The sequence below is a fragment of the Eleutherodactylus coqui genome, chromosome 2, assembly GCF_035609145.1.
Source record: "Eleutherodactylus coqui strain aEleCoq1 chromosome 2, aEleCoq1.hap1, whole genome shotgun sequence".
NCBI lineage: Eukaryota > Metazoa > Chordata > Amphibia > Anura > Eleutherodactylidae > Eleutherodactylus > Eleutherodactylus coqui.
The window spans coordinates 128998197-129142375 of record NC_089838.1 but is presented as its reverse complement, the minus strand read 5'-3'; the positions used below and the strand labels follow the sequence as shown (position 1 = coordinate 129142375).

Genomic DNA, 144179 nt, shown 5'->3' with positions numbered 1-144179 from the left:
AATTTGTAGTCACTGTAAAAATTCACTTGGAAATTACAAAATTACCTTCATATATTTTCTTTCAACACTATAGCTGATGTCATATGAAGACAAGGGCTGCAGATATGTCTCATAAAAAAGATTTATAGATTTATACAATTCGTGAAATTATACTTACTTTCAACCTTCTGAACAAAAGTAAGTAAACTAACCTAGAATTGCCTTTATTCTCCATTTGGTTCTTTCACTGGTAGTCTTGTCTATAAAATAGTGTACTTTTTACGACTTTTAGTTAATGCCAACAAAGACCAATCATTTCCTCCAGTGCCAGACAAATATTGTTTATGATTGTGTAATGTCTCAAAGAGCAACAAGACAACTTCAGTCATTTAAACTATCCAATGATATTAATGTGAATTATTCACAGAAGACACCCAATTTATAGCTTGTGTCACTAAAAATATTATGGATATAATGACTAAAATCTCGCAAAAACATCCTGCTGCAAAAGAACATTTAATGACAGATGAAAATGTGTTGAGTCTGTAAATAAATATATTGTTTTCATCAATTTATGGTGATTCCACACACAGGTTTTGGCTGAAAAACTGCCGCCAAAGCTGCAAGTGGAAAAAAAAGGTGTGTGAAAATACTCTAATTGTTCAAACGTTTACAGCTGCACTGAAAACATGCGTCGTTCAGTAGTTCAGGAACATGGTTATGATTTTTAAGCTAACTTTTTTGGTGTTCTTGAATTTCTTTCTCTACAAGAGCACTTCTGTGTCTCTCTCCTATAGCTGCCCCAAAAAGAGATTCTTATATAAAAATTATACATTTCTTTCCAGGATCCATGCATTCCTGGACTTGGAGTCTGTGCCTAGCCCATTGCTGATCTTACTGGTCACTACTAACTGTAGAGGGGTTGTTGGCCAAAAACTACACCATAGAATTTGGTCTAATTACTGATAAGTAGAGATGAGCGAACGTACTCGTCCGAGCTTGATACTCGTTCGAGTATTAGCGTGTTCGAGGTGCTCGTTACTAGAGGCGAGTACCACGCGATGTTCGAGTTACTTTCACTTTCATCTCTGAGACGTTAGCGCGCTTTTCTTGCCAATAGAAAGACAGGGAAGGCATTACGACTTCCTCCTGTGATGTTCCAGCCCTATACCCCCCCCCTGCAGTGAGTGGCTGGCGAGATCAGGTGTCACCCGAGTATATAAATCGGCCCCTCCTGCGGCTCGCCACAGATGAATTCTGACATAGCTCAGGGAAAGTGCTGCTGATGCTGGAGCTGCTATAGGGAGAGTGTTAGGAGTGATTTTAGGCTTCATGAACCCCAACGGTCCTTCTTAGGGCCACATCTGACCGTGTGCAGTACTGTTGAGGCTGCTTTTTGCAGTGTTGCACTTTTTTTTTTTGTATATCGGCCGTGCAGAGCATTGCGTCCTGCAGTAATTTTACATAGTATAGGGCCAGTAGTGCTGAGGCAGGGACAGTGAAAAAGGTGAAAGACATATACTGTCTGTATAGGCAGTGGGCTTTTCCAAAAAATTTTGGGACAAAAAAATCTATTTGGGCTGCCTGTGACCGTCCTGAGTGTACTGCGTCTCTGCTGGGGGTAGTAGTCCTAATTAATATGCAGCCAGCTAAGTGTTACAGCAGGCTTGCGCAAAATTCTTTCCTGGCTCTGCGTTGCCCGTTACATCACCGCTGTCATCCTGTCCAGAGGGAAACAGTCTGCAGTAATTTCACATAGTATAGGGCCAGTAGTGCTGAGGCAGGGACAGTGAAAAAGGTGAAAGACATATACTGTCTACATAGGCAGTGGGCTTTTCCAAAAAAATTTGGGACAAAAAAATCTATTTGGGCTGCCTGTGACCGTCCTGAGTGTACTGCGTCTCTGCTGGGGGTAGTAGTCCTAATTAATACGCAGCGAGCTAAGTGTTACAGCAGGCTTGCGCAAAATTCTTTCCTGGCTCTGCTGTGCGTTCCGTAAGCGAAGTCAGCCTCCAACCACAGGCCAATAAGCGGCACATTTAATTACAGCGTTCTGTTTCTGCACTACTGGTAATACAGCATGCTGAGGGGTAGGGGTAGGCCTAGAGGACATGGACGCGGGCAAGGACGCGGAGGCCCAAGTCAGGGTGCGGGCACAGGCCGAGCTCTTGATCCAGGTGTATCGCAGCCGACTGCTGCGGGATTAGGAGAGAGGCACGTTTCTGGCGTCCCAAGATTAATCTCACAATTAATGGGTCCACGCTGTAGACCTTTGTTAGAAAATGAGCAGTGTGAGCAGGTCCTGTCGTGGATGGCAGAAAGTGCATCCAGTAATCTATCGACCATCCAGAGTTCAGCGCCGTCCATTGCTGCAACTCTGAATCCTCTGGCTGCTGCTCCTCCTTCCTCCCAGCCTCCTCACTCCATTACAATGACACATTCTGAGGAGCAGGCAGACTCCCAGGAACTGTTCTCGGGCCCCTGCCCAGAATGGGCAGCAATGGTTCCTCTCCCACCGGAGGAGTTTGTTGTGACCGATGCCCAACCTTTGGAAAGTTCCCGGGGTCCGGGGGATGAGGCTGGGGACTTCCAGCAACTGTCTCAAGAGCTTTCAGTGGGTAAGGAGGACGATGAGACACAGTTGTCTATCAGTGAGGTAATAGTAATTGGAGTAAGTCCGAGGGAGGAGCGCACAGAGGATTCAGAGGAAGAGCAGCAGGACGATGAGGTGACTGACCCCACCTGGTTTGCTAAGCCTACTGAGGACAGGTCTTCAGAGGGGGAGGCAAGTGCAGCAGCAGGGCAGGTTGGAAGAGCCAGTGCAGTGGCCAGGGGTAGAGGCAGGGCCAGACCGAATAATCCACCAACTGTTTCCCAAAGCGCCCCCTCGCGCCATGCCAACCTGCAGAGGCCGAGGTGCTCAAAGGTCTGGCAGTTTTTCCCTGAGAGTGCAGACGACCGACGAACAGTGGTTTGTCGCGCCAAGATCAGCAGGGGAGCCACCACCACCAGCCTCACCACCACCAGCATGCGCAGACATATGATGGCCAAGCACCCCACAAGGTGGGACGAAGGCCGTTCACCACCTCCGGTTTGCACCACTGCCTCTCCCCCTGTGTCCCAACCTGCCACTGAGATCCAACCCCCCTCTCAGGAAACAGGCACTACCGTCTCCTGGCCTGCACCCACACCCTCATCTCCGCTGTCCTCGGCCCCATTCACCAATGTCTCTCAGCGCACCGTTCAGCCGTCGCTAGCGCAAGTGTTTGAGCGCAAGCGCAAGTACGCCGCCATGCACCCGCACGCTCAAGCGTTAAACGTGCACATAGCCAAATTGATCAGCCTGGAGATGCTGCCGTATAGGCTTGTGGAAATGGAGGCTTTCAAAAGCATGATGGTGGCGGTGGCCCCGCGCTACTCGGTTCCCAGTCACCACTACTTTTCCCGATGTGCCGTCCCAGCCCTGCACGACCACGTCTCCCGCAACATTGTACGCGCCCTCACCAACGTGGTTAATGCCAAGGTCCACTTAACAATGGACACGTGGACAAGCACAGGCTGGCAGGGCCACTATATCTCCCTGACGGCACATTGGGTGAATTTAGTGGAGGCTGGGACAGAGTCAGAGCCTGGGACCGCTCACGTCCTACCCACCCCCAGAATTGCGGGCCCCAGCTCAGTGGTGGTATCTGCGGCGGTGTATGCTTCCTCCACTAAACCACCCTCCTCCTCCTCCTCCTACGCAACCTCTGTCTCGCAATCAAGATGTGTCAGCAGCAGCACGTCGCCAGCAGTCGGTGTCGCGCGGCGTGGCAGCACAGCGGTGGACAAGCGTCAGCAGGCCGTGCTGAAACTACTCAGCTTAGGAGAGAAGACGCCCACGGCCCACGAACTGCTGCAGGGTCTGACAGAGCAGACCGACCGCTGGCCTGTGCCGCTGAGCCTCCAACCCGGCATGGTCGTGTGTGACAACGGCCGTAACCTGGTGGCGGCTCTGCAGCTCGGCAGCCTCACGCACGTGCCATGAATGGCCCACGTCTTTAATTTGGTGGTTCAGCGCTTTCTGAAAAGCTACCCACGCTTGTCAGACCTGCTCGGAAAGGTGCGCCGGCTCTGCGCACATTTCCGCAAGTCCCACACGGACGCTGCCACCCTGCGCACCCTGCAACATCGGTTTAATCTGCCAGTGCACCGACTGCTGTGCGACATGCCCACATGGTGGAACTCTACGCTCCACATGTTGGCCAGGCTCTATGAGCGGCGTAGAGCTATAGTGGAATACCAACTCCAACATGGGCGGCGCAGTGGGAGTCAGCCTCCTCAATTCTTTACAGAAGAGTGGGCCTGGTTGGCAGACATCTGCCAGGTCCTTGGAAACTTTGAGGAGTCTACCCAGATGGTGAGCGGCGATGCTGCAATCATTAGCGTCACCATTCCTCTGCTATGCCTCTTGAGAAGTTCCCTGCAAAGCATAAAGGCAGACGCTTTGCGCTCGGAAACGGAGGCGGGGGAAGACAGTATGTCGCTGGATAGTCAGAGCACCCTCCTGTCTATATCTCAGCGCGTTGAGGAGGAGGAGGAGGTGGAGGAGCATGAGGAGGAGGGGGAAGAGACAGCTTGGCCCACTGCTGAGGGTACCCATGCTGCTTGCCTGTCATCCTTTCAGCGTGTATGGCCTGAGGAGGAGGAGTGATCTTCCTAGTGAGGACAGCCATGTGTTGCGTACAGGTAGCCTGGCACACATTGCTGACTTCATGTTAGGATGCCTTTCTCGTGACTCTCGCATTACACGCATTCTGGCCACTACGGATTACTGGGTGTACACACTGCTCGACCCACGGTATAAGGAGAACCTTTCCACTCTCATACCCGAAGAGGAAAGGGGTTCGAGAGTGATGCTATACCACAGGACCCTGGCGGACAAACTGATGGTAAAATTCCTATCCGACAGCGCTAGTGGCAGAAGGCGCAGTTCCGAGGGCCAGGTAGCAGGGGAGGCGCGGAGATCAGGCAGCATGTACAGCGCAGGCAGGGGGAACACTCTTCAAGGCCTTTGACAGCTTTATGCCTCCCCAGCAAGACTGTGTCACCACTCCCCAGTCAAGGCTGAGTTGGCGGGAGCACTGTAAAAGGATGGTGAGGGAGTACGTAGCTGATCGCACGACCGTCCTCCGTGACGCCTCTGCTCCCTACAACTACTGGGTGTCGAAGCTGGACACGTGGCCTGAACTCGCACTGTATGCCCTGGAGGTGCTTGCTTGTCCTGCGGCTAGCGTCTTGTCAGAGAGGGTGTTTAGTGTGGCTGATGGAATCATCACGGATAAGCGTACCCACCTGTCAACCGACAGTGCAGACAGGCTTACACTCATCAAGATGAACAAAGCCTGGATTTCCCCAGACTTCTCCACCACCAGCGGACAGCAGCGATACCTAAACAATACGTAGGCTGCACCCGCGGATGGAAGCATCGTTCTCTATCACCATAAAAAACGGGGACCTTTTAGCTTCATCAATCTGTGTATTATATTCATCCTCCTTCTCCTGCTCCTCCTCCTGAAACCTCACGTAATCACGCTGAATGGGCAATTTTTCTTAGGCCCACAAGGCTCAGTCATATTACTTTTGCAAACAATGTTTTTACGTTTCAATTCTCATTAAAGCGTTGAAACTTGCACCTGAACGAATTTTTATTTTAACTGGGCTGCCTCCAGGCCTAGTTATAAATTAAGCCACAGTAACCAAAGCGATTAATGGGTTTCACCTGCCCTCTTGGTTGAGCATGGGCAATTTTTCTGAGGTACATTTGTACTGTTGGTACACCAATTTTTTGGGGCCCTCGCCTACAGTGTAATCCTTGTAATTTTTATGGGCTTCGCCTGCACTAATGGTACAGCAAGGTGTGTGGGGTTGGCCTACACTTTTGCTACATAAATGCAACTGGGGCCTTGTCTATACTGCAACTACTGAAATGTGAAAGAGACTGTTATCTCCCTAAACTGCTGCAACGGGAATGTTACTGTGGCCTGTCTTGACTGCTACTACTACTGAAATGGAACTAAGACTATGCTCCCCCTATACATTTATGTACCGCCGATGGGTTCCAGGGATCCACCCATGCTGTGGGTCCACAGGGACTTCACATTAGGGATTTGTACCTGTCAGTGTCTATGTATTAAAAACCCCGGTCTGACTGGGGCATGCATTGTGGGCCGAAGCCCACCTGCATTTAATCTGACGTTAGCTCTGCTGAGCAGGGCCCTGCAATGGGATTTGTTTATGTACCGCTGGTGGGTTCCAGGGAGCCACCCATGCTTTGGGTCCACACGGACTTCACATTAGGGAGTTGTACCTGCCTGTGTCAACTTATTAAAAAACCCATTCTGACTGGGGCATGCAGTGTGGGCCGAAGCCCACCTGCATTTAATCTGACGTTACCTCAGCTTTGCTGGGCAATGCAATGGGATTTATTTATGTACCGCCTGTGGCTTCCTGGGACCCACCTATGCTGTCAGTCCACACGGAGTTGTAACTGCATGTGTCTACTTATAAAGAACCCCAGTCTGACTGGGGCATGCAGTGTGGGCCGAAGCCCACCTGCATTTAATCTGAGGTTACCTCAGCTGTGCTGGGCACTGCAATGGGATTTGTTTATGTACCGCCGGTGGGTTCCAGGGAGCCACCCATGCTGTGGGTGCACACGGAATTCCCATTGCGGAGTTGTACCTGCCTGTGACTATTTATAAAAAACCCCGGTCTGACTGGGGCATGCAGTGTGGGCCGAAGCCCACCTGTATTTAATCTGACGTTAGCTCTACTATCCGGGGCACTGCATTGGGACAATCTACAGGAGCAATACAGCGCTAATGAGACGTGCACAGCTGCGCTAGCATTGGAGTCCGCTGAGGGTTTGTGCAGAGGCCTATGTCCTGGGTGTAGTGAAAGTCCGCTTTCTGCCTAGGATTGCTGAAGCTGTGGGCCGAGGCCTATATCGTGGGAGCGGTGCAAGTCTGCCATGTTTGGCCGCTCAGATCAATTTTTGGTTCATGTCTTGGGTTTCCTAGGACCCACCTATGCTGTTGGTGCAAACTTAGCTCCCATCGCGGCGTTTGACCTGTCTGGCACAGAGACACTGACTGACTTGGGTAGGGGGCAGAGCGCAGACGGCTTTCCCCTTGCAGTGTGGATTGAGCTATGCGACACCTTGACAGAATGAATACTGTGTGGCACATGGGTTCCCCATTGCTATGCCCACGTGTGCATCTCCTGATGGAGGTGGCACAGCATTGGATTTCTCATTGGTTCTGTACAGCATTGTGGGCTATCGCCCCGTCCCTTTTAAAGAGGGTCGCTGCCTGGCCCTGCCAACCCTCTGCAGTGTGTGCCTCCGGTTCCTCCTCATGGGAGACGCACTTATAAATAGACATGAGGGTGGTGTGGCTATGAGGCCAGCGTGTGGCATGAGGGCAGCTGAAGGCTGCGCAGGGACACTTTAGTGTGCGCTGTGGACACTGGGTCGTGCGGGGCAGTTGGGCAGCATGTAACCCAGGAGAAGTGGCAGCGGAGTGTCATGCAGGCAGTGATTGTGCTTTGTTGGAGGTAGTGTGGTGCTTAGCTAAGGTATGCCTTGCTAATGAGGGTTTTTCAGAAGTAAAAGTTGTTGGGAGGGGGGGGGGGCACTCTTGCCGCTATTGTGGCTTAATAGTGGGATCTGGGAACTTGAGATGCAGCCCAACATGTAGCCCCTCGCCTGCCCTATCCGTTTCTGTGTCATCCCCATCACTTTCTTGAATTTCCCAGATTTTCACAAATGAAAACATTAGCGAGCATCGGCGATATACAAAAATGCTCGAGTCGCCCATTGACTTCAATAGGGTTCGTTACTCGAAACGAACCCTCGAGCATCGCGGAAAGTTCGACTCGAGTAACGAGCACCTGAGCATTTTGGTGCTCGCTCATCTCTACTCATGATTAATCTGCCAGATTGGCCGAGAAAGTCAGACCCTTCCCCCTAGGGAGAGGTGGCAACCCATTAGGTCTGAGGCCAGAATAAACATGAAAGGAAATATCCACTTATCCACCTGAAATATAGGAGCTGAAGCACAGGCACTATTGCTTTGCCTCTGATGTGCCCCAACTGAGGATGCTTTTCCTACTGACAGGTTGAAAAAGCTGCTGTTTTAGAACATTCTGGTTATTTTTTTATATATCTTTTCTCTATTTCTATGTTAAAGATCTGGGATATGTGAGATTTACGTTGGGTGTGTGGGGTCGGGGAAGGGAGACTCTCAAACTATAGTCTATATTAGTTTCCTTCAACCTACACAATATATCCGGGTGATCCTAGGCCTGTGATGGTGTGCCCTACTTGTTCCCTCACGTTTCTCACTCTCACTATGGTCTCTCCTAACCACATAATTTGTGTTTAACTAGTCTATGTTGAAGTTACTTTACTATTGCCGGGGTTGGTACGGAGTCAAGGATTTGGCATCAGCTCCATTAACCCCACATAGGGACCGTAACACAAAGTGTTATTGTGACTCAAGTCACATCTTAGTTTATGTATGGAATTACCTTTATAACTCCATGGTTGAAAATTTCTTCTTTATTTGTTGGCTCCCTTTTTCTTGTCATCCCCCCCTCCCCTTGGGTTTCTCTACTTCTTTTTCATTTCTCGCTCAATCTCTCTTTCTCCTGTTTCTGACTACCTCTGTCCTTTGCTCTGAGATGTAGCCTGCCTATCATATACTCCACTAACTAATTAAAATATAATGGCGTCTTTGACGTTTTGGCCTTACAACACCAGAGGCCCTAACAAACCAGAGAAATGCTCCCAAATTCTCTACAGATTCCACAAAAATTGTTTTTCAGGAGACTCATTTTGTAGCCACTGGAATACCTCGCTGTCATAATAAATCTTACATAACATGGCAGCACACTCCACATCTGAACCGCAAGTCCATATAGCTTTCCATAAATCCTTTTACCCCACAATCCTGGCATCACAGTCTGATACAGAGGGATAATACATCTTTCTTAAAATTATGATTGTTTTTTTTTCCTATACAAATCGCTAATTTCTATTTTCTCAACCAATGTTATGAAAAGGGAGCGCTCACTGTTCAGATGACCGTAATAGATGAGTTATAACTGGAGAGATATATCCTGAAGTCCAAGTGATGTGTACCCAATTCATGCAGGTAAATGGAGGCTGCAGAGCGGCTTGAGATAACCCCCAGACAATTGATTGAAGGGGGAAAATATGCAGTATAAGAAAGAGAAGAGAAAAAATCTCAGCGCTCAGGAAAAGGGTACCAATAGACTGTGCAGATAAGATGTAAAGTAAACTTACTTCACGGAGGCGTCCGTGTGCAGACGCCTCCGGTCCCGGAAAGCATAAAACAGAGTCCTGCGGCAAGGCGATCCGTTTCACTAATTTATTCACTTACAATGATGGTAGACGCGTTTCGGCCAGTTAAGGGGTCTGGCCTTCATCAAGTACAAAACACTTGTACTTGATGAAGGCCAGACCCCTTAACTGGCCGAAACGCGTCTACCATCATTGTAAGTGAATAAATTAGTGAAACGGATCGCCTTGCCGCAGGACTCTGTTTTATGCTTTCCGGGACCGGAGGCGTCTGCACACGGACGCCTCCGTGAAGTAAGTTTACTTTACATCTTATCTGCACAGTCTATTGGTACCCTCTTCCTGAGCGCTGAGATTTTTTCTCTTTTTTTTTCTCTTCTCTTTCTTATACTGCATATTTTCTCAACCAGGAACAGGTCTCTTTTGGGACCAGGGCTCTCCAGAGGTTGGCTGATTTTGCAGAAGGATCTGATATTATTCTTGGGGGCTATTATACTTCGACAGGCAGATCGTCTGTCTCTAGATGTGTTGACCCTTAGACTTAAGAAAGCCTTGGTGAGTTTAAAACTAATTGATCTATGGCGTATTCTTCATCCCAACACTAAAGACTACAGCTTCAACTCCTTTGCAGCCAATTCATAGAATAGACTAGAACACTTTTTTATTTCACATAGGTTATTAGACAAATAGTAATGGGGAAAAGCTAGCTTGACAAAGACTTTGAATAAGTCGAAGCGTTGCTGCTATCTTGTGTCATAGAAGAATAAAGTACATCTTTGGATGTATTTTGCACCATCTATGCTGCCTTTTCCTCATTACTATTTGGACTAAATTGGATTTGGGATTCAGGCTACTCTTTGACTGTGCCTTGTGACCCGCCTTGTTGAATAAAGCTGTCAGGTCTTTGCTGCTGATAAAATATACTTTTCATTATAGCTTATTAGAGAGTGACCCCTAGGTGTTCTATGGACATTTTTTTTTATTGTCAAACTTTGCACCTGTATATGGATCCCTGGGATGTTAGACACGAAATACCAAGAGCCTCAATTGGCGTCCCAATGATTATTTACAAAAGGATGCTCTAAGTGTTTCAGGTATTAAAAACACTATCACCAATTTTTTAAATGATCACCAATCAGATCCTACCTCAGCTCTTTTCCAATGGGAAGTACTGAAGTGTGTCCTTAGGGGGATATTTATTTCCTATGGCACAAGATTGAAGAAAGCTAGATCCCTTAGACGCTTTCAACTTATACAAACGCTAAACACTAGAGAAGAAGTCCATAAATTACTTCCCTCAGACGTCATTATGGCAAAAATATCGGGCCTCAGACTGGAGCTCTTATCAATTTTCGACCAGAAAACATTATGTTTTAGGAATAAGATGCAGGCAAAAAAATTTAACGAACATGGGGATAGATGTGAAAAATTACTCACAAGGCCCCTGCACCCTCGCTCATCCCAAATTCCATATCTTTTTAATTAACTCCTCTGTAGATGGTAGAGTGTACTCTCCCCAGGGAATCTTAGAAGAGTTTTGCTCCTATTATTCAAAATGATACAATATACCCTCACCGACTAATACCCCTGAAAACCACCAACAAAATGACACTGACAAATATCTAGAACTTAATTCCCCTGGATCTATTCAAATTAATGAGGCACCAGCTCTTGATCGTGACTTCGACACAGATAAACTTGAACAGGTCTTACAAACCCTAAGGGCGCAGTCAGAAGAGCAAATCTTTAATGCATTACAGATGCAGGGGAAAAGCAAAAAAAAATAAAGAAATAAAGAAATGTAAATTAAAAAAAAAATTACACATTGCGTGTAGAAAAAAATTGCGTGACCGGGTGCATTGGAACTCACATGTCATATCTTCTGCAGGTGCAAATTCCGCTTCTAAAAAACAGACGTGTGACTGCTTTCATTAGAAAGCATTGGTTCTAATAGATGCAAATCACAAACGCGCCTAACATGCTTGAAAATAAAACGCTCGTCTGACTGAGCTCTAAAGACTAGGAAAAGTTCTAGACCTGATGGTTTCACCCCCAGATTCTATAGAATGTTTGGAGAGCTGCTCTCAGACCCCTTATTAAAAGCATTTAATGCAGTCTCTTGGGGATGGCCCTTTCCCTACACAAGCCCTACAAGCTCACATAATTGTTATTCCTTATCCGGGGAAAGACTCCTCCCTTTGTAGTAACTACAGACCCATCTCCCTAATAAATAATGATATAAAGCTGTTTTCCAAAATGATAGCTTTCGGCTGAGCTCATATATTCCACACCTTATACATGGGGAACAGGTTGGTTTTGTCTGGGGCAGGGAGGCCCGAGACACCACCATTAAAACCCTATAGGTCTCTAGGCAGCTATACCGCGGGTTAGTTAGCGTTTAATAAATAAGAGTTATATTGTTTGGTCTATAATTTCGATGAATATTAGGATATTCAAGAAAAAGGGAATAATAAAATAATGAAAGACATAAGTATGAGCTGGATTTCTTTTATTTGTAGAAGCTACAACAACAATAAATTGTAAATTTGAGAATGCGACTGAATACTGTAATTCCTCTGTAAAGATAACGCATATTTTATGCTTTTATCTGTGGATTTCTTACATTATCTGCTCATGTATGTATTTCATGAAAATTTCAATAAAAAAAGAGCTTAAAAAAACCCTATCATTAATTGCAAAAACCCATAGATCTGGAGAACCATTATGCCTACTATCCATAGATGCAGAAAAGGCTTTCAACATTGTCAAATGGGATTTCATAGAAATGGCCCGAACTAAAATAGGGCTAGGCCCAAGAATACTTTCATGGATCATGTCTCTCTACCATAACCCATCAGCACAGGTACGAGCCAATGGGCATCTGTCACCCCCCTTCCCGATCAGGAATGGAATGAGACAGGGGTGCCCCTTATCTATATATATATATATATATATATATATATATATATATATATATATATATATATATATTGATGATGGAAGCCTTAGCCAACGCCCTCAGACGTAATGCTTCGGTCAAAGGAGTAACCATAGGTAACAGGAGCATAAGCTATCTCTTTTTGCAGAGGATCTTTTAATATATATTCCAAATCCTAGAATAGGCCTTCCTGTGATTTTACAGGAATTTTCTACATACACTACACTCAGCAATTTTAAAGTTACCTCCCCACTCCCCTCCCGTTCCCAGTTTTTATTTATTTTTTAACTTAGTTACTTGGTTTCTTACTTTAATTTATGTTTGGATTGGATGCAACTTAACCCCTTAGTGACCAAGCCTGTTTGCGCCTTAATGACCAGGCCAAATTTTGCAAATCTGACATGTGTCACTTTAACATGGAAAAACACCAGAAAGGTTTTGCATATCCAAGCGATTCTGACATTGTTTTTTCGCCACATGTTGTACTTCATTTAGGCGGAAAAAAAATAGACCGATAGAATTTGTGTTTATTTATTAAAAACGCCAAAATTGGGAAATTTGGGAAAAACGTCATTTTTTCACATTTCCAACTGCAATATCTTAAATATGTGCAAACATAATATAGAAATTTTTGCTAAGATTTATATTTCCACCCAATTACTTTATTTTGGGCACACATTGGAAAAACTTTCGTTTTTTTTAACCATTTAGGAGACGTACAAATTTAACATTACTTTTTAGCATTTTGAGGAACACTTTGTTTTCCTATACCAAGCCAAGATTGGAAAGGCTCATGAGTGTCAGAATAATAGATCCCCCCCCCCCCCAAATGACCTCATTTTAAAAACTACACCCCTTAGAGTATTTTGACCCCACAGGTTTTTTTTCAGGAATTAATTCAATTTAGAGAAAAAGTAAAATTTCATATTTTTGCAAATCTGTCATTTTAAAGACATATTTTTTTCCTATAGTTTACATGAAAATCAGGATTTACACCCTAAAATGGATACCCCTATTTCTCCCGTGTTCAGAAATATACCCATTGTGGCCCTATTGTTATATCTGAGTCCACAACGGGGCCCAAAATGAAAAGGAGTAGTCAGTGTCTTTCAAAACAGAAATTTTGCTTGAAGTCCTTTTAGGCCCCATAGCACATGTGTAGAGTTCTTGAGCGCCCCAAACCATAGAAAACCCCCACAAATGACCCCATTTTGAAAACTAGACCCCTTAAGGAATTTATCTAGGGGTGTACTGCCTATTTTGACCCCACAGTTTTTGAATGAATTCAAACCAAGCAAAAGGAAAAAAAATTGTGATTTTCGTTTTTTCGGCAATTCTGTCATTTTAAAAACAGCTTTTTTTGTACAGCACACACATGAATGAAGACTTGCACCCAAAAATGGATACCCCTGTTTGTCCCGTGTTCAGAGACATACCCATTGTGGCTCTAATCTTATGTCTGGATACACAACGGAGCCCAAAATGAAAAGAGCGACCGGTGGCTTTCGGAACACAAATTTTGCTTGAAGTCCTTTTAGGCCCCATTGCCCACTTGTAGAGTTTTTGAGCGCCCAAAACCATTGAGAACCCCCACAAATGACCCCATTTTGAAAACTACACTCCTTAACGAATTTATCTAGGGGTGTATTGCGTATTTTGACCCCACAGTTTTTGAATAAATTCAAGCAAAGCAAAAGGAAAAAAATGTGGATTTTTGTTTTTTGACAATTCTGTCATTTTAAAAACAGCGTTTTTTGGACAGCACACATGTGAAGGAAGACTTGCACCCCAAAAGTGATACCCCTGTTTGTGCTGTTTTCAGAAACATACCCATTGTGGCTCTAATCTTATGTCCGCATGCACAACGGGGCCCAAAATGAAAGGAGTAATCGGTGGCTTTCAGAACATAGATTTTGCTTGAAGTCCTTTTAGGCGCCATTGCCCACTTGTAGAGTTCTTGAGCGCCCAAAACCATACAGAACCCCCACAAATGACCCCATTTTGAAAACTAGACTCCTTAACGAATTTATCTAGGGGTGTACTGCATATTTTGACCCCACCGTTTTTGAATTAATTCAAGCAAAGCAAAAGGAAAAAATTAGGATTTTTGTTTTTTTGGCAATTCTGTCATTTTAAAAACAGCTTTTTTTGTACAGCGTACACATGAATGAAGACTTACACCCCAAAATGGATACCGTTGTTTGTACTGTTTTCAGAAACATACCCATTGTGGCCCTAATTGACTTACAGGACCCATGGCTAGGCCTACAATGAAAGGAATACCTGTTGGATTTCAGGGTACCACTGAATAAATTTCAGGCCCCATTGCCCACTTATAGAGCCATTGAGCGGCCAAAACTATAAAGAACCCCCTCAAATGAGCCCATTTTGAAAACTAGACCCCTTAAAGAATTCATCTAGTGGTGTACTGCGTATTTTGACCCCACAGTATTTGAATGAATCTAAGCAAAGCAGAAGGAAAAAGTTACAATTTTCAATTTTTTTGGCAATTTTTTCAATTTAAAAACAGTTTTTTTGTATAGTGTACATAGGAATAAAGACGGTCACCCCAAAATGGATACCCCCGTTTGTCCCAAGTTTAAAAACATACCCATTCTGGCCCTAATCTACTTACAGGACGCATGGCAAGGCCTATAAAGGACGGAACACCCGTTGGATTTTAGGGCACAACTGAATAAATCCCAGGCCCCATTGCTTATTTGTACGGACTAAAAATTGACTCCCTAAAAATTCCCCCCGCCCCCCACACACACTCCGCGCCCTTTTTGGCGTTCGCAAATCTTAGATAAAAGTAATAATGTGAACTGTGGTATTTCCGAAGACAGGGGTAATTACGGAGGCTGGTTGGAATGGGCCCATGGGGCAATAAAACCGGTATCCCCCCTCCTCTGATCCTTTTTGCGGGTCATTTCTTGACCTCAGTAGCGGGTATGGGGTGTAAAAAGTAGCGTTCCGTGAGTCTCTGTAAGCTTGCTGAGGTGCGGCGGTCTCACACAGAAGGCGCTAAACAAGCTGCTCCTGGAACTGCAGGAAGGCGAGCGTTCCCGGGGCTTCTTGTAAATTACGTATTACAGGTAGCAGTCTGAATAACGCTGGGCTCACGCGGGTGCAGGCGGAATCCGCTTGCGGAAGCCCGCAGCGGATCCCAGCTGTGAGCCCGGCTGTGACCCTGCGTACGGCCACGTAATGTACTGCGCATAACTGCGTACTCACACGGGCGGTCATGCGCAGTGCACCTTTTTTGTTGTTTGCATTTCCCGCACCGTCGCTTAGCGATGACGCGGGTACCCGCAGCCCGTACACAACGTAGTTGCGTATGGGCTGTGGGTATATCCATGACCATGGAGCACATTAGGCTCTATGTTGCGGATATCCGCTGTAAAATAGAACCTGCTGCGTTCTCTTTTCTGCGAGTGGATTACACAATTCCAACCCGCTAATGTGTGCAGAATTGTGTAATCCAATGCGATTGATCTGCGTATTACCGCGGATCAGACGCATGCGGAATCCATAATTCACAGCCGGTCATGTGAGACCGGCCTAAGGTAGATCGCTACCTTTTTATCACGTGACTAGGGACAGCTCAACGAGGCCACCCGTCACTGCTCCAGGCTCTCGACGACCGTTGGGGGGGGGTCCGAACAGCCCGGGATGACAGCTCCATGCTGTCGGCTACCTGCGGACACCGACAGCATGGAGCTGTCACGTCCACAGCCCGAGGGGCTTTATTTTCTGCAGGATATGTGTTTTTACGTCCTCAGAGAATAAAAACACTATGGGCTGGTCGTTAAGGGGTTAAGCAATGGGAGAATAACACAATATGTGGATCCCTTTCTGGTTATTATAACCAGGGCCTCGGGTATATTCATATTTGAGAGGGATATATGGAGAGGCGGCATATGTCACCAACAAAATTACTCCCTGTAAGTTTACAGGAAAATTTGAGTCAATTGTTATAAAGCAAAAGACAATATGAGAAATTCCACAATTTATTTTATTACAACTTATTTGTTATATCTTTGATATTTTATTACATTCATGTTTCCTGTATTACCCTGAAAGTTTCAATAAAAATCTTTTGAACATAAAATTCAGCAATGACAAAATATTCTAGAAGTAGAGGACACAAAAGTGGACCCTTCTAGAATAAATGTACAAAGCTATGTTTGATATTAAAAAGAACACTGCACAACCAACAACAAAACCTCTCATTCCAACTGCGAAGCCTGGTGGAGGGAATATCATGGCTAAGGGATGCTTTTCTGCCTCAAGGCTTGGACACCTTGCGATCCTTGAGGAAACAATTCAAAGGTGTATCAAGACATTTTCTGTGCTAGCAATACATTTTACAGGACAACGTAAGGGCAGCAGTCCATGAGCTCAAAGTGAAGAGATGTTGGGTAATACAACAAGACAATGGCCAAAGCATACAAGTAAATCAACTGAAGAATGGTTGAAGAAGATTTGTGTTTTGGAATGGCCGAATCACAGTTCTGACCTTAACCCTATGGAGAGGTTATGGCCTGAAGAGAGCTGTGCACACAAGACTTTTTTGAAGACTTTTTGATGAACTGAAATACATTTGCAGGGAGAGATGGTCCAAAATGCCTCCTCAACATTGTGCAAGTCTTGTTTGCAGGTACAGGACACATTTGGTGGGGTAAATGATGATAAAGAGTATCTACAGGTTATTAAGTTCAAAGGTTCACTTACTTTATCTCTCTTCACTGCGTATATTCAGTTCGCATAAGTTTGTGTCACTAGATTAGTTAGATGGTTTTTGCCTATAATTGGGATTTAAATTAAAAAAATCAAACCCTTTTGTTAGCATTCAATGTATTGTCTGTCTAGCACAGTGTATTTTTACACACTTCGTATGAAGTATTTTTGTATATTTGCTATCTAGAAATTTATTATACCTTACAAATAATATAATATAGTGACAGGCTCAAGATTGTGACATTTTCTGCAAAATCAAACAGATAAGTAAAGTTTCCCTGCAGCAATTTATTTAAGAGCCCAGCATGTCCTCCTAGGTGCTGAAAAGTCTAAGGCAGCTTTATGGGTTAACTGTTGTAGTCACTGATGCATATATATTAGGCAGTCAGCATTCATAAACTTAGGCATTTTACTTTTGTCATAGTCTGACCAGGGAGCGACACAAAGCTACTGAACAGTCAGGAAATAAGAGGTAAGCCTAAAACATCAGCTGATTAGGCAGAATGGCTATCAGCTCTGATTATATTATACTAGTAACTAAAGACGTTGCTTATGAGTGTAACAAGAGTAGAGGTGATGTAAGAGGCAGTTAAACCTCAAAGGACGGGATCAGAAACATTCTGCTAGTAGCCAAGAGTTTCCACTTTAAGGTGATTCCTCAGAGGCAGCAGATAGTGTAAGGAAGGACATCTACTTGCCACAAATAGAAGGTAAATCTTTCACAATATTCTAACCAATACAATAAGATTTGAAATTGCAACCCCAATTATCTTAAGCATGGTAACAGATTTTTGTACATTTTATATATAGTTGTATTTGGAGATAGTCCAGGTTTGGAAATGTTTGTAATGTAAAATGATATGTAAGCGCTCATTCACGTGACACAGGTTGTTTGAGTGATTTGGTGAGATGCTAAAAGTTAATAGGAGTGTATCATTTATATAACAGCAGATACACTTATTATATATCAGACTGAGCTCTATTTACAAAATAAGAACAGGATATTGAGTCTGGAAGCTAAAGTAATTTATAAAGTTTGCTACATTTCATTAACATGTTTAGATAACACGGTAGGTTTCTTTTTATTTTGTTTGTTTTCTTAAATATCTAACGTTATGTAATATTTGCCTGAAATAGACAGATAGATATAAGATAGACAGATGATAGATAGATGATAGATAGATAGATAGATAGATAGAGATAGAAAAATTGAAGAAACGTAATGTATTTTATCCATAAAATGTAAGTATTACTTTATTAACAATTACAGTTTAAGTGGAACAACATGTTCTGAGATATGATTAAAGTGATTGTTTGTCTAAGGATATTTACATAGCTGGAGGGTAAGGATTCTCATAGTCTTTTCCAGGTTTTAGAGACATACACCAGAAACATCTGTTTGAGTGCCCTTTGATCCTTTATACTAGAGAAGAACATAATTATTGAAATTTTCATATTGGAGAATGGAAAGTCATAACATATGAATACACTGGAGAAATCATACCTGATTTAAACAAGTTAATCTGTGTTGACTATGTTCCCATTAGGCTAATTCCACTACCCACACCTCACACAAATTCATGGAAATCTAAAACAATAAGGATCTTTGTATTGTAAGCCGATAGGGACTGTGAAAAGATGAAATTAGATGATGTAGTGAGTTCACTCTAGCATGAGCTGACTGTGATGTAAAGGCTAAAACATCTGGTCCTCTTGCTTAATGTTCACAATGCACTGTACAGTTTACAGGGCAATGTGACAGACATATAAACCAAGGCCCACATGCATTACCAAATCAAATGATGACTTCAGAATGGAAACTTAGTTTGCAGGCTGGAAATGTTGTTATATCATAGAGCTGAAGACTGCCACTGTAAGAATGTAAATAATATTATTCATTATCTTTTTTTTAAGGTCAACAATGGACACACATATCATTGGTAGCACTTTCATACTTTTTGTGACCACTTTCATCTTTACTGATGAAAGTCAAGTTTTTGACTATTTTGATTTGGAACCTTCTTATTTGCTTTCCAATGACTGCCCAAAACAGTGCACTTGTCCTCCTAACTTTCCACGTGCTTTATATTGTGAAAACAAGGATTTGAAAGAAGTTCCTCCCATCCCATCAAGAATTTGGTACTTGTACCTGCAAAATAATGAAATAGAGACACTTAATGAAAAGTCGTTTTCTAACGCTACAGGACTTAGGTGGATCAATTTAAACAAAAATAAAATCACAAGTCAAAATATTGAAAAGAACTTCTTTGGCGCTATGAAGAATTTAGTTTATCTATTACTCGAGGACAATGATTTAGAAGAAGTGCCTACACAGTTACCAGATAGCCTGGAACAACTTCGTTTAGCAAATAATAAAATCTCAAAGATTCCTGAAGGTGTTTTTAGCAACTTAGAAAACCTCACGTTACTGGATTTACACCAGAACAAGCTCTCAGATGGTTCCTTTCAAGCTGATGCTTTTGCGGGTCTTAAAAATCTGGTGCAGCTCAATGTGGCCAAAAATGCCCTCAAGAAAATGCCAACAGGCCTTCCTTCTACTACTGTGCAATTGTATTTAGATAACAATGACATTGAGTCAATACCTAATGACTACTTTAATAACATAGGGAAAATCTCTTTCATTAGGCTAAACTACAACAAGCTATCTGACACGGGCATACCAGAAAATGTATTCAATGTAACTTCCATCCTAGACTTGCAGTTATCGCACAATGAGCTAACAACTCTACCCATTGTTAATGGCCATCTGGAGCATCTTTATCTTGATCATAACAAGATTCAAAGTAAGTAGGCTTTTTACTGTATGGTAATGAAAAGTTGAGGATGAATTTTTAATAGTATCAGATGCTAAGGAAATCGACATTAGGTCTAGTGGATATTTGTATGGAAACAGGTGCAATGCTTTAAGCCAGTAAGTGAGGCAAGATATTAAAGTTCACCATTATAGATATTGTAGTTCTGTTTGCTGCAGTTGCATATTATCATTCTACAAATGGTTTTGTATCTCATATCATATAATTTTACTTTTTAGACTTGCAGATTAGTAAATGAATCAAATGAATTAATGAATTAACAGACAGGGATGAATGAATTTTTGAAAAATTTGGTTTGGCTGGTTCGCCGAATTTCAATTCTGTCCGAATTAGTTTGAACTGAACTCGGAACTTCACCAGTACCCATAAAACTGCTGTACAACATTGTCTAAGAGCCATACAGTTCCTCTTCCACCTCTGTGGTTAGCACAGCAATCCTAGGTTCAAATCTGACCAAGTAGCAACATCTCTTTGGTCAGATTTGAACTTGGGGTCTCAGCACTAAAAGCAACAGTGCTATCCCCTGAGCCACCATGCTTCTTCTGCCTTTTTTCTCCTTCTAATTCTTCTGGAAGTGAAGGAAAACAGAAAGGAGAAACACAACATACAAACTCCGTGCAGATGCTGTCCTTGGTCAGATTTATAACTAAGACCCCAGCACTGCAAGGCAACGGTGCAAACCACTAAGGAACAAGGAGGAGTTGGAGGAAAATTACTTTAGTGGGTTGCGGCAATATGAACCGCCTAAATGTCAGGTTTGCACTGAACCTTTAGCATAGTTTGAATGTTTCAGTTCACTTAACACTAATAATTATCAAGAACTTCTGAGGTAACAAATGTAACAAACATTAACTTGACGCTTAACACATTATCTGCACAGTTGCCCCAAACTTTAACAGGACTTCTTCAATAACTTTTGTTGTGTTAATTGTCTATTTAAAGTTTTCATTAATAATGTATTTAACAGTTTCATGTGTCAAGCTAATGTTTCCTACATCCATATAATAACACTGATATTCTTATTCTGAGTAGAGCAATAAATCCTTATTCATCCAGTAAGACAACAATGGCATTCACAATTCATAGCACATACAGTTGAATTTGAATGTAGCAGATGAAGCTTACTGCCACCCCAATAGATGTCCCATGCTGGGAGGCTGGAGTTTAACTATAGAGGGTACAGACGTTTCTGTTGAATCCAGGCTCTGATGCCTGAAGGGTCCCGAGGGAGGTTAAAAGATCTTGCATTGTTGAAGGCCAGGACATGTATATATCATCTATGGTAGCTGTAATACAGTATGAATTAGCATGGGAATGTAGGAAACATACAGAATTTATACCCTATTGCCAGTAATCTAATCATGCCTGTCTACTAGTTAGCAATGATTTATATGAATTAAAAGCCAGGTGAAATATATGTGATTTAAAGCTGGACATACCCCTAAACTTGAGTTATCATGATGTCTCAGGTTTCCTTACTGCTCAGCAGGTGTACTACACATGCCTATCTATCACTCCAAATGAAATAGGAAAGGTTAATATAGCCTAGCTTCCAATATTACATGATTTTTTTTATTTTCATGAGTAAAACATATTTGAGGATGCTATATAAAGATTAAATAAATGCATTATACCCACTGTGCTATATCTCTTGTAGGAGTGCACTTTAAAGGGGTTATGTCATAAAAAAAAATCTATACTCACCTCTTCCTTTCCAGGCAGACTCCTTACCACATCTTCTCCTTTCTGATCTAGTGCCCCAGGTCACCTCACCTCAAGCTGGGCCAGCTTGTTATGAAGCTTGCATTCCTTGCATTGTTCTTCCTGCAGGTTACGTTCCTGTGCCGTAGCATTCACTAGCTAGGAAGGAATGCTGATCTATTGTAGAGACAGTCTTTTCAATAGCTTAGCACTCCCTGCTTGGCTGTGGACTACTGATGTAGCATACATTGCCAGGCAGGAAAGAGACTGCCTGTGAATGGACTCTTCATCCCAGGAAGCAGAAGAATTAGCTAGCTGGAGGTGAGGTGACCTTTCCCCCCGCACACGCTCCCTTGGGAGTTCAGGAGACAGGAGAAGATCGGCGGGGAGAAGATGCAGTAAGTAGACTGCCTGCGGAGGAATAGGTAAGTGTAGATTTTTTTTCTTCAAGGACAGAACCCCTTTAGGTCATGCTACAAATAATTTAATCCAATACCTAAGCCAGGCTACAATTACAGAGGAGAGGAACCAGAGCTAGGGCAGCAAACTGAATCTTTGCCTCATGTTAAGGACAGCTAGAAGTCTGGGCACAGTGGCTTTGTGCCGTAGGCAATAATATAACTTCCCTGCAAGTTTCATGTTAATAAAGTTAATTTGTTTTACTACAGTATATGTGCAACAGTTTTTAATAATCTTTTACTTACAGGCTATATGGTAACCTGTGCTTTATAATCATTCTGCTCTTGTTATACTAGAAATAAAGTCCCCATGCACTGACTTTTTGGTGAGCCTATGATAGGCTTGTGTTTATACACAGCAGCCAATCAGAGGATGCAGAGCTGCAGAGGAAGCAGCAGCCTGAACCAATGATTAGATGTGTGTGTGTGGGGGGGGGGGGGGGTCTCAGACTATCACAGACACCCTATAGTCACATATCACAACTCTTCTCTAATGAAGCAGCCAAATAGTAAGTGCTGAGGTTAATAAATAGCAGGCAATCACCCCCCCCCCCCCCCACACACACACACAGTAGGTACTGTAAACATAATTTTTGAGTTGCTGACAAGACGAGCATTTTAACTTTTCTATCTTATCTCTTGGTCTGGAATCTAGATTTTCATCCTGCTATTAAGCAGAAGACAATGGCAGAATGGACTCTATTGCCAGATTTCCAGCCAGTCATATACTATTACCTGCATCAAAATGCATTATAAAAGCTGTAGCTACACTACTCTGTAAATTTAAAATTCCTTTTTTCTTTCTGAGACATGGCAATAATCAGTGTGCCTATTATTAAGGGGTTCTGCCTTTTGTGACACAGCAATAGCAGATTTCCAAATAAAAAATACACTTATTTCATTTGTGATGCAGAAGTAACTTACTGTAACAATGCTGGCTGGACACTAGAGCGCAGAACTGGAATTCACCTGTGGCAGTTACCTTTCCTGAGTACTAATGCTGTCTCCCAGTACTCAGATTCAGTGACACTGCATGGGGATCTAGCAATCCTAAGGAACTGATCAATGCTTCAAGTCAAATAAATGATAAGATAAATGAGAGACTAATTGCAGTATAAGGGTGCCCACCCACTGGCGTTTTTTTTCACTGCGAAATTCGCAGGTTTTTTTTTTTCTGCAGGGGGTCTATGGGACTTGTAATGTAAAAATCGCGATCGCGCAAAATCGCGATTTACCGCGATATCGCGCTATCGCGATTTTAGCTTTGCATGTCCCATAGCCCAAAGACCCCTGCAGAAAAAAAAAACCGCTGCGAATTTCGCAGTAAAAAAACGCTAGTGGGTGGGCACCCTAATAGTATAATAGTTTAAAATAATACAATTGATGTAAACGCTCAAAAGTATATTAGTGTAGAATAATAAAAAATAAGATAAAAGCTTAGTAGAACAATGTAAAGCGATAAATACAAAGTTGTTAAAGTGTACCAGATACTTAGCTTGCCTCCTGGAGGAGCCACTTGGTCTGAAGTCTAAAAACTTCAACACCAAGATGCCAGTAGTACCAGAACAACTGCAGAAGGAGGCTAGAAGACAACACATCAAGTCTGGTGTGGGCCTTAATAACAAAACACCAAGGCTATCTTATAATTTCCTTACAGAAAAGATCACTACATATCCCAGTAATAAGAATCAATCCAATTAGGCCTCATGCACACGGACGTATATGCATTGCGGAGTCCGCAGCGGGTGTCCACCTCTGAACTCCACATCAAATACCACCCATAGCATTCAATGACAAACCACCATTTCATCTCCACGAGTGGAAATCGATTTTGATTTTCTGCTCGTGGAGAATAAATCTCAGCATGCTGCAATTTTGGGCGGGTTACGCGCAGCTGGCTTCCATTGAAGTCAATGGAAGCCATCACCCCCAGCGCCGGCAGGATACGCGTCACCCCCCTCAGCGCCAGCGGGATGCACATCACCTCCCCAGCGCCGGCGGCTACTGCGCATGCAGGGCGGAGTGCAGGAGGGGAAATCCGCAGCACTCACAGAAGACGTCGAACAGGTACGCAGGGGTCACTAGCCAGGCATCAGGTCGAATTCCACTGCAGTGATCCAGCATGCGGGGTCCGACCCACCCGTGTGCAGGAGGCCTAAATCTCCTTCTTATGCCTACACCATATTTTAAGGATTGTTTACATATTGACTGAAACTAGCTGCATCTAGACTAAACAGTAAGAAGCGTATGATGTATGTCCTTGCAGTCACAGAAATATATGTCAAATACCAGATCATGTAATAGAGTCTGTTTCCACAAACAAGAAAAAGTCAAACTCAATATAATCTGCCATACCACGCTCTGAATAGAAAGAGTCAGAAAATCCACTATGTAACACTTAACCACAAGACTTACAGTAGAGCAAACTGAGTAACAACCAGACAGTCCAATGAACACATATAGGAAGGACATATCCACACTAGTAGATAATGCAAAAATAGGATATCATTAGTGATGAGCGAGCATACTCGCTAAGGGCAATTGCTCAAGCGAGCATTGCCCTTAGCGAGTACCTGCCCGCTCGGAAAAAAAGGTTCGGCTGCCGGCGGCGGGCAGGGAGTGGCGGGGGAGAGCGGGGAGACCCCCCGCTCCCCCTGCTCACTGCCGCAACTCACCTCTCACCCGTGCCAGCAGCCGAACCATTTCTCTTGAGCGGGCAGGTACTCGCTAAGGGCAATGCTCGCTTGAGCAATTGCCCTTAGCGCGTATGCTCGCTCATCTCTAGATATCATCAATATATTACAGGAATCAGGAGGTTGATAGTAATCTGAAAATGGCACACACGATGATGGTCAAATAATGCAGCATGTAGTAGATGAAAACAGAAATAGCGGCCTGACTAACACTACCTCTCTATAAGTCTTTCCCTAATCTATCTTTAACACTGACCTTAATCCCAGACACCACTGTCAATGAGTAACTCTCAGATATTATTACTAGAGGCTCTATCTAAAATGCTGTCCCAGGCAAGCTATGAAAGAGCACTGGGACCCAAAGACAAGAAACTAAGTAGAACTGAACAAAAGCACATAGACAGGACAGATGCAAAAAGACTACAAGGGTAGAAGTAAGGACTGGACTAGAAAACCATAGTAGTAGCTTATATTAACAAGCAACAAAACTAGGCTAGAAACAAAACACTAGAAGCATAAAAAAATCCCAAGACTAGGCTAAATACTAGAAGCAAACAAATACTGGATTTAAATACATATAACATGCCCTATAACCACCTTACACTGTCCACAGGATATGAGGCAACTTGCAAATTAGTGGAGTCTGACTGCTAGGATGCCTATAATCGTGAGAAAAGGGGCCCATGCATATCCTGAAGTGTGAATAGTAGAGAAAACTGAGCACTTGAACTTGGCCATCTCCAGTCGTCCCAATTGAAGTGACTGGAGCGGCAGTGTGCATGTATAACTGCTGCTGCCCACACTGCCAGACATGCCAGGGCCCTGTTCTTGAGATCGGTGGGGTCCCAGCAGTCAGATCTCCATTGATCTGCTTGTTATTCCCTATCCACAGAATAACTTGCAATCATGGCAGAACCCTTTACGGGTAGGTTTGATAAACATACAATACCCTGGAGTCAGTCTTTTGAAAATTATTCAATGAACTGTTTCAACATCAAGCCGTGTCTATACTTTTTCTCACTGAATAGCCTACTGGGCTACTACAAATCAGGAGAACTGTATATGTTTTCAAGAAGTTTCTGGGTAGACAGGCTGCGGAATCTGCGTCATTGCCTAGCGACAGCATGGCATTTTCTGTACTGCACATGTGCGCTGGCGTGCCGGCTGGTACATCCGCATACAGATAAGAAGAAATTCGGACAGGTACGCAGGGGTCACCAGGCGGGCACCGAGTCAGATTCTGCTGTGGGATCCCACATGTGGAATCCGACCCAGCCGTGTGCATTCGGCCTTATGTAGAGAGGTGCTGCGTAACCCATCATATTTGTAGCTTTTATGGTTTTTAACATCTTATATGTATGTTTCCAGCTTTGTTCTAGATAATGCACAATATATTTTGTATCTTATACATGGTATTTCTTGAGTCTTGTACCTTTGGTTTATTTGATAGCTGTATATATCTATAATTGGTGCTTTTTAACTATTATTTTGTAGTGGCCTTCATGCTGGTATGAATCTACTCAAAAGCGGAATTAATGAGTTGAATGGATTTATAGTCTGGGGGACATGCGGTATTCCGCAGCAAAAAGCTGATGGAGACATAATTCCATCACTCCTTTGTATATCTTTTTTCCAGGTAGCATTGCATGGCTTATAAGATGCCCTACACCTTTATGGTGCTGTCTCATGTGCTGTTCTCCATAAACAGAAAAATTACCCCTAGACTCACATTGATGGTCTCTTATCTAGCCAACCAAAACCCTACTGTGCACTGATGAGAGGCAAGAACCTTGAAACAGCTGTCTCATCATGGGTATTCTAGTTTGGCTTACATTCCTATTTATGTTCCAAGGCCCAATGCTGGATATTGACTCATAGAATAGCACCATTTTATAGGTGGAGGAATTATTCTATCACACATTTACATTAATGAATTAATGTCATTCGACATCACTTAACCCCTTAAAGACCAGGCTGTTATGTACCTTAAGGACCAGACACTTTTTAGGGATTTTAGCCATGTGATGGTTTTACTGCCATATTTTTTTTCCTTTAGTTACCAGAAATATTTTTGCTGCCTTTTCTTTCAATGACATATAGGGCTATTTTAAAAAAAAATTTAATACTTTTTTTCTGGTTTTTAGTTTTATTTTTTGGGTAAAAAGTTTAAATTTCTTTTTTAACATTTCTAGTTTTTTTTTTAAATTAGTATATTTACGCTAAAATAAAGTATGCAAATAGGTTCTTCATTTTGTTTTGTATGTTTCAATTTATAATATGTATGGTTTGGGATTGCAGGGCGCATATAGCAACAGTTTTGGTTGGTGTCGGCTTTGGGTTATTTTCTTTCTTATGTATATATTGTTGTATTATTCTGTAATTTTGTTTAATTTATGTATGTAATTGTGTGTTTACTATCTATTTCCCCCATGATGTCATATAAGACCTCTGGGGGACATTCACATGTTTTTTGTTTTTTTTTAAATTTGATACTTTACCACTGTAGATGGGGCATCCATAGGAGAAAACATCTTCTGTAGTGACTGGCACTGGCAGAGTCGCTTGCAGAACTGATCAGGGTCTAGTACGACCCTGCAGCTCTGCTGTAGCATGGAAGACCTGGCGATCACGTGACCACTGAGTACATATCGCGGATTGAGCAATGTGTACTGAGGAAAGGAGGAGGCAGAAAGGGTTAAAACCCACTTCTCCCTCCACCTCTGGGTTATCAGCTGTGACTAACAGCTGACAACCCATCCTGCTTCTGATTTATTACAGAAGCAGGAGGCTTTAATCCCCAGCCGTACGGCTGGGTTTAAAGCCTGGGACTAAGTGCTGTACATTTACAGTGCTTGGTCTTAAATTAGTTAAGGGATGTGTTGCTCAGGCCTCGTGGGACATCACAAGCATGGGCCAAATCTCAACCATAGGACAATAAAACATTCATATTCTTTATCTATGAACTACTCCAAGTATTCACTGCTATAGATGTTTTCTTCCCTTCTCATATTGATAGGAATGCTCTATATCACTTCTTGACCTCGATATCTTCAAATATTGTCTAAAACCATGCCTGATGAATAGACCTAAGTAGTCTTGAAAGCTTGCTCTTTGTTGTCATTTTTTTAGTTTAATTCACAGGCAAACATACATTTGTTTATGGACTCATTCTTCTTAACATATTGTGTTTTTAAGTATTTCTTTGCATTCCTGCAATATAAAAGGTTTTATGTTTTGTTATAATTTACACCTTTCAACAAGTCTTTAACAGAGACAACTGCAAACATACCTTAGGGGAAGTAGAAGAAATCTCCAGTAGCCCTTCAGCAATAACCTTTGTTAGGTGCAGACAGAAACATTAGATTTTTTCTATATCTTTTCATGTCTGACAAGGCTGAACTAGAGAAGTTCTGTGGGATTACTCATGCCTTCCAGGCTGTTATTCATACTTTCTCTAAGATAAGATCCACCTGTTCAAAGAGAGCTAACAGAATAAAAAAAATGTTGCATGTAGTTTTCCAAAATAGCACAGGAAATGTAAACTGTTTAAAATGGATCATAACTGCTCCAGACCTAATTAAACATGTATAAGGTCTACTGGTTTAGAATTTAGATGGGTTATGTGACTTGTGCTGGTCATAAATTTCAAATATTGTACATAATCATTCAGTCATAACTTAATATAACTTAGTATGCAAAGTCTTTCTATCAAAAATAAGCTAAAAACTTTAAAGTGGGAGAAATAATAATTGGATGTATTAAAAAAATGAGGACAGCCAAGGAGTGAAAAAAAATCTGTGGCATTACAGGAGCAGTTGTCACATTCGTCCTGGACTGCCAACAAGAACAGGGTACGGGGGCAGCCAAGACGGATGTGGGAACTAGCTAGTACAGGTGGCTAGATGCAGAATGGGCAGAGAGCACCTCTGCAGAAAAGTAAAGGCCTTTATATCTCAACCGTGTGGCACAGAGCACACACTCAGCACAGGCATAGGGTATGATCACACTGAATGAAGTTGTAGTTCACCGTGCACAGTCGGACAAAGAGGAAAACTCCAGGAAGGGGGAAGCCTGTCGCTAAACTAACAGGGAGATGAAGGGTCCCTGCCTGCAAGCAGAGTAATCACCTCGATAAAGGCGGCCCCACTGCCTTCTTCCTGGGCCCAGACTGTCCCTATAGGAAGCCCTGCAGAGGTCAACATATACAACAATATCAGAACGATAAAGGAAGCATACAATTGACAGGAAAAACAGAACAAGTATAGACAAACAATGTACACAAACCAAGAACAAACCAAAGCACCTGAGCTAGACACACAGCAGCTCTGAGCAGGCTGACTGCTCAGGGATCACTGAAAATTAATCAGCAACTCCCAGGCAGCAAGAGCTGGATCTTATAGAGAGGAGGGAGAAGCCAATTGGCTGACAGAAATGTCAATCACCAGCCACACCTCTCAGACACTAGCAGGACTAATTAACCAGGACTAGTAACCACAGGAGCTGTTAACCCTGGCTAGTCAGGATAGAACCTACAGACTCTAGGTGTGCCGGCAAAAAATTAACTGACTGAGATGTGACAGCAGTTATACAGAATCAATAGTATCACCTTTATAAAGTCTTTTAATAAACAGGTAATTGCACTAAAAAGATTGTACTTCTAAATTATTTTTCCTAACATTCTGTCTCTCTTGTTGTACATTACAGTACATAATCAATACCAGATCCTTGTAAACAGTAACTCAAATGAACGCAGTAGCACAGTATCTTGAAGAGTTGCAATGTGAGTGCAAATTCTTCCAAAGACTTGACTTCAAGGTAGCTAATCCAATCAATAAGCGCATTAGAAAAAGCAACACACCAAGGATTACTGTGAAATTGTACCATTATTCCACCATTCTTCATCTATGCTTGCAAGGCAACATTTCAATTCCTCCATTGCAGCATTTTTAAGAAACGTGAAACAGTGCTAATGCACATAAATTCCCTCTGAATTTAATATATTATTGTATTAATTATATAATATATCAAAGAATTGAGTGTAAAAAATATTCTCACTATACAATATTAAGTGACTAGTCCATATGTCGTATCACCAATCATATGTACATGTCAGCTGCACCTCAAGAACATTGCAAGAATCTGTTCTTTTCTCACCATAGACACGCTAATAACGCTTATTGTTGACCTCATCCACTCCCATGTAAGCTCATTGGAGCAGAACCCTCACCACTACTGTTTCCATCAACTGATTACTACATGTAACCGTGTAATTGTACTTTTGTATTTCTGTATTTCCCCTGTCTTTGTAAGCGCTGCAAAATATGTTGGCGCTATACAAATAAAGATTATTATTATTACATACTAATAAATAGATATGCAATCTTCAAAAATTCATAATACTCTGCATGTAATAAATTAATTTATATATTTAACACCCTACTCATTATTTTGCTTGTTCAACTAAAAAGAGTGTTGCTATTTTGAAGGAGCACAGGTTGTGCAACATGACTGCAGAAAAGAGGAATTACTAGAGAACCTAGCTGAAGCTAGAGCACACCTACAGAGTCTTGGCTTTAAAACAAAACCAGGATTGAAGCTCTAGCCATGATTCAACTTGAGTTGTAGCAAGTTGAAGTTGGAGCTGCATATACTGTACCTGTAACTTTGACTTCAGACTATGTAAAGGAGGAGAGTGCTAGTGGGCTTTAGAGTGCTGGTAGGCTTTAGAGAGAAAAGGAGAGTCAAATATCCTCATATATCTGCCTTCATGGCTTTAAATTATTCCAGGAAGAATGATGACAGGAACATTTGTTCATGTTAGTATCCCTCCCTTAACAATTATTGAGCATACTCTCGCTCTGAATGTCACATTTACTTTTTCCTTTTTCTACAGAAAAGGACTGAGAAGATGAGCACTTGCTCATTTAATCACTCTTCTACCCATTATCAGACTTTTTTATGGACTCCACAACCCACATTCTTTTAACCCCTCATATGCTGTAGTCAATATAGACTACAGCATCAAGGTAGTTTTATTAAATGAGGAATTAAACTCACCAGTATTCTGGTTTCCAGAAAGTCTCCACAAAAGCACCACCTCAGATTACCTCCTCCTGATAGGACAGGAAAAACAGAGAAAAATTTAAAGCACCCCCACCCTCTTTCCACCCTCCTCAGTGATTTTTATTGAACACCTAAGGGTAGAAACCAAATCTACAACATACATATGTTTGCAGAAAAAAAGAAAGGGGAATATGTGATTGCTGTCGTGGAGACTTATAGGAAACTGTATCACCTGTGAGTCTAATTCCTCTTTCCCCAGTTGTCTCGATGACACCACCACCTGAGAAGTACAGACAAAACCATATTATGGTATGACAACTTCAGAAAGGACTTTGCATTCAAAAGCCAGGTCTTCTTCTGCCCGAACATCTAGCCTGTAATGTTTGGTATTAAGAAAAGCAGAGTCTTGAGCACGTGAGGCAATTATCCCCCACTACTCTTCCTCAGGCCGAATGCCCACGGGCGTATTTGCACTCCAGGATCCGGAGCAAGTGTTTGCCTCCGGATCCTGCAGCAAATGCTGCCTATAGACAAGCTATGAAAACCGCTTTTCCATGCCTCCAAGATGAAATCAATTGCGGGGAAAATTGCTGCATGTCCTATTTTAGTGCGATCCTTGCACACATGGCTTCTATTGCAGTCAATAGAAGCCGTCTGTCGTAGTGGATCCGCGTCATCGCTAGCATGACTCTCTGCACTACGCATGTGCGGCAGCGCACAAGGCAGTACATCTGCAGAGCAAAAGGAAGACAAGATGACAGGTATGGGGGGGTCAATGCCGGGGCACAGGGTCTGATTCCGCTGCGAGATTTCGCAATCGGAATCCAACCCGACTGTGTGAATTCGGCCTTAGTCAGACCTCATCAGGAATACTGTCTCCAGGTCTGGGCACCCCAATTTAAGAAAGACATCAACAAAATGGTGCAAGTTCAGAGAACAGTTACCAGGATGGTGAGCGGTCTGCAATCTATGTCCTAATTGGAATGGTTAAAGGATCTGGGAATGTTTAGCTTGCAAAAAAGAAGTCTGAGAAGACACTTAATAGCTGCCTACAAATATCTGAAGGGCCGTCACAGTGCAGAGGGATCAGGCCTATTCTCATTAGTCTGAGGAAAGACTAGAAGCAATGGGATGAATTTAAAAGGGAAAGAACACAGAATAGATATTTAAAAAATCTTTTTGACAATGAGGGTGATCAATGAGTGGAACAGGTTGCCACAAAAAGGGGTGAATTCTCTTTCAATGGAAGTCTTCAAACAGAGGTTGGACAGACATTGCTCTTCGGTTTCGCTACACTCAGGATGTCATAAAAATTTAGCATCATTATAATTGATTTTTTTCCTTAAGATGACAACTAGTCTCACTATTTTCTTCATAAAGATACAGGGAGCAGAATATGTTATGAAAGGTAGACATTTGAACTGAAAAAGATGTATTTCTCTTTCCATAGGTATAGCAAATCTGAGGTATCGTTGAGATTCAGAATGGATTGAGACATGGAAATAAGCGTCCCATAAATCTATAGTTGCAATAAAGGCCCCCCTAAAAAAATCTCATTGGTGAGGGAAGATAAAACTTCAACTTTTTTTTAACTTTTACATGATCGGCGATTACGTGACCAGGAACTGCATACCGCGGCCCCCTGTGACATCTCCAGGCTCTCAGCTAAGTTTTGTAGCCAGGAGCAGGGATAATTTAAATTACCCTGGCAATCCATAGCTTTTGCGCATGCGAATCGAGCGTGCGCAGAAGCTGGGGTAAGGCCCATGGATTCATCTGGGGGCCTTAGGTAAGTAATTTCATCCTCCCTCATGGATATGATCTGTGAGGGGAGATGAAACGTAAGTTTTTTAAACTTTCTTTTAAACTTTTTCAAACTTTTTACACTTTTTTACACTTTTTTTAACTTTAAATGATCACTCTTATCTATTGGATAACAGTGATCCCGTCCCCGGTGACATCTCTCTGCTCCTGGCTACACATGGTAGCCAGGAACAGAGGGATTTTAAATTTCCTGGGGCGTGGCCCCCTCTGTGCATGCGCTCGATGAATGAGATTGGGCGCGCATGTGCAGAAGGGGACTTCTGGTCCCGGGAGATGGGGAAATCGTGGAGGACCTGGGGTAAGTATTTTCACCTCCCCCATGGATAAGACCCATGAGAAGAGGTGAAACTTGAACTTTTTTTTAACTTTTTAAAATTTTTCATGATCGCCGCTATCCATTGGATAGCGGCGATCACGGGCCCGGAAACATCTCCTGGTTCACGGCTACCTTCAGGAGCTGGGAGCCAGGAGATTTTACATTTGCTGGGGCTCCCGTCTTTCTGCGCATGTGCGTGACGTTATTAATCTGGCGCGCATGCGCAGAAGAGCGGCAACCCGGAGAACCCGTTCACCGCAGGACACCACTGAGAAGGAGGGTGAGTAATCTCAGCTTCCCTCATGGATCCGATCCATCAGGGCAGCTGAATCTTTCATTTTTTTAAACTTTTTCTTCACTTTATTGTGATCGGCGTTATCCATTTGATAACACCGATCACAATGCCGGGGGTGTGGGGGGTCCCTGCAGCCTGGGATGACAGCTCCATGCTGTCAGCTACCTGAGGGCACCAACAGCATGGAGCTGTCACGTCCTAAGCCAAGAGGGCTTTAATCCAAAGAGGATGTATGCTTTACATCCTCTAGGATTAAAGTCCACTTAGCTAGGATGTAAAAAGGCAATGGGGCCATCACTAAGGGGTTAACAAATGCAGAACATGGTATGCACATATTCATGTACTGTACACTCTAATGCACTAACGCCCATGTGACACCGGCCTAACATAAGAGTTATCCCAAGAAAAAGAAATTGGGGCTTAGTGGTTTCTATAGTAGACAACCCAAATAAATACAAAATATATCCAGTGAGACCCCTCAGGAAGACCACATCTTTGTGAATGCAGTTCTTTATCTAAAATTGATTCCTGTAACAGATTTCAATCCCATCATATATTATGCATATTGGCCATCTTCTTTTAGTGAAGCTATAATATTTTGGAAGATACAATGTAATTATTAAACTGCCTTGTGTTTTTCAGACATAACTGGAACCATGATGTGTCCTAATGAAGTCAAAGATGAACAGGACCCACATTTTCCACATGGACCCCGTCTTCGTTATCTGCGTCTGGATGGAAATGAAATTCAGCCACCAATACCATTAGATCTGATAATTTGCTTTAGACTTCTTCAGGTCATTGTTATATAACTATCTACAACTGCATTAAACAAATTCAAGTTGACAACATTAATGTAGGTCATTTTAAGTTCATAATCATCTTTCAAGGGATTTTTGTATGAATTTATTGGGGTGGCTATTATCAGCGCATCTAAAGCAGCTGAAGGATCAACTTTTTTGGATCAAAATGTTAAGGTAGAGATGAGCGAGCATACTCGCTAAGGGCAATTACTCGAGCGAGCATTGCCCTTAGTGAGTTCCTGCCCCCTCGAGAGAAAAGGTTCGGGTGCCGGCGCGGGTGACAGGTGAGTTGCGGCAGTGAGCAGGGGGAGCGAGGGGGGAGAGAGGGAGAGAGAGATCTCCCCTATGTTCCTCCCCGGTCTCCCCCGCCGCTCCCTGCCCACCGCCGACACCCGAACCTTTTCTCTCGAGCGGGCAGGTACTCGCTAAGGACAATGCTCGCTCAAGCAATTGCCCTTAGTGAGTATGCTCCCTCATCACTAGTTCCAGGTATTTCCAATAAAGGGTGAGCTTTTTTAGATTATGCTATGAACAATGGGGTTCCAAGAGTAACGCCCATATTGTTCCAGGTGTAATGTTACGCATTATTTTAGATTAAACCATGGTAATCTTATTGATAACTTTTAACATTTTAAAACCATATTTCCTTAGGGCAATCTTTACAATAATCATGTATTAAATACAGACATTAGTATTAAGGCAATATAGATTTGAGTGACTAGGTGTTTTACCATGATGTACTGTACATGGGAAATATGCACCACGGTAATTTAATACTAGATGAATGGTTATGCGCTTTTACTCCTTGTTTTATTTGTGTCATTGGTGACAAATCAAATGTAAATCTGTAAAAAAAATTAAAGTAAAAGACAATAAACTGTTTAGATTCTCTTTTTATTAATTTTAAGCTATGTAATAGTACAAAAATGTACATAACAATGAGATCAAATGGGAACCCGTTATATTGAAAATGCAGTTTGATCTTTGGGGAGCATGATATAAAACAGGAAGAGCACATTGATATCTAGTTTGGTGGGAGAACACTCAGTATAACTTAAATATTACAAATGTTAATTCCTGCTCTTTCTATGATTAGGAGCCCAGTAGGTGGTCCTACTAATTGATTAAGAACAAGGTTCAGAACAGAGAAAGGATTGCCAGTTATTCAGTTGTTCATGTTTAGGGAAAGAGTTTCTAGGTGATGTTCATTCCTATGGTAAGAAGGCTTGGTAGGAAGAAAAGACTGCATGATCCAGCTCTTCAGAGTCACGCAATAATACTTAAAGGGGTTGTCCCGCGAAAGCAAGTGGAGTTATACACTTCTGTATGGCCATATTAATGCACTTTGTAATATACATCGTGCATTAAATATTGGCCATACAGAAGTGATACACTTACCCCCTCCAGTGTTGGCGTCCCCGTCTCCATGGCGCCGACCGAAGCCTCCTTCTGCCTGGATTAGACGCGCTTGCGCTGAAGGGGCCACTCTGGCGTGCTCATGCCGCACAGGTCTTCTGCGCATGCGCAGAAGACCTATGCGGCGCGAGCACGCCGGAGCAGGACAGAAGAGGGCAGACTGCGCAAGCGCGTCTAATCCAGGCAGAAGAAGGCTTTGGTCGGCGCCATGGAGACGGGGACGCCAACACCGAAGGGGGTAAGTGTATAACTTCTGTATGGACAATATTTAATGCACGATGTATATTACAAAGTGCATTAATATGGCCATACAGAAGTGCTTAACCCCACTTGCTTTCGCGGGACAACCCCTTTAAACTTTATTGAATCATGAAGAAAATTCAGCTAAACTCCAGAGTGTTTCCAAAGCTTTATGTCTGCTTAATTATGGTCATTCCCATACTGGGTAACCCATGTGCCTGCAGGTAAACTAAGAATTTTGAAGGATCACACGGTTATTGTGCCCCACCTGTTTTATTAGAAACACTTTGTAAGAGGTCACTTTTCTGCCTTTTGGAGTTCATTACTGCATTTAAAGTCTAGACTGTTCAAAGTTGGGTTCTCACAAGAATCCAAAATGGAGCTTTTGTTGGTCTTGGCAGAGGCAAAATTACAGAACTCCTTCATAGTGGTGAAAGCTCAATGTAGTCATAGTTTGTTGGCATAGGTCTACTTTTAAGTCTTGTGCCATTCTAGTTCCTTGTAAAACAAGGTTTGTAGAAGAGGAAGCAAATCTTATTGTTTCAGTAAAAGCACTCTCCTGCCAATCCACTTAACCCCTTCCCGCTCCTGGACGTACCTGGTACGTCATGGCAGCCTGGTACTTCCCGCAACATGACGTACCTGGTACGTCCTGGAGATAGCGCGGGATCACATAAGATCCCGCGCTATCCCGCAGCGGGAGCCGGCTGTCAGTCACAGCCGGCGTCCCGCTGCAACAGCGGGGGGGCATCGGAGATGCGCCCGCCGCTGTTAACCCCTTCCCTGCCGCGATCTAAGTAGATCGCGGCAGGGAAAGAGTTCACAGAGGGATCGCGATCCCTGTGTGTCTCCGGCCGGAACTCGCGATGTTATCGCGAGAGCCCGGCCTGTCACCATGGCAACAGGACGCCAGACACTGGCGTCCTGTATTGCCTGTGCCTATAATCGCTGTATAAGCGATAAGGCATGGCAGAGCAGTAGCTTTGCCATGCCTTATGACAGCGATCATAGGCACAGTGATGCAAGTCCCTCAGAGGGACTCAAATAGTATAAAAAAAAGAAAAGAAAAGTGTAAAAAAAAGAAAAATGTAAAAAAAAAAAAATGTAAAAAACCCCTTTTTTATGCTTTTTCTAATATTAGCATAAAAAAGGGAAAAAAAACTAAAACCCCACATATTGGGTATTGACGCGTCCGTAACGACGTGTACAAAAAGTTGAACACGCTTTTTATTTTGTACGACAAAAAGCGTAAAAAAAAACGCTAAAAAACAGAGGCAAAATGCTAATTTTTAGCATTTTGCCTCATAAAAAATGCAATAAAAGTGATCAAAAAAGCCGTACATTTCCCAAAATGGTACCAATAAAAACTATAGCCCGTCTCGCAAAAAATAAGCCCTTAAAGAGCTCCGTACATAGAAAAATAAAAAAGTTACATGACTTTGAATGCAGCTATAGAGAAAAAAAAAAGATTTCCAAAAAAAGGGGGTTTTATTGCAAAAAAGTGTAAAAACCTAAAAAAAATATAACAATTTTGGTATCGTTGTTACCGTACCGACCCGCAGAAAAAATTTAGTGTGTCATTTATGCTGCATGATTAACGCTGTAAAAAAAAAAAAAAAATCTATGGCAGAATTGATGCTTTTTCTCTCCCTGTTATCATTAAAAAAAAAAAAAAAAAATTTTACGATATTGTCTATGTACCCAAAAGTGGCACCGATAAAAACTACAGATCGCCACGCAAAAAACAAGCCCTTATACGGCCGCGTCCACGGAAAAATAAAAAAGTTATGGCTTTTGAAAAATGGAGATGGAAAAATACCAAAAAATCGCTTGGTCCTCAACGCCAAAATAGGCCATGTCATTAAGGGGTTAAATAATAGGTTTAGGTCAAGTATTGCCTCCACTACTTTAACTGGGCAAGCCTTCGTTACAGCTAAAATGAAGGTCAAAGGATCATTCTTGGTAGGGAAAAGTACGATTTTTCTCTCGATCAGTTGATCTTCCTTCAGTAAAAGACATGGAGGACTAGTAGCAAACATTTGGTGCTCACCAACCTGGCTGTCCCCTGACAGTTCGAGGTCATTATCTTTAAAAGCTTCTGCATCTGAAAAGATGTTTAGGTTAACAGTGTTACAGGTGGTTTAAGTTATGGTCATAAAAAGTACACTCATCCCATTTTGGTACTGAAGACAGGAAAAACCAAGATGTGGGAGGAAACCCTGCATCTGTCAGTGGCTTGTCATCATGTGTTAGAACCATATGGCATACAGAAGGATGCATTAGACTTTAGAAGATATTGCTGGAGCAGTGAGGACCATAAAAAAGGATTGTAGTCCACTGCTCATTTAAACAATCCTTAGATCAAATTCTTACATTTCTGTGCTTTCCATACTAGTGAGTTGGTATTATATGGGTTTTTAAGGGGAACTGAGTTTGAATGCAAAATAAATACTGCTTACAGATTTGCCAACAATTCCTTTCTGACTGAATAACTGTCTATTAGAGATGAGCGAGTATACTCGCTAAGAGCAATTACTCGAGCGAGCATTGTCCTTAGCGAGTACCTGCCCGCTCGGAAGAAAAGATTCGGGTGCCGGCGCGGGTGAGCGGTGAGTTGCGGGAGTGAGCAGAGGGGAGAGTGGGAGAGAGAGATCTCCCCTCTGTTCCCCCCCGCTCTCCCCCACCGCTCCCCACCCCCCGCTTTTCTTCCGAGTAGGCAGGTACTCGCTAAGGACAATGCTCGCTCGATTAGTTGCCCTTAGCGTGTATGCTCGCTTATCTCTACTGTCTATAATTAGTTTACCACAATGAGCTTATAAATTATTTTTAAGCAGAAGTTACTTCAATGTCCATAAGAATCAAAATACTTGTAAGAAATGGTTTTCATATTCTAACTCCTAAAATTGGGATATTATTCATATAGACAACATGCTCATATGTACTTAATAATTAAAGAGAAAAAAATTGCAACATTGCTTGTTATTCTGTATATATTTATTCCTATAAATGTTATTAGTTTACTAAAGACTACAAACCCTTTAATTTAATATATGACTTTCCTACTGCCTAGCACCACATTCCAATACAGTCTAAGGCCTTAGTCAGACGTGCCTTTTTTTGCGCGATTTGCGCATGCGCATGCGTCCGGCGATTTTTTAAAACCATTGCTTTGCAATGGTATCGGACACATGAGCGCTTTTAATGCGCTCGTCCGATAAATTACAGAACAGAAATCGCAGATCGCACCTATCTGCGATCTGCGATTCCTGTTCTCTTCTCTATATGCGCTCAATGGGGCCGGCGGCAGCAGCGCCGACCCCATTGAGAACATATAGAAGACAAATCATTCTTCTCTGCCACAGCTGTAACAGCTGTGGCAGAGAAGAACGATGTTTGCCCATTGAATTCAATGGAGCCGGCAATACAGCCGACTCCATTGAAAGCAATGGGCTGCCGGCGTGCGCGGGATGAATTGTCGGGAAGGGCTTAAATATATAAGCCCTTCCCTGCAAGTCATCCAGAAAAGTGTTAAAATAAAATATATATATATACTCACCTACTCCCGGCAGCCGGAGTTCCGCGCGGCGGCCTGCAGTGGGTGTGAAGGGGGTGTGAGTCAGACCTGCCCCCTGATTGGCTCAGCGCTGAGCCAATCAGAGGCAAGTCTGACTCACACCCCCTTCACACCCACTGCAGGCCGGCCGCTGTGAACTCCGTCTGCCGGGACAAGGTGAGTATATAGATTTTTTTTATTTTTACACTTTTCTGGATGAATTGCAGGGAAGGGCTTATATATTTAAGCCCTTCCCGACAATTCATCCTGCGCTCGCCGGCAGCCCATTGCTTTCAATGGAGCTGGCTGTATTGCTGGCTCCATTGAATTCAATGCGCTGGACAGCTCCAGCCCGTTTCTAATGAAACGCGGCTAGGAGCAGATTTTTCGGGCGATTTTTTTGGCCCCGGTCACGCGATTTGCGGATGCGCATCCGTCATGCGATCCGCAAATCGCGCGAAAAACGCCCGTGTGACTAAGGCCTAAGGCCGCGGTCAGACGTCAGTCTACATCTGTAGTCTGGTGGACGGGTATTTTTCAATCCCCGCCTCCAGAAAGCGCTGCCTCTGATTGGCTGAGTGCTGTGACCAATGCAGCAAGAATCCACAATAACAGGCATCCTTCGGTTACCAGAAATGTAGTTCTAAAAGATTACTTAGAAATTGATTAGTCACATAATTGGAGCTTTCAGTGTATACGATGCCCAACTTCTCTGATTATTTTATCCTATGAACATAAATAGGAGAAGATGACATACTTTTTCAAAAGTTCTTTCTGACGATTCGCCAAATTTTAGCAACAAGTTTGGTTTGGTCCGAATTGGTTCTAAGCAAACAAGGAGTTCATTAACCCCCCTAAAACAAACAATAAATACTGCCCTGAAGTGATGGTCGACATGCGTCAATGGTTGTAGCACTATTGCCTTGCAGTGATGGAGTTATAGGTTTAAATCTGACCAATGACAACATCTGCATAGAATCAGAAATCTCCATGCAGAAGTTGTCCTTAGCCAGATATGAGCCCAGAGCTCCAGCACTGCAAGGTAACAGTGCTACCCAGGGGCGTACCTAAAGACTAAGGGGCCCGGGTGCAAAAGTTCAGCTGCCCCCCCCCCCCCTCCATCTGTACCTGTACCTATACCTAAACCGTGCTAATTTACAAACATGATGTAGCCCCTTGGTGTAAGCCTTCTCATTATGACTCCTTTCCTTGACTACGTAAACCTGTTGGTAATGTCTTAGGCTGCTTTCACACGGCCGCGAAAATTGTGCGAGATTTGTGCATTGCAAGACGCACAAATCGCACATGCATATGATCCCCATTCTTTTGAATGCGATCATACACAGGGGCGATTTTTTGCTGTTTTTTCTCTGCATCGCACGAGAATATGATGATGTGATGGGAGCTGGTTTTAACACAACAACCTCTCACATCCGTGGGCACAGCACACTTTGGCGAGTCTGATATGGGGCATAGTTTCATGACCCAATATCAGACTCACTCGTGTGAAATTAGCCTAAGGCCGGCTGTACACGGCTGGATTTGCATAACGGAATATGGAGCGGGCATCCGCCTACGGATTCCACAGAAAGCATCGCCCATAGCATGCTATGGAAGAGCGTTTTTTCCTCTACACGAGTGGAAAGCAATTGCGGTTTTCTGCTCACGGAGGAAAAATCATGGCATGCTGTATTTTAGTGCAGATTCTGTACAGATGGCCTCCGTTGAACTCAATGTAAGCCGTGCTGCCCTGACATTGCTGAAAAGTTGCAGGCACCCGCGTCATCTCCTAGCGACGGTGCTGGAAAGTCAGTGATTAAAAGAAAAAAAACTGTACTGCGCATGTCCGGCAGCTCGCCTTGTGGACCATCCGCAGTACAGAAAAAAGAAAGAAATTACAGCTAGGCGCGGATGCCAGCGGGGCACAGGGTTGGATTCCGCCGCGGGCTCACGCATGCAGAATCAGACCTAGTTGTGTGCAGCCGGCCTAAGACTGTGTTCATGGATTTTGTGGCATTTTTGAACCACAATTTAAATCACATCCAAAAACCGCATGCACTATTATAACGGCACGTGGATTCAAGCAATACCTGAAGTTTTTAAACTGCATGCAGGTTTCTGATGCATTTTTTAGTTGTGTGTAAAGTGTTCAAACATACAGTATATACCCAGGTTATACCAGCTGTACATATATAATTATATACCGGAGAGGTATAACTTATACCAGCTGTACATATATACAGTATATACCCAGGTTATACCAGCTGTACATATATAATTATATACCGGAGAGGTATAACTTATACCAGCTGTACATATATACAGTATATACACAGGTTATACCAGCTGTACATATATAATTATATACAGGAGAGGTATAACTTATACCAGCTGTACATATATAATTATATACAGTATATACCCAGGTTATACCAGCTGTACATTTATAATTATATACAGTACATACCCAGGTTACACCAGCTGTACATATATAACTATATACAGGAGAGGTATAACCTATGCCAGCTGTACATATATAATTATAAACAGTATATATCGCGGCTATACCTGCTGTACATATAATTATATACAGGAGAGGTATAACTTATACCAGCTGTACATATATAATTATATACAGGAGATCTCCAGGTTACACCAGCATGGTACATATTACTATATACAGGATGTATATCCCCCTATATCCCTGTATATAGTGGTATGTCCCATGCTGGTGTAACCTGTGTATCTCCTGTATATAATTATATATATACAGCTTGTATAACCTATACCAGCTATACATATATAATTACAATTCCTCCTTTATTCACCTCTGTAGCAGTCTCTGGGCAGCCTGTAATGGAAAGTCCCATCCTTTGATCACATGACCAGAGCCTGGTCATGTGATCTGCAGCCACAGGTCCTCTTGCAGGTCCTGTGCATCCAGCGCTCCAGAGGTGAGTAGAGCCGCACTAGCCCCTCCCCCTGGTAATCGCTGGCCGGCAGAGACTGATAGACTGCAGCTGTGACCACTCAGTGGGAGGGCCGCGCGCCTGTAATTGGCTGACGACTCTACGTGTAACAACCCTCCCCTCTGCTCTTGCCGACCTGCCTCCCGTCTCTCTCCTCTCCCTCCTCAGCCATCATGCGGCCGACAGCACCGGTCCCCTGGGCCCCCTCAGCTCAAGGGCCGGGTCGCCGTTGCGACCCCTGCTTCCCCTCACCGTACGCCAGTGGTGCTACCCACTGAATCAATATGTCTCTTTCCTCTCTAGAAGACAAAACCAGAACCACAAATATAACAAAGAAACTCCATGCAGATGTTGTCCGTGGTCAGATTTGAACCTAGGATTTCAGTATTGTAAGACAATGGTGTTGTTTGCTAAACATCATTCTCCTTCATCCTTATCTGGAAGGGGAAAAGAATAAGAAACATAAAGAGAACATGCAAACTGAATACAGATGTTGTCTTTGGTCAGATCTCAACCTAGGACTCTAGCATTGCAAGGCGACAATGCTCACCACTCAACTACCATGCCCATTCTTCCTTCTCCACAATATAAAGAGAACATACAGACTTCATGCAAATGTTGTCCTTGGTTAGATCTGAACCTAGAACCTTATCATTGCAGGTCAACAATGCTAGCCACCAAGCCACCATTCTTCATCCCTCTCTGGAGGAGGAGCTAAAAAAGAAGAAACACTAAATCACCATGTTCATTCTGCCTTCTTCCTTTTCAGAAGAACATGAAGAAGAAACATAAAGAGAACATACAAACTCCATGCAGATTTTGTCCTTTGCCAGATTTGAACCTAGGACTCTAGAGGAGAACAAGAAGTTAAAACATAAAGAGAACATACAAACTCCGTGCAGATGCTGACCTTGGTCAGATTTGAACCCAGGACTCCACCCTTGTAAGGAAACAGTTCTAATCACTAAACCACCATGTCTTCCTTTTTTTAGAAAACGAGTATAAAAAAGAAGGAGAAACATAAAGACTTCATAAACACCACATGCAGATGCTATTTTGGTCAGATTTGAACCTAGAATTCTATCACTGCAGGGAAACAGTGCTGAAAACATTGTCTTGCAGTGCTATGCACTAGGTTCAAATCTGACCAAGGAAAACATTTGCATGGAGTTTGTATGTTCTGGTTATGTTTTTTCTTTCTTCAGAGCAGGAAGAATGAGTATGATGGTTGAGCAGCTAGCACTGTTTCCTTGCGAAAGCTGGAGTCATAGGTTCAAATCTGATGAATGACAACATCTGCATGGAATTCATATGTTCTTTTTGTATTTCTTCTTTTCTAGAGAAGGAAGAAGCATGTGGGCTCAGTGATTAGCACTGTTGTCTTGCATTGAAGGAGGGCTAGGTTCAAATCTGACTTAAGACAACACCTGCATGGAGTTTTCTAATTCCATGCACATGTTGTCATTGGTCGGATTCAAACCTAGGACTGCAGGGAAATAGTACTAAGCACTAAGCAACATCCATTAACAAAGGACCATCAGAGCTTGTTTTCTGAACCTCCATGTAAGTAGAAATAAACCATTTGAGGTTCATGTTCTCACCATTCCTAATTTTTAGCAAAGTTTGATTCAAATTTGGGTTCTACAGGTTCAGTTTACTCATCTCTAATTATAACAATGGCATTTTCTTTTGTGACTCATAATAAAACTATCTGCAGAGTCCCCACCCCCTTTCCCCAAATCCCATCTACCTTTGTTGCCACCTTTGAAAAATAGTGAGAGAAACTGAAAATATCGAAAAAGTCACAAATTATTGTCTCAAACTATTGTACAGCCTTTGATAAATCCCCTCAAAATGTGCAGAACACCCATAGTTAAGTTTATGGATGGTTAAGTAGGAGCCAACCCAATGGTATCGGAGGCTTTGGTTCCAGATGAATGAGCTGTGAAAATTGGATGAATTGTGGAAGTGCTACCACCCAGGAGAACCCACCAAAGGTGGGCACGACAGATGTGTGAAAACCTGAAGAAAGAAAGACTGATGGATACGCATGACTCTCAAGAAAAGATAGTGGGACTGTAGGATGTAATATCCAACTTCTCTTTTATTGAGTATATTAAAAACTAGCATAAGATATTCCACCTCTCCTGCTGTCTCCAGCTCCATAACTGGTACCAGCAGCACTTTTGGGATCCATATCCCTGTAGTCCAAGAAGTGATGTCCCACCCAGCATTTCTGAAGCAGGGGGCTCACCCTGAAACGTGTATCCTATGCTGGTTTTTAATATACTTAAAGGGGTTGTCCCGCGGCAGCAAGTGGGTCTATACACTTCTGTATGGCCATATTAATGCACTTTGTAATGTACATTGTGCATTAATTATGAGCCATACAGAAGTTATAAGACGTTTTTCACTTACCTGCTCCGTTGCTAGCGTCCTCGTTCCCATGGAGCCGACTAATTTTCGGCGTCTAATGGCCAAATTAGCCGCGCTTGCGCAGTCCGGGTCTTCTTCTTTTCTCAATGGGGCCGCTCGTGCAGGATGCCGGCTCCGTGTAGCTCCGCCCCGTCACGTGCCGATTCCAGCCAATCAGGAGGCTGGAATCGGCAATGGACCGCACAGAAGCCCTGCGGTCCACCAAGGGAGAAGATCCCGGCGGCCATCTTCAGCAGGTAAGTAAGAAGTCACCGGAGCGCGGGGATTCAGGTAAGCACTCTCCGGTGTTCTTTTTTAACCCCTGCATCGGGGTTGTCTCGCGCCGAACGGGGGGTTGAAAAAAAAAAAAAACCCGTTTCGGCGTGGGACAACCCCTTTAATAAAAGAGAAGTTGGATATTACATCCTACCGTCCCACTATCTTTTCTGGAGAGTCGTGCCTATCCACTAGAGCTAGTGAAAATGAAACCATTGATATCAATGGTTTTGTTTCATTATGTGGCTATGATTATCACGGCCGCAAAACGGGACTAAAACATCTGTTTTAGCCCTCAGACTGGAGTTTGAAATGACAACCTAACTAAATCTTCCCATCTGAATGTCTTCCATTTAATTTTATGATTGAGACAAATGATATCCATATAATGTGACAGCGACAGGCAGATTAGTTTTTTAATGTTTACTGGGCTATGAGGATTTATTCAGTTTTTGCTGAAAATATGTAATCTACTTTTAATTCTCTTGAAGTTTTTATAGGTTTTTCTTACAGTATGCAGACATAGGGGATTGCCTTCATTAGCCAGAAGTGATGGCCATATTAAAATTCTTTTCAAGAGAACATTGTAGCATTTGACTCTGGAGGATTACAGTACTCAAGAGAGAACCTTTGTTTTAATGGATGCCCTGCAGTGCTTTACTTTTTCCGCATTGGCACTGCAGGTAAAAATTGCACTTAAACTGTGGTTCCCTTTCCAATAACAGCTGGACTCAGAATGAACCACAATGTGGGAAGGGTTTGTTCAAATTGGCCAACTTGTTTAAATGAATGTCAGGATATCTCCTAATTCACAACCTGAGTTGCAAAACTGCTGTACAATTACTGTTATAGAATTAATTTCAGTAGGTCCAGACATGCATAATGTTTATGACTTGTCAAATTAAGTATTTCTCTTTGTATTCCTTTTAGCACTTGATGTGGATTTATGTGCAGAAACGTTCAAATCAAAGCACATTGTAATTTAAAGATTCAGGATCTTGCTGTTTCCGTTCTATTTTTAAAAGGTTGTTGCTATAACCTAATGACATCAATAGAAAGTTCCCAAGCTAGGTAGCCACAATGAAGGTATTCATATAGTAAAATAAACTTCTTGGCTAAGACTGCTGTTTTTATCAACCAATGTCAATTCATAGTGGACATAATTGAAAACATTAATATTGCTAATTCTAACATGCATAAACAGAAAGACATCTCATGGTGTGAATTCCAAGTTGATACTCAGCAGTCAGTGTACCACCCTCTTTCAGACTGAGATATGACTTGTAATTGGTCAGGTCAGATCCCACTTGCACTGTACTCTATCTAACCTGCTGCCATTCCAAAAAACAGGAGCCAAGGTAAGTTTCCTTCTCGCTGTCTCCTTATATGAATTATCTTTGTACTCTAATATTTTAGTCACTAATCTCTTTTAATGCCACTCAAAAGTTGCAATAACTAATAAAATCCCAAAACTTTTTAAAAATAGCTTTTCAAAATGGATACATAGATAAATCCATCTCTAGAGAATTGAAATTGAAGTCTAGTTAAGATTGTATTCTGGAACAGTTTTAAATTATTATTGTTTTTATTTTCTGCAGTTGCTAAGTTATTAGGAAAACTTTGTATTGGTTATTCATTCATCATATAAACTGTTTATGTTTTTGGAAAATATGTACTCTTTTAGTAAATAATATTGAAACATGAAATGTGTTTGTATTTATTAATCTAATCTATTGCCTTATTTGTATTAAATATTGTTACATTTACTAACTTTCTACTCTGGTCTGGTCTTTTTGCAAACTGTGCAGATTTCATATTGAAGCTGCTATTTCAGCCTTAGATGCTTTGCAATGGAAATAGGTAATTCAAGCAGAGTTCTCATGATGGGTACACTACATAAAGTATCTTTGAGAATCTGACATAAATGAGAGCTTTGTGCTGCTCTCTTTTCCCAGTGGAATTTCATATCCTCATGCCTAAAGCTGCTTCATAAAAGCTTTCTTTCTTTTAACTTACTGAAATTTAGTTTATGTGTCAGTTCATTCTGGCACATGAATTGGTAATGTTGCTGGACTAGAGGTACTAGGAACTGCAGATGAATAGAACAAGTGTATGGGACTATGAAACACTTAGCATCTTAAAGAGAACTGTCATTCTAGTAGACACCACATGTCACATGCTTATTTACCCAAGCAGGAGGAGTGTATATGTGGCAAATATGTTCCTTGTTCATCTAGCACTAATGTGTTGTAACCACATCAGCAAAGAACTAGCTAAACAGGTAATAAACTGAAATATCAAGTACATTAGAAAAATGAATACATGGTTTGCATTTAGAATTTCTTAACTTAAAAATGGCATGGTTAGTGATATCAAACATCATTTGCCCACTAGAAAGGACATATAAAACTCTGTTCAAGATGTTTTATGGAACCTTTAAAAAGTATGAAATTTGGCAGGTCCCCAAAACTTGCTAGTACCTCCATGGGTCAATGAAACTATTATTTCCCAATACTAGTGCAAAAAACACTTTATTATATAAATATCTTGAAAAGTCAAGTATAATGGTTCTTTAAAATTAACAAAATGCCATATGATAGTGTTGTCCATAGACATAGCTAATAGAATCCATTAAGCTAAATCAAAGTTTTTACAAACATTCACAAGTTATCATTTGTGATCATTCCGTACATGTATTTTGCATCATGCCATTAACCCAAGTAGCAAAAATATTAAGCTAAGTGGTATTATCTATCTTCAAATGCATCCATAAATATCAACTGTCTGGCTTGAAGATGTTGACTTGTAGACTTTATGGCAGACAACCAAAATCTATGTGTACTCCTATTTATATGTAGAGAGAAAAGTCATTGAGTTGATGCTGCTGTGTGACTGTGGGATTCTCACAATATTTTTTACACTCAAATGAATAGAGCTCCTCAGCTTCTGTTACTTGCCCATGAAATGCTATAATTTAAGGTTATTTTGCCATTATGCAGTAGGGATCATAATTTCAATTAGATAACTTTTTCCATATTTTGTTTCCCTTCAAAGATTTAAAGAATGAAGACGTTTGCAAATATTTTCTTGGGATTTTTTATACTTAAAGCAGCAGCAGCTGCTCCTCCAACAATTGCCATTAATTATGATACAGATACATATGAAGTTGATCTTTATAGCAATTACGACTATGATGAGAACGGTAGTATTGATCAAGGAGAGGTATTTGCTTGCATTTATTATTTTAATGTTTTAGTAGCTTCAACTTAATGCAAATAATGTTTTAAGAGATTGGAAAGTATGACAAATTGTGATTTTAAGGGAATGATAATGTAGAAGATTTTAGCTGTGTCTTGCATATGTAAATACAGTATGGATCTGAATGAAGTGATTTTTCACCATATCTTTACACTGGTTAGTGCTCTGTTTTTCTGGTATGGAGCTCTAAAGTTTAAAATGATTGTGTTAAAAGGAACCTGTCATCTCCATTATATTGCACTCACTGAGGAAATCATAAAGTAGTGACAGACATGCTGACTTCAGCAGTCTGCTACTTGCCTGTTTATGATTTTGGAGTACTTATTCTTCAGTCTTGCAATGTGCTATCAGTGATGAGTCCCAATTGTTCTAGAGTTGCAGCTCCACCCACCCACCATGATGGACAATTTTCTCCCTATTACAATGCATTGAGAAACTGTTCATTATGGTGGATGGGCGGGGCTCATGAATAATCTAGACTTATCTTTCACACTGTGCTGCAAGATTAGATTCAGTTCTCTGCTACTAATTAATATTAGCACAAAGGTCTGTCACTACTTTATACTGACCTCAATGAGGACATCATAAGGAAAATGACAAGTTTCCTTGAAATACTACAAATCTGTGTGCCTGCAGACACCACTAGAGGGAGGTAACAAGCCTACTGCATACTGTCATTAAAGTAGTACTATGGCAATTTTTCACATTTTTTTTACATATAATGCTACCTTACCAGCAATATTTTAGCTGTGCATTTTGTTTCATTCCTGCTCAGTTGCATCCGCACATTTACTATACCCAGCTATATCATGTGATCCTAGTTTGTCTGACAGTCCAGAGCTTGCTTTCCTGTGTAGTCAGTATGTTAGTCTCAGGGGGATCCTATGTTTGTGGCTGCAACACATTCTGTTCCGTAGGATATTTTTTTTATCAAATATCTTTTCGTTTGATTTTGTTAAGTAAGTAAATAACAGGTAAACAGACAAAGTAAAGGACACCACACAAGTTGTCATATATGCAGTGACATGAGTGAATATACTACTTGGGACAAGAAGATGAGAACTACAGCATTAATAATGATAGGGACATGTGGTTACTAGTAAAGCAAGATGACGTTTAGGGCAGCACATTAAATCATAGAAAGAGAGCTCTTACTTAGAATCTAAGGCCGCCTGCACACGAACGGATTTGCATTGCGGAATCCACAGCAGGTGTCCTTACCGCGGATCCGCAGGAAATGCTGTTCATAACATGTTATGGAAAAGTGCCTCTTGCTGAACAAGAACAGAAATCAATTGCGATTTTCGCTTGCATAGCAAAAATTGCAGCATTTCCTGTTTTAGTGCGGATTCCGCACGGATGGCTTCCATTGAAGTCAATGGAAGCTATCCAATCCGCGGCCCTGACATTGCAATGTCAATTGCGGAAAAGTTGCGGATTCTGCTTCACCGCCTAGCGACGGCATGGGAAAAATTCACATTTTTAAAAATATCTGTACTACATATGTCAGACGCTGTGCAGACTGACGCAGTAGACATAAACAAAAAAGAAGACAGGTAAACTGGGTCGCCAGCCGGGGTCAGAGCCGGATTCTACTGTGGGCTCCTGCATGTGGAATTTAGCTCTGCCCGTGTGCAGGCAGCCTAATAAATGCACCGTTAAACAAAAGAACAAAAGAGATAAAAGAGCAAATTGAGAAGCCAACACACTAAAATGCAGGTGCCAAATTGTCAATGAAATCAATCTGAGGGTTATTGTGTAGGATATCTTGTTTTTTTTGTTAGTCTTTTTGTTTTCACTTTGGGTTTATTGCTCACCTTGCTTTTTAGGCATTGTAATGATCAAGGTCATTTTACTAATAGGCAGGGCTGGATTAACAATCATGCTAACGGAGTACGGGCTCCAGGCCACGCTATTCCGAATGTTCAGGGAGGCCCCGAATAGCCTGTTCTTTAGCAGGCTGCAGGAGCCCCAAACACTGATTCCCACCAGTTCAGCAGTTCTGGTGAGACAACAAGCCCAAACGTGGTTTCAAAAACAAAAAAACAGCTCTATACTCACCTTCCTTTACAATACTCCCATGCCATGTGAGATCGGTCCTCTGATCTTCTTTTCTTAAAGGAGATGTCCCGAGGCAGCAAGTGGGGTTATACACTTCTGTATGGCCATAATAATGCACTTTGTAATATACATTGTGCATTAATTATGAGCCATACAGAAGTTATAAAAAGTTTTTTACTTACCTGCTCCGTTGCTAGCGTCCTGGTCTCCATGGTGCCGACTAATTTTTGGCCTCCGATGGCCAAATTAGCCGCGCTTGCGCAGTCCGGGTCCTCTGCTGTTCTCTATGGGGCTCCGTGTAGCTCCGTGTAGCTCCGCCCCGTCACGTGCCGATTCCAGCCAATCAGGAGGCTGGAATCGGCAGTGGACCGCACAGAAGAGCTGCGGTCCACGAAGATAGAGGATCCCGGCGGCCATCTTCAGCGGTAAGTATTGAAGTCACCGGACCGCCGGGATTCAGGTAAGCGCTGTGCGGGTGGTTTTTTTAACCCCTGCATCGGGGTTGTCTCGCGCCGAACGGGGGGGGGGTTTAAAGAAAAAAAAAACCCGTTTCGGCGCGGGACATCTCCTTTAAGGATCAGCGCAGTCACATGATGAGTGCTGTGACACAAAACTGGTGTTGCCCTATCCTGAGGCCAGGCATAGGCTAGTGCAACCGTGTTTCCCCGAAAATAAGACAGTCTCAATTATTTTTTGCCCCAAAGAGGAAACAGTGTCTTATTTTCGAGAAGGAGGGGCTTACAATTACCTGGTCCACGGCATCCAATGGTGTCTGGCAGCGGTGCGGCGTCCTCCTCGTCTCACAGCTGCCTTCTGTTGTAGACGGGACTCTGAATACCCCGCCTCAAGCAAAGCAAGCGCTGTGATTGGCTGAGAGAGCGCTGGCAGCCAATCATAGCCGGCGCTCGATTAGCCAATCACAGCCATTCAGTGATGTAATTCACTGAATGGCTGTGATTGGCTCATCGAGCACTTTGTTGATACCGGAAAATAGGAAGATCAGAAGAGCAGTCCAGAGTGGCATGAAGGCGAAAGTGCGTATAGAGCTGTTTTATGTTTTTGAAACCTGCAGAGAAGGTAGGGGGCAGAAGTGACAGCTTTATTTAATTAGGGGGCAGAAACTTTGGCATTATTATTATTAATAGGGACAGGAAACTCTGAATTAATAATTACAGAGACATAAAAAGGCATCATTAATGATGGGGGCGCCAAAAAAAAGTCATTATTACACTGGCGAACACAATTTTTGGTCACTGAGATGTCAGAATTTTTGGGGGGTATTTTGTGGTCATAGATTCTGAAAATGACAATACTTTCTCTGCTTATCAAGATCTGACATATGTCCGTATAAATGTATACATGTACACATATTGTATTGTATATGTAATGACTGCCAATCAAAAGCTTAAGGTGTAAAGATAAATCCCAAGAAGCCTAGAACATGAATTAAACAAAAGTTTCTTCATTGAGCCAGATCGTTGAAACTACATATTTGTGATTTCCTGTGATTAGATATTTCTGGACATTGGCGCTGGATGTTTCACCAGTAGTCCGCCATCATCCACAGTACTGTCCTTCCACAGTCCTTATTTCCTGGTGAAATGATTCACCCTGCTTATCACTTATGCAAGACCCCAGAGGGGTGACCCTGGGCACCTGGTTAACGTGAAGAGCTGGGAGGGATAAGTGCTGACGTGTCACGTTGGCACTTGCCATGCTCTGGTCCCGGAGGGATGACATGCAACCAAGGCCAGTGTAGATTGCCAGCCAAGCTTCAACACTCCTTTGGCTGGGAGTGCCAATAAAGGTGATGAGGGGGGTTTTAGTGGATATCACTCATGATGCCACCGTTCCCACACACTGGTAATCAATGCAGCAGAGTAAATAACACAGAAACTTGTGTGTAGTGCCTCGGGTCCCTAGGAACGGTTAGGGCCCGGTATAACTTTTACTTGAAGGAAACTTGTATAACGGGTATTACAGGTATAATTCACTTGTAGCAGTACAGGCTAGAGCTCAGAGGTAAGGAGGATACACAGGAACAATACAGCCCTATAGTCCACATTAGGTATATGTCACCGGTCCTCGAATTGGGAGCACTCTGGAGGAGGAGAAGGGTAGGGGTCACTCCACATACACTCTGGCAGACAAATTACTCAAGCAGATGGCTTAGCCTAGATAAACCCCGCACGGCATCCCCGTGGATGTCACAATTAAGTACCTCTGCGCGGTGATCCTAATGGCAGACGGCTGCACAGAAAAACGCCTGTGTTGTGAATAGGTACTTGTTTTAGTAAACTGGGGTAATGCGCTCTCTCCCTCTCTGGAAGGGACTCACTCCACTCACTTCCACTCTCCAGACACTATGGGTAGTCGCTCTTCTTCCTCCATCTTCACCAACATGGAAGCTAAAGGTGCTTCCATGCAGCTCTGTGTTAGCACTCTCTGCTCCTGAAGATGGAACTTTTTCCCACTCTCAATCTCTCTTTTATCCTCACTTATACCACATGACATAGTAGAATAAATATATTCAGCCGACAGAGCTGACAGACAATGATTTTAACACAGTTAACCCTTCAGACGCCGCTGCTGTGCAACACACATACAGAAAATGATATGACAGCTTTGCAATGTGCATCCACATAAGACAATACATGTATGACATTCATGGAGGGGACCAGGATGGTGTTCTGGGACACTACACTTATATCACCAAGACAATCTGGAATTCGATCCAAAATGACTATCACGCAATCTGCTGCTCATGTTACAACCAAGTGTTCAGAAACAGAAGTGCACATAATCTCCACAAGTTCACCAGAGTTTGCGGCCTTATAGTTCCCAAGGAAATGCTTTACAACGATACAAAACAATGACCACGCACACGCCTCAAAGTTGTCCACTGAATCTTGGAAACGTCTTTCTACTATGGTGGCAGAAGAGCAGCATTATTTATAAGTGGGGCAGAAAAGGAGGCATTATAAGTTACGTGGGCATGAAAAACAGAATTATTACCTATGGGGCAATTAACTTACGAGGGCAGAAAAGATGGCATTTTTACCTATGGGGACAGAAAGGGCAGCATTATTAATTATGGGGACAGAAAAAGCTGAATTATTAATTATGGGACAGAAAAGAGGCATTTTTAATATGGGAGTAGAAGAGGCAGCATTATAACTGATAGGGGCGGAAAAGGGAGCACTTTTACTGCATGGAGGGCACTAAAAGCAGCACCTACTGCATGGAGCCTAATTACTATCTGGAGTTCTATGGATTGTGTAGAGGTTTGGAAAACATAGGGAGGGTGATGGAAAAGAAAGGAGCCAAAGATTTCTGTGTCAAATTCTGCAGAGATAAGTTGTAGTTAGGATGAGTCAATGCGATGGTGTGGGCGCAGATAGAGAAGAAAAGGGAGAGAGAACAACACCAATCAGATATTATGCCACCTGTGATCACTGGAGGTAACTGCAGTGTAATCAATGTCATTATGTAGAGGTGGTAACTAACTATAAAGACGTGACTAGAGAGCACTGTGAAAGGATACAAAGAATGTAACTTAGCATAAAAAGCGGAATGTCCTAAATATTTGCTGCGCCATGCGCTGATTACCATAGGGGGTGCAGAGCATGGGGGGACCCCATCATAATTTAGTGCTCCATACTGTCAGAAGCCTTAATTTGGCCCTTCTAATAGGGCAAATAGAGAATAGAGAAAATGAGTGTTGACAGTTGGGTGTCTTTTTTTCCCACCTTCTATTCACTAGAATTCCAGCAAAGACCTGCTAAGATCTCACCCATAGAGGGCATGATTTAGGATCTTCTTAAATAGGTCGAGAGTTAGACTATTGCGACAAGCTCCGATTAACAAAGCATTTTTATTGGCACTCATTTCTATTCACACACAGCCAAGGATCAGTTATATGAGTGCAAATGATCATGAATACGATTGCTCTCCTCCATACGGCTATGATTGGTCGGCTGATCATCTGACTGTTTACAGAGAGAGATGTGCAGCTGACCAGCGAGCATTTTTATGCTTGCCAAAATGAGCGATCAGCCAACAAATGAGTGTTTGCTTGTTTATCAGCTGATCTTTGGTCCTTTTAGGAAGGGTCTGGAGGAGACGGATTTCTACAAGTTATGGAAATAATTTGCACAAAGCCTACGTGGAAACTGACGTGCGGTGCGGAATTCAATTCTGCAGCATGTCATTTTTATTGCCGTTTACGCTGCGGAATTCACCTCTTCTAAGTGAGGGAGCGAATTCTGCACAGGAGTATGCAGAAAAACGCTTCAAAATCCACGCCATTGCTGTGGGCTTTGAGACAAGCTTTCCACTGCTGATCTTAAGCAGAATGCCCTCTGCGGACACGGTGTGGACCCAGTCTTACACAGCTCCATGAATGGGCAAATAAACGTTCCAGCAAACATTCATGCCCAATAATTGTAATAGTGTCATGTAAAAGGGTAGGAAAATCTAATGAATGTATATGTATATGTGGTTAGATTTGCATATATATATATATATATATATATATATATATATATATATATATATAGTATGTTTGTGTGTTCAATATGTGCATGTGCTTATGTGTACTGCTCTTGCTTGTTCATTATGTGAGTGTACTTATGTGGTTTCTGTGTATACAGTATATCAGTATAGGTGATATGTCTGCATGTGTATGTGTGTAACTAATGTAGGGTTATGAAGTGTTTGTATATAATGCGTATAGTTATATATGTGATGTGTGGCCATCTAATTAGATCCCTGGCAAAACTAAAGATAATTGAAACGTGACTTATTGCTTCTTCACATGACCGTATTTGTGCATGTTTTTAGTTTACATAAAGTATACGCACAGTGCGCAGAGAATAGAACCTGTTGACGGAGTATTGCACAGCAAAAGCCCACATAGAAGTCTATGGGAGGTACCCAAATATACAACGGAATGTGTGAAACACTGCGCAAAGCAGTGAGAAAAAGAACACATCTAGACCTCATTTGGCTAAATAGACCTTTAAACCACAGAAGGGGTGTGTTACACGCATGTGTGAACTGGCCTTGCTTGCACAAAAAGTAAGGTACTGTGCAGAGACAAGCATAAATATACCACATCAGCCTCGTTCACTATGTAAATATCTGACACTGAGGCAAGCGTATTTGTGCATACGCTTGTGTGAAGCCACCCTTATACATATTAATTTTGGTGTTTTTTTTGCCCTATTGCTTTATCTAATGCCTTAAATGAGTTGTGCCATTAGACATAACCCCTTTCAGAATTTGTGGCCCAAGGTGAACAGACAATTGCCTGCTCCTGGCAATCCCAGAAACAGCTGATTTTGCGAGGGGAAGCCATGACCAGCCAGATATTTCACCTGCAGTGGTCGCTGCAGGGGAAATGTAGTATTATAAGACTGCCATATTAGAATGCAAGACAGTCCACCCAAATGATTTGGCAATAGAGGAAAGTCCCAAGTAGGTGGACCCTGCTCTATGACGTGCATATGCTCTAATAGGGTATATGAACAAGGGTTGTATGCTTGGTACAAACCCCTTAAAGGGTTATATTTATCAATGCTTATGATAACTAAATTAAGGAATACCTGCCACCACTTCTGACATGTCAGTTTTAGCTAACTACTTGCATTCTTCATGAACTACCAGTGTTAAAAAATGTGTAATTTATGTACTGTGGCATACCTTTAAATAATACACACATACAGTTATACAGTGACCAAGTAATACTATTACGCAAAGGCCAGTTAATAACACTGTACAGTGATCAAATAATACTTTCAAACTATAACCAAATATTGTCACCTGAAATACTGTGATTGAGTACTGACACCATACATACAGTAATAAAATATTAGCCTCATATATGTGGTCTCAAGGGTAGCATCAACACAATTCAGGTGAGTACTGACTATGCATAGCCAAAACACAAAAATACATACCTGTAGTTTACTTATTCTCTGTAATCATTTAGTTTCCCTGACTTTTCATGTAGACTAGACCATCATGAAGGTTTCTTCCAGCCACATTCTCCTCTAAAGAGTTGGCTGCCAACAAAACTTTGGCATCTCTCTCTTGCCGCACTTTGCCCTCCTATCTGGCATCACCAACTTAATCACAACTTGCTCCGTTTAGCAGTTGCTGAACCACATAATGTAACATTCAGTTGCATTCTTCTACTAGGAATGTGGAGATCATTGACACTCAAAACCCAGAAGCAAAGGGGAAAATTCATTATGCCCATTGCTACTGATGGCACTGAGAATGATGATGAACTGGCAAATGTACTGGTGCAACAGGCTTAATTCAAGAGAGTACCGGAGGACAAAGTAATATCACTGTATACTTCACACTCAAACATGTTCTCCTATTTGTTATAATAGTCACACTTGTAACCAGTACTAGTGGTAAACCTCAAACCACACCCTTACAACAATTCAGACTCTAGACAAGAACCGAAAATTAATTAGATCATAGATTTTACCCTTGAATAGGGTTCAAGGAGTCAGATGTGTGATCAGTTAATTGCCAAAATAACCTTTTTTTAGAGAAGGGGTTGTCTTGGTGAGACAACCATTTAATGCTCTGTTCACATCATATTTATAACCTTCATTTAATGTATGATCTATAATGTATATGTTAAACGAATGCCTCCAATGGAAGTGATACAGTGGCATCTGTTAATGTCCTTTTACCCGAAAAGATAATCTTTCAAGCAGCCAAAAGATTGAAAGATTTAGCAATGTATTTGCATAAAGTGTTAATGGTTTTAATGACCTGCGGGTAGATAAATTCCCGCGGATGGTCAATAAAAGTGAATTAAAAAAATCCTGGAGCATGAAAAATAATGGACATGCTCCATTTAGGTGCGGGTCTCCCACGGGGATGGCTCCCGCAGGCTTCTATCGAAGCCTGTAGAAGCCGTCCGGATGCGCAGGAGACCCGCGTGTGAATTAAACTCACCTGCTCCGGGCGATGCAGATCTTCCTTCCTTCGCGGCAGGATATTCTTTCTTCGGCCTGGCAGATGTGCCCCGCGCATGCGCGTGGCACGGAGCTAGCGTGCCGAGCACATTCGCCGGGCCGAAGAAAGAAGATCTGGCCGCGAAGAAGAGAAGACCTGCACGGTCCGCTGCAGGTAAGTTTATTCTTATTTTCAGCCCTCATGTCCGCGGGGCACGAGGGATCCGCTACGGATTCTCCATGGAGAATCCGTAGTGGGCCTGATTTTCCCCGTGGACATGAGACCTAAATCATCTTCTTTATCCTCCGGGAGTTGTTTGCTGAGCTGGGCATATGTTAAACTTCAGACCCATTTAGACAGGACAAATGTCAGGCAAACGATGCTTGACACTCGTCCCCGCACATACTCGCTCCCTTGCTGCTGCATAAACAGTAGACGATGAGCTGAACGATGATCATTCAGTGTAAATAGCAGCCGTTCAGTATTAAACGGCCGCTATGTTAAGTCAATGGAGAGAGGCGGGGGAGCGCAAAGAGAGAAATCTCCTGCACCCTCCCCGCCCCCTGCTGGCCGCTCTGTGAGCGACAGCACAGGAGTGCAGACACACAGGGATGAGAGTCGGGCATCATTTGCCCAACATTCGTCCCATCTAAATGGGCCTTTAAACACATGCCCAGCTAAGTAAACATCTGTCAGCAGATTCCATTGTTCTCCTCAGAGAGAAGAACACAGTGTACTTGTTATGTATGCAAAGCAAAACACAAGTACACTGTGTATCCTGCAGTCTTTTGAAAAGATGAGCAAAATGTATTCAAATGGAATGTATTTGCTCAGTCTTTTAGCCACTGAATGATGGATTTTATGTGGATCTAAAATCCATCATTCAAACGAAAATTGCACGATACCCGCATTTACATGTATTGATTATCGCTCATTTTTGGCTGTTTGGATGAATTTTGAGCAATAATCGTTGCATGTAAATGGGCCTTTAGTAAGTCAATCTTCACGGCCTGACATCTGGCTGAATAGACTACAGTTTGGTCCCACATGTAAACATGGCCTCATACTGCAATATTTCAATATGACTTTTGTATATTGCAATAGTCAATATCAGAATAATAGGATTGCTTTCTATTGCATTTGTTGATCTTTATTAGACAACTGCAAGAAAAAGTAAACTATTGGAATTGTCTGGATTTCTGCATTGATTATTACTAATAAAATATTGCACTATTGCCATCTAAATCATAATTATAGACAAACACAATCTTACTAAGCTAATCAAGCAAAAACTGTTGCACCATTCATATGTTTTACTAAGCCCACTAAATAAACATCCACAGCACAGTGAAAAAAGTAAGTAAACCTCTGATCCTGATATACTTTAGATCCCCCTTCACTAGCAATCACCTCCACCAAATAGATCATGGTTTCCCGTAGTTGTTAATAAGATTTGCACAATGTCTAGGGAGAATTTTAGATCATTCCCTCCTGCAATTGTGCTTCAGTTCATCAATATTTCTGGGATGCCTTGTGTACTCATCCCTTTTCAGGTCATTATTCACATGGTGTGGATTGCACTTAACCAGGAAAACTGCATAAGATGTAGGAAGCGAAGTGACCCCTTCCCCTGTGCTTCAGAATAAATATCAAACTTCATGTCAGATTTCCCTTTCCACACTTATTACTTTCGGACTATTAAATCTCTTCCACTACATAATTAAAAGGCCAAAATATTGTGCTCTAATATCTTATATCTTAGGACACAGAGAGGTAAATTAATGTTTAAAACTCACTGAGCTGAGCATGATGGACTTGTATCGTTTGACATGTTGTCCAATTTTCCTGGTTGAGCGCAATCTTGTAAGCAAAGTATTTCTGAGAATTGGGACATTCTTGTATTGCTGCATCCGATAAACTGAAACATGTATGGAGGACTTTATTTATCTTTTCAGGTTATGTCACGGCATCTCCATAGGTTTATGGTCAAGACTTTGAATTGTCCATTCTAAAACACAAATGCTTATCTTTTTTAAACATGATTTACTTGATTTATTTGTGTGCCTTCGGTCATTGTCTTGTTGCATCTTGTTGCATCAACCATTGTCTCATTCTCCTGTAAAATGTTTTGATGCATCTTAGAATTTAATTTTCCCTTAATGGTCGCAAGGTTCCAGGTCTTGTCTCAAACCGTGATGCGCCCTCTATCATACTTCACAGTTGGGATGATGTTTTAGTGTTGGTGTGCAGTGTCCTTTTTCCTCCAAACACGGTTTTGGTGCATTTGTAGTAAAAGTTCCAGTTTTGTTTCTTCTGTCCATAGAACATTTTCCCAGAAGCATTTGTAGGGGGTCTTCAACAGAGACCAGTGCGGATGTTGCCTGAGTCCAAATTAAAAAGGAAAATTATAACGAGTACCCGGAGAACCATAAGAATCCACTATACACACAGCAAGTGAATCAAAATGAGTTCTAGTTTATTTGGAGAAACACACAGCTTATATAGACTGTCACCCGCGCAGGGTGCGACTTCGAAGAATTACTTAGTCAGGTGATTAGTTTGGAAAACAAAATATTAGGACTTTTCATTCTTGCAAAAACAACTTTACCTTGCAAAAGCACATCTGCTGTGCTCGGGCGCAGTTCGGGCGTATCCGGCCACAACCATGAAATGTCAGTTTGAAACTTATCTACTTAGTTTCTTGTGTCTTATCACGATGTCCGAAATGCAAGGTCCGGACAAGATGAGCAACTTCTAAGTTCCTTATTTTTCTTATGTCATGTCAGCATTAGGAATTACTTTAGAAACAAGATTAACCCCTAACATAATCCCCCATTTGGACATCAGAGCCACCATTATCTCCTGGTTCAGTCACCCGTTGGATCCGGCTCCAGCCGGATCCCCAGGTAGGAATGGTGCACTCTATGTCCATCTAGGGTATCAAGACATTTAAATGGGTGCAGAAAATCGGCTTTCTGTACATTTAGCTACGCATGAAATTATTACCTTGATTGCAATATATACACATAAGATTATCATTACCACTTGTAATATACTTTGTTGAATTCCCATGAACCAACCTCCTAACCCCGAGAACCAATTGGCAGGGTTAAGAAAGCTAAACCATCCCTGATCTTCATCTTGTTATATGTTGGCAGCTATTTTCAATATACCTTTTGACATATGATTCTATATCCAAGTTCTATTAGCAACTTCCGAATGTTTTCCATATTTTTCATTTCCATAATATATTACATATACAACCAGATAATCTAATGTCACATTTATTACACTGTTCCCTATATTTTCATTTGCTATCAACATAAAACCAATCTTGTCAAATCTGGGCTTGAAAAACAAAAAAAAATTCAAAAAACCGTTAGACGTTGAATACAAATGTCTCTTCCTGTAAAATTGTTTCTTCTTCTCTTGATCTTCTTTAGATCCTAAACCTATAGGATCTCCGATGCAGGGAAGCAGGGAAGGATTATTATGCCCTCGCTGCTCTCCCTGGTTAGCCAAAGAACAGACCCTAAGTAGGAATCTGTCCCCGCCCATTACATTGGTATCAAACAATCTTCTCCATTCTCCATATCCAGAAGTATCCACAGCTGACTATAGAGCCCCTTTATTCCAATGTTGCAGATGCCCTCTCTACACCGCTTTGTTGCCCAAGGTCTTCAGGGAGGAGCTGTGAGGCTTAGCCCTCCTTTGACGTCATCAGCTGGCGGGCAGCATTCTGCAGAACATCTGAGGTTCACTCCGATGACAGTGTAGCAGCAGTCAGGCACACTTGTCAGTTCTTCAGGCTCAGTTAGATAGTCTCAGCGTATGGACAGATGCAGCATGCACTTAGAGAAGATGAAATTTCAAACCACAATTGCAAAAGTCCAAATGTCCTGGTGGAAATGACTCAGTTCATAAATTTTCTCAGTCCCAAATCAACTTGATGCAGAATAAATCAGTCTATAGCAAATCAAACAAAAACAAAATCACAATCTGGGGCCTTGTGTGCTTTTCTTCACCCCTTCATAAAAATAGATGAAACAAAAATCTGTAGGTCAAATTTATCAATAAAACAATCTCTGCCCAGAGTGACCGGAGTAATGTTCTGTTGTAGCAAATGAATATTTCAGATATCCCTAATCTTTCTACATTTCAGCACAAATACCTTCTACATACAGTAGACATAAAACTCAAGAATTTTACTATGTAAACAAACAATATAATATCAAACATTGTAAATCAATCAGGTTTACAATACAATAATCTTAGATTGATCAATATCATCATCAGTACAGTTACTTATTTTTCACGTTATCAAACACTGCGAACCACGTTAAGCAAATTTTATAACACAATATTCCTAGATTTGTAATAACACGTTTCCGTAATTAAGATTGTCATGCAATATACATTCACATAATTTTTCCACAAAACAAAACCCAAATAGATATTCTATTAGTCCAACTCATGTAAATAAATTTGTACATAGTAATATCCCAGCACACAGTCACAATCATGTGTATCTCACACTCACACTTATTAGGGTCCCAATCAACTCCCGCCTTGGCCACCACAGTATGAACCTTTTTCTTATTTACTCTATAATTTCCCTTGCTCTCTGGTGACTGCCCCTGCGTGTGTGCTTTAACCTTTATTATGGCCACCTGTTCTGGCAACATGATGGCCTGCATTAATCTACTTACTGATACACCATTCTTAATGGGCTTGCCTTGTGCCGTGAGAAAGCTCCTGGACCGCCAGATGGGTCCATAATTGTGTGCAGTACCAAAGGCGTACCTGGAATCAGTGTAGATGTTAGCAGTGGTACCTTCGTACAGGCCTCAGTTAGAGCACGGAGCTCAGCCTCCTGCGCTGACATGTATGGCGGCAGTGGTTTTTGTACAAGCATCTCATTCAGTGTGACTACTTCAAAACCTGTTACAAACCTTCCTTCGTCAGTCAGGTATCTAGATCCATCCACAAACATTTCAAGGTGGGGGTTTAGGAGGGGTTTGTCAGTGACATGTGCGAACCCAGCTGTCTTCTGCTCCATGAGCGCTGCACAATCATGCTGGTGCTCTGCGCAAAGGCCTCCTCATCATCAGTCAGAGAATTTGCAAAAAGCTGGTCCTCTGTACTTACTCCCCCATTTGAATCAGTGTCACCTAATGGTAATAAGGTGGCCGGATTCAAAGTGGTGCAACGTTGAAATGAGACATTGGATGAAGAGTGTACTGCAAGTTCCATTTTGATCTGTCTAGCAAGAGATAGATGTCTACGCCTTAACTGTGTCAGAATTCCATGTATGTCATGAGGGGTGTAGATCACCATGGTGTGATCTAAGACAACGTCAGAACTTTTGTCCAGTAGCGCCTGAACTGCTAGAACCGCTCGGACGCATGATGGAGACCCTCTAGCCACCGCGTCAAGATGGGCACTGTAGTATGCTACAGGTCACTTTTTTTTTTTTCACCATGCATTTGTGTCAGTACAGCGGTGGCGTGTCCCGCCATCTCAGTGACGTACATTTGGGAAGGTTTGTCATAGTCTTGCAGCCCCAGTGCGGGTGCACTGGTTATCTGTACTTTCAGCTGATGGAAGGCTGACTCAGCCTGCGGGGTGAGGGCAAATGGCTGTGAACCCAAACAGTCGTACAGAGGCTGCATGGTCATGGAGGCAGAGCGTATCCATGGCCGACCGCATGAAACCAGTCCCAAGAAGGTACGCGACTGGGCATGGGAGGTGGGAAGTTGCATGTCACTTACCACCTTCGTGCGTTCCGGCGTCAGGTGCTTAGTACCTGGACCTAGGCAGTGGCCCAGGAACACTACGTGAGATTTGCAGAACTGAAGTTTCTCTTTGCTGACTTTGCAGCCATTCTACTCTGATGGAGGAAACACAAAAGGCTTAGTGATGCATTGAGGTAACTATTTGGGTCAGGAGTACATAAAAGTAAATCATCAACATATTACAAGAGGGCGGTGCCCTCGGGAATTGGCCAGGCATCTAATACCAGCTTCATGCATCTGGTGAACTGGTTTTGGGCTATTCTGAGCCCCTTGTGGCAGCACTGTTCAACAGTACTGCTTTCCCCTGGAAGTAAATGCAAACAAATACTGACAGTCTGTCGGGGTCCGTCTGACTGGTAGCCCAAAGGCTCGAAGGAACGACACTAAGAGCTTGTTCCTCTGCGTGCGTAAGAGTGAGAACAGGGAGAGGTGTCGCTAGGTCTGCTGCCATCCGACAGAAGGTCGGGTGACTTTCAGACCCGGGGTGTATTTGAGCCTCACCGGACGGGTGAAGTTTGATACAACATCCCAAGGGTCCCATCACGTCGGTTCCCAATATGCTTTCAGGACTTTCCAGCACAAGGAAGCGCGTGAGGCATCGCGACCCTTTAGCGTCTTTTCTTTACTGGAAAAAGAGGGGTGTTTGCTGGAGAATGTATCTCACGCAAATCCCCCATCGGAACCAAGTCTCCCACGTCTTCCCCAATCAGCATTTTCCTTGTGGGAAACTAAAGGGATACTGTTTGACCCAGGGGTGTTTATCCTGACTTCAGATTTACCATCATAGGGGGTATATTCAATTTCCCCATGTCTGTCTTGGAGGTGGCTTACTATTTGTCAGGACCTGCGGAAAGCTGAGTTTCTGCAATAGCTATCAAGACAAATACATGAGCCGGATCTACCAAGAGAGCAGTTAGTTTACAAACCTCTTCTGAACTGTCACCTGAGATTTCAATCCGTACCGATCCATCTGGTGAGAATTTGATGGATGCAGATAAGGCTTGTAAGATATCAGTACAAATAACAGTGATATGAATTACAAGGCAGAACAATCCACAAACATCTATCCACATTGGAATATGATATTCCTTAAGCAAATTCATTATTAATCTGATCCTGCCTGCAATGTCTCATCAAATTTGAAAAAAAACTTTTCCTAACTGCCCAAGCTTCTCACCCTCCCCCCCCCCTTTCAGAGAAGAGAAGGATGAAACATTACGTACTTTTACATCATCTAGCTCCACCCCTTCGATGCTGGTCATTTGTATGTCTCTCCTACAGAACATTTTCTCAGAGACAGTACAATACTAACAGCATTTAGCAGTGATACAGACGTCCAACCAATCACAGAACTGACATTTACCCAAAAAGCAAAAAAAAAAAAAAAAAATATATATATATATATATATACCTAAAAATCCCTATATGTTTTCTATTTTTAAGACCGTATAATTCACGTAATTCATTACAAGTTTCTTATTTCATCAACGTCTGTCTTCCTTTCTATGACCCTGAATTTTATCTCTCTATGAAACAGAACAATAGCTAATATAATAATAAGCAGCCAGAACATTCAGACTTTAAACAGCATTAATCACTAGTAATTACAAGAGGTATATTTCTCTGAGGATATGAATAGTTAAACACATAGAAAAGAAAACATGCTAAGCGCTTCTAACGCGCAACATTTTCCGCATTCTTAACCCTTGTATTCCTAAAAGCCCCCATAGATGTGAGTGGGGTATAACTTTCTTACACTTTCTTACACTTTGTTGTAGAAGACTAAGACATACAACAAAGATTAAATTACATAACATCAGACATACAAGACAAACAATAATGGTTATTTGTCACATAATTGTCCACAGATTCTGCATGAACTTGCTTTATGTCACAGAGGAACACAAACTATAAAAGGATTCCCTTTCTCTGTGATCTTTCATGTGTTTTTCCCGTCCCTTTTTAAGTCCTATCTGTCTATATATTTTATATACTTGTCTGCAATCGTCTCCCCCTTCCCTCTCTTTAATTATCTCTATAGGGGTCAGATAAGCTTTAGACTGTTCGGACCCCATTTTGATTTGTCACACAGACATTATTATTTTTTTGTATATTTCTCAACCACGAAGGTAATTTATTTCCCACTATTCATCACTAAGTACACAGGACCTTATTTCACACAGTTACACTAAGGGCACTTAGTCCCTGGTCCTGGAATAGTTTTACGGAACTACTACAGCAATCACTTAGACTACTTAGGGATTCAGGGGAGACCAGACCTCTCCTCTAAGGGAACTTCTGGTAATATTATAACAGATTCAGTAAATGCAAATTATGGCTAAAATGACACAGACTATCAACGTACAGATTTCAACAATTACTACAGGCAACATGGCATGAAAATATCCCAGTAGTGAGTTCTTCCGTCTAGCACGGTTACTAAGAACACCGTAAAATTACAGGCAGAAGCGTCCTATATAACATGCAGCGACTCACCTCCTGTCAACACGGAACTGAATGAAGTCAGGGGAGCCCAGAGCTGGAGTGGTAAGTCAAGGGCTTACCTTACACCGGTGTTTTGTAGATCTGGGGTCCCGTGGCCTCTGGTCCGGTTGGTCGGCAGGTAGGGTCGTCAGGTATCGGCTCCAGGTAAGGAGTTAGCTTCTGCCCCACGTTGGGCGCCAAGTAAACTGTAGGGGGTCTTCAACAGAGACCAGTGCGGATGTTGCCTGAGTCCAAATTAAAAAGGAAAATTATAACGAGTACCCGGAGAACCATAAGAATCCACTATACACACAGCAAGTGAATCAAAATGAGTTCTAGTTTATTTGGAGAAACACACAGCTTATATAGACCGTCACCCGCGCAGGGTGCGACTTCGAAGAATTACTTAGTCAGGTGATTAGTTTGGAAAACAAAATATTAGCACTTTTCATTCTTGCAAAAACAACTTTATCTTGCAAAAGCACATCTGCTGTGCTCGGGCGCAGTTCGGGCGTATCCGGCCACCACCATGAAATGTCAGTTTGAAACGTATCTACTTAGTTTCTTGTGTCTTATCACGATGTCCGAAATGCAAGGTCCGGACAAGATGAGCAACTTCTAAGTTCCTTATTTTTCTTATGTCATGTCAGCATTAGGAATTACTTTAGAAACAAGATTAACCCCTAACACATTGTAGAACATCCAGGAACATTCAGGTGGTCTAAGGCAAATTTGAGATTTACTGCAATGTTTTATTTTTGGATGATGTCCTTCCATGAACACTATTTTTGTTCAGTGTTTTTCTATCAGTGGGGACATGAATAGAGGTTTTTGCAGTTGGTAAAGATTTCTGTAAGTAACATAGTGTGTAAGGGCTTTGACAGACAAACGTATGCGCAAATCCGCTTGCCCCAACAGACTGATTTGGCACATGAACAAGGTTTGCTGATAGCAATAATCAGGCTGTTACGCGTGTGTCTGCACATAAGGCTTCTTTCCTATGAGCTTATATGGTCTGCTGTTTTCATGGTCGGTGATATACTCTACCATCTGTGGCGTTAAAGTTCCTGAACGGGCACACACAGCTGAAGTTTGTGTGCCCGTTCACACAGCATGGGCCCCAGCACATATACGCCGAGGCTGCCATGCTGTTGCCCCTTTACCCTCCCTCCTCCTTGCAGGCTCACCTCTGCTCTCCTGGGATGGGGTGGTGCTTAGATTCGCCGCTGTACCGCCCCCTCCCATTGCAAAGACACGCTGCTAAACTTCCTCCCACCTGCGTCCGTTGCCATGGGCTCCCATAGAAGCCTATGAAGTGGCCGACATATTCCAGCCCAAAAGATAGTTCCAGGACTATCATTTGGGCCTGATGTAAAAATGCCCAGCGCTACATTGGCCAGCTAGTCGCTTTTACGTCACAAGAATACAGCCATGTGATCTGATGCATTGGAACCCAATGCATCAGATCACAGCATATATCGGCCGAATGTGAAAACGGTCAGCCAGTATACGTTCTTGGGATAGAAGCCTAACAGTGTATTTTTTGAGCTCACAATGCCAGTTCACATAGTCACTTTCCATGAAATTGAATGTCTATTTAAAGCCTAAAAAGGGCCATCTGTCTTCTTTTCCCTGCATTTTACACAGTGTCACACCCTTCACCTTGCTTTTTTGACCCTGCCATAGACTTCTATGGCAGCTTGCTGAGTAAAACATAGAAATATAGGGCAGGTTCTATCTTTACTCATGCGCAGGAATTGCTCATGAGAATGAACCCACTGAAATCAATGGGTTCTTTTCGTCACATGTTGCGGGCGTGAATTTCACATCTGCAAAAACATACGCGAACACGTTAATCTGTTTAAGCCCTGAGGGCTGCTTCACATGGGTGTATTTTTCATCAGGATTTTGTGAGCCAAAACCATAAGTGAAACGTACAGAGAGAAAGTATAATGGAAAGTTTTGCATTTCTTCTGTATTTTTCACCCACTGCCAGTTTTGGCTTACAAAATACTGATGAAAAATACACCCGTGTGAAGGAGCCCCACATGTCCATTCAGCTCAGCCGATTATCTTGCAATGTTGATCTAGAGAAAGGCAAAAGGTCTCACTAATCTTACAGTAAAGATCCCGCTTCTATGTTGGTGCAGAACCTTTCTTTCCTCTAGACATAGAGGATACCCCCTTGTTACAGTCGCAGTCCTGGGTACAAATATATTATGAGAGAGATCTCTATATTGATCATTGATATATTTATACATAGTTATTAGGTTTTTCTTTAGCTGTCTTTTTTTGCAAGCAAAAAACCACAATTTTGATAACTTCTCTGGCTATTGAAGTCACCCATTCCATTTATAAATTTAGTTGCCCGCCTTTGTACCCGCTCAAGCTCCAATATGTCCTTCTGGAGTGCTGATGCCCAAAACTATACACAATATTCCATGTGTAGTCTGACCAGTGACTTGTAAAGAGGAGGAACAATTTTCTCTTTATGTGTCCCTAGACCTCTTTTTATGCACCTCCTGATCCTATTTGCCTTGGCAGTAGTCGCCTGACCTTGGTTGCTCCCGTTAACTTTATAGTTAACTACAATTTCCAAGTCCCTTTCCATATCAGATTTACACAGTGTTTTCCAAGCTAGTGTGTAATGGCGACATGTATTTTCCCTGCCCATGTGCATAACCTTACATTTATCAGTGTTAGGGCTCCTGCACACTTGCGGTTTTTTTGCACGTTTTTTCACGCGATATCGCTACGTTTTTTTCATGCGATTGTCAATGGGACTTTCTAATGTTAAAAACGCATCGCAAGTTGGTGCTTTGCAATTTTGGTGCAATGAGTTTTTAACATTAGAAAGTCCCGTTGACCATCGCATGACAAAACCGCAAGTGGTATTGCATGAAAAAAAAATGCAAGAAAAACGCAAGGGTGCAGGAGCCCTTAAACTCATTTGCGCAATTACATTTTCTGCCCAATCCTCCAACTTATCCAGATCCATTTCCAACGATATACTATTCTCTGTTGTGGTAATTACTTTACATAGTTTTGTATAATCGATTGATATTTTACTGTACAATCCTTGTATGAGCTCATAAATATCCTAAAAAGAATAGGGCCCAACACTGCCCCCTGTGGTACCCCACTAGTAACGATGACTCAATCAGAGTATGTGCCATTAATAATCACCCTCTGCTTTCTATTACTGAGCCAGTTACCTACAACTTACATTTTGCCCCAGACCAAAACTTCTCATTTTATATACCAACTAGAGATGAGCGAGCATACTCGTCCGAGCTTAATGCTCGTTCGAGTATTAGGGTGCTCGAGATGCTCGTTACTCGAGACGAGCACCACGCGGTGCTCGTCTCGATTAAACGAGCACTGACCATTGAATTCAATGGAGCCGGCAATAAAGCCAGCTCCATTGAAAGCAATGGGCTGTCGGCTAGCGCGGGATGATTTTTCGGGAAGGGCTTAAAAATATAAGCCCTTACCTGAAAATCATCCTAAAATGTGTAAAAAGTAAAAAAAAATATATACTCACCTTGTCCCGGCAGAACGATGTTAGCCCATTGAATTAAATGGAGCCGGCAATACAGCCGGCTCCATTGAAAGCAATGGGCTGCCGGCAATCGCACAATGAATTTTCGGGAAGGGCTTAAATATATAAGCCCTTCCCTGCAATTCATCCAGAAATGTGTAAAAATAAAAAAAATATATATACTCACCTGGTCCCGGCAGACGGAGTTCAGCTGCGGCCAGCTGGAAGTTCTCCTGAACTGCTCTCTGTAGTATTCAGCAGCCGGGGATTTAAAATCCCCGCCTGCTGAATGAGCTCCCTCTTATTGGTCACAGCCTGACCAATCAGAGGCAGATCTCACTCACACCCATTCATGATTGGCTCAGCGCAGCTCTTAGCTGAATGACAGCAGTTCAGCACCACAGTGCAGGGGACAGCAGGAGAAGACGCGGCTGTGCCCCGGCAGCTGAAGGGAGGTGAGTATCTATTTTTTTTGTTTTTTAAATCACTTTTAATTCATTTCCAGGGAATGGCTTATATGTAAAGCCCTTCCCTGAAAAAGAATTCAGGTGTGCCAGCGGACCATTGTCTTCAATGGAGTCCCCGGCAGCAGCAGCGGCTCCATTGAAGAGAATGCCTGCATTTTTATTCTTTTTTACACTAAAATCTTTCTTTTTCAGGTAAGGGCTTATATTTTTAAGCCCTTCCCGAAAATTCATCCCGCGCTCGCCGGCAGCCCATTGCTTTCTGTGGAGCCGGCTGTCTTGCCGGCTCCATTGAATTCAATGGGCTAACATCGTTCTTCTCTGCCACAGCTGTTACAGCTGTGGCAGAGGAGAACGATCGTTATGCTGACAGTGGGGGGGGGGGGGTCTCACTCTTGCCACTATTGTGGCTTAATAGTGAGACCTCGGAGCCCGAAATGCAGCCCTGCATGTTGCTCCTCGCCTGCCATATCCATTTCTGTGTTTTTTACATGACTTTGGTGATTTGCTAAGATTTTCACAAATGAAAACCTTAGCGGAGCACCAGTCATATACAAAAATGCTCGAGTCGCCCATTGACTTCAATGGGGTTCGTTACTCGAAGCGAACTCTCGAGCATCACTGAAAGTTCGATTCGAGTAACGAGCACTCGAGCATTTTGGTGCTCGCTCATCTCTAATACCAACCTTTTATGCGGCACATTATCTAACGCTTTTCCAAAATAAAGATCACAAAATCCCTGATTCTTCCCAGTGCAGTCTAAAACTTACCTCCTCATAGAAGCTGATCAGATTGGTTTGACAGGAGCGACCCCTCATAAACCCATGCTGATACAGAGTTATACAGCTGTTTTCCTTGAGGTACTCCAGAATAGCATCTCTTAGAAACCCTTCAAACATCTTAACCAAATTAAAAGTTAGACAATCCAGTGGAACAGATCCTGTCACTTTAGAGTACTTAAACATAAGAAACAATGGTCTATCTACCACTTTACTTAATTCCCTAGGAACTCTGGGATTTTTGCCAGCGGGACCCAGTAGTTTGTCTATTTTAATCTTCTTAAGGCAGCTCTGCACTTCTTCTTGGGTTAGACTAGCGGCATTTAATGGCAAACTTAATTTGTCACTCAGCATTTCACCTGACAATTTATTTTCCTCCGTGAATACACAGGATAAAAAACAAATTATTAGATTTGCTTATTCATCATTACCTTCTACATATCTTTCCTAGAGGGCCAATACTTTCCTTAATAACCTTTTTACTATTTATATAATTGAAGAAGAATGTAGGGTTAGTTTTGAGTCTCTCTGTCTCCACCTTTGCTGCTTTTATTTAATTTTTACTTACTTTTTTTTCCTTATAGCTTTTTTATTGCTTCTTCAGTGCCTTTTGTTTTAGTACAGATGTAGCAATTGTTAACATGACTAGCAATTGTAGTAACTCGATTTACAGCTTTGTAGCATATTGTAGTTGACGCGTTTAATGGCAGGTTAACATTTGCTACATCTGCAGTTTAAATGTTTTTTTTGTTATTTATTGCTCCCTTTACATCTTTATTTAGCCATATTGTTTTTTTTTCCCCTATTTCTAACCCTCTTATTCCTGTAAAGTATGAACCGCTTACAGTGAGTCTTTAAGACGCTTTAAAAAAAATTACCGTCATGTCTTTGGGTTAATATTAAGTCCAAAATGTCCCATGATATATCTAAATATGGTTATTAGGTCACCGCTCATTGGTCTTTTTTCTAAACTAAATAACTTTAATTTTGATACCCTCTCTAAAGTATTGCAGCCCACACATTAGATTTATTATTTAATTACATTAATTATTTTAGTTGCCCCTCTTTGAATCTGCTCAGGCCTTCTATGTTCATTTCGAGTACTGGTGCCCAAAATTGTGCACAATTTTTCATGTGTGGTCTGACCAGTGATTTGTAAAGAGGAAGATCATGAGCCTCTATGCCTTTTTTGATGCACCCCATGATCCCATTTGCCTTGGCAGCAGCTGACTGGCACTGGTTGATGCAGTTAGGTTTACAGTTGACTAAAATCCCCAAGTCTTTCTCCACATCAGTTTTACCAAGTATTTTCCCATTTAGCATGTAATGGTTACATGCATTTTTCTTGCCCATGTGCATAACCTTACATTTATCAGTGCTAAACTTCATTTGCCATATTTCTTCCCTAGCCTGCAGCTAACCCAGGACCTCTTGCAACCATACACTGTCCTCTCATGTCATTTCACATAGTTTCGTATCATCTGCAAATATAAATATTTTACGGTACAATCTGTCCACAACATCATTAATAAATATATTAAAAATAATGGAACTCAATACCCCCTCTATAGTACCCCACTGGTAATGTTGACACAATCAGATTATGTAGCATTAATAACCATACTTTGCTTTCTAACACTTAGTCAGTTACTTATCCACTAACACTCATTCTCAAGCAGACCAAGCTTTTTCATTTTATATGCCAACCTTCTACGCGTCACAGTATCACATACTTCATACTTTTGAAAAAATCTGAATGTACAAGATCCAATGAACTTCCCTGGTCCAATCTGGAGCTCATTGTAGAAGCTAATCAGATTGGTTTGACAGGAGTGACGATTTGTAAACCTATGCTGAAATGGAGTTATACAGCTATTTTCATCAGAATATTCCAGCATAGCATCAAACATTTTACTCACAATAGAAGTAAGATTTACCAACCTATAGTTTCTAAGTTCATTCTTGACACTTTTTTGAATACTGGCACCACATTTGTTATGTGCCATACCAGTGGAACAAACCCCATTACTATAGAGTCCTTAAATATAAGAAACAACGGTCTGTCTATCAGATTGTTTATTTGCCTTAGAACCTGGTGCTGTATGCCATCAGACCTGGCAACTTTTCTATTTTAATCTTCTTAAGGCAGCTCTGCACTTCTTCCTGGGTTAGACTAGTAAGATTTAATGGAGAGTTTACTTTATAACTCTGCATTTACCTTACATTTCATTTCGCCAAAAGAATACAATGGTGAAAAAATTATTTAATGGATTTGCTTACCACATCACCCTCTACAATTCTTCCCTCATTACTTTTCAGAGGTTAAACACTTTCCTTTATTTATTTTTACTATTTGTATAGTAGTTAAATAACAGTTTAGAGTTAGTTTTACTCTCTTTGACAGTGAGTCTTTCTGTCTAGCATTGCTGCTTTTATTTGTTTTTTTTTTACATTATTTTTTTGCTTGTAACTTTTTAGTGTTTCTTTACTGCCATCTTGTTTTAGTAGTGAAAATACTTTATTTTTGTTATTTATTTCCCCCTTACCTCTTTATTGAGCTGCATTGGTTTTCTCCTATTCCTAACCCTTGTATTCCTATGCGGTTTGAACCACTAACAATGAGTATTTAAGATGCTTTAAAATATCTCCCATTTATTGTCTGTACTCTTATTTCTGAAGACATTGTTCCAATCATAAGGATAAGGGCATCTCTAAGCGGATTGAACTTTGCCTTACTGAAGTTAAGTAATTTTGTCACCCCCCTGACAAAGCACCCTATTGAAAGACAAGTGGAAATTTATTATATTGCGGTCATTATTTCCTAAGTGCCTGTTATGTCCTTGCTGAGCGTTTACACACCACGGCTAGCATGGACACATGACAGTGTTCACACAGGACAAATAAACACCAGAAATTCCCATGTAAAACACTAAAACCACCACACAACACAAGCAAGGGAAAAGATAAGGGAATCTCACCCTACTAGATGAAGGGGGAAAAATAACCCTGCCTAAAGTGGGGGTGATCATGCCGAAAAGGACGACCCCACGTCCCGAGCCCAGGCCAACTATATAGACCTTAGGTAGAGACAGGAAATGTCATAATCAGGTGGTAACAACTAATGGCAGCAGGAGTAATGGCACAAACAACACTAAGATATAAATCAATACACCAACTGCTTAGCTTGATCTGGATGGCAGCACCTAGAGAAAAAGGACTAGACCAACTTCACCCAAGATAGATGAATAATCAGCAAGTAGTGAGCGCAATGGTTGAAATACATAAACCCCTTCTCAAAGAGATTGGCCAGCCCAGGAGAAGACAAACCACCTAGGGGAATTTTAACACACAACTCCAATGACCCTTTATTAATGACGGTGGAACCCAAGGGGATAATAAACGTACAACCACAAAAGTGTTATAACGTGGCTTGGACTGACCTAATACCGCCAGTCCATTTCTGCCTTACAGCCATTATGCTACAGCCCGGTTGCAGCCATCTAGTCATGACAGTGACCCTGACCTGTACTCCTGCTTTTCTGTCAAGTCTGTTGGTTAATATTAAGTCCAAAAATGACCATCTCTCAAGATTGGGTCTTGCACAAATTGGGAAAGGTAATTATCATTAGTTATTGACAGAAACTCATTTCCTTTATGAGGTCCGCAGGTTTCAGTTTCCCAGTTTACATCCAGTTAAAGTCCCCCATAATAATGACCTCCTTGGGATTTGCCTTGGTAATAGATTTTCTGTGTTTGTGTTATATTTGTTGTCCTGTAGTAAACCTCTATGAAGATGTTGTTATTGTTTTCTGTCCATGTATTTCCACCTATAGAGACTTCACATGTTCATTTCCCTTATATATATCTTCCTGTAGTGTGGGGTTTGAACAGAACTTTACACAAATGCCTCCCCCTTTCTGTTTTTTATTATCTATTCTGAACAAACCGTAAACCTGTAGATTAACCACTGAATCACAGCTTTCATTCAACCATATCAAGTTATTCCCATTATGTTTTCATTTTTCTCAGACATTCTTACTTCCAGCCCATCACCCTCATTGGTCAATTCTCGCATTATTTATCATACAGTTTAGAGGTTTTTGAATATTTTTTAAAATTCTAAGTGTATCCCTATTAATTCTAATCAGTTTTAACTGTACTAATCCCTCCCACCATTCTACCTCCAATTTTATTAGTCTTTGCTATTACCCTTAGGTCACTCTCACACAGGTATTTTTTGTGGCGTTTAGTATGGCATTTGAAACACCATGATAAACACTTTAAAACGCCTTAATTGATTTCAATAGGGCTTCTCAAATGAGCATTTGAACACGGCGTTTCTAACGCTACAATTGTTGAACACTTTCTGCTGTATTTTAGTGGGTTTCAGCAATGATGGTTGCATTTAAAAACTCTGTTGAACGTGTTTGAAAACACTGTAAAAGGCCATGTTTAAAACACTGCATTTTTACAGACGCCTGTGTGACAGCAGCCTTAAGTTCTTTCCCATCTCTCTCAGGCCTCTTTCACACGAGCGTATATCGGCTGCCCTTTTCACAGCTGGCCAATATATGCTACGATCTGATGCATTGTATTCCAATGCATCAGATCACATGGCCGTATTCCTGTGGCGTGAAAGTGCCCGGCTGGGCCAATATAGCACCGAGCGCTTTCACGCCGGCCTGCATGGATAGTCCTGGAACTATCTTTCGGCCCAGAATACATCAGCTGCTGCATTGGCTCCTAAGGGAGCCAATGACAGTGGCCGGAGAAGGGAGGTGGGAGGGAGTTTAGCAGCGTGACTGCTAAACTCTCTCCCTGTTCTCTCTTCCTCTCTCCTCCCCTCTGGCTGTTTGCAATGGGAGCAGGTGGGATGGGGCGGAGCTAATCTCTACCAACCCCACCCCCTCCCATTGCTGGCTACAGACATTGCTTAGCTCTGCCCCATCCTGCCTGCTCCTGTTGCACACAGCCAAACGGGAGGAAAGAGGAGGTGAACCGGCGAGGGAGAGGTGAGGCCCAATGCCATTGCGGGCTTGGCGTGTATGCACCGAGGCATGTGCCATCTGAACGGGTGCACAAATGTTAGATTTTTGCGCCCGTTCACACGTTTTTATGGTGCCAGCGGATGCATGTAAAAATGCCTATGACTTTGTGCAAGAGCCCTCAGGATAATCTGTTGTGCACTTGGAATGATTTTAACAGGATGTGCATTTTTAGGAAAAGCGAAAAAACAGCAATTTTCTCAATGGGTACATAATTTGTCTAACTATGGATTCATGTATGCTCAAGACTGTAGCAATACATTTATGCCATTTTCCAGCTTTATGCATCTTTTTAACATGTTTTCTTAAGTGTTCTGAAAGTTGTTTGCATCAAGGCATGGTTCACACTAATCAATTTTTCTTGAGAAGAGCAAATTTGTCAGTAACCTGGCTTTGTGCATCTTTATGCAAGGGGCAAAGCATCTATGACCCCAAGCTTCCTTTCTCATCTCCTTATTTGAAACACTTTTGCCAATTAGCTGTTGGAAAGGCCCTTAACACAGACATTCACTTCCTCTCCCTACTCTGTGGATGTTTACAGAATGTGCTCAGGAAAAGACTTGAATGGTACAACTGTTTGCGTTTGTCTATAATTGTGACTTAGGCATTAATCATATTACATTTTAGCAATCAATACAGAAATCCTGATAATTAAAAAGAGTTAAGTTACCTTTTCTAGCAACTGAAGGATCCCAAAACCCTTTAGCTGAGACTCAACCTGATTAAATAATCTTAAAATAATGATTTGGGGATTCATTATTTATGCTCAGCAATCTAATTTTAGTTTTCATCCTGATTAGTCATATTTTTGGTTTTGATTCCACTGGACTTGACTTTTAAATATACTGGAAGGTGTTAATGAACCTATTGAAAACAATGGATTCTATTCTCTGTACAATGTGCACACAAATGCAGTTGTCTGATTAACCCCTTTAGGCTCATTTAGATACAACGATTATCGCTCAAAATTAGCTCAAACGCCATCTTTTCAGCGATAATCGTTGTGTCTCAAAGTGCCCATCTTTCACTGCTCATGTGAACGACGGTTTTCAGTTCTGCTTGAAAACTGTTGTTCAATGGAACAGCTGGTAAGCAGGACCACACACTGTGTTCTGCCAGCAGAGAGCTGATAAGCAGGGCTGCATGCTGTGTTCTTCCCAGCAGAGAGATGATTATAGCTGATAACATTGTTACAGCTGTTCTCAGCTGTCAGTCCTGCAGCCAGAAGACCTGATAAGCAGGACCACATGCTGTGTCTGCTGTCCGTGGTGCTGAATTCTCCACGGGGAGCCCGTGGCTGAACAATAGAGCTAATTACAGTGCTCAGAGCTCCTGCTGAGTTCTGCAACAGCTCCCAGAAGCTCATTTGAATGCAAATGAAGCTAATAAAGTACTAATAGCTATTAGTGCCTATTAGTACTTTATGCAAAATGATTGCTGATCTTTCAATCTTTTGAAAGATATATGCGTGTGTAAATAGGCCCTTAGAGTGGCCTCCTGCAAGCCTATGCACAAAAACGCTCATTGCAGTGTATTTGTGTGTGAACAAGGTTTGAGGGGGTAGATGTGTACTCGTGTGTACATAGTTTTGTACTTTTTGCACATGCAGGGCCAGTTCACACGTGCGCATGACACACCTCTTCCGTGGATTAAATGGCTATTTAAGCCTAATGAGGTCCAGATATGTTCTTTTCCTTGCATTTTGTGCAGTGTTTCACCCTTTTCCTTGTTTATTTGCACACCTCCCATAGACTTCGATGGGACATTTGATGAGCAAAATGCAGGCAAATAGAGCAAGTCCTACTTTTTATGGCATGTGCAAAACGTGCACAAAATGTGCTCATGAGAACATACCCATAGAAATCAATGGGTTCTATTTTCTGTGTTTAGCATGCATATATTTTACGGCCACAAAAACATGTGCAAATACATTCGTGTTTACATTGTGCTAAGGCGAGCATATTTATACATGTGTCTGTCTGAAGCCACCATTAGCAGAACTGTTCACACCATGTGTGTTTATATGATAGTCATAGTTATACTATTTCATTACCTAAAGTAACATTTTTGTGCTGAAAATTCCCACTAAAGATCTGTCTGTCTTCCTTCAAGCTTGCTGTCCACTATCTGCTCAGTTGATTGACAGGAGATGTGGAGAGATTACAAAAGAAGTGGGACAGGGAGATTAGTCATCCTAATTAGAGATGAGCGAACGTACTCGTCCGAGCTTGATAATCGTTCGAGTATTAGCGTGTTCGAGATGCTCGTTACTCGTGACGAGTACCACGCGATGTTCGAGTTACTTTCACTTTCATCTCTGAGACGTTAGCGCGCTTTTCTGGCCAATAGAAAGACAGGGAAGGCATTACAACTTCCCCCTGCGAGGTTCAAGCCCTATACCACCCCCCTGCAGTGAGTGGCTGGCGAGATCAGGTGTCACCCGAGTATATAAATCGGCCCCTCCCGCGGCTCGCCACAGATTTATTCTGACAGAGATCAGGGACAGTGCTGCTGGTGCCAGAGCTGCTATAGGGAGAGCATTAGGAGTATTTTAGGCTTCAAAAACCCCAACGGTCCTTCTTAGGGCCACATCTAACCGTGTGCAGTAGTGTTGAGGCTGCTTTTTGCAGTGTTGCACATTTTTTTTTTTTTGTATATCGGCCGTGCAGAGCATTGCGCCCTGCAGTAATTATACATAGTCCAGGGGCAGTAGTGGTGGTGAGGCAGGGACAGAAGACATATTTATTGAATATAGGCAGTGGGCCTTTCCAAAAACATTTGGGAAAAAAAAATCTATTTGGGCTGCCTGTGACTGTCCTCAGTGTACTGGGTCTGTGCTGGGTGTAGTTGGCCTCCTAATTCATACGCAGCCAGCTAAGTGTTACAGCAGGCTTGCGCAAAATTATTTCCTGGCTCTGTGTTGGCTGTTACATCACCGCTGTATTCCAGTCCACAGTGCAACAGTCTGCAGTTATTTTACATACTCCAGGGACAGTAGTGGTGAGGCAGGGACAGAAGACATATATTTATTGAATATAGGCAGTGGGCCTTTCCAAAAACATTTGGGAAAAAAAATCTATTTGGGCTGTCTGTGACTGTCCTCAGTGTACTGGGTCTGTGCTGGGTGTAGTTGTCCTCCTAATTCATACGCAGCCAGCTAAGTGTTACAGCAGGCTTGCGCAAAATTATTTCCTGGCTCTGCTGTGCGTTCGGTAAGCGAAGTGAACCTCCAACCACAGGCCAATAAGCGGCACATTTAATTACAGCGTTCTGTTTCTGCACTACTCGTAATACACCATGCTGAGGGGTAGGGGTAGGCCTAGAGGACATGGACGCGGGCGAGGACGCGGAGGCCCAAGTCAGGGTGTGGGCACAGGCCGAGCCAGTGCGGTGGCCAGGGGTAGAGGCAGGGCCAGACCGAATAATCCACCAACTGTTTCCCAAAGCGCCCCCTCGCGCCATGCCACCCTGCAGAGGTCAAGGTGCTCTACGGTGTGGCAGTTTTTCACAGAGACGCCTGACGACCGACGAACAGTGGTGTGCAACCTTTGTCGCGCCAAGATCAGCTGGGGAGCCACCACCACCAGCATGCGCAGGCATATGATGGCCAAGCACCCCACAAGGTGGGACGAAGGCCGTTCACCGCCTTCGGTTTGCACCACTGCCTCTCCCCCTGTGCCCCAACCTGCCACTGAGACCCAACCCCCCTCCGAGGACACAGGCACTACCATCTCCTGGCCTGCACCCACACCCTCACCTCCGCTGTCCTAGCCCCATCCAGCAATGTCTCTCAGCGTAGCGTCCAGACGTCGCTAGCGCCACTGTTTGAGCGCAAGCGCAAGTACGCCGCCACGCACCCGCACACTCAAGCGTTAAACGTGCACATTGCCAAATTGATCAGCCTGGAGATGCTGCCGTATAGGCTTGTGGAAACGGAGGCTTTCAAAAGCATGATGATGGCGGCGGCCCCGCGCTACTCGGTTCCCAGTTACCACTACTTTTCCCGATGTGCCATCCCAGCCCTGCACGACCACGTCTCCCGCAACATTGTACGCGCCCTCACCAACGCTGTTACTGCCAAGGTCCACTTAACAACGGACACGTGGACAAGCACAGGCGGGCAGGGCCACTATATCTCCCTGACGGCACATTGGGTAAATTTAGTGGAGGCTGGGACAGAGTCAGAGCCTGGGACCACTCACGTCCTACCCACCCCCAGAATTGCGGGCCCCAGCTCGGTGCTGGTATCTGCGGCGGTGTATGCTTCCTCCACTAAACCACCCTCCTCCTCCTCCTCCTACGCAACCTCTGTCTCGCAATCAAGATGTGTCAGCAGCAGCAGCACGTCGCCAGCAGTCGGTGTCGCACGGCGTGGCAGCACAGCGGTGGGCAAGCGTCAGCAGGCCGTGCTGAAACTACTCAGCTTAGGAGAGAAGAGGCACACGGCCCAAGAACTGCTGCAGGGTCTGACCGAGCAGACCGACCGCTGGCTTGCGCCGCTGAGCCTCCAACCGGGCATGGTCGTGTGTGACAACGGCCGTAACCTGGTGGCGGCTCTGCAGCTCGGCAGCCTCACGCACGTGCCATGCCTGGCCCATGTCTTTAATTTGGTGGTTCAGCGCTTTCTGAAAAGCTACCCACACTTGTCATACCTGCTCGGAAAGGTGCGCCGGGTCAGCGCACATTTCCGCAACTCCAAGACGGACACTGCCACCCTGCGGACCCTGCAACATCGGTTTAATCTGCCAGTGCACCGACTGCTGTGTGACGTGCCCACACGGTGGAACTCTACGCTCCACATGTTGGCCTGGCTCTATGAGCAGCGTAGAGCTATAGTGGAATACCAACTCCAACATGGGCGGCGTAGTGGGAGTCAGCCTCCTCAATTCTTTACAGAAGAGTGGGCCTGGTTGGCAGACATCTGCCAGGTCCTTGGAAACTTTGAGGAGTCTACCCAGATGCTGAACGGGGATGCTGCAATCATTAGCGTCACCATTCCTCTGCTATGCCTCTTGAGAAGTTCCCTGCAAAGCATAAAGGCAGATGCTTTGCACTCAGAAACGGAGGCATGGGAAGACAGTATGTCGCTGGATAGTCAGAGCACCCTCATGTCTATATCTCAGCGCGTTGAGGAGGAGGAGGAGGGGGAGGAGCATGAGGAGGAGGGGGAAGTGAGGACAGCCTTGTGTTGCGTACAGGTACCCTGGCAGACATGGCTGACTTCATGTTAGGATGCCTTTCTCGTGACCCTCGCGTTACACGCATTCTGGACACTACGGATTACTGGGTGTACACACTGCTCGACCCACAGTATAAGGAGAACCTTTCCACTCTCATTCCCGAAGAGGAAAGGGGTTCGAGAATGATGCTATACCACAGGACGCTGGTGGACAAACTGATGGTAAACTTCCCATCCGACAGCGCTAGTGGCAGAAGGTGCAGTTCCGAGGGCCAGGTAGCAGGGGAGGCGCAGAGATCAGGCAGCATGTACAGCGCAGGCAGGGGAACATTCTCCAAGGCCTTTGCCAGCTTTATGGCTCCCCAGCAAGACTGTGTCACCGCTCCCCAGTCAAGGCTGAGTTGGCGGGAGCACTGTAAAAGGATGGTGAGGGAGTACGTAGCCGATCGCACGACCGTCCTCGGTGATGCCTCTGCCCCCTACAACTACTGGGTGTCGAAGCTGGACATGTGGCCTGAACTCGCGCTGTATGCCCTGGAGGTGCTTGCTTGTCCTGCGGCTAGCGTCTTGTCAGAGAGGGTGTTTAGTGCGGCTGGGGGAATCATCACGGATAAGCGTACCCGCCTGTCAACCGACAGTGCCGACAGGCTTACACTCATCAAGATGAACAAAGCCTGGATTTCCCCAGACTTCTCTTCTTCACCAGCGGACAGCAGCGATACCTAAACAATACGTAGGCTGCACCCGCGGATGGAAGCATTGTTCTCTATCACCATCAAAAAACGTGGACCTTTTAGCTTCATCAATCTGTGTATAATATTCCTCCTCCTCCTCCTGCTCCTCCTCCTGAAACCTCACGTAATCACGCCGAACGGGCAATTTTTCTTAGGCCCACAAGGCTCAGTCATATAATTTTTGTAAACAATTTTTATACGTTTCAATGCTCATTAAAGCGTTGAAACTTGCACCTAAACCAATTTTTATTTTAACTGGGCTGCCTCCTGGCCTAGTTACCAATTAAGCCACATTAACCAAAGCGATTAATGGGTTTCACCTGCCCTTTTGGTGGGCATGGGCAATTTTTCTGAGGTACATTAGTACTGTTGGTACACCAATTTTTTGGGGCCCTCGCCTACAGTGTAATCCAATTAATTTTTTGCCCACCTGCATTACAGCTGACGTTACCTCAGCTGTGCTGGGCACTGCAATGGGATATATTTATGTACCGCCGGTGGGTTCCAGGGAGCCACCCATGCTGTCGGTCCACACGGAGTTGTAACTACATGTGTCCACTTCTAAAGAAACCCAGTCTGACTGGAGCATGCAGTGTGGGCCGAAGCCCACCTGCATTTAACATGACATTACCTCAGCTGTGATGGGCAATGCAATGGGATATATTTATGTACCGCCGGTGGCTTCCTGGCACCCACCCATGCTGTCGGTCCACAGGGACTTCACAGTAGAGAGTTGTACCTGCCTGTGTCTATGAATTAAAAAGCCCGGTCAGGTTGGGGCATGCAGTGTGGGCCGAAGCCCACCTGCATTTAATCGGACGTTACCTCAGCTGTGATGGGCACTGCAATGGGATACATTAATGTACAGCCGGTGGGTTCCAGGGAGCCACCCATGCTGTGGGTGCACACGGAATTCCCATTGCGGAGTTGTACCTGCCTGTGACTATTTATAAAAAAACGCGGTCTGACTGGGGCATGCAGACACCTTGACAGAATGAATAGTGTGTGGCACATAGGTTCCCCATTGCTATGCCCACGTGTGCAGCTCCTGATGGCGGTGGCACAGGATTATATTTCTCATTGCTTCCGTACAGCATTGTGGGCTATCGCCCCGCCCCTTTGAAAGAGGGTCGCTGCCTAGCCGTGCCAACCCTCTGCAGTGTGTGCCTGCGGTTCCTCCTCATGGCAGACGCACTTATAAATAGACATGAGTGTGGCATGGCATGAGGGCAGCTGAAGTCTGCGCAGGGACAATTTGGTGTGCGCTGTGGACACTGGGTCGTGCGGGGGGGGGGGGGGTTGGGCAGCATGTAACCCAGGAGAAGTGGCAGCGGAGTGTCATGCAGGCAGTGATTGTGCTTTGTTGGAGGTAGTGTGGTGCTTAGCTAAGGTATGCATTGCTAATGAGGGCTTTTCAGAAGTAAAAGTTGTTGGGGGGGGCCCACTCTTGCCGCTATTGTGGCTTAATAGTGGGACCTGGGAACTTGAGATGCAGCCCAACATGTAGCCCCTCGCCTGCCCTATCCGTTGCTGTGTCGTTCCCATCACTTTCTTGAATTGCCCCGATTTTCACAAATGGAAACCTTAGCGAGCATCGGCGATATACAAAAATGCTCGAGTCGCCCATTGACTTCAATGGGGTTCGTTACTCGAAGCGAACCCTCGAGCATCGCGATAATTTCGTCCCGAGTAACGAGCACCCGAGCATTTTGGTGCTCGCTCATCTCTAATCCTAATCATTGAAATGTATACAGAGCAGAGGGGAAGAGGGCAGGAGAGCTTCTCATAGACATAGCCTGTAAGCTAATATGTCAGTTTTTACTGTATTTTAGCTATAGAAATCTCATTTCTCCTGCTCACTTTTGCTTTACACTATGCTACAACTTGATTTTATGTCTGTGTGCTACAAACATTTAGAGAGCAGGATCCATAGTTCTCTGTGCCCCAGTATAAAGAACACAGCACAGTAGCCAGGCTCCTCTCCCTAGTCCTGTGAATATTTAGAATTAGATGTACTACCTGCAGAAGAGGAAAATACAAGATACAAATCCTATAATGGGCAGAGATAGTGTTATTCCTCATGTACACACACAACAGTTTATTCTGTATAGTTAAGTATGCTTTAAATAGGGAATACTACAGCATTAAAGGGGTAATTCAGGGAGAAAAAAATGTCAAACAGGCTTAGACTGATGGAATAACATAAAAAGCCACACTCACCTCATCTGATCCCCTGCTGCTTCTATTGCACTGGTGTTTTACTTCCAACTGCAGCAGCGGTGATATCCTGACAACAGGTGATGTGGCCACTACAGCAAATCCCCTGCCAAAGTGAGCTGGTGATTGACTTCAGTGATCATATGATTTAGGTGTCGGCGACCGGTGAGGAATCAGGAAATAAAGAAAATCACGTTTCACCCAAATCCCCATTTTGTTATGTTATTCCAACACTCTGAGCCTGTTTTAATTTTTCTACCTCTATATAACCCCTTTAAAGCTGTAAAACGTCGTAGTAGTGAAAGGAAAAAATAAGGGCAAAGTTTGCATTTAGCTATGAAGTTCTTCAAATGGACAAAACGGAATTAGAACACAGATATTTTTACCTCTACCCTATTTGAGACAATGCAGCCTTGACTATATTTTTGGATACGTCTGCTTTATTTCTGCTTGAAAGGGTGAAAGCTCCTTTGGTTCTAGTACAGCACTAGCCGCAGTCTATTATCCCTGTAACATATTACTGTAAAGTAAGTAAAAAAGGATTTGTTGTATAGCGACACCTAGTGACTAACTTTATATCTCTACACCCATATCTTTTCTAATGATTGTATTGGACGGCTACTTCTTTTCTGATCAATAAATGTCCTATTTGCTCCTCTAGATAGAAATCGGAACTGTGTTGCCTATTGTGAATAGACCCATCCTATCTCCGGAACCAGATCATGGTTCAGTAATTGAAGAAGGAGAGGAATCTACCTCTACAGAAGAGGAATCTACACCAAAGTTAATTGATGGATCTTCACCACAGGGGCCCTTGACTCCTGGAGTGCAAACTCCAGAAGCAAGTGGAGGTTTGGATCATTAGTATTCAGATACATGAGCTGAGCAAACAGATGTAATATAGTTTTCAAAGAACTAGTTCAGAATGACTTAGAAATGAATTAAAGCTATCTGCATTTGTGAATACTGCATGTTTAATATTTTAGATCTTTTATGTTTATATTGTTTTCAGTTTTTCTATTCTGCTTTTGTTTAATTTTGTTAACTTAATGTTTGGATGTTAATTTCAGGTCAATTACTAAACACGGATTTGCCTTAGCAATTTTAATGATCGACAGAATAGAATACTTCATGATCATGTGTTTTAGATGCTAGTTTTGAGCTGTGTTAAAAAATATGAATTATTGCAGTATTTATTTGTGATAACGTTGAAATTATATATTTTTTCTTATGGGTCAGCAGAACTGTAGTATGATGCCCTCAGGTCAATATAGCACAGTGAGAAACCTAGAGTATCATTGCAAAAATCAAAGCGTAACTGCCTTGTGGTTAATTTGATATGTCATTGCTACTCCACTGGGATAGTTGCAAGAAAAAGTAAGTGACCGCTTATTGCATGAATTTCTACATTGATTATTAGTAAAATGTGGTCTGATTGTTGTGTAAAGGTACTTTTACACTGGCAGATTGTCTGCCTAGAATGAGAACTGATCGATGTTTTTGCAAGTCGAGCAGAACTCGCTCAGCAACATTTGTTTGGAGCATTCATCACTACTAGAGATGAGCGAGTATATTTGCTAAGGCTAAGGCTCGAGCGAGTAGTGCCTTAGCCGAGTATCTGCCCGCTCGTCTCTAAAGATTTGGCTGCTGGAGCGGGTGACAGGTGAGTTGCGGCGGGGAGCGGGGGGGAGCAGGGGGGGAGAGAGGGAGAGAGAGATCTCCCCTCCGTTCCTCCCCACTCTCCCCCGCCACTCCCCACCCCCCGCCGGCCCCCAAATCTTTAGAGACGAGCGGGAGGATACTCGGCTAAGGCACTACTCGCTCATCTCTAATCACTACTATATGTATCCAAATGATCCTTAGTGTGATTGTTGGGGTTACTTACATTTCGATTGTTGTTAGCAACACATCATTGTTTACACAGTGCAATGTCCTGCAATCACCCAACAAAAGGCACCTTCGCAAAGACAAATGATCAAGTGAACGACTGTGCAAATGAACATTAATTGCCTATTATCTGTTCATATAAAAGGCCATTAAGTCACAATTATGGAGAAAGACAGTGTAACTAAACTAATAATACACAAACAGTTGTACAGTTCATGTGCTTTATTGGCCACATTGAGTAAACATCAGTGCAAAAAAAAATGTAAGTGAACCTCTGTGTAATGATGCTTCAAAATCGAATTATCAAAGGGTGTTTCAATTAAGGAGATGTGACTTTCACAGATGTTTATCTGTTAAATGGAGGAATACAAAGCCTGGTTGCTGACAAATCTGTTCTTCACCAGAGACATTGGTGAATGTGAATCAGGCATTGATGCAAACAACCTTTAGAAGATCTCAGAAAACATGTTATGGAAACACATAAAGCTGGAAGAGGCTATAAAAGCAATGCTAAAGATCTGTATGTACATTAATCCCTAGTTAGACAAATTATCTACTAATGGAAAAAATTCAGGATGGTTTCTACTATCCATAGGGGTGGTAGTCCTATTAAGTTGACTCCAAAAGCACAACCCTGAAAAAGATAAGAAAGAACCCAAGGGATACAGCAAGCGACTTACAGAGAACTTTACAAACTGTAGAAACCTCTATCCATGGGACAACAATTAGAGTGTGATTGTTCTCAGTAAGAGAAAGCAAGTAATCTTGTAGATATGATACCTTTTAATGGCTAACAAAAATATTTGATGTTACAGCAAGCTTTTGGGATATCGCCCCCTTCATCAGGCTAATGAATGAAATATATTCCAAGATCCTCCCCTTCTATGTTACAGGCAACATCCTAAAGTTAGGACCTTTATAATCAGGAGTGTATTACCCTCGGACACACAAAAAGGAACATATCCCTGTAATGTGAGGAATTGCAAGATTTGCTCACATATACTGACTGCGGACATGAGATCTCATCACCACTAAATTGGAGAGGAAAAGACGAAATTACCTGTGGCAAAACATTTTTGTGGTCACGGACATAGCATAGAGCAGATGAGAGTTATCATACTGAAGGGCAACTTCAATTCACAGCGTCACAGAAGAATTTGGGAGTATAAGTTTATGGCCATGTTTGACACCCTCAAGAATGGAATGAACCTCAGCCTGAGATTCTTGCATAAGTGGGGAATATGAAAGGTCTGAAGGAGGTCAAGATGGGTGTCCTCTTCCCAATCAGTTTTTGTTTTTCTTATAAAAATTCAGAAATGGATTGTAAGAATATTTCCATCCAATAGGTGGAGCTGCTGAGGTAGTATTTCCATCTTCTTCTATATTCTTCTATGTGCGTTAGAGATAAGAGACATCATAAAACTGTCACATTCCTCAGCTCAGTGGACTGATTTAGTATTTAGCTCCTTGCTCAGACTGTCTTGTTTTTTTTTTGTCTCAAATTTCTGTGTGTGAACATTTATTTAGATCAAGAGGCATGTCCACCCTACCCTCTGCATCTGTATGTTATAATTATGTGCCATCCAAACTAGTTTCATTCATTAGCCTGACAAAGAGGGCGATATCCCGAAAGCCTGCTGCAATATCATGTATTTTTGTTAGTCATTAAAAGGTATTATATCTACAAGATGACTTTGTTTCTCTCACTAAGAACAATCACACTTTACTCCACTGGCTAACATGGTATCAAACATTTTTTTTCATACCACAATTAGAAAAGCACTAATCAAGAATAGTGTTCATGGAAAGACATGAAGGAAGCCACAAGATATTGCTGCCTGTCTCAAGCTTGTTCAAGATCACCTGGATGTTTCATAATTCTTCAAAGAAAATGCTGTATGGACAAATGAGACAAAAGTGGAACTTTTTAGCACAAATGCACAGTGCTAGGTTTGGAGGACACCAAAGCCTCATCCTGTGAAGCATGATGAGGAGAATATCATTGTTTGCAGCCACTTTGTTGCCTCAGAGCCTCAGTACCATCATTGAGAGAACACAGCTCTTAGGTGTATCAAAACATTTATTAGGATAATGTAAGCACAGCAGTCCATGACCTCAAGCTTAAGAGATGTTGGGTGATGCAACAAGACTATGACCAAAAGCAAACAAGTAAATCCACTAAATTATGGTTGAAAAAATTATTTGTGTTTTAGAAAGTCAAAGCGCTGACCTTTAAGGGGCTGTTCAGATCTAAATGACTGACCTATCCTCAAGATAGGTCATTAATAGCTGATTGTCAGAGGTCCATCTGTCAGAGGTCCATTGTCTGTGGCAAGACATAAAAACCAGAGGCCACAGCTCCATACACACTGCAGTATCCTGGGATAGTATTGTAGGCACAGCTCCCATTCACTTCGATGGGAGCTGTGCTTACAACACCATGCTGGGCCACTGTAATGTGTACAGAAATGTCTACTTTTGGCTCTGTACATTGATACAGTGGTCTGGCAAGTAGCTGATTATCTGGTGTCCTGGGGAGCAGACTCCCTCACATCAATCAGCTATTCATAACATATCCTAAGGATAAGTTATGAACTATTTAGAGCTGGACAACCCCTTTAACCGTATCAAGATGCTGTGGTAGAATCCAAAGAGGGCTGTGCATGCAAGATATCCCAGAAATATTGATGACCTGAAATACATTTGCAGGCTGGAATAGTCCAAAACCCCTTTTCAATATTGTGCAAATCCCATTTGCAACTACAGGAAATGTTTTGGTGGAGGTGATTGCTGCTAAAGTATGCTCTACAGGTTATTAAATTTAAGAGTTCATTTACTTTTTCTACTTGCACTGTAGATGCTTACTCAAAGTGCTCATTAAGGCCTCCTGCACACAACAGGGTCGGATCCAGCCCCTGGGATCCCGCAGCAAGATCCGACCCTGTGCCCGGCCAGTGACCGTGCTTACCTGTCTGGTTTCTTCTTTCTCTGTACTGCGGAAGTGCCGTCTGTCACACCGCCACGCATGCGCAGTACGGAGAAAATTGCACCATCGCTAGGCGATGACGCGAATCCTGCGACCCTTCTGCAGTGCTCACTGCAGAAAGGCCACGGGATAGAAAACTGCGGTGCAGAAAATGCCCCACAGAATGAAGCATGCTGCGTTTTCCCTGCCACAAGCGGAAATTTCTGCTCATGTGAGGGAAGCAGCGGTTCTCCATAGAAGGCCATTAGCGGTATTTGCTGCGGAATCCGGGGTAAGCCGCCGGCCCTAGATTCCGCAAATCAAATCCAACTGTGTGCAGGAGCCTCAAGGGACAACTGTTTTTGTGTTATTAGTTTAGTTAAATTGTGTTTGTCTACAATTGTGGTTTAGATAACAATAAGATCACATTTTATTAGTAATCAACTCAGAAATCCACGTAATTCCAAAGGACTCATTTACTGTTTCTTGTAACTGTACAAGAGTAGCTCATTTTTATTACCAATGACACTGAATCTTCTATCTATAAGATAGCCTTAGGAAATTTAAAGATTTTACAACAGGAGCTTTCACTTAATTACAGCAAATTGATATCTGAGAGCCATCATTGCTGAAAGGTAAACCACCATAACTATATGAGTTCTGTTTGGCCAGACGAAATGTATAATAACTAAATTTATTATAATAGCTAAATTTAATAATAACCTTCCAATCTCATGTAAAATGTATCCTGCTTTCTCCAGTCAGTTCAGTCAATTCCAATATTTAAGGTTCAATCAAAAAGGCATCTCCCTTGACATAATGTATAATTCAAGCTGTTTTGTAGATATGCATTACCATCTGACCGTACACAAACTAGACGATGCATTAACCTTTTTATTTAATTACAGAAAACTCTCAATGCAAATAAAAATCTCTTTTTGGAGGAAGTACAATAGTGCTCTGAATCCACATCTAATGGATCAAAGAGGTTTTCTGGACAAATACTATTGATGAGATATTCTCAGGATAGGTCATCAATAGTTGATCCCGGCACTCGCCTTTCTTGCTGAAGAATGTTTTATTGCATTAAAGCAAAAATATATTCAGGATACATTTCGGCCCATGCAGCCTTTCATTTGACATAACAATCAATAAATTTACATAGAAGTAAACAGGCCACACAAGTCTGATATTGATGACATCAGCATCATGACCTTAGAAATAAATATAAACTTAGCAACACGTTTCCTACAGTCCTTCAAAAATGACATCGCAAAGAGCAAATCACATGGATACATATCTTGCGTCACATAGGATCATGTTCACATGCAGGGCTGGCGTTAGACAAAATGTGGCCCTGGGCAAAATTAGAAATGGGGCCCCAAATACTAAAGCATTGTACTAACAGCACAGTCACATTAAGGAAATTCGGGAGGCTGCAGTGGGGAGCTCTAGTACTTCCAGGGATGTTGCAAGGGTTTTACAAAAAATTTATTAATATACATTTCTAGTTATCAAATAATACTGCAATACCAAGACTAAATATCACCACCATACTGTGATTAAATATTACCTCCATATGGTTTTTTAACAAAACACACTGTATAATTACCAATATTTTCAATAATACTACCATGACCACTGCCAGTACCACTATATAGTATTATTATCAGAACATCAGGGGGCAGGGGGAGAGAAAAGCAAAGGGAAGAGGTGACATGAATTTTTGTTCATGGTATAACCCCCTTCCCATCAATCAGAAAATATATTTGCTCTCTGATTGTCACATACTGGGTTTTTCCCGGAAAAGGAATGAAATGATGAGAACTTGTTCATCTAATCACTCCTCTATATTGTTTATCCCCGCAGATTCTGCAGTCATTGCTTACCATGTCATCTAAATGATTTTACAGAGAAAAATATAAAAACTTTTCTTCTCTTACACAAGACTTTAAATATTGAAAAAATGAAAACAGCAAAAAGAATTATAACATGACTGTTAGGGCTCAGTCACACGGGCGCCGATCCGCCGGTGTTTCTGAACGATAAGACCGCTGCACTGCAGGTGCGGATGACTCTCTCCGCACCGGACGGTGAAAGAACACAAGGCCGGCAATGGAGCTGGTCATGCAGAGAGTTGGCCGCACGCAGTGCGGCCGTCTTATTGTGCAGAAACACCAGCGGATCAGTGCCCGTGTGACTAAGCCCTTAGGAGGTTAAAGGGGTATTCCCATCTTGGCTTTCCATAGCCAAGATGGCAAAACTAGCTTTTGGATCCCAGAAAGAGCCAAATACTTAGTGGAGTGCTGTTTGTGTAGCTCTAATCGAAGTAAATGGGAGCTACGAAAACAGTGTAGTATCATAGCATGCTACACTATTTCAATAACTCAGGGAGTTACGTGTTTTTTCAAGTTTCTGAAACAAATAGTCTTGTAGAGCTCCTTTAGGTTGCTTTCACAAGAGGAAGAATTATTCTACATTCCACACCCAAATCCATAGCTTATTCGCAGATCATGCACCAAAACTCAAGTCTTTTTATAGATTTTGATGCAAAATTGCAGAGTGATTTAACCCATTTCAATTCCACATCAAAATGTGCATGGAGCAGTGCAGCTTTTGGTGAATAATCTGGGTGCAGAATGTGAAATAACTCTGCTCATCTGAAAGTACCCTAAGAGAATACAAGGGTTGAGGGTCTCCAATATTGGGGGTCTATCCTTAGGAAAAGTCATCAATATCTGATTGGTGGGGATCCGCCAATTAGCTGTTTGGAGAGGCTATGGTGCTTGAGCAAGTGTCAGCATGGCCTTTCCACTGCATACTAGGCACAGTGCCGCACATTTTATAGCAGAGGTGCCTGGTATTGCAGCTCAATCCCATTCACTTGAATGGCACTGAGCTGCTCTCACGCCACCTGACAAATGAATGTGACATCACTGGTATGAGAAAAGACCACAGCTTCTTCAAACAGCTGATCAGCAGGGGTCACGAGTGGTGGATCCTAGCTGATCAGATATAGATGACCTATCCTAAGGATAGGTCATCAATATTAGAGTCACAAAACACTCCTTTAGTTTTGGCTGGAGAATGTTTGGGGGATGGGGTTTAGCATTCTTACTGCAAGTAGAGTAGTGAGAAGAGGCAAGTGCTGCAGCTACCATGTTTCCTTGAAAATAAGACCCTGGGTCTTATTTTCGGGGGTGTGGTGTCTTATAATCACTTAAGATTAAGAATGAACTTGCTGAGAACTCTTTTTATTCTAGGAAATTTTTGTGTTACAGTATATAGGGTTTAAATATAGGGTGAAAATGCTGAGCTCTGTGGGTTCCAGAAATTTGAGTGTTTGTCATGAAAGTTTAGCGCTGCCTTTACAATGTGCTATATTCAACAATTTACTTTATACCTGTCATTGTTTTTCAGGATTCTCAACTTGCATCCTCTGCGCATGCATTCGCAATACTGTTTACTGCGATGACCACAACCTAGATTCAGTTCCACCACTTCCTAGAGACACTACTCACGTCTACCTACGTTTCAATAAGATAAGGAAGATAAACAAAAATGATTTTTCATACTTAAGTATGTATATTTAATAAACATAATAACACTGTGTAATGCACTTTTTGTTCCCAGGTTGTAATCCTTAGTTTCCAATGTCTTATACATAGATGTGTAGATAATATCTATCAGTAGTTTTAAACTTTGCAGCAGAAAGATGATTTATTTGAAAAATTCCTATCTAATCTACAGTGTTTCCCCGAAAATAAGACAGTGTCTTATATTTATTTTAGACACAAAATATGTGCTGGGGCTTATTTTCAGAGGATGTCTTATTTTGAATTGGATGAGCAGCGGTGAGCAATGGCTGTGGCTCAGCTAATTAAAAAATCCTTCCCCCACACAGCGATGGCTATGATTGGCTAAGTGGCTCAGCCAATCACAGCCATCGCTCAAAGAACCAATTACAGCCATCGCTTCCTGGAGGCGGAATTTTTTTAATCCTGTCACCAGAAAGTGATGTTCTATGAGCTCTGAGGACTACGGGAACTGTGCAGACCTCCGGAGAGCAGCGGGAGGGACCTGGACGAGCCTTCTAGGTAATGTATTCCTTTTTTTTTTAATGTAGTATAGCTAAGGCTTACTATCGGGGTAGGGTTTACTTTTGGGGAAACACGGTTTATATGCTTCTGCTGACCACTCCTGCTGCTTACATCAAAGTGCTGAACAGGCATGTTCAGCAGTAGGCCAGTGGGGCAACATGCAAGGGAACTCTACATTGCTATGTGCTGGGTATTTGTGGAATGCATTGCCTTTGCATTACAACTAGAGATGAGCGAACGTACTTGGTAAGGGCGATTTCGCAATCGAGCACCGCGATTTTAGAGTACTTCACTACTCGGGTGAAAAGTACTCGGGTGCGCTGTGGGTGAGCGGGGGGTTGCAGCGGGGAGTGGGGGGGAGAGGGAGAGAGAGAGGGCTCCCCCCTGTTCCCCGCTGCTACCCCCCACTCCCCTCTGCAACCCCCCGCCCCACAGCGCACCCGAGTACTTTTCACCCGAGTAGTGAAGTACTCGAAAATCGCAGTGCTCGATTGCGAAATCACCCTTACTGAGTACGTTCGCTCATCTCTAATTACAACCATCATTCATAATTCCACTACATGTTTTTAAGCCACACTCTTTTTTATAAAGCCATGTCCCTTTTGCAGGAAGCCATGCTTCTCTTTTCAAACCCAAACCCCTTTTGTGGATTCTTCAAAAAGTGGTCAAACGTCTCGAAAGCACATTATAAATGTGGTCCAAAGCATGTAAGACAGTCCTTTGACTGGCACATTTTCAATAGTAAATCTACCCCAGTGTCTTAAGCTGCTCACTTTTGTAAACTTCTAGCACATTCATGCAAAGGTCATTTAATGAGTAACTGCACTTTTTAAATCTTCTGACATGACAAAGCAGCACGTCAAAAGTTTTGATCAGTTGGGGTCTGGCTGCTGAGACTCCTGCTCATCGCTCAAATGAAGGGGCTGCAGCACTCTTCAGAGCGCTGTGCACCTTCACATATTTTTGCTGCTTATCATCTCCTCTTGGCAGCTGAAGACAGATGCATAGACTTCTAAAGACATCTGACAAGACGAGCAGACAGGTAGTGAAGACATTCAAATTTCCCCCATTATTACCAATTAACTATATTAAGTTTGTTACATTTCATCATTGGGCTTGGGCTATATGTTATATGTGTAATTTCTAATTCTGAAACTTTGTGCACAAGTTACTTTGCTTTTTATTTCAGAAATGCATTTGAGTATTTTTTTTCTTTCAGACAACTTACAGAAGATTGATCTCACATCAAATATAATATCAGAAATTGATGAAGATGCATTTAGGAGCTTGCTACACCTTAATGAGCTCTCACTTTTGGATAACAGGATAAGACAGCTTCCAGAACTGCCAAACTCTCTGAATTTCCTTGATGTTAGCAAGAATAGACTTGGACGCAAAGGAATTAAACAAGAGGCATTCAAAGTATGTAGATAAAGTCAATTAAGATAAAGCTAGATTAATTCTACAATTTGAGGTGATTGTTTAGTGTATATATGCACTGAACGAGCAGTGCATAAGGAACAACTGGTGCATGACATCTTGTGATCAGTAACGCAGTACCAAATGATGGCTGCATCATGATAATGTGCTGACTTCTCCTCCATGCAGCAGAAAGCAACATTTCACAGTCATGGGTAAACATGGTGATTTGAGTGACTTTGACAGCAAGCAGATTGTTAGTGGACAGAGCTGTGGTGCCAGAATTTCTGAGTCGCACTTGTTGGCCATTCCTGAACCACAGTAGTAGGAGTGAACCAAGACTAGTTGAGCTATGGATAGACAACTGACAGAAGATCACATAGCGGCAGGCCATGTGTGGTTGATCCTAGAGGCGAGTGTTGGGCAGCACGTGTGGTATCTCAGCAACAACGTACCACCGTGGACCAACTGACCCAACAGTACAACAGTGCGGAAGTTAGACTAATTTACATAACAACTATGCAGCTTATAACTTATATCAACTGGGGTTCAATAGCTGAAGACTGACAAGGGTGCTTCTGATGACCCCATGTCATCTCCAGCAATGCCATATATGGACCCAGGAAAGATGTCAATGGATCTTGGACATATGGCAGAAGATCATCTGGAGTGACGAGTCCCATTTCTTACTGAACTATATGGACGACTGGGTCTGCATCTGGCATAAACAGCATGAAGTCATCTTCCATGGGTATACCGTTTGGGATTCAACAGACCAGTAGTGTCATGACTGGAGAGCATTTTCCTGGCATGGCCTAGGACCATTGGCCATCATACTATAATCCTGGAATGGTGAATGCTGACTTTCAGCATTCATATCTTCAGGAAGTCATCCCAAACCACAGTGTCATCTTTCAACAGGACAACGATCCATGCCATCAAGCTCAGCTCATAGTGGAGTGATTGGAGGAACATGGCAATACATTCTCCACACTGCCTTGGCCCCCAAAGTAACTGGATATTAGCCCCATTGAACATGTTTGGAATATGCTGGAAAGGGCTGTGATATCTTCTCCCACTTATCTGCAAAATAGGCACTAACTGACGGAACTGCTGCAGTGGCATGGGTCAAGTTGAGTATGGAGGATGCTCGCTACCTTGTGGAATCTATTTCCCAACGTCTGAAAGCTGGGATCACCCAAAAAGGTGGACCAACCCATTATTGAGTAGGTGTACCTAATGCAGTGATCGTTCAGTGTATATCGTGGATGTATACCAATAGAGTGTCTCTTTAGACCTTTGTATATTAAAATCTACAAATGGTTTTGAAAAGTAGCTATGAATTTGGTATTCTATTCCTCACACAGACCATATAACCAACATTCTGTAAAAGTGGAAACCTATATTTTAATATTGAAACCAGCACTGAGAGTCATAGAGATTCACCAATTATACCCCTCTTTCAATTCTGAGTTTGTGCTAAACTCTGGGTGTGCAGGGTAGTCTTGGAAGAGTAGAGCAACACACCAAAAGCATCTACAGCGCTACTGAAATTAAAAACTTCTCAGAATTATGGTTCTGTGCATTCATCATATATTTAGTGCAAAGGATGGGATTAGACTCCATGCTGGGAGATCAGAAATCCCTTTACCAAAGATTCACATAAAAAGGTCTCACACACGGAGCCAGATTTACTATTGAAAATGTTACCCTTTTCTGGTCCAAATTGCCACATATACTATATGATCTACACATTTTCGAACACTTTTTTGCTGTGTTCAACAAGGCACCATTCCTTTGTGGAAAAAGTGCATGGTCAAAATGCAACACTATGCTCTAAAACTTGCTCCAAAAGGGCATGATTTAGACCAGTGTTCCCCAACTCCAGTCCTCAGGGACCGCCAACTGGTCATGTTTTCAGGATTTCCTCAGTCTTGCACAGGTGATGTAATTATTGTTGGTGCCTCAGACATTGCCACAGGTGTTCTTACCATAGGATATCCTGAAGACATGACCTGTTGGTGGTACCTGAGGACTGGAGTTGGGGACCCGTGATTTAGACAATATCAAGATATCTCAAAAAGTTTTCCCTTTAGAAATGAGTGATTTCTCTTTCCTATTCTAGAGCTATAGTCAATTATTGGCTAAACAATTTATGGTTCACAACCACTTTATACTCCACATTTCTTATTATTTTGCTTATATATTCGGATAATTAAGTCAATATTCAAATTATAGATATCTTGCATTTAAGAACGTCATTTCTTTTCATTTTCAGGACCTAATCGATCTTCATATTTTGTACTTGAATGACAACAGCTTAGACCATATTCCATTACCTCTTCCTGATAACTTGCAGGCTCTTCACCTTCAGGTAACCAATCAAATTTACATAATATTCACTAATTTTATTTATTTGAAGAAGCAGCAGCAAAATGTAGACATTCATAGATCATGTAGGACACTAGAGATGACTAATCACTGGAAATTAACATGCATATCTAATTAAGGCTGAAATCACACATGCATTTTGATGCTTTTTCTTAGGGTCCAGTTACACACAAAGATGATCGCTCTAAAGATGGCTTTTGAGTGATCATTTTGCATAAACTACTACTTGGTACTAAGGCCTATTAGTACCAATTAGTAGCGTGTGAGCAGCTGCGAGCTGTATTCAGAGAACAGACCACCAGTTCGCTGAATACACTCCATTTGCTCTGCCACAGGGCTGACAGCTAAGACAATGTAATTAGCTTTTTTCAGTGCTCCCTGGACAGAACACAGCGTGCAGTCCTGCTTATCAGCTCTTTTGCTGAACAACGGATTTCATGCCGAACTGAAAATCATCATTCGGCAGAAAAGTAAAAGATGGCCATCTTTTGAGCGATACTCATTGTGTGTAAAAGGGCCTTAAAAAACAAATTCACTGAGGCAGAGGGAACTCTACTATATAAGCCCAAATTATAGACAAAGTGCCCTAAAATCAAGTTTATTAAATATTAGATTAAAAATTCTGGGCCATAAACTAATAAGACACATAGACAGAAAAAACACACAGTATGTATCTCACACAGGAGCCCAATCAATACTAGTGGGATAATGCCTATAGTGAGTAACTAGGCACGCTAGATAACCAGGGTACCGATTTGCCGAGAATCAACCAGTATGATATATACGTAGGTGTCAAACGATGTGGTTGTGACTTATAATACTGGACCCTGTGGTATTAGGTCACAAGTCAACTGTATGGTAATAGCTCATGATACTGGACCCTCTGGCAATCACTCACTGATGTGTGTGCATCTACCCTCAATAGATAATTCGGGGATAAAACATTTCGTACCCCTTAATCCAATCTAGCCCAACCGCCAAAATCATGCATATTTCAATGGCTTATCCTCTCAATCGAGGGCCCATCTAGACTAGTCAATATATTTAAGTACTGCTTCAGGTCGGCAACGGCAGAAAGAATTAGCCTGATGAAAAATCTCTAGTTATAGACCACTGCTTCCGGAAGGATCCCGTCAGAGTGTGCTCAAAATACACACGAGAAGTTAACAGGGTTCAATGCATTTCAGTTGGACTTTTAACTCTTCAGGAACTGGCAGCGTAATAAGACTGTAAGTCACTTGTTTGGGACTGGCTATCTATTTCCACTGATAGCTTATAGAAAAATAAGTATCAGACATATTATAACTCATCAAGAAAGTAGAGCTATATTTCTTATCCCACAGCTATAGTACTCCCAATGTGGCAGTAGCTTCAAGTATACCCGAAATCACTACTTTACTTATGGATCTGGACTCAAGTAGCTGTGTACTTTTTACACTTGTATTCATGCACGTAAAAAACAATTGATTTCTATTGGGCCACTTACATTTGTGCATTCAATTTTGGTGCTTAATACTATGGTTATTTAACATACACAGCAAATATGCATCTATATGCATCTATCCTAGGACCAACTTGTTCCCCAGAGCTTTCAGGTATTTTTTTATTATCCCCCAGCAAGCCGGGTACTTGTTTTACCGACCTCGGAAAGATGAGTCAACCTTGAGCTGGCTACCTAAACCAAGTGGGGATTGAACTTGCAACATCTTAAGCAAGAGCTTAGGACTGCATTCTGCTGCCTTAACACTCAGCAGCACATGAAGCCCCTACATATTTTATGTGAAAAATATACATGTATTATGTGGGGCACATATGCTTGTGTGAGTGAACCCTTATGTTTTCAATCGCTAGGATAGTACAGTGCATTACCTATGTAGTGCATTCTACTAAGCCTATGACTGCAGCTTGTTAGACTGCGGGGGTCGAATAGGTACCCTGGAGTTACATGGCAGATATGGAGAACTTTGTCAGGATTACGGCTTTCATGGCGAACCATTGGTAACTTGCAATCACACTGCAGGGTGCCAATGGGTGACAGAAGGAGCCCCCTGCCCCTGTTATCTGTGTACATGCTGCAGCAGCTATTCATTGTGGCATGTAAGGTGTTAAACTGGCAGGATCTGAGGTTTAGCTCCATCTAGCAGTTAGAGCAGGAGCCTGGCTGTCAGTAGTCAGCCAAACCATTGCTTTAAAAAGATGTATGTGCAGGTTTAAAGCCCATAAGTAAGGTAAGTAAAAAGGCGTGTTGGCTGTCACTAAGGGGATAAAGATGATCTGTCGCATTTTTTAAGCGCTGAGGAGGGAACTGGGAATGTGGGTGAGGGTAACCATTTTAACAGAATTGATTTTTCCTATCCAGTATCCAGGTATTAACGACTTTGCTGGCCTGTAAAAATTAAGGTGTCTAATTCCATTTTATTACTGTATATGGAAGATAATGATCCCTGGTTTGAAAATTAAAATGCCCAATGCACACGGGCGTATTTGCATTGCGGAATCCGGAGCGGGCAAATACTGCCCATACACATGCTATGGAAAATCGTTTTTCCCTGTCCATGAGCGGAACTCAATTGCGATTTTCCGCTTGCCGAAGGAAAATCTCAGCATGTTCTATTTTGGTGCGGATTCCGCATTGATCACTTGCTTTGAAGTCAATGGAAGCCTCCCGATCCACGGCCCGACAGTAGCTGTCACTGCGGCATATCCGCAAGACAGATCCGGAAGGGGATGCAGGGGTCACCGGCCGGGCGCCAGGTCGGATTCCGCTATGGGATCCCACATGCGGAATCCGACCCGGCCATGTGCATTCGGCCTTACACATTTCTGTGTACACCAAGGCATATTGCAGTATAGGATTTCTAACTAAGTGGCATTAATCGAGAGGCCAGAAGTGTGCCAAATCGATCTAGTAAGTCCATATGATTAGGAAGGAATGTGTGGGGTTTAGTAAGGGTGAGTACAACAAACAGGTTTTATATATATATATATATATATATATATATATATATATATATATATATATATATATATATATATATATCTTTTTGGCAGGAATTAATGGGGTATTGCAGAGGTGAAGTCACATGCAATGTTACCCATACCCCCCAAACTATGCCCCTCCTTTACTTTGGCCAGTATTTGTGGTGAAAGAGGTGGTAACCTTAATTACAATAGATCGCGGCGTTTTCATAGTGACAGATTCCCTTTAAGAATCTGCACTTCAGGTTAGTTTTCATTTTGAAATTTTTTTTTAGAGCATGTGGATGAGATTTCTTATAATCTCAAAGATTTGCCTTCTTTATATTTTGCTGCGGTTTTTCCCATATTCCCTGGAAAAATCTGTAGCATTTCCATCCCATGTGAATTTACCCTAATGGATTAACTTTTTGTCCTATATTGAAGCTAAATTATTATGAGATTTTACCTCTTTCCATATTATTTTAGGATAACAACATTCAAGAAATGCATGAAGATACCTTCTGTAAAATGAAAGATTTGTCATATGCCAGAAGAACTCTTGAAGACATTCGACTAGATGGAAATCCCATTAACCTGAGCAGAACACCACAGGCCTACCTCTGTCTACCTCGTATACCAGTTGGCAGGCTTGTTTAAGTCAGCGGCCACACAGTAACTCCATAAATCACCCACAAATAAGATATTTACATGGCTTTATAAAACACATATAATACTATGTAACTTCAAATGACAATTTGTACTATGTTTTCCTTAAATAAAATGCAATCATAAAAGGAATTTGAAATATGCTAAAAACTGGAAAATAATATGCACAAGAATGTACATAAAGTAAAAGTACTCTCTTCTAACTAATTAACTGAAATACGTAATCGTGAATTTGTGTATTGTTTGGTATATGCTACCTAAATTCTAGCTAAATTACTTCACTTTAAGTGAAGTAAATGTGAAACGTGTTAGAGCTGGACTAAACATGTACATAAGGGTTGTGATATGTTATTGTGCCTTGATACGGCTCTCTTTGTCCCAATATAATTATGCTTGCCTTCTTTAAAAAAAAAAATCACTTTATGGAGACAATGGGCTTATATACTATTCAAGATACAACAATTTTTTTTGTGCAAATTACGCCATAAAACTATCTTACATGCTTTGCGCCACATTTGCTATGTGGTTTTAGACACTTTTGTGCAGTTTTTCCAACTTGTACGAAAAAGGGCGTGCCCTAAATTGCCCAAGTATTGTGGAGTAAACTAATCCGGCTAATACGTTATACAACTAATTGGTCAGGGATAATGGAGCAAATGATCCCCGTACAGCTAGTCATAAGGGCTTGTCAACACGAGCGTGATTTTAGCGCATGAAAAGATAGCAGCTAACTGCAGGAAAAATGGCGTGAATGGGCGATTTCCAGCTATCAATTCCCTAGCCTAATTAGCAGTGACATTGCCCATTGACACGTGTTTGCAGGAAAAATGCGCTGCTGTTCGGAATTCCCTCGGTTGGTAGAAATCCTCCTAATGACTTCTAATGTCTAAACTACAGGCACCTGTCTTCTTTTCCAAGTGTGGTTCACAGCTAAACTCAATCCTCTTCCCTTTTTGTCCAGCTCCCATATGAGTTTATGGAGACTCCTGCGCTTCGCGCACCAAAGAAAGGTCAGGTCTTATCTTTTCTCCCAACACGGACCTTGGATACGGGCATGGTAGCCATGTATGTCCTATCTTTTGAAGGTGCACGTTTTTTGCGCGTCTACAATTCCTTCATCTGAACGTTTCCATAGGAAGCAATTGGTTCTAATAGATGCAATCTTTTCATGTCACTACTCTAAAATCACGCTTGTGTGAACCAGGTCTCAGCCAGAATAGACTCGTGGGATACGGATTTTTCTTCACCTACAAACGGTTTTATCCTACGTGAGGTTACCTAGAGTCTAGCTAAATGATCTTATGTTAGTTCAGGTAGTTTAAGGCACAAAGTCTCTGCTGCCTATTTACGCTCTTCATCAGCACACTGGCCAATTAATATTTGGTTATCTATAGTCCCTTGTGTCTGATAGCAGTTGGGGGAACATTTGCTCCATTATCCCTGACCATTGTAGTTGTATAGTGTATTTATGTATTGTTCGTCCTTGTTTTTATCTTTTAAAAGTTATTTTTTAGGGCCGTCCCTAGTGAACTTGTTCTATACTCTGACATCCCTTAACAACTAATAGGTAGTCTAAACGTAGACTAGGCAGTCTTACAATTGGACAGCTTTATCATTCAGCACAGCTACTGGAATAAATCTGGCACATTTTAAGACTGTCTTGTCTAAATAGTTTGCACTGTCTAACTTTTCGACAGTTTTAGTTAATAAGCAGCAGTGTGTGCAGCACCCTGCTCTAACATATAGTCTCTTCTCCCTACCTTTTTTCCCTTGAACGCTTAACAATGAAATCCATAGTGCACCCACACTAGTCGGAATGCCATCTCTAAAGTGCCTCTTCAGTTATGTGGTTGGCCATGACACCATAAGTGGTTCAGCGATTGCAGCAGGGCCCAACGTTTATCCTTGTTGCCTGCACAGTCGCAGGAACGTTCATTATCTGTTTAATCTATGCTGTTGTGCAGAATGCAAGGACAACTGTGACAGAGAAATCTCTTTATGTGAAACCAGAGGTATAATAGAGGCCCACTTCTTGGTAGCCCTATTATAGCTCTATACAAAGACAAAGGCATAATACTGCTTTGTGTGAGCCCACAGCACAATCTTTATGATACCCAATATCTTCCAAAATAATCATTTACTGGACCTTCTAGTAGCAGGGGGTTGCATCTATTGTATCATGCACATATTAAATTATTGTACGCCTTTGCTGCCACCTCCTGGCCATTCCCCATGCAGACTTCCACATGTTTGTGTTAACTCATACATTTTCTTCCTTCTATTAAACAGTTTTCATTGTATTTGATGGTTATATGGTTTTCAACCTAAATTGTAAAATATTTTTTCATTAATGCTTAACCCGGAAGCCAGTGTAAGTATAATATTCTGTACAATATAGAGGTATATATCAAATATATGAGTGTATTCTGTGTATGCACTTCTGCAAAGTCTGTCAGTATCACTAGTAGATGTATGGATTTATTTATGTTTGTTTTTAATTTTTTAAGTAAAAGGTAAAAGTTAAAGTGCGATTTTACAACATACACTACATTGTAATGGTGGGAAGGTTTGTAACTGAACCTCTTGCAGAACATATGCTGACAGGTTTAATAGTGTGATGTTTGCTGCATATTTTCACTATTGTGTTGCAAGTTTATCATTGCTCTACCTTTGCAGCCACTATAGCTCCTTAGAGCTCCTTGGCCATAGTGAAATCCTCCGGTCAATAAAGACTTTCAAAATGAAAAACATATTTACTCAGCATATGTAGCATTGATGAAACAATATCTAAATACCACCTATTCAGGACTAGAATGCTTTTGACCAGCCTCTCCTAGACAGGCCTTCTATTAAAACTGTGACCATTTAATTTTTTTTGATGGTACAATATCTTCTAAGCTGCTGTTCTGAATAACCCGTAACACCTCCTCCCTTTGCAATCAGATCAGCCACTTCTAGTCTCCAACATTGCTACAAAGGACTTCCAAAATATTGTAGGTGGAACAGAAAAGGCAACTATTTGCATATGGTCATACACCTGAGGCTCTCCCTCTAATTGTGATGAGTGGAATAATTGGTTTCTATCGGTATCGGGCCGATTTAACTAAAATCATTGTGAATTGGGACATCCAATTCCGACTCCGATTAAAGTCAATGGAAGTAAAAACTGGGTTTACTAATTTGCCCCTCAGAAGGTTCCAATGCAGCAAAAGCCACACAAATTGCATAAAAATTCAGCCACACATCTGGGAAAAAAATGTGCTCCTCCCAAAAATTGGTCAAAATAGTGTACAGTGGTGTACGGGTCAATCGTAGCATAGGAGTGTCACTGAAAACAAAAAGCAGCCAACATAGGGTCTACTAGATCAATAGTTGCACCAAGGAAGACTGCAGATGGGCTGTTTGTTTTAAAAGCAATGTCATACTTACAAGGCCAACTTCTACCAGTGAGCACAGCATTCAAGCATGGGTCAGCTCCATCTGTAAAGCTATCAAAAATTTCGCTATGCAAGACCGCAGGTATGCTGCTTGTTTTAAAAAGCAATGTCATACATTTCACTAGGAGAAATCGGTAGGTGAACACAACAATCATGCATGGATCTCCTACTCCCCCTCTTCCTCCTCCAAGGAGAAGCAGTAGAGTTATTACATGTGCACCCTGCCACTGACACCATTCTTCAACATCAGTGACATGTTATCACTCACATGGAGGTGTACGTGAGAGATTACTTTTTGGGCAAAGAAATGGCAGCTGGGCATCTCCTAGCATGGAGCATCACATTGCAGAAGGTGTCTGTGTCCACTAGCCTGAAGGGTAGCATTTCCATTGCAAGCAACTGTGCAATGCTTGTATTCCGGTTCTGTGCTCCTGCATGGTTAGGATGGGGTTTTTTTTACGATCCCATAGCTGAAGGTGGCAGTCTGACTGCTGACCTGGGACAGACTGGAAAATAGGATAGATGTCAATGATAGTAAAGGTGGTGGTCATGATGGCAGCCCACTTTCTGGTCTTTATTTCCCACTCCTGGCTCGAAAGCCTGCACTCTGATCATCAATTGTGGAGGAAAGTCCTGAAGTAGGCATGCAACTTACCTAACACAAAATTGCCTCTGTGGGCTCAGAAGCTACTGCATGAACAGGGAGGGAGATGAAGGAAAAGACAGCCACAGCAGTGGCAGAGGGAGCAGGATGAGGCTGACTCTTTGCCCTCTAGCCTAGGTGGGCTCTAAAAGGCAGTGGGTGGTGGGAGTTCATGTGACTGCTTATACACGTTGTGTTGAGGTTGCTTACATTCTTGCCGCATTTTAAATGCTTATTGGAAATTTTACGGATGACTGCTCTTCTGTCATCATGTGCATTTTCGAAGAATACATAATCCTATGAGGAGACCTAGCTGTGGACCTGATGCTGGTGCTGCTACAAGCTGCTTTAATGAGTCTCCCTGTCTGTCCATGTTGAGCCAAGCACCTCATCATTTTCCACCTCTTCTTCCTCTTCATCGTCCTTCTCCTCCTTGGTAGACTCTATGTCACCAGGATACTGGGAGCTGGCTCCTCCATTTCCAGATGCCTTTGAGTACACATTGCCTATGGAAGGCTGACCGTGCACACTTACCTACTTTTGGAGAAAAAAAATGGTTGGGCATCAGTGCATTAAATGTCTTGGTCTTTTCTCTCTGATTGTTTGGACTGCCTGGTTGATATCTATGAAACTGAATGATCAAACAGCTCCTCAGACTGATCTATGTGGACTGCATCAGAGGGTGTGGGGGATTTGGCATGGGATGATGTAGAGAAGGAGGAGTAGAGGGAGAAGTATTAGGAAGGCTAGTCCTGAACTGGCACACCCCATCAAGTTTGCAAAGTTGGCAGATGAGGGGGATGCCATTACAGGATTAGCACTGCTGCAGCATGACATTTCCTCTGACTGCCAAGAGAATTTCTGCTCCAGTGAGAAGGGAATGGGGAATGCAGGGCAGGCTAGACAGGTCCTGATAGTGGGGGACTCAACTATAAGGGGGACAGGCAGGGCAATCTGTCACAAAGACTCGGATCATCGAACAGTGTGTTGTCTTCCTGGTCCTCAAGTTCAACACATCATGGATTGGGTTGACCGATTGGTGTGTGTGTGTGTGTGTGTGTGTGTGTGGGGGGGGGGGGTTAGTAACAATGCAGTGGTCAAGGTACACATTAATAAAGTTAGAGGTAGGTGGAAGGTCTTTAAAAACACTTTCATGGAACTAGAATATAATCTTCAGGCAAGGACCTCTGAAATAGTATTTTTTTAATTCCACCTGTACCACGTGCCATACCAGAAAGGCAGTGGAAGATTAGGGAGTGACTTAGGAGTTGGTGTAGAAAGGATGGGTTTAGGTTCCTGGTGAACTTAGCCAACTTTGCTGTCGGCTACAGGATCTACCGTAGGTATAGACTTCATCTCACTGGGGAGGGTGCAGTTGGACTAGGATATGGCAGAATATGGCTAGAAAGTTGAAGGTGTGTTTAACCCTTTAATGCTACAGAATGTAAGTTTATGTTCTGTGGATGGTGCGGGATCAGAAACTAATCATTTGCCTTGGCAACAGGATGCCACGGCTTGCCATTGCCTATGATCGCCATTGTAAGCAATAAGGCATTGCAGTACAGAAGTCCTGCAATGCAATATCATAGTGATCATAGCTGTTATGGTTTAAGTCTCTACAGGGACATAAAAAATGTAAAAAAATAAAAAATTAAAAGCGTAAAAAAGAAAACCAACCCCTTCCGTTTTGTGCATTTTCCCCTATGAATTTAAAAAAATACCACATATTTGGTATGATTGTATCTATAAAAACCTGAACAATAAATTGAACACACTATTTATCATGCATGGCAAAAACTATAAAACCCCTAAAAAGACTGAGACAAAAAGCTTATTTTGTTCGTTTTGCCTCCCAAAAACCACAATAAAAGTGACCAAAAAAAGCTACAGTTCGTCATGAAAAAAAAGCCATCACAGAGCTCTGTTCATGGAAAAATAAAATGCTTATGGGACCTTGAATGTAGAAAAACAATTATTTCCAAAAAATAGGTTTGTGCAAAAGTGAAAAAACCTAAAAAAACTATATTTGTATTGTAATCGTAATGACCCACAGAAAAAAATGTTTCATATCATTTATGCTGCGTGACTAACGCTGTAAGAAAAAAAAGGCAAAATTGATGTTTTGTCTCCCTGCTCTCAAAAAAAATTAATAGAAGTTTTACAATACTTTATATGCACCCAAAATTGGTACTAATAAAAAACTACAGTACACAATGCAAAAAAACAGAATAAGGCCGGCTTCACACGGCCGTGACGGACTCCGCGGCGGAGCCCATCACGGTGCCCCCCCAGAGAACCCAATACTTACATGCGGATCCAGCGTCCCACATCCCGCAAGACGCTTCGGTGCGCATGCGCAATAGAGCGTGTGACGCACCGCAGCGTCATGTGACATGCCAACAGCGTCAAATGATGCACCAGCCGCGTCATATGATGCAGTGCGGTAGGCGGGGAAGCGGTTTCACGCTATCTTCCGCTGTGCTACAGCGGAAGATACCGTGACGGACGGCTTCCATTGACTGCAATGGAAGCCGTCCGTGCGTATACCCGTGGCAAATAGAGCATGCCGCGGGTGAGGACGGGTGATTTTACGGTGCGGAACACTGTGGGAAGGAGCCCTAAATAAAAAAAGTTATGGTTACAAAAAAATGGAGATGAAACCCCCCCCCCAAAAAAAATCATTGTGTCCTTTGGGCTAAAATAGTCCATTTCCTTAAGGGCTTAAACTAGGGACTGGCAGAGGGAAACCAGAGAGTTTGAGAGAAAGATAGTGTAGACAGTGATTTAGGACTAAGCAATGAAAATGGGCTTTTTAGTTGTGGGAGGGGTTAGTACAGTTAGAATTGACAGAACTGTTAATAGGAATACAATGTATTTACTCAGGAAAATGAAATGTCAGGTGAAATGCACAGTGATAAAGTAAACTCCCCTCGTCTAACCCTATTAGAAGGCAGCATTCCTTCAAGCCAAAGTTAGAATCTTTATACAAGCCTTGTAACAATGACCTACTCAAACTGATGAAGGGAAAATACCCTGAAACAGCTGTCTGTGCATGGAGTCTGGCTTTGCTTTTAATCCCAAGTCATTATTACAAGGCATGTATAAAGAGTCTAACTTTGGCTTGAGGAATGCTGCCTTCTAATAGGGTTAGACGAGGGGAGTTTACTTTATCACTGTGCATTTCACCTGACATTTCATTTTCCTGAGTAAATACATTGGCCAAAAAACAGATTTGCTTTTGCCTCATCACCATCTACTACTGCCTTCCAAAAGGCGGTACTGTGGTGGTATTATTCCATCTCCCTTATTTGCATATTATCTAGAGGAGCATGAATGGCCTTTTGAGTCTCCTCACTCACTGTCTAGGTGGTCTCCTTAAGGAGAAAAGATAGCGTTTCTGACCCACGTCCCAGGCCTCTCACTAGCAAAGCTCCTACTGTACACTGATAAAGAACAAATACCCTGAAACAGTTGTTTGTGCATGGAGTCTGGCTTTGCTTTTAATTCCCAGTTACAAGGCTTGCATAAAGAGTCTAACTTTGGCTTTACGGAATGCTGCCTTCCAATAGGTGGCACTGTGGAGGTATTATTCCATTTCCCTTATTACATAAAAGGTTGGTATATAAAATGAGAATGCTTGGTCTGGATGAAAATGTGTATAAGTGAGTAAGTAACTGGTTCAGTGAGATTATGGAGAGGGTGGTCACTGTTACTAATGGGGTAGCATTGGGCTCTATTCTTTTTTATATATTTATTAATGACATTGAGGAGAAATTGTAAAATATCAATATTTGCAGATGATACAAAACTAAGACAAGAAAGGACATTATAGAGTTACAAATGAATCTGGATAAATTGGGTGATTTAGTGGAAAAATGGCAAATGAGGGTTAACACTGATAAATGTAAGGTTATGCACAGGGGCAGAGGAAATACACGTCATCATTACACAATGAGGGCCCAGTCACATGAGCGCTTTAACCTCCGATTATTTGCACATTAAAAAAGATTGCACTGTGTAGAACCAATGCTTTCCAATGGCAGCGGTCACATGTGCGAATTTTACATGCGCAAACATGTCTGCGGCAAAAATCATAGGACACCATTTGTTAAAAAGCAGGTAACTGCGGGATTGGTGTTTTTTGAATATGAAACCCCTGGATGCAGCTGCATCCAGGGGTTCCACCTTGTGCTCAACGGGGCCGGCGGCAGCAGCGCTGACCCCATTGAGAACGTACAGTGAAGATCGCGATCCTCTGGCACAGCTGTGATAGCTGTGGCAGAGGAGCGCGATGTTCTCCCATTGAATTCAATGGAGCCGGTGCTACAGCTGGCTCCATTGAAAGCAATGGGCTGCCGGCAAGCCCTGCAGTGATTTTCGGGAAAAGGCTTTAAATATAAGCCCATCCCTGAAAATCATCCCTAAAATGTGTAAAAAATATATATATACTCCACTCTCTGCAGCTGCTGGGGCTCAGGCGCGTCTAGCCAGGTCATCTCCTGAACTGCTATGAGAGCATTCAGCAGGCAGGGATTCCCTGCCTGCCTGCTGAAAGGGCTGCCTCAGATTGGCTGAGCACTCTGACCAATCAGAGGTAGCTCCCAGCTATTAAATGACAGCTGAGAGCTGCTTGTGATTGGTCCCTGTGCTCAACCAATCAGAGGCAGCACTCACTCATTCATTGAATTCAATCAATGGCTAAATCTCTATGGGAGCGCCGGCCGCAACGAAAAAGCATGCAGTATAGCCACTCCAAAACCTGTGGCACTTTGAAGCTGCGCTTTCCTGGCGGAAATCTCGTTGTTTTTCACTGCAGCAATGCAGCGAGATTTCCGCCGGGAATACGACCCGTGTGACCCCAGCCTTAGAGCAGTGAGACTATGGAACTCTTTGTCTGAGGACGGGGTGATGGCAAGCCAAACTCACTAAAAGAGTTCAAGAGGTGCCTGGACGTCTTTCTTGAGTGTAACAATATTACATGTTGTAGTCACTGATCACTTCAGAAGGGTTGTTTATTCTGATTATGAGTTTGGAGTCAGGAAGGGATTTTTCCCCCTAAAATTAGGAAAATTGGATTCTACCTGATGTTTTTTTGTGCCTCCCTCTGGATCAAAATAGAGGGTGGATAATAGGCTGAACTGGATGGACATGTGTCATTTTTCAGCCTTACACGCTATGTTACTATATTACATGGAAAATAAAAAACCTCAATAAGGGAAATAATTTAAGACTGAGCGCTTGCAACAGATAAATCAAATGAGCATCTGCATGTGAGTATGGCTGCAACCAATAGAGTAGCAAAATCTCGCCTCAGCACATTTAATACTATGAATAAAATTATATAACTGTTATATTTATTAACCACTTAAAAGGGTAAGGTTCTAAGTGAATTTTTTAATCATAACATGTGGGCCCATCTGCCACGTCCAGACAAGACTGCCTTCAGATGGGACCTAACTCTAAACACGCTCATCTATTTTGACGTAAGCCTCCAATGTATTCAGGAGAAGCAGGACCCAGTCTATATACTCTAATTAAAAGAGATTTTTTGCTATTGTATTTTTGCAGCCATACGTATGTGCACTTGCATATTTGATTCATTTGTAGGAAGTGCTGACTAAATTTGTTTGGTATTGCATTTGCACTTGTGATCTAGTGACTGCCTTCATATCTGTTGTGCACCTCATTTTCCTCTACTATCCCAAAGACCTTTAATTAGAGTATACAGGCTGGGTCCGCACAAAAGAAGTGGACGCTGTTGAGGATGACCAGTGGCAAAGGGGAGAAAAGGTGTTGCAGATCATGGTCGGTGGTCATCATACCTAGTCAGAGTGCTAAACTTAACCCTATCAAAATGAGGATTGACCTAAAGAGGGATGTTAACACAAGGCATCCCATAATTATTGCTGAACTGAAATACATTTGCAGGGAGGAATGGTCCAAAATTCCTTCTCACTGTTGTGCAAATCTTATTTGCGGCTGCAGGTAATGTTTGGTGGAGTGGATTGGTGGTAATGGAGAAGTAACTTTTTTTTCTTTGCACCGTAGATCCTTACTGAACATGCTCAATAAAAGACATGAACATTGCAACTGCTTGTGCGTTGTTAGTTTAGTAAGATTGTGTTTGTCCATAATTGTGATTTAGATAACAATCAGACCATAATTTCTTAGTAATCAATGCAGAAATCCAGGTAGTTCCAAAGGGTTCACTTTCTTTTAGTACCAGTATTAGTGTAGCGTTTTGAGCTGTGGGTGTAGCAACCGTGCAGGTCCAGAGAATAGTCAGGGGAGAGCAAGAAGTTAGCAAAAGGTGTTCTCAGGTTTGCAGTACAAATGGAGGAGGCGGGTATGATTGTCAGGAAGGGAAGCCAGAGATCGGTATTTGTAGGTCTTGGTTTGTAGTACAGATGAAGGAGGCAGATATCGTCGTCAGAAGAGAAGCCAGAGGTCAGTATTAGTATGTCTCATCAATTGTATCAAGGGGAGCAGTAGTAGCAGGAGCTAGAATAAAGGCAGCAAGCACAATAATCTTGAACTGGGGCAGAGGTAGTGCCAGGCTTTTATAGTTTGATTGTGAACTGGGCAGAGCTAGAATAAGGGAAACAGAGGTTGGAGCCAGTCAAGTAAGCACAGGAGCATGGATAGGTGTTCAGCAGAGGAGCTGTCCAGATGGCTTAGTGGAGAGAGCTGCTGACTGGAGTTCAAGAGGTCCTGGGTTTGAGCCCTGACAAATGGATAAAGCAGCAACAGAACAAGTACATATGGCTGCTGCATGGAGTGTTGCACTGTACAATGGACATGTAGCTGCTGTATGGAGTTATACACTGTATTATGTATGTGGAGGGGTGCAGCCATCTGAAGGCTGAACTGTGACAGCAATGATTACATATGGCTAGGAAGGGTGGGATATAATTTCTAATTATTTACGAATTTTAAGCAAAATGATGACTTATTGACAAGATAAGAAAGCCCTTGAAAATATACTGCTAATTCTCAACAATATTGATAATGATGATCACACCAATCATTAAAAAGGGGTCAACATACCATATTTATCTGCAATAAACTGAATCTAACTCATAGTACTTCTTATTGTAATACTAGTGCTTCCAGATAAGTGATGTACCAAGCTAATTACCATGAAGCAACCCCTCTGTTAGTTTTGGATGGAAGATAGATATAAGTTTTAAATAAAATGGGAATGCAAAATGGTCTGGCCAGTATAACTCCTGTATGACGCACACTGGCCTAGTTATGAAATCATTGTTAACATGATCTGAAGTCTGACAACAAATTAAGAACTATATGTTTTAGGCCGAATGCCCACAGACGGATCGCAAGACGCCCGCCACGCGTTCCGCAACAATGTCCATCCATAGACATGCTATAATAAAAGATTCTCCCTTGCCCACGAGCGAAAATCAGTTGCAATTTGCTGCTCGCAGCGGAGAATCGCAACATGTTCCAATCTGAGCGGAAAATCGCACAGACGGCTTTCATTGCAGTCAATGAAAGCTGTCCGTCCTGCGATACTTTCGCAGTGAGCACTGTTCATGCGCGCTGGCTCGCCGGCCGAGACACTCGCAGCGGATCCGGACATGTGAGTATAGGGTCTCTGTAATATTTTGCAGGCTGAATCTGACCCAGCCGTGCTCAGAAGGCCTTTGATTCAAAATTTCCATTATTAAGTATCATATAGTGAGAAAGGCTTACCACTCTCTAAAGTCCAATCATACACCTGCTATTAGCGAAAATGTTAGAAACTGTTGTACATTTTGCTGTATGGGTTTTCAATAAAACATTTACAAATACAGGAGGTCGTAATGTAAACAACAATTGCAGAGTTTTTCTTAGTAATATCACAGCTGCATTCAGGCTACATAGTTGCTGTTTCACCACTAGGTGGTGCTGTTTCCAAGGACTGAGGCACTGTTGGCCTTTTAACTTACAGACTCAGCCAGTATCTGGATGTCTAATAGTCAATAACTGTTATCTTAAATGCTTTTGGTTTCTCTTAACATTCATAGATAAATGTAGTAATCTTATGTTGTTCATGGAGATATCCCTTACAGTATTGTACGTGACACAAGTTAAATGGTGGATTTTCAGAATTCAGCTTAAAGCGGCTAGTAGCCTTGAAAGACAATATGCTTTAAAGAGAATCATAAGCTTTTATCTTATGATATCCTCAGATGAGAAACCTGGCAAAGCAACTGGAAAAGCACTTAATGACAGTTGTAGAACTATCTCTGAGACAGAATAATAAGCACAATCATCCTTTTGCACTATGGCCTTTTGTATAAGTCCAGACGTTCAGATAACAGAAGTGTCAGCATTCTTATTTCAACTAAAATTGAGTTCCATGATCTCATTCTCATTAGTATGTGTTGAATCAAGTAGAAAACACTATGCAATTTAATGCTGGCATCGACTGAACACGGCCTTTTTTCCCCATTGCAATTAATACAATTCTGTATTAGGAAGCAAAGCTTCTAGCGGTGATAGTAATCTATCAATTCACTAGAAACAAACATAGCACACAGCTATGTAAATGAACGTTACTAAACCATGTGAACTGGGTTCAAGTAGGAAAAAGTGTGTATTCACAGCCTTTGTTGGTAAAGTGACCTACATGAACATGAGCCTCTTTACAGATAGTGATGTGAAGGGAGCCCTTCAGTCACCACTACCCCGAGGAACTACTTTATAGGCATAATCCATGCCGGAGCTATTTCAAACCCCGTAATAGCTCCATTCTGGATGGAATTCTTCCTTGTGTCATTCTAATATTTCAATGATCTGCTAACCATAGAAAAGACTATTTCCTGTAATTGAGGTTATTACAGTAGAACCCTACTGAGATAATAAAATATTAATGTAAGCATCTCTTTAAATATATATCATGCTATTCCTCATGAACTGTAATACAGTATATACAGAAAATTGCTTTACGATACATGATAGTGATGTATACTAGCCTCTGGCCTGTACTATTTGGAATAATAAAGTGAACTAGAAGCAGAACTAAGAACAGCATGACTTCAGTTCTGTATTAGTACAATAGACAATGAAGATGAGATCAGTGTCAGAACTAATATAAAAAACAAGGTTCCTTTTACAATGGGCAATTGTTGGTCACTTCAGCGCCCAACGGTGATAATTGCTCCTATATGAGGATCATTCAGTGAATGGAAGTGGAGCGGGCTGGAGATCGCACAGACCACCTACCTCCATTCACAGAAATCAGGCAATCATTCATAGATGAATGACTATCTGTTTAAACAAACCTATCTTCAATTGGCTTTTATACCTGCAGAAACTGAATGGCAAACGAATTATCTTTTGTCATTCAGATTAGGCAGGCATTTATACGGAACGACTACAGTTTAGATTCCCGCGATCAAGCAAGAATCTGAGCAATTACTGTTCCTGTTGATACCACATTAGAGCCCTACGCTTGATGCATATGTCAAATGTATCCATTAATCCTACAGATTCCAAAATAGTGTCCCTGGCATTCGTTGGGTTGGCATGTCAGTAAAATGTTTTTAGCTTAGTAGAGTAAACTAGTCTAGTCAAAAATGTATGCAGTGCATTATCCAGGAAGCCCATTGGTGACATATACCATAATATGCCTGTACAGTGGAAGCCCTTAGTGGCCAAGCCTGTTTGCGCCTTAATGATCAGCCCAAATTTAGAAAATCTGATATGTGTCACTTTAACATAGAAGAACTCATATTGACACATGTTGTACTTCATTTAGATGGTAAAAATAGACCGATAGAATTTGTGTATGTTTATTAAAAGCGCCAAAATTGGGAACATTTTGAAAATATTGTCATTTTTTTCAAATTTTCAACTGCAATATCCCAAATATGTGCAAACACACTGTACACATTTTTAATAAGATAAATATTTCCATCTGTTTACTTTATTCTGGAGGCACATTGGAAAAACTTTCATTATTTTTAACCATTTAGGAGACGTACAAATTTAACATTAATTATTAGCATTTTGAGGAACATTTTGTCTTACGACACCAAGCCGAGATTGCAAAGGTTCATAGTTGTCAGAATGATAGATACTTCCCACAAAAGGCTCCTTTAAAAAAAAAAACACACACACATCTTAATGACTTCACTGAGGGGTGTCAGGAGTATTTTGACCCCACAGTTCATTTTCAGGAGTTAATGCAATTTAGAGAAGAAAAAATAAAATCTCATTTTTCCAAATATGTCATTTTAAAGAAAGTTTTTTTCTATAGTGCACATGAAACGGAGGATTTGCACCCCAAAATGGATACCCCTGTTTGTTCTCTGTTCAGAAACATACCCATTGTGGCCCCAATCTTTTGTCTATATGCAAAGCGGGGCCCAAACCGATCGGAGCAGCAAACTTTAACTGTCTGTTAACTTTTACATTATTGCCATTATTCATTGGATAATGGTGATCACGCGACCATGGACCGCTCACTGCAGCCCTGGGTCACTGCTCCAGGCTCTCGGCTACCTTTAGCAGCCAGGAGCAAGGAGATTTTACATTTCCTGAGCCCTCTCCAGCTTCTGCGCTTGCGTCCGCCACCTTGGCGATTGGCGCATGCACCAAAGCTGCTGGAAGGTCCGCGAATAAGGATCCCGTTGGGGGACATCACTGGAGGTCTCATGTAAGTAATTTCACCTCCCCTCACGAATTGGATCCATGACGGGAGGTGAAACTTTAACTTTTTTTACTTTTATGTGATCGAGTGATCAAGAACCCCATACCGCGGCCCCCCATTAAATCTCCAGGCTCTTAGCTACATTTAGTAGCCAGGAGCCGGGAGATTTTAAATTACCCTAGCAATCTGTGACTTATGCACATGCTTCTGCCATTTTGGCTATGGGCATGTGCGCAGAAGCCGGGTTAAGGTCCGTGGATAAATCCGAGGGGCTTAGGTACATAATTTCCTCTCCCCTGAAAAAACTTTTTTTTTTTTTTACACTTTTTTAAAACTTTTACATGATCACTTTTATCCATTGTCCGGTTCCCAGTGACAGGTCCCTGCTCTCCGCTACTCATACTAGCCGGGAGCAGGGAGTTTTTAAATTTCAGGGGACTCTCCTTCTGTATATGCGTGTGCCATAATGGCGTCTGGCACACATGCGCAGAAGCCAGCGCCAGGTCCTGGAGGACCAGAACACTGCGGGACATTGCGGTGGACAGTGGTGAGTATTCTCTGCTTCCCCCATGATTCTAATCTGTGAGAGGAGTTGTAACTTTAACCTTTTTTTAACTTTGTATTGACCTTAATGCGATGACCGGTGGGGCTTCCCGTGGCCCCCCATGACAGTTTCAGATTGTCGGCTACCTACAGTAACCGATAGCATGGAGCCATCATGTATGCAGGGCTTTAATCCCTTGAGCGAGTGTCTTTTACGGCCCTGGGGATTAAAGCCCAGCAAAGCAGGATGTAAAAAGGCAATGGGGTGGTCACTAAGGGGTTAAAATACATTGTTATTACTGTTGATAGATTCAATAAATTGGCAGTTCATGCTTGTGGTTGTATGGTAGGGTATGTTGGAAAACATTTTAGCTGAGTCTGTCAGCAGTTTTGCTAATGCAGAACTGCTGACAGCTTCAAATAGGGGCAGGGGAGCCGGGCTAGGGCATTTATTAGAGTTATCACTGTATCCAATGCATAGAAGACCAACTTTTAATCCTTCATGCACGACTCTGAGAAGTGCTCTGAGGGTTGGACTTAACTCTGATTGCCCACCCTAGCTGTTCATTGAGCTGCTTCATGACTCTGACCCTGCATTACCCAAGCAGGAGATCACTACATCTGTCAATAAGAAGTGTGGAGCACCTCAATGGACAGTGAGGATGGGTAATGCGGAGGATTAAAAGTTGCTTTTCTCTGCAATGGTCATAGTAACAACTCTATAAAGTTATGCCCTAGTCCTGTTTCCTTGCCTCTACAAGGCGCTGTCAGTAGTTTTGCAGTAGTTTATATATGAGTATGGTTGACACATTTTGTGGTGTAGGAAAAATGCCACAAAGATAGCAGCCACTAACTGCAACAATGTACCAACCAGACTGTAGCCGGCAATACACAGACCCTTTACTAGACCTTTACATGTTCGTTCCAAGAATGCATACAAATACTATGTGCTAGAGAATTTTTTACTAGCATTTGCTTCAAAATTTAGGGTTTATATGCATGGTCTTATTACAGCCACAAACCACAAAATTTTGACCCAAAGACATTATTGTATCCCTTGTCATTACAAAAGTAGAGTTTTAGTAAAGGCTGTCCTGATTTTACAGGGCACAAATTGATTTTGTCATAGGCTCTAACTATAAGCCTCATGCATGGGAGCTAGGATAGGACCATACGATTTTGGAGAGAAAAATCAAAGTAAATTTTGATGTAAAATCATGAAAAAGAATAATTGTTTTAGTTCCAATGTCCATGTGCAGATTTTAATGATAAAATCTGCGTGTGGCACCTGTGCGGGAGATCCACACCTCTTGCCGCCCATAGGGGTGCATTAGCATCTGCACAGCAAGTAAAAGCATGTGGATGTGATTTTTTTCCTGGGGTACGGGTCGCATGCTTGAGAAGAAATCGCATCATGCTCCATTTTCCTGCGGGTCCCGCAGCGATTGCTTACTTTGGAGGTGCCGCAGATCCGCGGGAAAGCAGGAGATTAAAAAACAAAAAAGCGAGCACTGCGCATTCGCGGGCGTGTCACCCTACGCCCCTGGGCGCATCCGCCGTGCTGAAGAAAAAAGATCCGTTTGGCTCAGAGGAGATCCGCGCTTGACCTGGAGAGGTAAGAAACATTCTTTTCCTCTCCATGGCCGTGGGTACACATGGATAGCACTGCGGGATTCAGCAGTGGTATCCGTGCATGCAAGTGAACATAAGGCCTTAGTGTGATATACTTACCTGGCTGCAGTTGTACAATGTCCTTTCTTTCCAGATGCCACTGCTCTGATTTCAGCATCAAGGTTGGCTGGGTTGCGGGAAGGGTAGACAATGCCTGGGCTGTCCGGAACCTGTCTGCCATGTGTCCATGCCCTTATTTAACCGCTGCTCCCAACACCTCTTAACAGCTTGGTCACAAAGGCCTAGTTGGCAGAAAATTTTTCAAAATGACCTGCTTCTCGTATTCTAACAATGCACTCCCTCTTAAAGCCTAACTGAGCAAAATGTCTTTGAGTGCATCATAGAGGCATGTCTAGTGGTCAATGATCTCTCAACAAAAGGTACTGTAATAGGGTATGGTGTAGGCACTGGGCTGGTGCAATGTACATTCATTTGGGGAATTTCTGTTGTAAGTTGTTTTGGTCACTAGCGACGTCTATAGAAAAAATAATAGAATATGTTTTATTGTATTAGGTTTATTGAGTTAATTTCTTATTGCCTGGGCTGATCACATAGCCATGGGGAGGAAGCTGCATTATGAGGCAGGCAGCATCAGAATAAGCTATATAGTAAAGTGTAGAGAAGCTCTTCCTCTTCCCTTTAGAACCCTGTTTCAGGCGCCAGGACAGAGTGTTTGATCAAAGGCATCTGGGACTACTCAGGATCGTAGAAATTTGGAATGGATAGTCATATTGCGACTCACATGTGTCTGCCACCTCTGCTTTGACCAGGTGACCTCCCTACGGCCTAGTATGAGCATACCAGTCTGCACCTGTGAATTAACTTATAGCGGATGTTGCCTTTGTTGTCTATGAACTGTAGGCATTTTGTTATTGTGAGACTGTTCAGGAAGTAATTTACCCCTTGCTGTGAGGAGCACAATCTGCCTAATTAAATAGTGACAGCGTTCTAAAAAGTTACTCTATTATGAGCAAGATGGTGTCCTCCAATCCATCATCTAACCGAAAGCTACTAAGCGCAGTATTCACAACCTTTGTTGGTACAGTGATCTACATGAACATATTCAGATCACCAGTAACCTTTTCTGAATGTTTTTTCCTAGGTGGACTTCTTCCCTGCAACCCAATACCCATAGTGCTATTCTGTCCTGTTCCACCAAGTATCCCTGAGAGCCCCTACTACCTCCACACCATCGACCCAGGCAGAGGCGTAACTTGAAGCTCCTGGGCCCCAATGCAAAACCTGGAACAGGGCCCCCAACTATAATGCTTTATTCATAGTACTGGGCTTCCTATATGGAGAAGAGAGGCCTTAGGGGCCCCCCAAGGCTCCTGGGCCCGGGTGCAACCGCATCCCCTGCATCCCCTATAGTTACGTCCCTGGACCCAGGGGTCTTCCAGAACACTACACAAAAGTAGCCTCTGACAGCTTTTATATAGGAGAATGGAGAAGTACTTTTACAACCTTTGGTGGCAAGACCCAGAGTCTAATCAGACAACTGTATTCATTTACATATCTGCATGCTGAGTTTTGCAGCAATCTGAGACTTCCATCTGGGTGAATTCTTATCTTTTTTATAAATAAGTGTACTTTTTTCTCTGCACAGCGCTGCTCCCACACAAGTTGTAGTTTCCTGCGCAGCTGGTCGCCGGGAATGCCGCCATGCATGGAAAAGCTATGAAGGGGCCGTAGCGCTAAAGGCAGTCACCCTCATATTGCTAGGATATGCTATCACTTTCCTTGATGACAATAACCTATTAAGAACCAAACCACAAGAATATTTAAAGGGGTTGTCCCGCACCGAAACGGGTTTTTTTTTTTTCAATAGCCCCCCCGTTCGGCGCGAGACAAACCCGATGCATGTGTTGAAAAAAAAACCGGATAGTACTTACCCAAATCCCCGCGCTCCGGTGACTTCTTACTTACCTTGCGAAGATGGCCGCCGGGATCTTCACCCTCGGTGGACCGCAGGTCTTCTGTGCGGTCCATTGCCGATTCCAGCCTCCTGATTGGCTGGAATCGGCACACGTGACGGGGCGGAGCTACGAGGAGCAGCTCTCCAGCACGAGCAGCCCCATTCAACACGGAGAAGACCGGACTGCGCAAGCGCGTCTAATCGGGCGATTAGATGCTGAAAATTAGACGGCACCATGGAGACGGGGACGCTAGCAACGGAACAGGTAAGTGAATAACTTCTGTATGGCTCATAATTAATGCACGATGTACATTACAAAGTGCATTAATATGGCCATACAGAAGTGTATAACCCCACTTTGTTTCACGGGACAACCCCTTTAATTATTTTAAGAATATTTAACTTTTTATTATTTTTAGAGTTGAACAATTCATAATGATTTTATGTCCAAATGCAAAAAATATCAGTTAGCTAACAGTTAGGTGACATCATCCATTTGCCAATTAATCGCAATGACGTTTAGTGTACTTTATAGAACATGTTACAAGCATATACTGTAAGGGTTCAGGGTTTTGGATCTCTGTAATATCTAATTTATTTCTTCTAAGCAATGTAATTCACTTCCTAAAATGTTACAAACCGAGGAGCTAGAATGCAAGATATTCTAGAATGTGACTAGGAATAAATAGCACAGGAACCCCAGGCAGCACTTCCTAGCTGGAGAGCGATTTCAGTCACATTTTCTCTATAGTAATGAAAAGTAGGCATAGGTTAAAAATGCAATCTGGATGTCTCCCTGAATGTGTAGTTGATGAAAGTCTTTCTAGTTCTTGGAAATCACTAATTTTGTAGACATTAGCAGGTAGGTTAAAAGTATTCTTTGTGTTGAAGAGAAAATCTAAATATATCTGAAGTAATGTCATAATTGGATTGAAAGTATCACGTGTGTCTATGAAAAGATATATACTATACAACAACCTGCATACCCACAGTCTGAGGGAAACTTGGTCGAACCGCTCCTACTCTTCACTTAATTATGTTATAGGAGATAACAGACAGTCATGGACTCTTTGTTGGTAACTGGTTTAGAACGTCTCTGTTTAAGGTCTGCAGACTCTGTACAATGTTTTTTATAAGACTTTGTAACCTTTATTTTTAAAAATCCCTCAAAATTCTTGAAAACAATTGAAAAATACAATCTGTTTTTCTACTTCCTTAGGCCTCATGCAGGTGAGCATGTTTTTTTGAGCACCTATGTGTGCGAAAAAAATTTGCTCGTCGCTTATGCGGAAACCCTTGTGAATGGGCAAAGTTTGTGCATGAAACTTTGCCCTTCACTAGAGCAGCTGATCCACGAAGGTCCCCTCATCACTGAACACTGTGACAGCATTGTCACAGTGTTCAGTGCTGAGGGGACTGCAGCAGGAACAAAAGAATCTCCTGCCACAGCTACTACAGCTGTGGCAGATGACCCTGGTACTACTCCATTGCTTTCAATGGGGCTGGCGCTGTTGCTGCCCCATTGAAAGCAATGGGATGAAGGCAACCCCCACAGTGATGATTATTTTTGAGGGGTGGGGGCTTGAAATATAAGTCCTACCCCGAAAAGCATCCCTATCTGTACAAAAGAAAAAAAAAAGTTAACTCACCTAGAAGCGCTGTCCGGCTCTACTCTCCATCCCCGGCAGTCTTCTTCTGTATTCTGGTGGCTGGTGATTGAAAAATCCCTGCCTCCAGAAAGTGCTGCTTCTGATGGGTTGAGTGTTATGACCAATCAGAGGCAGCACCCAGCTATTCTCCCAGAGGAGTCAATGGAAGCTCCTGCAAAACGCACAATAGTTCCTATCTTTTTTAGGAGCACGCTATTTTGCGCTTTAAATTCTGCGCATATGAACGCTTCTGTAGGTTATTTTAGAAGTATGCATTATCCGCGCACAAAACACACGTCTGAATGAGGCCTTAATAATTATTCTGCACGTGTGAAGTCATACAAATATATTATTTTTCGTCTAGATAAGCTTAAAGCAACTATTAGTCATCAAGTACTTTTTTTTTCTTCTTTTCAAAAAGAAATATATTTTCATACAGCAGTGTGGCACCACGGTTCAGGTTCAAGGTTTAAGGGGAAAAATACTTTTAAAATCCTTACAATACTTTCAGAAAGCTTGGAATATATTGTTACAGTTCTGCAAGTTAAAGTTGACATTAGAGATGAGCGAACGTACTCGGTAAGGGCGATTTCGCAATCGAGCACCGCGATTTTCGAGTATTTCACTACTCGGGTGAAAAGTACTCGGGTGCGCTGTGGGTGAGCGGGGGGTTGCAGGGAGAGGGAGAGAGAGACGGCTCCCCCCTGTTCCCCTCTGCTACCCCCCACTCCCCTCTGCAACCCCACAGCGCACCCGAGTACTTTTCACCCGAGTAGTGAAGTACTCGAAAATCGCGGTGCTCGATTGCGAAATCGCCCTTACTGAGTACGTTCGCTCATCTCTAGTTGACATCCATGAATATATGTCTCTTTATACAATCTACTTCTCTATAAAAATGAATAAATCTGGCAGAGCTGGCTGCAATGTTGGCTGTTTAATGTGCCAATAAGAGATAGAGTAATAGCCATTTGCTTTAGGTCCTGCCAACACTTTAGTCCCCTTCTCTTGAGTAACTTAGAACCTTATAGTCTCCTTTTGGACCCTGTATGCTACTGCTAAACATTAGACATATATAATAGGGTTCTCTCTTGGGTCTAGACCTAAACAATTTACTCCCTGAAATCCCTCCATCTCCCCTACAGGGGAACTCCTCCATCTGCACTGCTGGGGAATCTCTTTATCTCCCTTTGCCGGCCGGCCCACATAGTCTCCCACAGGACTCTATGAGGGTTCTGCGCTTTGCATACCAAATATCGACCAGGAACTATATATTCATGTAGCAGGGAATTTCAGTTGCTTAATTTCAGTTGCTGATATTCTATCTTTTTAGGTGTGATGTTTTTGCATTGCTAGAATTACTTCATCTGAATGTTTCCATAGGAAACCATCAGTTCTAATAGTGATATTTTTTTTGTGCATGTAAGTTAGCTGCGCAAATTACCTCATGTGAATGAGTCCTAAATCTGCATTAATTGACAAAATACGCATCGGCACTGCGGACACATCCATCCCATGTGAAAGGTCCCTAAAAAGACCAGTGCAAAAAAAAGGCTGATGATCCACGCCAATATTTCAATTGTGATAATTACACACTGCATGTGCTCAGGAAAATGGATCATATGGGCATTGCCAAATGTTAGGTATTTCTGTGGGATTGTATAACATCGCATACATATATCTGATGTCCTTTAACTTAAATATCGTAATCTCAAATATCGAACCATAAAAACAGTTATGCTCTCTCCTTATTTACAAGGTAGGTCTACACAGGTAGACTAGCATATCACATGCAAGTTTGCACTGTGATTGCACATAGGATTGCATCGCAGCACATCCCATGCATTTTAACATCATAGATCCCTTGCCTTGGTAAGCACATTGCCTTGCTATGGCAGGGAACTAACCTAATTTGACACTTTGATAAAAATATATGCCGAGAGCCTCACAATTAAAGTATAGCAGTAATGCAACCCTGAAACATCAATGTTGGCATATATCTTTGTGCCCACTGCTGCTTCTATGTGTTTGTTTGCTATTGCTGTACAGTCACAGCAGATTTTTACTGCCATTCTGCTTCCATGTCTGTTACGCTTTGGTTCCCAAGTCAGATTCCAAGGGGGGAATACATCATTTTTGCAGCAGAACAGTAGAAACATTGATTTCACATTTTCGAGTTCTGTATCCTTCATGCTCACTAGTTTTGTACAAGATTTCTGAAGCAATTCTAATTACATGTAGCCAAAGGAAAGTTCCTGGAGCAGCAACAACTAGTGCATAAAACAGATCTCCTCACCCTACCTATCATATTTACTTTACGACTAAATAGAATCCCCCAAAACAAAAGTTTTGCTAACTTGGAACCATTAAAAATAAAAGCCCCATACTACTATTTGAATCTGGTAACTTTGGGGAAAAAGTGGGCCAGGCACTTCCAGGTTTCATCCTCCCATAACCCCCTGCTGTATCACAACTCGTGCTCTGACTGAAAGAGTCCTACATTACAACTAGAGATGAGCGAACGTACTCGGTAAGGGCGATTTCGCAATCGAGCACCGCGATTTTCGAGTACTTCACTACTCGGGTGAAAAGTACTCGGGTGCGCTGTGGGTGAACGGGGGGTTGCAGCGGGGAGTGGGGGGGAGAGGGGGAGAGAGAGGGCTCCCCCCTGTTCCCCGCTGCTACCCCCCCACTCCCCTCTGCAACCCCCAGCCCCACAGCGCACCCCAGTACTTTTCACCCGAGTAGTGAAGTACTCGAAAATCGCGGTGCTCGATTGCGAAATCGCCTTTACCGAGTACGTTTGCTCATCTCTAATTACAACTCAATAAGATCCCCCAAAACAAAAAAATGTTCTAACTCGTAAAAAAAATGTCCCCTACCACTACTTGAATCGGGTGATTTTTGGGAAAATATTTGTCCTCCTAGTTAATGGTAAAATCGTGACATGTTATTGGCAGACTATTTTTGTGGGGTAGTTTGCCATTGCCTTCCCCAGTCACCTTTTACCCCCCAGCAAACTGAGTACTCATTTTACCGACTTTGCAAGGATGGAAGGCTGAGTCAACCTTGAGCTGGCTACCTGAACCAAGCAGGGATTAAACCAGGTCATGAGCGAGAGTTTAGGACTGTATTTCTGCTGCCTTAACACTGTGCCCCACGGGGCCTTTGTCCTCCTAACACCCCCACATCTTCCTGGGACCCCTGCGGTTTTAGCCAGTCTTGGAATGAGAGATCTCAAAAAATATCTTGCATTTTGATTCATAGAAAACTATTTACTGCTTTAATAAAGCACAGTGGCATAGCAATAGGGGTCTCAGGGGTTGCAATTGCAACCGAACCCATAAGCTATGACAATCTAAGGGCTCCAGAGGTATTGCACATTTTTTATCCTCATTTACAAATTATGATTAGGAGTGTATGTAATAAACAATGACATATAAGCCTTCCATAGACTGCACTTCCCTGTGTGGATGTGGAAGACTTACATAATCCTACAAATCAAAGTCACTGTGTTGCCTTCTTCCTGTCATTGCAGAAGGCTCCTGAGCTTTCAGTGGGCTTAGTTTTTTCAAATACAGGCAAAAAAAAGCATGTTGTGTATTTTTGCTGACAACGAAAATACACACAGAAAATTGATGAATGAGAGTGAACCCATTGAAACCTATGGGTTTTAATGGTTGTGGTTCCTGCAACCGATTTTCTGCATGCAAAAACATGCGCAAAATCACCCATGTGAAGGAGGCCTCAAGCAATTAGTTCAGGCAATAATCACCCCATGCAAATGTGCCGAAACTACTTGTTCGTCTAACTTTTTGTTTTCAGGGAAATTATTAGCAGTTATTCCAAAAATTGTCTTAAACCCCATAGCACTTTATGTACAAAGTACATCAAGTTCTGCTTTACTTTCTTCACTTTGTAATCTTTGTAGAGGCTGAATTTATTGTACATTATCTTTTCTTTTTGATCACAGCTTGCTCTTCATGTAGAAAGGCTTTTTAATGTAAACTAAATAATAGAGATTCAGGCTGGTGATTCATAATGAATATGCAGTCTTCAGCTCCTCCATTCACCGGATACCTCTGCTCATATTAAATGGAGACGTCACATTCACTTTATCCCTGCTGCGGTAGATGTGAAAGGATGTCATTATTTTAGTTCAACTTTTCAAAAATGCTCCCTTATTACACCCTTTTGAAACCTGAAGCTAATTTTACTTGACCGGATCGTGGGTCGCACAAACAAAGAATCTGTGCTGTGCAGTGTTGCTTCAGTAAAACAATAAATAATCAAATGAACGACGGACTCACACGAGCGTATGCGCAAAAACGCAAGCAGCACAACGGTTTTATGCCGCGAAGGAGTCTTTTTTGCATTCGTTTTAGCGCATTTTACTGTCCTGGTGTGTTCAATTTCACATGACATTGTGCGGTGTAGTACGCAATTTCGTGGATATCAGGTGCACATCGATTGAAATCAAGGGGTTCGACCTTACTTCCAAAGCTATGTTTAAGGTTTCCTGGTTTAAGGGCTGCTTCAGACAAGCAGATTCAAATGAACGTGTATTTCTTCCCTTATGCGGCCGTGATAGTCACGACTGCATAACGGGACAAAATGATTTAACCCTTTCCTCACCTCAACTCTTCTTTATTTTGGGTGGGAAAGAGCGTTGTGAATTACATTGAATAACAACTGAAATACATAAAAATGATGTTTTCATTTGCTATTTTTGGAAAAAGGAAGTGTTTGTTGTGGTTTATAGTTTTTGAGAGCATGGTACTTGAAGCGCTCTCCAGGATGAAGTCCAGGCTTCCTACTGCATGTCTCACAGTAGAAACTAGTTTCTCTCCTTCCTCCAAGTATCCGATGTTGATGGTCTTCCCCTTTTTCTTGTTTTTGTGTTCTTCACAAGCTGAGTGATGAGGCTTTTTCTGTATGAAAGGTGGGTCAGCATTTTTTGGCCCTTCTTCTTATCTATGGAATACGGGATGTAGCTGCTCACGACTGCAACTTCCATCAGCCAGAAGAATACATTTTTCAATCATTTGTAGGATTTTCAGGTAAAACCGTAGCATCCACAGTACTGATCAGCTCTGTCCACTCCTCCCATAAACTAGTCCCATAAACTGTGTAGTCCAAACTAATGGTTGGTTTTTGAATTTGAACTGTCTGTTTCTTCTGATAACCAGTGACCAGGGCACTTGTCAGGCCTCACATGGAATACTGTGTACAGTTCTCGTCACCGGTGCTCAGGAAAGACATTGCAGTGCTTGAGGGGGTTTAAAGAAGGGCAACTAAATTAATAAACGGAATGGGAGGACTGGAATACCCAGAGAGGCTATCAAAATTGGGATTATTCACCCTGGAAAAAAGACAGCTAATGGGCGACCAAATAACTATGTATAAATACATTAGGGGACAATACAAGGATATCTTCCATGATCTGTTTATACCCAGGACTGCGACGGTAACGAGAGGGCATCCTCTATGTCTAGAAGAAAGCAGATCACAGAAGGGGGTTCTTTACTGTAAGAGCAGTGAGACTGTGGAACTTTCTGCCTGAGGACGTGATGATGGCAAAATCGATAGAGGAGTTTAAGAAGGGACTGGATGCCTTTCTAAAGCAGTATGATATTACAGGATATAGACATTAGGTGACCAGCAGGGTTGTTAAACTGGGTCTTGTAGTCAGGTGGGAACTTTCAAATGTTGATCCAGGGATTATTCTGACTGCCATTATGGAAGGAATTTTTTCTCCCACATGGGCTAAATTGGCTTCTGCCTCACTGTTTTTTGCTTTCCTCTGGATCAACAAGGTGGGTGGGGGAGGTAGAAACAGGATGAACTAGATGAACATATGTAACTGTGTTTGTGGGCCATAGAAAGTACTCAGCATTGTAACTGTCCTCTTGTCTTGGAATGAGAGGGATATCATTTACTTGTTACATTCATAGTCCCAAACTTGATATTCCTGAAGTTTTGTTTCTTTTTCAGTTCACTATGAAAAACCTTCCTAGAAGCCATATCTGTTCCGGTAATATGCGTTTTCATGTCATGCAATTTTCAAGCAAATTGAGGGCTTCTGTAGAAGCTGTCCGTGAAGATGTTAAAGCCTGCACCCCTTGTTTGGCCTTTGAAGCCTTGCGCCAAATAAGCCACAATCCGAGATGTAAATGGTAAATCAGGCCAAATAAATCTTTCTGTGGTGGTCTTGCCATAATAAGCAATGCGAGAAAATTCATAGCCACTTTGTGAGTTGCACAGGCAAAAAATTCATAGGCCCCACTTTGCAGGCTTCTTTGGATTGTACCACTTGAATTCAACCCTTTCTTTGAAGCCTACTGTGCTCTCATCTATAGCCACATTTTTTCCAGGAACATATAGTTCTATACATTTCTTGTCCATGTAATCACTGATGTACTTCACATTGCCCCCTCAGGTATGTGCACTCCCTTGTGCAGCATCAAGAGGAACTACATGCAGCATTCAAAAAATGGGAAGACAATGGAGGTGAGAGAAAACATCATTGAAGAATGGGGTTTGGTTTAGCCATTCGCCAGCAAAGTAGTTGACTAATTGCGGCTTTAAATTTAGAGCCATGTTCATTATGACTCCAAAGAACGCCTTCACTTCTTCTGACAAAGCAGCCTTCCAGGAGTGCCACATTAAGTATTTTGGTAGTAAAGTCACCTTTTGGACTTTATCAGTTGCATACAGATTTGTCGCAGCCACAATTTCGCCAAAAAGTTCATCAGTAAAAAACAGCTGGAGATATTCTATCTCCGCTTTTGGCTGAACACTTTGTGGAAGGGCGAATCCCTCTTGTGTCACTGTTTTATGGAAACTTTATCAGATCCCCATCACCATTACAATATTCATTCCAACTACCTGTAACAGCAAGCAAATTATCGCCGCTTTCTTCTTCATCGCTACTTTCAGCATCCCCGAAGGGATATCACTGAAAACAGTAACATGTTCTGCATGATCACTTTTATCCCTGAAATCTCCTTCACCATCACTATCCTCCGTAATCCACCTTTGAATAACCTCATCACTAACTCTCTCCATCTTTCTTTCCTACAGTTTGGAAACAGCAGTATGAGAATTTATAACACTGCGCTATGAGAATACACTGCAGGCACGATGACATAATGCATTATGTCATTCCACCGGCAGCCCTCCAGCATTACAGCACAGGGACTTCTAACAGTAAGGACATGTGCTGGAGAGCCCCCGAAAGCGGAGCTCTCTCCGGCATACTGCATATACATGTGTCGGACCTTGTCCAACAGCAAAGCTATGCAGGAAAATCTGACACAGGTTTGGAAAGGTCTGACAAGTTCTGACACAGGATTGCAAAGGGTTAAAAGGCTATTTAACCCAATAAGATTTGTTCTTTTTTTCCACAGAATTGCGTAGAATATTGCATATTTCAGTACGCATTTGCACACCTCCCAGTGACTTCTATAGAGCGCAAACACGCAGGCAAATAGGGCAGATCAAAATTTTTTTGGCGCATGCGGGAAAAACAATGTCCACAGACTCATTGACATCAATGGGTTCTATTCCCTTCGTATTGCGTGCTTATATTTTGCGTGCACAAAAACATGCGCAAATATGTTTGTCTGAAAATGCCCTAAGGGCGAAAACACATGGGTGCTTGCACTAAAGGCCCATTTAAACACAACATTTATTGCTCAAAAGATGTCTTTTGAGCGATAATCGTTCTGTCATTTACAACGCAAGATGATGGCTCAAACGTTGAGCGATCACCTTGAGCTCAGAGAGGAGGATGCAGAAGACAAGCGGGGCCACTTGTCTTTTGCATCCTGCTCTTCCTTGCTCGAAGCGCCCAGCTGTTAAACAGTCGACCGCTCGAGCGAAGGATGCAGAAAAAAAGCTAAGTGGCCCCACTTGTCTTTTGCATCCAGCTGTTCTCTGCTCGGAGCGCCTGACTGTTATACAGCCGAGCGCTTCGAGCGGGGTATGGACAACAGACCTGGACCACTTTGTTCTTGATACCCCACCTGTCTTCAGGGAGTGGGGTACAGCTGAAACAATAGTATCAACTGTATCCCGCTGTGAATTCCTGATAAGGCTCATCGTCATCTTTCAGCACGCTGAAAGACAACGATTATCAATGGCTTAACGAAAACTGCACGATGTCAGTGCAGTTACATATAACGATTATCGCTCAAAAGATGGCTTTTGAGCGAATTTTGAGTGATAATCGTGGTGTCTAAATGGGCCTTAAGATGCTCATCATTAAGGAGCGTAATTGTGCATGAACCAGGTTTTTTATTTTGGACTACTCAATTTTGCGCGTGTTTGAAAACAAAAGCTGGAAGATAGGTCCTGCCCTGTCTTTCCCGCCCGTAGAAAAACTTCATGCGAGAAAGATACAGCAAGTCTTATCTTTTCTTGTGCGTAGCATTAACACGTGAGAATCCCGATAGTGAAAACGAAACAACGGAAATCAATGGTTTTGTCCCGTTATGTGGTCATAATTTTGATGTTGCGCATGATATTGTTAGGTTAAGTTTATACATATAGCAAAAGGTTTTTTCATATTTTTCTTAGACAGATAGATAGATAGATAGATAGATAGATAGATAGATAGATAGATAGATAGATAGATAGATAGATAGATAGATAGATAGATAGATAGATAGATACGAGATAGATAGGAGAGAGAGATTTTTGTATACTTTGTTGAATCTATTTAAATCTTCACTATGTTGAACACACAAAAAAACAGAAATAACATTTGCAAAGTTATTTCTCAAGCTGCTGTAAAAGCAGTTAATCCCAGGAGGAATACACGAGCTGGTACAGTTTAAGCTAAAACATAGATTCTTAAAATCCTTATTAGGAAAACTATTGTAAGTCTTTTAGATATTACATATCATATACAGAGATGATTTTAAACCAGATTCACATAGTATTAATAAAGGAAAATTACACTTTTAGCGAGTAAATTGAGTTCTATGTACAATTTTTCAGATTTCAATAGAATCCTGGAATGGTAGAGTTGGAAGGGACCTCCAGGGTCATCGGGTCCAAACCCCTGCTCAGTGCAGGATCCCTAAATCATCCCAGACAGATGTCTGTCCAGCCTCTGTTTGAAGACTTGCATTGAAGGAGAACTCACCACTTCCCGTGGTAACCTGTTCCACTCATTCATCACCCTCACTGTCAAACTTTTTTTTCTAATATCTCATTTATGTCTCATCCCTTTCAGTTTCATCCCATTGCTTCTAGTCTTTCCTTGTACAAATGAGAATAGGGCTGATCCCTCTGCACTGTGACAGCCCTTCAGATATTTGTAGCAGCTATTAAGTCTCCTCTCAGCCTCCTTTTATGCAAGCTAAACATTCACAGATTCTTTTTTTTTAATCAGATTTTTATTAAAGTTTTTCATAAGATACATCAGAACATGCACATCGAAATGAGAAACAGACTGTTAGTGTAATGATATCACCAAATGGCGAAATGGCTGTGGTGAACCCAGAATGAAAGAGGTCCCCATTCATAGAATTGAGTATGAATATACTAAATCCTGTTGACAGAGGAGTAAACTTTATTACACAGCCTGAAACAGAACTAAGGAGAAACAATAGGGGCTGAAAATAAATAATACAGAGTGAGTGAAGGGGAGAGGGTGGGAGGGAAGAGGGGAGAGGGGGGAACAGGAAAGAACTGAAAAGAGAAGGAAGAGCTGAAAGAGAGGAGAAGGAAAAGGGGTGGGCGGATGCCAGATAACACTGAGGAGCGAGAGTCTTCCCGGTAGGGCTGGACCATCAGTGCCATCTTAGGTGCAGCATGTGGAGAGCGGGTGCTCCGTTCTTTTAGATACCGCTGCATGTTGGCTTGTCCCCGATTAGCCCACGGGATCCCCGATGTTCTGTACCCTTCTCTCTTCTGTTTGTCCTTGTTTTTGGCAGAAAATAGCTGCTGAAAAGGTCCCACAAAAAAGGGCCGCACTGACAAAGCTCTGTACTCAGGCAACCATCAGGCTCAGCAGTCAGGCTCCGCCCATTCACAGATTCTTTAACCGTTCCTCATAGGAAATGGTTTGCAGACTGCTCACCATCTTGGTAACTCTTCTTTGAACGTGCTCCAGTTTATCTATGTCTTTTTTAAAGTGGAGTGCCCAGAACTGGACACAGTATTCCATATGAGGACTGACTAAGGAAGAGTAGAGGGGAATAATTACTTCACATGATCTAGACTCTATGCTTCTCTTAATACATCCCAGAAGTGTGCTTGCCTTTTTGGCTGCTGCATCACATTATTAACTCATGTTCAGTCTATGATCTATTAGTATACCCAAGTCTTTTTCACATGTGCTGCTGCTTAGCCCAATTCCTGCCATTCTGTATGTGCTTTTTTCATTTTTCTTGCCCAGATGTAGGACTTTCCATTTCTCCTTGTTAAATACCATTCTGTTAGTTGCGGCTCACTGTTTAAGCTTTTCTAGATCTTTTTGAATCCTCTCCATGTCTTCCCTGGTGTTAGCTATCCCTCCTAGCTTTGTGTCATCAGCAAATTTGATCAGTTTCCCATCAATTCCACTCTCCAGATCATTTATAAAAATGTTGAACAACACTAGGCCTAGGACAGAGCCTTGTGGTACCCCACTTGATACATTCTTCCACCTGGAGGTGCAACCTTTTATGACCACTATTTGAGTACGATCACTCAACCTAACAACTGCCTTGTCAATCCCATATTTGATAATTCTTTCAATAAGTGTGGTATAAGATACTTTGTAAAATGCTTTACTAAAGTCAAGATATACTATATCCACCGCATTTTCCTGATCAACCCAGTCGGTGATTCTGTCATAGAAGGAAATCAGATTCATCTGGCATGACTTGTTTGTTACAAACCCATGCTGGCTCTGGTTAATTGCTCCATTTTTTATCCAAGTACTTGCACACATGCTGTTTAATAATTTGTTCAAAGATCTTTCCCTGTATAGAAGTCAGGCTCACAAGCCTGTAGTTTCCTGCATCCACCTTCTTCCCTTTTTTCCATAAATGATGAGCTGAACTATTATGCAGTAGAAGAGATGTGAGGCATTTTAAAATGAAAATCGATGGGTAAAACACACAATATAGCGTTCGCCCATGTGAAGTTAGCTTAAAAGTGATCAAAATAGCTCTAAGAACCCCAAAATGGTACCAATAAAAACTACAGCTTATCACGCAAAAAAACAGGCCCTGATAGAGCTAGAATTTCCCCAAAAAAAGAATTTGTATTGTGCAAAAGTGGAAAAACCTAAAAAAAAAATAATTTTGATATTGTTATAATTGTACTGACCCTCAGAATCATGTAATTTATAATGCATGATTAAAGCTTTTAAGGAAAAAAAAACAATTACAGAATTTGTTTTTTCTCCCTGCTCTAAAGAGAAAATTAATAAGTTTTACAATAATTATATGTACACAAAAATAGTAGAAATAAAAATTACAGTTAGCAACACAAAAAATAAGCCCTCATACGACCATGTCAATGGAAAATTAAAAAAAGTTAGAGCTTTTGAAAAGTGGAGATGAAAATCCCCCCCAAAAATCGGTGTGTTCTCATGGCCAAACAAAGGCCATTTCCTTAATTCTACACATATATCTAGAACTCATACAGTATGTGGTACATTTTAGTTTAGTAAGCTAGATATATTCAATGTACTTATGTCTCTTAGTTAAATTGTGTTAATTAATGGTAAATGAGATTTATTATGATGATTACTCAAATTTTACCACTGCTTTTTTTCCTACACTAAATGCCACTTATGTCAGCCAAGATGTTTTCCCAGTATGACTATTGAAATGTGATTCAACGTGGGAGGTAATAACTGCATATGCATAGCTACAATGCTGTAGATCTGTTTATGATATGTTATAATTGTACAGGTAATTAGGTAACATCAAAGTATTAAATTGAATTAGTGTGTGTTAAGTAGGTTAAAGTGAAGAACTCCTGTTGTTAATTGTCTATACAGGAAGAGGGAAGGTAAGACTGGCTTTGACCCAGTTTGCTAGCACTATGCAAATATATTTTGTAGAATAGAAAAGGAATAGTAGGACTGGTATTTTTTTGACTCTCCGAACTCTTGAGTTTTGCGCAAATTGGTAGTGTGCTGCTGAACGTGTCTCTGACTTTCTGCTACCATGCTCACTAAAGTTTCCCAGTGATACAAATCCCATATGTCACCTAATTCTGATAATCCTAATGCTCCTAGTGCTTGCCAGACTGGAAAAGGAGGAGAATTCAATCCAAATGGGAAGTAATGTGACTGTGCATGCACTATTTAATTTTGCAGAAATACTAGCACTTTCTGTTGCCGGGGAATTTTTTTCACTGGTACCTGCCTCCTAGTATAAATAATACACAGTAATTCACAGGCTTGGTGGCAATCATAATGGGATCCCATTCAGGTGATGTAAGTCAAAAGAGTGTCCCTTACATAAGTATAACCTTTTTTCATGCTAAATAGAATAGAACAGTCAGTTGGGGTAATCTATACAGAAGCATCCAGTTAAAACAGCAAAAAAATGTACAACAATAAATACATTCTATGCCAAAAAAATCAAGTGCCTAGAATGAGTTGGGATTTTGCTGCAAAACCAGGATGCAGTTACATCTCAGCCAGAATTGCAAATGATTAGAGTTGTGGTGATTAGATGAATGGTTTTGCCACTTGAGGCCCTAAAAGTGGTTTCACCCTTGGCCTATAAAAAGGCTCTCAAGGGCTCCTTGTGTGTAGTGACCTCTTCTTCCGCTTGTGTAGAGCTTGTTGACCACTAGACATGCCTTTACGATGCAATCAAAGAGATTTCTCTCAGTCAACAGAGTTTGATAGGGGGCTTGCAATGCGAAAAGCTGGATGATCATAATGACAAATTGCTCATTACCTGGGCCATTCTGACCAGACTGTAAGGAAATGTTGGGAGCAGCGGATGTGTGAGGGTGCACACACAAGAAAACCGGCCTCAGGGCAGCCTTGACTGACCATAGGTAGAGAGAATTGTCTGATCGCCCAACAAGCTTGAGTAGCTCCAACTGTTCAGTTGTCCACCAATCAGAGACAGGTGGAACTATCATTACAGGCTTCTGTGTCTGTTGGAGCCATTTTAATGCACTTGACAGAAAGACATTTGGTCTCACAGTGTCTACTACTTGCACTGCTTTTGACAACCACCCATCATCACTTCTGTTTGCAGTGGGGTCATGAATGACAAAACGGAAGTGCTACGGAGTGGAATCAAGTTGTCTTCAGTGACAAAGCGGGGCTTAGTTTGGGCACCAACGATGGCTGTGTTCATGTCTGGAGACCTAGGGCTGAGCGTCTCAATTCTGCCTTTGCTGTGGAGTGGCACAATGCTCCCACTGCTGGTGTGATAGTCTGGGGGAGAGGGGGGGGGGGCATCACACATGACAGTCAGTCACCTCTAATAGTTATACGAGGGACAATGACAGCTCAGCAATATGTTCAGGACATCCTGTAGCCACATGTGTTGTCTCTCATGGCTTCCAAGAGGCATTTTCCAGCAGGATAATGCTTGGACGCACTAGAACCTGCATGCCCGCCAGTATCACATCTTGTATCCATATTAGAGATGGCCTAACAGGGTACTAGAGACTCCATGCCCACCTGTATCACATCTTGTATCCAAGTTAGAGGCAGTACAACAGGGTACTAGAGACTCCATGCCCACCTGTATCACATCTTGTATCCAAGTTAGAGGCAGTACAACAGGGTACTAGAGACTCCATGCCCACCTGTATCACATCTTGTATCCAAGTTAGAGGCGGTACAACAGGGTACTAGAGCCTCCATGCCCACCTGTATCACATCTTGTATCCAAGTTAGAGGCAGTACAACAGGGTATTAGAGCCTCCATGCCCGCCTGTATCATATCTTGTATCCAAGCTACAGGCGGTACAACAGGGTACTAGCACCTCCTTTCAAGTGTTTAATATCCTGCATATAAATTATCCTTTTGGTCTGATATTGTAATCTCTTACCTATTTTAACATAACACTCACACATAGAAAATTTCATTTGATTCTGACAACTCCTTCTAGGTCCTTGAATTTTTTTTGACAATGAGTATATCCATGTACATACACAAGCATCTATATACACACCATATACAGTGATTGTCAAACATTCACTGTACTATGGTACCCAGTTTCCCCGAAAATAAGACACTGTCTTATATTAATTTTTACTTCAAAAGTGGCACAGTGTCTTATTTTTGGGGGTGTCTAATACTACTCACCTACTGCTGGCGTTCTGGTCCTCGCGCTGGCCTCCTTCACTGCTGCAGCCGACAGAGCAGTTCTTCCTGAAAGCAGGGCTTGAATACCCCGCCTCCAGAAAGCTAATGCTAATCGAGCACCGCATGAGCCAATGAGAGCCAGTGCTCGATTAAGCAATCATAGCCATTCAATTACGTAATTGAATGGCTGTGATTGGTTAATCCAGCTCCGGATTTCATTGGCTGATGCTGCGCTGGATTAACCAATCAGAGCATTAGCTGCCTGGAGACGGGGTATTCAAGCCCTGCTTCCAGGAAGAACTGCTCTATTGGCTTGAAGGAGGATGCGGCAGCCTGCAGAAGCAACAGAGACCAGCACGAGGACTGGAACGCCGGCGGTAAGTGAGTATTGTTTTCTTTTTTTTAACATGTAGCCTCGCTAGGGCTTATTTTCAGGGAGGAGGCTTATATTTCAAGCTTCCCCCCAAAAATGGGGTAGGTCTTACTATCGGGGAAACATGGTATCTGAGCAATCATTGCTTTGCACAGGGTACATTGCTTTACATAAGATAATCATCCCATGTAAATGGCCGTTAACAATATAGATCTTTATGTGCATGGCAATTAAAGGAGTTGTGCCATAATAGACTATTATCACCTATCCATAGGTCCTGTCAAGGGCGAAACTTAATCAATATCCGTTGACTTGTTAATTCACACCTGAATAGGGGGCTTTTAATTCCATTCTACTCTTTGTGATAATGCAGGATATCCTTTGTCTTGTCACCGAAAGGACCAAAAATAATAAAACTTAACTTTTATTGATTTTTAAATAATAAAAAGGCGTCCTTATATTTTCTCATATGTGCTAAAAGTCACACAATAATTAAAAACAGTAGGGCTTAGATATATAGATGGATACTGCTCTGTCCCAACAATCTAGGTGCATTGGCCAGGAATCGAACCCGGGCCTCCCGCGTGGCCGGCGAGAATTCTACCACTTCTACCACTTTTGTATTCCCTGATGTCTTTTTCTATCCAGGGTTACTCAGATTTCTATTTGTCAATGACTTGCGCCACCAGATGTTTATTAAAGTGTGGTGAAGCACTCACTGTCAGTGACCTTGAACACTTTTAGTTCTCTATCACAGGGTAGGCCTGATGTCCTCTGATTAGTCACGGTACAGTGATGTCTGTTAATTTACAGTCAGTAATATTGTACCTGACATACACATTTACTAGTACTGTCGTCCCATTTATAACAGTTGCTCATTAATATTGCTTGGGTCGTATTTGTTCTTATTATTTCTAGAACAATATCGCGGTGATTGATTTATATAGAAATCACCCCGATATGTCACCACTAAGTGTTAAGTCCGGAGTATGTTTTTGTATAACGCAGACCCAAGCTTATATTGGCTTGATACTCTATGGTATTCCCTTATGCCTATGACTGATCGCATGAGCCATTCATTTCTTATGGCTCATGTGATTATATACCAAGGTTAGTTGCAACCAGATGACAGTTTCAGTGATTATCAAGGATAGAGATAAGTTGTTCCAAATAATAATGTGTTTTCAATATGTTCTCTCTCCTACTTATACATAGGCTCTATTCCGGAGAGGTGATGCTCCCAGTTGTATAAGTGATTATTACAGGTAGAACATATATAAGATGAATAAAGACAGTGGCTGCATTAAATAGAACAGCTGCAGTATTCATCTATGAGCTACTCATCCTTCAGGATTTAAATAGCTGCAATAAAATGCTCTGTCCCAACAATCTAGGTGCATTGGCCGGGAATCGAACCCGGGCCTCCCGCGTGGCAGGTGAGAATTCTACCGCTTCTACCACTTTTGTATTCCCTGATGTCTTTTTCTATCCAGGGTTACTCAGATTTCTATTTGTCAATATGTTCTCTCTCCTACTTATACATAGGCTCTATTCCGGAGAGATGATGCTCCCACTTGTATAAGTGATTATTACAGGTAGAACATATATAAGATGAATAAAGACAGTGGCTGCATTAAATGGAACAGCTGCAGTATTCATCTATGAGCTACTCATCCTTCAGGATTTAAATAGCTGCAATAAAATGCACATAGATAGTTTGGTGGTAGCCCAGAATGAATTTTAGGCTATCACCTATATCCAATGCCCTTTTGGATAAATCTCTGTCTCTGTATATGCAGTCTGTTGTGATGCACCAACAGCTGCTGACTAGAGTAATAATGATAGACTCTGTCTGTTATAGTTGTAGTTGTATATGTCTACGTGGGTTGCATTATGATGAACATACAACCCCCACATAGATTAGTTCTTATGGAGAGAATCGGCCCATGGAACCTATCCCTCCCTCTCCATCTACGCGTTTCCACAACCTTGGAGATGGTTGCTTCCTCAGGATGGAGCTAACCTAACATGACCAGCCTCTCAGGCTGTCAGGATGTAAAATGAGCAGAGATGGTAAGTGTTGCTATCCCAAGGGTTCTTATACCCAAGGCTCCGCCTACTTCAGGGCGGGGCTTGTATTGTAGGAGTGAATCAGGCTGCAGTCCAATATGTCTCACATTTCCCTTGCGCTCATTTATATGTGCTTATTCGAGTATTACACTTGGCTCCTCCTCGCAACGTAATCACGTAATCCAGGAACATGTCATGGACCGCAGCGTAGGCTGCTCTGTTTGACTGTCCGATCACGTGATGTCATGACGTGCGGGGGGCTTGTTAGACCGGAGGTCCGATCATATACATTTTCCTTATACTCATCTGTAAGTGCTTCTTCGGGTGTTGCCTCCCCGCAGCGTGATCAGCGATCAAAGGACATGTCATAGAACGCAGCATGAGCTGCTCCGTTCTGACTGTCCGATCGCATGATGCCATAGCGTGCGGGGGGCGTGTCAGACCGAAGGCACGATCATGTGATGGCGTGACGTGCGGGGGGGGTGTCCGCTGGCCTGGCACTCCGATCACGTGACATCATGACGTTCGGAGTGTCTATTGGCCTGATCATCCGGTCCCCTGCTCCTGTAAGTTACAGATGGGCGTGTCAGACCGAAGGCACGATCATGTGATGCCGTGACGCGCGGGGGGTGTGTTCCGCTGGCCTAGCACTCCGATCACGTGACATAATGATGCTCGGAGCGTCTATTGGCCTGATCATCCGGTCCCCTGCTCCTGTAAGTTACAGATGGTATTAAATATTCAACCAGCTGTCTCACCGGAGACTCTTAGGGATCGCAGCGAACATTTTAATCGTTCATTCACCTAAACCTGTGACACATAGTTGGACATATTCCTCAGACTGGTAGTCACCCTGTCATACAATGCGCGGAAGATTGGTATCTTTACCGCACCTAGCGATTATCTCACCGAAATTGTGTGTCACTTCGGTTGTACAACTCAAGTGATATATCCGTTATAAGTAATTAGCATATTTTAGACTGCAGCATAATTATTCATGAACACTACAAGACGTTAGTAATCCACCGCCTGATTATATATGTGGCAAAAACATTTTCTCTGTTTTTGATATTATGAATCTCGCATTCTGTGACCAGACAGCTGATTCTCTCTCAAGATCAGAGTGTTTGCTTCATCCATAGGGGGTAATAATGGGAATCAATGTCTCATATATGCAAGGACGCATGCTTTATAGACGATGAGGTTTATTCTATTGTCAATATCATCCGTTTTTACGTGAGACCATCAAATCAACTTCATATCGATTCTTTTGGGGACATTAATCTCTTTTTACCTCATAGACGAGTCAAAAACAAATGTTACTCATCATTTAGGGATTACGGAGGAATTCCACTATATTGTCTCGCCAATCTTCAAACATCCCCTCTTCACTGTGGCCTAGTTTTAGTTCTGTATTATACTATTTTCAGACGAATGATGCAAAGGAGAGACATTCATTTAAACCCTTAGGATGGATGGTTTCAAGTCTATATATCCATCCGCACTCTTTTTGTAAAAGCTTCCGGTCCAGATTTCCTCTCCGTCCATTTGGCTTAATCATTTCAATTCCTCGGAAGGCAAGTACATCCGGATTGTTTCCGTGCTTGTCCCTAATATGGTTTGCCACACTAGTTTGTTCCCCCAGATTAATGTTCCCTATATGCGCTAATACCCTCCTGCGCAGTTGTTGAGTTGTTTTCCCTACATAATCGAGGGGGCAGGGACACGATGCTACGTAGACCACACCACTGGTTTTGCAGTTGATGTAATCACGTATTTGATATACTTTTCTGGTCGCAGAGCTTACAAAAGATGATCCCCTTTGCATATATTTGCATGCCTTACAGCCTGCACATCTGAAAAAGCCTCTTGGTGGATTACCTGTTACCCAAGTTTGAAGTGTGTTTGGTGTTGATAGATGGCTCCTAACTAGTCGGTCCCTTAAATTCCTGCCCCTTTTGAAGGTTATCAGGGGTCTCTCAGGTAGGTATTGTGCTAGATCTTTATCTTTCAAAAGGATTCCCCAATGTTTGTTTAGAATCTGTCTTACTTCAGCTGAGTGATCGTCATAAGTACCGATTATCCTTATTTTACCGTCTCCTTCTTTGCTACTTTTATGTTGCAATAAGGTTTCCCTATCCAGATTTTTTACGTGATCACTCGCTGTTGAGATCACTTCTTCTGGATAGCCTCTCACTTCAAAACGATGTGCCATTTGCTTCATCTTTTCCTGGAAATCTTCCTCCCGGGAACAATTCCGTCGCGTTCTAATCATTTGCCCCTTCGGAATCCCCTTCTTCAGGGGTATTGGGTGGTGGCTATTATAATGAAGCAAAGCATTTGTTGCAGTGGACTTACGAAAGATTGTTGTTTCCAGAGTTCCTCTTTCGGTTTTTTCAATACATAGATCCAAGAAATTGATGGATATTGAGTTAATCTCTGCCGTAAAAAACAGGTTCAGACTATTCCTGTTCAGGCGTTGGACAAACTCCAAACATTTTTCTTCGGATCCGGTCCACAATATGAGGACGTCATCTATGAACCTAATCCATAGGTCCACAGATGACGTCCACTCCTCATTCTCCTCGCTGAAGACAGTTGTTTCCTCCCACCAGCCCAGGTACAGATTTGCATAGCTGGGGGCACAAGGGCTCCCCATAGCTGTGCCCCTGAGCTGGTGGAAGTGTCTTCCTTCGAAGAGGAAGAAATTTTTTTGCAATACGAATGAGAGGAGTTGAAGTAGCAGATGGTTATGAGGTCGATATTGTATCCCTCTCTGGTCGAGATAGTATTTGGTAGCGCAGAGGCCCCCCTCATGGGGTATCGAACTATAGAGTGCCTCTACGTCCAAGCTGGCCAATTTGGTTTCAGATGATAAGGACAACCCTTGTAATTTTCTGAGGACATCAGTTGTGTCTTGAATGTATGTGGGTAAGGCCTCAACAAATGGTTTCAGTATCCTATCTAGGTATTTACTTACTCCCTGTGTGAGGCTATCAATACCCGACACAATCGGTCTACCTTTTAGCGGTGATAAACCCTTGTGCACCTTGGGTAGACTATAGAAGGTAGCCGTTTGAGGGTTTTGAGGAAAAAGGGCATGGAACTCCTTTTCTCCTAGCAGTCCTTCCTCCTTTGCTGATATTAAGATGTCCTTCAGTTCGCTTTGGAATCTATCTGTTGGGTCCCTTGGTAAGATCTCATAATTCTTTCTATCCTTTAGAATGTCCATGCACATTTTTTTATATTTCTCCAGGTCCATTATGACGATATTGCCCCCCTTGTCGGAGGGCTTTATGATAATTTTCGTGTCGCTTTCAAGTAGTCAGGTTCTGACCGGTAGTCAGGTTCTGATATTTGTACACCTTCTCCTTGCCCAGTCTAGCCAACTCTTCATTGACCATCCCCTCAAACAGGTCAACAAAGGGGGTTTCACCTAGTGGTGCTGGGTTACTATTTTTAGATTTTAAATCCGTGAAGGGTCCATTACCAGGGATTCTTGTGTTTTCATTTTCAAGAGATTCCAAAGTCCTAAGGGCTTCCAAATCACTGAGATTTAACCCAAGTTCTTGACATTTTTTTCTATCTTGTAGTGAGAAATACTTTCTCCAACGCAATTTGCGTAGGAATAAGGATATATCGCGTGTCCAGCTGAATGCGTCATATTTATTCGTTGGAATGAACGTTAAGCCCTTTCTCAGAACAGATTTTTCATCATCCAATAGTTCTCTCGATGACAGATTAATTATTTGTAGTTCTTCTTCCCCTGAGGATGCTGATACTTCTGTATGGGAAGTGGTGTTGCCATTTGGACCATTAAGTGATGTTCCTCTAGAGGTCCCCATGTTAGTTTCTATCTCAGTTGGTGAGGATAGTGCATTATGTGTAGATTTTGATGGTAGTGACAGTCCAGATTGTGAAGACACTCTGGGCCTACTGTATGCCTTTCTGTTCATTACGATGGAATGACCCCTGTCCCCCCTCTGTTTCGGGTCATGTACTGCATTATAGGTTGCCCTAAAAAAATGTCTTTCTTTGGAACGAGTTCTGTCTCTACCACGTGCCCTTCCTCGGCCTCCCCCTCTTGTTCTACCTCTATTGGAGAAGGTGCCCCTCATGGAGCGCTCGCTACCTGATGCCTCCCCTTCAGATGAACTCATCTCGGATTCTGTGTGCGTTCTTATATCGAAGGCTCGGTTATCGGTAAAGTCTTTAAGATCTCTATTGTACTGAAAATGTTTTCTTTCTTTCAGGAAGCCTGTGTATTTGTCTATTGTCATTTTCAATGCATGTTCTCTTTTTTCGAAATCTGCTTCCCCACTAAATTTCTGTACTTCCTTAATTTGATCGTCCAGACTACTCTTATTTTTTTCTCTAAATTAAGTTTCTCTTCTTCAAGCAGAAGGTTCATCAGTTTAAGCGAGCTCTCCACTGATTCCTTATGCCACTTCTCCATAAAGGGGCCATTTCTCAACCTGGGAGGTGGAGAGATTTGGATTCGTAGGCCTCGGGGTACTATCTTATTCTCTATGTAGTTTGACAATCCCTGAACTTCCCACCAGGACCTTACGAAGTCCTTATATGTCTTAGTCAGAGTCTTGAATGCTTGGTTAATGGAGTTCGTATGTAAGTGTGTCTCCATGTTTTTGTCCGAGAACACAGTTTTTGCCTCTGCTAGCCAGGGGGCGATGTCTATGCCTCCTGTCAGAAAGCCTGCCATTATAGATCAAAATTGTCACCGTAGCAATGAAATCCTTTTTCAACTTTAATGAAACTTGTCACCGAAAGGACCAAAAATAATAAAACTTAACTTTTATTGATTTTTAAATAATAAAAAGGCGTCCTTATATTTTCTCATATGTGCTAAAAGTCACACAATAATTAAAAACAGTAGGGCTTAGATATATAGATGGATACTGCTCTGTCCCAACAATCTAGGTGCATTGGCCGGGAATCGAACCCGGGCCTCCCGCGTGGCCGGCGAGAATTCTACCACTTCTACCACTTTTGTATTCCCTGATGTCTTTTTCTATCCAGGGTTACTCAGATTTCTATTTGTCAATGACTTGCGCCACCAGATGTTTATTAAAGTGTGGTGAAGCACTCACTGTCAGTGACCTTGAACACTTTTAGTTCTCTATCACAGGGTAGGCCTGATGTCCTCTGATTAGTCACGGTACAGTGATGTCTGTTAATTTACAGTCAGTAATATTGTACCTGACATACACATTTACTAGTACTGTCGTCCCATTTATAACAGTTGCTCATTAATATTGCTTGGGTCGTATTTGTTCTTATTATTTCTAGAACAATATCGCGGTGATTGATTTATATAGAAATCACCCCGATATGTCACCACTAAGTGTTAAGTCCGGAGTATGTTTTTGTATAACGCAGACCCAAGCTTATATTGGCTTGATACTCTATGGTATTCCCTTATGCCTATGACTGATCGCATGAGCCATTAATTTCTTATGGCTCATGTGATTATATACCAAGGTTAGTTGCAACCAGATGACAGTTTCAGTGATTATCAAGGATAGAGATAAGTTGTTCCAAATAATAATGTGTTTTCAATATGTTCTCTCTCCTACTTATACATAGGCTCTATTCCGGAGAGATGATGCTCCCAGTTGTATAAGTGATTATTACAGGTAGAACATATATAAGTGTTCAAGGTCACTGACAGTGAGTGCTTCACCACACTTTAATAAACATCTGGTGGCGCAAGTCATTGACAAATAGAAATCTGAGTAACCCTGGATAGAAAAAGACATCAGGGAATACAAAAGTGGTAGAAGTGGTAGAATTCTCGCCGGCCACGCGGGAGGCCCGGGTTCGATTCCCGGCCAATGCACCTAGATTGTTGGGACAGAGCAGTATCCATCTATATATCTAAGCCCTACTGTTTTTAATTATTGTGTGACTTTTAGCACATATGAGAAAATATAAGGACGCCTTTTTATTATTTAAAAATCAATAAAAGTTAAGTTTTATTATTTTTGGTCCTTTCGGTGACAAGTTTCATTAAAGTTGAAAAAGGATTTCATTGCTACGGTGACAATTTTGATCTATAATGGCAGGCTTTCTGACAGGAGGCATAGACATCGCCCCCTGGCTAGCAGAGGCAAAAACTGTGTTCTCGGACAAAAACATGGAGACACACTTACATACGAACTCCATTAACCAAGCATTCAAGACTCTGACTAAGACATATAAGGACTTCGTAAGGTCCTGGTGGGAAGTTCAGGGATTGTCAAACTACATAGAGAATAAGATAGTACCCCGAGGCCTACGAATCCAAATCTCTCCACCTCCCAGGTTGAGAAATGGCCCCTTTATGGAGAAGTGGCATAAGGAATCAGTGGAGAGCTCGCTTAAACTGATGAACCTTCTGCTTGAAGAAGAGAAACTTAATTTAGAGAAAAAAATAAGAGTAGTCTGGACGATCAAATTAAGGAAGTACAGAAATTTAGTGGGGAAGCAGATTTCGAAAAAAGAGAACATGCATTGAAAATGACAATAGACAAATACACAGGCTTCCTGAAAGAAAGAAAACATTTTCAGTACAATAGAGATCTTAAAGACTTTACCGATAACCGAGCCTTCGATATAAGAACGCACACAGAATCCGAGATGAGTTCATCTGAAGGGGAGGCATCAGGTAGCGAGCGCTCCATGAGGGGCACCTTCTCCAATAGAGGTAGAACAAGAGGGGGAGGCCGAGGAAGGGCACGTGGTAGAGACAGAACTCGTTCCAAAGAAAGACATTTTTTTAGGGCAACCTATAATGCAGTACATGACCCGAAACAGAGGGGGGACAGGGGTCATTCCATCGTAATGAACAGAAAGGCATACAGTAGGCCCAGAGTGTCTTCACAATCTGGACTGTCACTACCATCAAAATCTACACATAATGCACTATCCTCACCAACTGAGATAGAAACTAACATGGGGACCTCTAGAGGAACATCACTTAATGGTCCAAATGGCAACACCACTTCCCATACAGAAGTATCAGCATCCTCAGGGGAAGAAGAACTACAAATAATTAATCTGTCATCGAGAGAACTATTGGATGATGAAAAATCTGTTCTGAGAAAGGGCTTAACGTTCATTCCAACGAATAAATATG

General features: G+C 42.3%; 2 protein-coding genes across 3 annotated transcripts; both read left to right on the top strand.

The window, feature by feature from the left end:
• Positions 1–17446: 17446 nt before the first annotated feature.
• Positions 17447–34885, top strand: KERA (keratocan). 2 transcript variants are annotated; one of them, XM_066589865.1, is made up of 3 exons: positions 17447–17493; positions 18936–19825; positions 33848–34885. In XM_066589865.1, exons 2-3 carry the CDS (start codon positions 18943–18945, stop codon positions 34015–34017), a joined length of 1053 nt encoding a protein of 350 aa, XP_066445962.1. In that variant the 5' UTR covers positions 17447–17493; positions 18936–18942; the 3' UTR covers positions 34018–34885. The 2 variants fall into 2 exon arrangements, with proteins under 2 accessions (XP_066445962.1, XP_066445961.1); XM_066589864.1 differs by lacking the exon at positions 17447–17493 and adding an exon at positions 17560–17731.
• Positions 34886–46128: 11243 nt separating this feature from the next.
• On the top strand, positions 46129–102551 carry EPYC (epiphycan). The gene is made up of 7 exons (XM_066591508.1): positions 46129–46235; positions 47932–48099; positions 84077–84266; positions 91688–91846; positions 93587–93789; positions 96065–96160; positions 99622–102551. The coding sequence occupies exons 2-7, from the start codon at positions 47941–47943 to the stop codon at positions 99790–99792; spliced, it is 978 nt and encodes a 325-aa protein (XP_066447605.1). The 5' UTR covers positions 46129–46235; positions 47932–47940; the 3' UTR covers positions 99793–102551.
• The last annotated feature ends 41628 nt before the right edge of the window (positions 102552–144179 follow it).

What these genes read in the sequence shown, in the direction of transcription:
- KERA (XM_066589865.1), top strand. Translation starts at nt 18,943, where the DNA reads ATGGACACACATATCATTGGTAGCACTTTCATACTTTTTGTGACCACT. An exon ending in TGATCATAACAAGATTCAAA is followed by an intron (nt 19,826 to 33,847) that starts GTAAGTAGGCTT and finishes TGTGTTTTTCAG; the next exon opens with ACATAACTGGAACCATGATG.
- EPYC (XM_066591508.1), top strand. Translation starts at nt 47,941, where the DNA reads ATGAAGACGTTTGCAAATATTTTCTTGGGATTTTTTATACTTAAAGCA. An exon ending in GTAGTATTGATCAAGGAGAG is followed by an intron (nt 48,100 to 84,076) that starts GTATTTGCTTGC and finishes TTGCTCCTCTAG; the next exon opens with ATAGAAATCGGAACTGTGTT. An exon ending in AACTCCAGAAGCAAGTGGAG is followed by an intron (nt 84,267 to 91,687) that starts GTTTGGATCATT and finishes ATTGTTTTTCAG; the next exon opens with GATTCTCAACTTGCATCCTC.